Source organism: Primulina tabacum, unplaced genomic scaffold (assembly GCF_025594145.1).
Source record: "Primulina tabacum isolate GXHZ01 unplaced genomic scaffold, ASM2559414v2 Contig434, whole genome shotgun sequence".
Classification (NCBI taxonomy): domain Eukaryota; kingdom Viridiplantae; phylum Streptophyta; class Magnoliopsida; order Lamiales; family Gesneriaceae; genus Primulina; species Primulina tabacum.
Genome location: NW_027459747.1, coordinates 1 through 125,458, shown reverse-complemented (window position 1 = coordinate 125,458; position 125,458 = coordinate 1). Strand labels below are relative to the sequence as shown.

The window sequence follows — 125,458 nt, the reverse complement described above, 5'->3', positions numbered from 1 at the left end:
TAGCTCGGTGAGCAGTCGAGAGATGAATCGGGACAAAGCAGCAATCCTCCCGGTCAATTTAGTACGTCCCGGGTAGATTGAGGGGAGGGCATGTCAATCAAAGCTTTTATCTTTCCGGGTTGACTTCAATTCCTCTGTCTGTAACCATGAAACCCAGAAACTTTCCACTCTTGACCCCGAACACACATTTGGCCGGGTTGAGCTTAATCTCATACTTTTCCAACGTGGCAAAAGTCTCTGTCAGATCAGCAATAAAACAAGACATTTCTCGAGTCTTAATCAAGATATCATCCACATAAACCTCAATATCCTGCCTATCTGCTTTTGGAAGACTTGACTCATTAGGCGTTGATATGTGGCCCCGGCATTCTTTAATCCAAATGGCATGACCACATAGCAAAAGGTGCCCCCAAAAGTGATGAAGCTGGCCTTATCTTGATCTTCTCGGGCCATGGGGATTTGGTGATAACCCTGATATGCATCCATGAAACTTAGTAACTCAAAGCCGGAAGTTGAATCCACCAACTGATCGATTCGAGGAAGTGGGTAACAATCCTTCGGGCAAGCTTTGTTCAGATCCCGAAAATCTACACACATTCTCCACTTCCCTGTGGCCTTAGGAACAAGGACCACATTAGAGAGCCATGTGGGAAATTGGACTTCCCTGATGTGGCCGGCTCCCAACATTTCCTTCACCTGTTCTTCTATGATTTTGTCTTTTTCGGGCCCAAAGTAGGGGTTGGTACGGTACGGTATACCGTACCGAACTACGGTACCGTATACCGTACCGAAAATATCGGTATGGAATTTTTCCATACCGATACCGATACCGGAAATTTGGTATACCGCACATTCGGTATACCGAATTTTCGGTATGAAAAAAATTCATACTGGTACCGTACCGACACCGAAAACTTTATCGGTATACCGAAAAAATTGTCGGTATACCGAAATTTTTTCGGTATACCGAACTTAAATTTAAAAAATAATAATAATAAAAAATTATTTTCGGTATTTCGGTATCCCGTACCGAAATTTTCGGTATACCGATTTTTTCGGTAAGTTCGATATTTTTTCGGTACGGTTTTTCGGTATTTCGGTATTTTTTCCCACCCCTAGCCCAAAGTGCCTTTTCTTCTGTTTTATAGGTCGGGATCCAGGGATGATGTTTAATTTGTGCTCGGCTACTTTGGGTGATATTCCCACAAGTTCCTGTTGGGACCATGCAAAAATAGAGATATTAGCTCTTAAACAGGCTAGGTTTTACCCGGGTGGAGTCTTCCAGGTCTCGGGCCACTCGGATACTTTTTCCGGTTTTATTTCGACCACCTCTTGCTCGTCTTCTGCAACAAAATTTACTTCATTCCCTTCTACCTCCTTTGCTCCCTGAGCCACTTTCTTTCCCCTGTCCTCCCTTTCATCCTTTTCTGATCTACTCGGATTGTTTCACCATAGCATTTCCGGGATGAGGGTTGGTCTCCCTTAACCTCTCCCACCTGCCCTCGTATCGGGAACTTGATCTTCTGGTGATAAGTGGAGGCTACAGCTCTCATCTCGTTCATAGCTGGCCTTCCAAGGATTACGTTATACGAAGATGGGGCATCTACTATGGTGAAAACTGTCATAACTGTCTTCCTCAAATCTCCACTTCCAAGTGTTAGGGGTAGAGTGATTTCCCCTTCAGGGTACACAGCATGACCGGCAAAGCCGAACAGAGCAGTCGCAACTACTTCCAGCGGATATTCATGTAAATCCATCTGGACCAGGGCTTCCTTGAAAATAACATTAACAGAACTCCCATTATCCACAAAAACTCTCAACACGTCATAATTAGCGACCCGGGCCTGAATAACCAGAGCATCATTATGAGGTAGGCTGACTCCTCTGAGGTCTTCCGGGCCAAAACTAATAACCGGCTCACTTCGATCCCTCCCATCAACTTCTAAGCACACTCTTCTACCCCTTGCTTTCCTGGCTCGGTTGGAATCACCATCAGTAGATCCTCCCGAAATCATTTTGATCACTCCCCGGATAGGGGGAAGGTCTTTTCGTTCCACTTGTCTGCTTTTTTCTTCCCTAAAGTTCCCTTCTGTTCTCCTGCTTCCACTGGGGATGTCAGCCGATCTCCTAGGAACATTCGGTCCAGGTCGTCGTGATACCCAGGGCGGCGACCTGGGCTCCTCCCGAGTAGGGCGAGATTCCGGCTCAGTGCTTCTTAAACCCCTTCCTTAGGGATCGGCATTCATTCGTGTTGTGGGAGCATTCTTTATGTAGGGTGCAATATCTGACCTTTTTGATCGGACCGGCCGGACTGAGATTAGAGAGTGGGGCCACATCCGAGCTGCATTCTTGAACTTCCATATCCCGGGCATTTCTCAAGGGAACATGAGAAAGATGCCCGGAACCATTCCCTTGTTACTTCTTTCCTCAGGCCTGACAGCCGGTCTCCCCTTGCTCTCTTCAATGCTTCTCTCTTCTGGTGCTGGGCTTCTTCCATATTGATGTACTTTTCTGCCCGGGACAAAAGGTCTTCGAAATCTCCGGGTAGTTTTTTGTGTGAGGGAGCGGAAGAAATCCCCTTCTAGCAATCCTTGCGTGAAAGCAGTAGTTTTTGTCTCGGGCGCGCAAGCAGGTACGTCTAAGGCTACTCGGTTGAATCTTTTGATATAAGCTCTTAGAGTTTCCTCCGAGCGCTGCTTTACCTCGAATAGGCTAAATGCGGTTCTTTTATATTTCTTGCTACTGCTAAACTGATGTAAGAACACATTCTGAAAATCTTCGAAAGAGAGAATACTCTGAGGAGCTAAACCCTCGAACCACCTTTGTGCCGAGTCAATCAGAGTGGTTAAAAACTTTGCATTTAATTTGGTCCCCATAACAATGCAACATAGCCATGTTTTCGAAACGAGCAAGGTGCTCTTCGGGGTCAGAACTCCCATCGTAGTCCTTGATTTTAGCCGACTTGAAATGCCCGGGTAATGGTTCCCGAACAATGATGTCAGAAAATGGGCAACCTTTTGCAACTGGAGCGCTGCCTTTAGAACCAACATGCCCTTCTAACACTTTCACTTTTTTCCTCAATTCTTCCAATTCTTCCGCAACAGTGGGAGACTTAGAACCCGCGCTTGATTCCCCCTCCTCTTCCCTTCGCGGCTGTTCATGTTGTTGCTCGGGATACTGGCATGGTGAAGTGGCCTTCTTTGCCGTGGCCATCTTAACAGCATCAGTTATAATCTTCTGTAACTCCTCGGGGGTTAAATGAATGGTAGGCTGAGGACCATTAGGGGGAGGACCATCAGCACCAGAGATACGAGTGTTGTTTTCTCCTTGAACATGAGTGTTGTTTTGATTTGCTGTTCTTCTGGTAGGAGCCATATCAACGTCTTAGAACTCACAATTTCCCACAGACGGCGCCAATGATGCAACCCGGGCGAAACGGACGAGTCGGGTCAGGAACTCTGCCGGGTAAACTATCAGGATATTGGAGGAAATAGGAGTTAGACGCTGGACTTGGATTGTAAACTCTCGATCTCCTTGAAGGATCTGCGAATAAAAAAATAATCACGTGAATGGACGCCCGGAGGGGAGTCTGGTGTGGCCACTCCGATGCTTAAGTCAGCAGGGCACTGAGCCACCAAAACCAATGTAGCCAAGTGATGGCTGTGATAATTGTTGTGTAGCAAATGAGAGTATTAAATGTGCAATTAATATCTGAAAAGATAGTAAATGCAAGTAAAAAACTGATATTTATAGTAGAGGATTCAATGATGACCTCGTTCTTCGTGTGAGAGCATTAATTATAATAGGGTGACTGATTATACCCTATTGTTCTGAAATGTCAAATCGCCACACTTGTCACATCCAGGCCACTTGATTTATTGACCACTTGTAATAATGTCAGAGATAAATCGGCTATAAACACTGTTGATCGGCGGCATTAAATACTTCACTCATATCGAAATGATCATGGTGAGGTATTCCTCGGGGATTCCTTATAAGAACATAAATGTATAACTTCTCAGGGAGGTTCGGCTTCGGGTGCTCTCGTGGCCTGGCCTCTGATTGACCGGCCCTTCCGTGGGTTCTTCTAGCCACCTTCTCATTATCCCGGGTAATTTCATGACTCGGGTGCCGATCCGTCCGATTACTTTATTGGTATGGTCAGAACCTTTTATTCTCCTGACCCGGGCATTAACCATGGATATTATCCATGACCCGTGATATCTCGGGGCATCATCATCGAAGTGATAAAAATTTTTGGGACTGGGTTGTGGAAGATTATAAATGAAAAACACTAATTTGTATAATTTATGTTCGCCTCATTTTCTTGTTTTCGGAAAATTAACGATTTTAGTTCACTGTTCTGCATTTTTTTCTTTCAATTTTAGTTTTTTTAACCAGAGTGTTAATGTAGCATCGGAGAGTAATGACGTGATATCATAAAATAATGATGTGATAGCGTTCGTTAAAAGTTGTTTAAGGAACACAAAGAAAGTATTTAGAGTATGTGTTTTTAAACTCAACATAAAACCCCCTATCGGAAAGAGGTAAATGTATGAGCATTGTAACATAAGGATGATGAAATGTGTTCGATTTTTAAAAAATAAGGATGTATTAGCTATTAATATTATTTTTAAAGAGTTTATTTTGATTTGAATTACTCAAACATGAAGTTACTCGATAGCAGCATTCGTATAATTTCCTATTCCTTTCCAAGTTCCAAAGAATTAGGAAAAGAGCTCCATTCTCGACTCTTGCTTGGGCCATTTTTGCTGCAGCGCAAAATTTGTATGCAGTCGGAGATGGAATGGGCTGGGATATACCTCGTGATAGTTCTGTTTCATACCCCAACTGGGCTTCGGGCAAAACATTCTCGGTCGGAGACATGCTGGATAATTCTTACTTTATCTGGTGTAATTTTTTTCGAAGGATCTGTTTGTTAGCTATATCGTGAAGTTTATCATCTATAATAGAGTGAATTTCTACAGATTTAACATCATCTTTGAGTCAAAACTAAGAGACTAAACTAAAATAGGAGTTTAGATAAGAATATGTTCTACCTTTCTTCTCAAATGACTAACCAATAAAGAGGTATTCCATAAAATAGATCAAGAATGTCGAGCATAATAAAATTACTTCAATTCATTTGTGTCACAATAAAAATAAAAAAAAAGTGCACTAACAACAAAGAGAGAGACATAAAATTATGCATGTGAACAAATGAAATGAAAAACAAAAAGAAAAAAACTATCAAACTCGTCGTAATAGAATGGAAAACCGCTTTCGAAAAACAAATGCTACAAAGTGGAAAAAAACAAACAATAAAAAAAAAGAGACGTCACTACCTGATCAGTACCCATAAGTGGCGAGATGATTACAGTTCTTATGGTTTTTGTAACACGGAAGAATTTCAGAATTGGGATTGGTTAATAGATGGTTGGTGTTCAAAAACTCGTGTGAGACGGATCTCTTATTTGGTTTATCTATGAAAAAATATTATTTTTTATGCTAAGAGTATTACTTTTTATTGTGAATATGAGTAGGATTGACCCGTATCACAGATTAGGATCCGTGAGACGGTCTCACATGAGACCCACTCTTAAAGTTTTACAAAACCTACAAAATTGGTTCAGTTCATGTTTTATAAAAAAATCACCAATCCGTATTTCATCACCCCTACTGCCCACCACACTATTAATAGTAATGCACCCCCACACAAGAAAGCAATATTGATTGATTCAATTGCATCCCTAGATAATGTAAAGTACTATGTACACCACCCAAAGGAAGTAATGACCCTACCACAACTTATCTCTACAATAAATGGAAACCGAGGCCTAATTTCATCCACATTCATTGAATGATGTTATAGCTATAAAAAAAATCTCTTTATAGAATAAAATCCTACCAAATGGAAGCAACAAGTGAGAGGGCACCAATAATTATCTATTTTATTCTCAACCACAAAGAAAAAAGAGACAACAAACAAGAATCTAAATATTAGCATAGAACAATAAACAAGACACAAATGATAGTTCTTCATTCTGTACAATGGAGGGAAAAAAAAGGATGGATTTTTATGCGGATTAATAGCCTAATTAATGTATTTTCATACTCAATCATCTAGTTTTCTTTTTCAGATCTTTCTAAATTATGATGGATTGCCACCTTGCATTGACAACATAACCGGGCCAACAGTAATCGGGAAAGGCACGGTAGAGAATCCGTTGATGTTGGAAGCTAAAGGCACAGATGGTGCGGTTGGTGGTGGAACTGGCTGAGCATGGCGCTCTTGGTGGCTACCGTCGTCTTCAGTTTGCATTGCAGTGACCTTATCACAATAGGAGAAATAGAAAATGAGACATTAATTGAAAGAACATTCAAACAAAATGAGGAAAAATATTGCTTTCCCGTCGAGATTTATAAAATAGTCATACAAAACCCAAGCAGAAACTTGTAAACCACATTTTTAAACAGCAGAAACTTCTCTTACTTTTAGCCTAAAAATATAGGCACTTATGTTTCTCAAAAGCAAGAAATGGTGGCTCCCAATAACATTTTCGAAGAAAATTGCTTCGATTCAACACCGTAATATGTATAAATCGAATAAAAGTTAAATATCCTTTACGCAAAAGAATAAAACAAGTTTCATAGAACCATTACAAATTCGTAATTTCCTTTACCTTGTAATATAGACAAAAAACGCTAACACACAGATACAGGTTATAAGAAATTACCGAGTCGGTGGTGATATCAAACAAGCTAGAGCGGCGACGGCGGCGATTGAGGTTGCTCCTGCGGAGAAAGTATTTCTGGGCATGGCTAGCCACTTGAGTTGGTGTGCGAGTCTTGACATAATTTCTAGAGATTCCTCTCCAGTCCCCTTTCCCAGCATTCTGCAATCCAACAAGGAATAGTTTGTGCTCTTCCTCTGTCCATGGACTCCTGTAGACAAGGCACAACAAGTAAATTTGGATGAGCTATATTTAAGGAATCAAAACATGAAGATCAAGAAAAGAAAGGAAAAGATACGACAAATAAACAGTAAGACTCGTAAATTTGAAAATACAGGTAATAATACAAGAAAATCAAACTGTCTTATTTTCCTCTCATAAAAAAATTATCTTTAACCCTTAAAAAAATCACCACCTTCTCTGAAACTCCAAAAATAAACACAGATTTTGTTCAAGCTTTATATGTCAAAGTACCTCACTCAAACAAACAGCACGTCAAATGACTCAAATCAGTCCATCAAAGACTGACAGATTGTAACAAAATCAACAAAATAATAGACCTACAAACAGCACATAACAAAAGAATTAAAGCTATCAATTAATCGATTTTAAATAGCGCAGATCAGTTCTGCTAAACCAAATACAAAAATCAGATAATCAGATCATTCATAGCACAAATCTGAATATCAGCCAAAACGAAAAACAGTTCAACAAACGATAGCTGGAAACATTTAAAAACCAAAATCAACAATAGATCCGCGACCTCTCTTACGATCGCGATTCCCGTGAACCGGCTGCGGCAAAGCATCGTCAGCCGACGCGTATCCTGCCGCGCCACCGACCTCCACTACCGCAGGCTTACGTAAATCACCATTGACCGGCTCATATTCGGAGAGATTATTCATACTCACGCTCTTCCTCATAGGATCAACTTTGACTCTCACACCGAACAGAATAATCTCGCCGCTGCCTCCACATCCGACGGAGCCACTTCCGCCACCACTCACGGCGGCGGACGGCGAGTCGCTGAGCATCGACATTTCTTCCCTCGGATTTCACGGAAGGGGAAAGTAATATGGAGTGGGAGAAAATGGTGGATGACTCTCTTTTATAGTACACACTTTGAAACGTGGAAGCCGTACGCTTTTATGATAAATATTATTTAATTATTATTTTAATATAATCTACTGTATTATATTATGCTTTAAAAAAATTAAAATCATATTTTATTTATCATAAATAATATTTTTCTTTACAATAAAGTAAAATCTAATGGAAAAAAAATTTATATACAAAATATACTTTGTAAAAATGATTATTGAACATAATGTATATATTTATTTATAGCAAAAATCATTAATAATAATTTTTCCTTGATAATATAAATTAAATTAGAGTAGGTCTCTTATGAGACTGTCTCGCGAATCTTTATATGTGAGACGGATCAACTCTACCGATATTTACAATAAAAAGTGATACTCTTAGCAAAAAATTAATATTTTCATGGATGACACAAATAAGATATATGTCTCACAAAATACGACCCGTGAGACCGTCTCACATAAATTTTTACCATTAAATTAGATTAAGTACTCCATAACTTTAATTATTGTTTTTAAACTATTATTATTATTTTTAATAAAACAATACATGTTTGATAACATCGACTTTTTAAATGAAATAATATTAGTTAAATTTCTAATTGTTTTCGAGTTATGATATTTTAAAAATTAATATACAAAATTGTATCTAAAATTAAATTGCAGATATACATTCATTAAATTGCATATATGCATTCGAGTTGTTCAAATCCATCCCAAACTTGGTGGTTAAAATCTACTGCGGTGACGATACTGTAGAAGAGGTCCTGCGGAAAAATAGCTCGACGTCAGGATGATAAAAAGTTTAACACCTCTCATTATTATCTTTTTCAATGAAAAAAATGAAAAATAAGAAGGTCGTCTTATTCAAAATCCCAATTATGACATCCCTTCTCTACCACTTCACACCTCGGAACGCACGTTCTTATAGAGATAAACGCTCTTTCACATCTTCTTAACCATCATCAAGAAATATATAATGAGAGCGTGTGCTAGCAATGGTATAATGATAGCGATTCAACTTAATTTTTTAACTTCAAGATAGCTAATAAGTTAAATTTTAACCACTCTCCTAATTACAACAATTATCATCTGCTTCTAATATGAAATTCATCAGAATTTTTAAAATATCATAATATTTCTATAACTTTATATTTTTTTCTCTAAATTTTGGAAACCAGATACCATAAATTATATTATCTTGAAAATCAAAATTGATTGGTGAAAAAAATACACTTCCAGATTTACGTGAATTGATTTTCTATAAGTACAATAATTTTTTTCTCAGATTTATTAAAATAAAATTCTTATTTTATTTGGAAACTTTATACGTGTGATGAATTTATCCACACAAAAAAATTATTTGAATAATTTTAGAAATTAAATGCACATAATTCCTAGATCCCAATTTCGACAAGATGATAAAGGTCATCGTACATTGTATAGTCAGGAACTGACACTTATTTTAAGGTTTTTCTTTATTTATTTTTCTCCTTTTAATATTTATATATCAAATCTAGAAAAATACCTATAAAATAAATATTTTAATTATTGAAAATATTACATCTTTACATTGACAAAAACTTGTGTGACACGATCTCACGGATCGTATTTTTGAGACGGATCACTTATTTAGATCACTCATAAAAAATATTATTTTTTATTGTGCATATCGGTAGGATTGATCCGTATCACATTATTCAATATTTGACTGTATTTTGTTGTTGGCTATCATGCTATCCTATTATTTTCATGACCAAGTTGGCATAAAGAATGTCCACTCTTGTGCCAAAGCTTCTACTAAAAAAAATTGTGGTAAATTAACAAAGTTGTGACTTATATGCCAATGGATTGAGAAAACAATTAATCTCGTCTTTTATTTAAATTGTTTATTATTATTATTTTGAACTGTCTATCCTAAAATCAAAATTATGGATATCACATATAAGCCTACGTTACAATAAAAATGATACTTTCTATATATGATACCTCAGAAAGTACTCGGGTCATCCTTAGAACTTGGTAGGGAGGATCAAGATGTCGGAGTACTCACGCGAGAAATCATTTCGACGTCCACTAAAGTTTTTTGTTCTCAGATTCACAGATCATCCAGTTCGGGTTTCATCATACCCGAAATTACTAGCATGCACATGGAATGAACATATCTTTGTCCGGTAAATTACTCACCCAATTTACTCTAGCATCATCAATATACTTTAATACAATGACCCATTGATCATCTTCTATTAAAATTAAACAAACTTTAATAATTATTTAAAACATGCACTAAATATTAGAAAAAAACTAATAAAAATATATTTATTTTATAAAAAATTTAATTATATGAGAAAAATACATTTTGAATCATATAGTGGCATAGAATTTGTTTTAACCCTTGTTTTTCGGTTCCACAATGGGGGGTGGTCAGGGTGGTGCATATGGTGAAGAAATAAGCCAAAGATAAGGTATATTATCTACATGTTGCCTCACCAATTTTTTCTAGTTCTTCATTATTAGTATTAGCGTTTTTTTTTTTTTTTTTTGCTTTCAGTTGAGATCGAGAATTATTATAATTAGATTTCGAACTCGAAAGTTCGTCTCATATTCTCCAAATAAATTAAATAATTCTTTTCTTTTCTTATTTAAATTAATTGAGAATTTGTCGATATTATTTAAAAATAAAGATGTATTACGCAAGAATTTCATTTTTCATATTATAAAAACGAATTTGCGTCAAATTTCGACAATAAAGGGTCGATAATTAACTAGATTATACCAAAGTGTATGATATTCAAAGTGGATTGCAATAATAAAATTACTTTTAACCCTTACACTTTAGGTTCCATACCACGATTTAAACATTTGAGTTACACTTTTCTTATACGTTATAAATTTTGATGAGGCGACAGACGTTTAATCATACTGCAAAGTAAATGACAAATGTCGTTGACCCGTAAAACACAATATTAATCAATTATCTTTGAAATGAATGGCATACTTTGGTTTCTTGATATCAATTCCCATTGCCAATGGCATTTCTTTATTGACTTTATGAGCCAATCGCATGTTTAAACCAGTCAGAAAAGCCATTGTCAAAAAAGTCTATGCTCCCTCTATCCTCTGTATATCCATTGGAGTTGGGCTCAACACTTATAAAAGTAAAAGAATAATTTATCAATGAAGATAGGAGATGATAACATAGTTTATGTATTGAAGGTGGAATCCCAAGATTCTACCAAATTTACACCTCACACTTGTCTGCCACAATGGATTAGATCTCTTTGACCACATATTTCATTTATTTTTCTATGAGCGAGTCTCTTGTGAGACGGTCTCACAAATCTTTATCTGTGAGACAGTCAATCTTACCGATATTCACAATAAAAAGTAATAATTTTAGCATAAAAAGTAATACTTTTCATGGATGACCCAAATAAGATATATATATATATAACAAAATACGATTCGTGAGACCGTTTCACACAAGTTTTTGTCTTTTTCTATGTTCCGAAACCCAAACCTTAGACAAGGGAAATCCAATTAAATTTTCCAATGTACTTTTTATATCTTGAAGAATTCCCTCGGGTTGTAACTAGACAAGGATGTGAAAATAATTAATACTTTTGACGAGATCATACGTCGAAAACGGCTTTAATTACTCGGGGCATCGTTAAACTAAAATCTTATGGAAAAAATTAGAAAGTATTTGAATATTGTAACACGTACTCATCCCATTAATCAGATCTTAATGATAATATAATTAAAGATAGTTTGCTACTTTGTGAAGAGGATCGGATATGATAAAGCATATAGGGGATTCTACTTGATTAGGTAATATTTTAAACAAAGAAAATCATTAGATTTTAATATATCATTAGCTGTCACAATCACATCTTTGTCAGGCTTAACTCCCGAAATCTTATTGGTTCTCTGAAAAATGTATTAGATTAATGACAAAAACTTGCGTGAGACGGTCTGACGGTCATATTTTGTGAGACAGATATCTTATTTGGATCATCCATGAAAAAAAAATTTACTTTTTATGTTAAGAATATTATTTTTTATTGTGAATATCGGTAGGGTTGATCCGTCTCACATATAAAGATTCATGAGATTGTCTCACAAGAGACCTACACTAAATTAAATGTTGGCAATTGTACTCATTTACAATATGTTTGGATACCATTAAAACAAAAACAAAACTTAAAACTTCAAGGCGATCATTTTCCTCAATTTAAATTTAGTATACAAACATGCACAGTATCAAGAATCTGTTATGAGTAATAATAGTGATTCTGAACATCATGCCCTTGTGTTCAATTTGCAGTTCCATTGTTGAATAAATATAAGTGTAACAGTGTATACATGCATGTAGAATCACCCCGACGTATTTCGATTTCCTGGCACTAAATCAGATATATTTAGCTACAAGGGAAAGCCAGTAAGCCCAGTACCTCGAAATCCCTTCACCAATAGAATATACATCTAGCAATGTTGTCGATCAGCCTCGAAATGATTTCACGTGTTGAGTTCTGATCGTTGTACAACACAAGCTCATCTTCCTCCATAGTGGAACAATGGAATTTACATCTTAGAAGATCCCTTGGTGATATAATTTCTTGCCGAGTACACAGGAAGCAGACCAAGGAGACAACGTGACCTGAATTCGAGCGAAAATTATATATGTCCGTTTATTCTCTGCTGGACATAAGTTCTGCACTTGTTCTATGGTCTGTCTTATTGGTGTCGGAGATATATTGTTGAGTTAGCTTGACTGTAAAGGACCTTGTTCCTGGAAGGGGAAAAGGAGAGTTACCTAAACTAACTATGTCATCTAATTTCGAGTCTTCTGAAGATGGTTCTGCCTTTGAAAAAACATGCTTCAGCTGAGACTTTTGACAAATTATTCGCCCCTTATTCCACCCGGGAAAACAGAGATGATGACAAATCTTTCAGCAAGGAGTAGGCTTCCTTCACAACAGGAAAGTCTCGTGTTATTGAGCTCTTCTCCGTTTGGCCCCGTCTGTGAATTAAGAAAGTAGAACATCCATCAAGAAAATTTCAATAACTTTCAAGGTTCTATTTCTTCCTTTTCCCCACAAGGCAGTGTAGCCACATAAAGAAGACACTAAGGCAGTTCGGGTTCGACAAAAAAGAGCACAAGGAAAGAAATATTAGAAAGTTAGGTGTCAAACTAATATTTTGCCAGACGATTTCCTGATATGTTCAAGAAATATGATGTACCAAAGACATCTAGGATGCCTTCAACTCTTCCCAAGATGTATATTAAATCCACATATATGTGGAAGAAGAAATACTTACACCACGACAACAGAAAACAGTTGAGGTAGATCCTCCCCATTAAATACCAGCTCTTGCAAAACTGTTCAGCCCTACTGATATTGCTGCGCCTGCAGCACCAGACCACATCCTAAAGAAAGCATAAAAAATATAAAAAAGACATTCCACTGCACAATGACTATAAGAAATCAACCAAAGTTAAATGAGAACAATACCCGTGAACATCAAAGGACCATATGAGTTTGTTTTTACGATATAGTTCAGGATACAGCCCCCTTTTTGTTGCTTCATTGAGAACTCTTGCAGCCCTTTCCGTCTCGCCCAAACACCAAAGAGCTTCTAGAATTGTGTTTGTCAAACCGCATCCCTCTGAGTTGAGTTTGTCAAAGACATACTCTACCATTTGCCAATTACTGTCATCGTCGTAGTCACCTTTGATCATCTGCCCAATGACCTGGTGAATATTAGAAACTCTGCTTGTACTCATCTCATTTAGCAACTCATTGGCCTTGTCTCACCTGGCAAAAAAAAAATTCAAGACCTCAGACAAGTTTTCCAAAATAGAGGAACTAATCATTTATTAGATTTCTTCTCAATAATTTCATAAATGATAAACCTTGTTCAAATTCCTATATCAACAATGAATCAAAACATACACTATATCCAGGCACTGAAACTGAATTTTTAACGTGACAAGCATTCTATTGCACATCCAGTTCTGTGTAAGCTGTCAGCAAAATTAACAAGATAAAGAACGGTAAGCAATCATGATAGGTTGATTGGTAGAGTTTAAAAGACTAGCTAGCATCGGTGACAGAGATCAAGGGAAGACGGAAGTGAAGAAAATAGAGACGTAAACGACTTGAGCTCGAGCCGTACTCCCAATTTTTTAGAGTTATGTCATGAATCTTAGATTCAAGCTCAAGCCACTCACAAAGTTAGTTTAATAAATGATCAAATTCAAATTAAGTATAAATGAGGGCGTTGCATTCTACACTATTTTTATTGGACTATTTTTTAGTAACAAAAAAACATGTATATGAACATGAATTTTATTAATTTTCAAATATCATAATATTTCATCACTATACATAATATAGTACATATTTAAAATATAAATAAATAATAAAAGTAATAAAAAAAAAACTTAGAAGCTTTCAAATATGCATGCAATATTATTTTGAGCTCGAGACGAACGGCCACAAGCCAACTTGATTGCTGTTACACCCCTAGGCAGCAAGGAGTCTGTAGGTGAAGTAGACACAAAGGATTATGATTTATAATGTACAAACATGCATGCAAGATTAAGGCTTCAAACGTTTCACTATTATAAAGACAACATAACAATAGAAAATGCATCTTGCAATTATTAAATTGATAGAATATTCTATATTACCGAAGCCTAACCTGTCAGTTTTTGCATACACTGCCAGCATCATACAACAGCACAAGACATGCACTTGGCTGTATACCCAACTGCTTAATCTCCTGAAACTGCGCCTCACTCTCATCAACAAGACCGGCAAAACAGTAGACACTCAAGGCCGCCTCGAGTGTATTCATCAGGATCACAACTTACCTTTTCCATGTCAACGTAAGCCTTTATGGCCTCTTCAAATTGGCCTCCCTGCCTATAACCTTCTATCACACCATGAAATGAATATCTATTTCTTGGAACACCGAACTCTCCCAATCTTGACAAAATAGCTTCATTTTCCTTGTAAAGTCCACCTTTTGCGAAAGTATGACTAAGAGAATTGAAAGTATCAATTGTTGGCATGCTTCCAATTTCATCCATTGTGTTAAACGCGACAAGAACCTCCTCATACAATGCTGCCTGCAGGCCATAAGCATCAATCACCCCAGTGTAAGCTTTGGAACTTGGTACTAATGCTTTCTCTGATGGATCTGGGTTTTCTACACGCCCAAACGCAGCGGAAGTTTTAAAATTTTATTTATTTTGACAATCAAAATATGTTTTGCTTTGGGCGCTCGTATGATTTTATCATAAACATTCATAGGGTGTTAGGATTATACCTTTGGTGAATAAATCACTGGACACCAACCGATCCGATATAACAGATCTGGCTAATCCCTACGATCTTTCTTCAAGAAATCCTCCGTCCACGACTAGATAGTGTGTTCCTCTTTCAATTTGCACTAGAAAAATATGGAAGATATTTTGCGTAGGAGAGAAAAATAATTGAGAGAAGGCACAATAATTTTTTCTTTTCAAAAGTTGGCCGATTTTTTATTCACTTTGAGGTGAGATTCTCGAAATCCTTTTTGTGGTGGCTGTTGGTTTGACTTTGCAACCTTTATTTATAATTAGATTATAACCTAATTACATGGGCTTGATTTAATTAATTGGGCTAGTCCAACTAGTTTAATTAATTTAATCAAAACCCATCAAAATTTTAATTATATATTATATTGAACTTGTACTCCTACAAGCCCATTAAATATATTACCCATCATATTTAATTTATTAATTAATAAACTCAACTTTTGAGCTTAATAAATTAAATACATTATAAATTCAACATTTGAATTTATTATTTAAATAATAAATTCAACTACTTGAATTTTCATCACCTCCAAAATTTAATATTTAATAAACCCAACATTTGAGTTTAATAAATTAAATTCTCAAATTTTATAAATTCAACTTCTTGAATTTATTCTCTCAAAATTTAATTATCATAAATTCAACTCCTTGAATTTACTATATAATATAAATTCAACTTCTTGAATTTATTCTCTCAACGGGAACAAATAATCTAGTACTTGTGTGACCCTCAATGGTTCAGGGATACAGCTTGCCGTGGGTTCACAACTCTTTGTGATTCAGGACATAATCCTTTATTTAGGCTTACCCTAGTTAGCCCCATTCTTTTCATCAATACCTTGATCAAGAATGTCAGAACTCATTTCTGATTGTACCCATCGGATCATGGTAAGAGCGTCTAGTAGCATCGCCCCATGATCCCCTAGGTATCACTGATAGTGCCTGCAAGAATCAGTCGATTATGATTAACGTACAGTACGGTCCCTTCATCCCATATATCACGATCGAATCTGCAACCATTGGTTCATCGATGGTTGCATATTAATTCGATAACTATGTGATAACTATAATAGCGGCATCGCGTGTACTATTTGGAGAACTCCTTCTCCAACGTACATCTCGTACTCTGGCCAGAGATTCCATGCACTATTATTTCATCAGATCACACAGGATATCCACACCCGTAGGTGAGCGGTGAATCCCCGACTACAATGCACTGGCTCCTATATGTGTCGCAACTGTACCCAACCTCGCCACCTGATGACTCTCCTGGAGCCGGTAAACGAGTCAAAGCACAGCCCTAGCATATAGAGCCTCAGTGTTGTCTCGGGTCGTAAGGACTAATGGTGTACAATCATAACCACGGACTTATCCTCTCGATGAATGATAACCACTTGGAAAGTCCGAGGGAGGGTTGTTCGGTATAATCATCATATGACTACCCATCTGCATGTTTGGACATCTCTATGCCCTTACCAAGAAACGCAGTACACAACATCACAGATGCTAGTCTCAAGCTCAAGCGACCTTTATCCATGTTTTAGGCGGCTGAATCGACTAGGAACATATTTAGATTATACAGTGTTTACAAACGAGTTTCAACATCGAATTACGATTCATTTGTATTAAAGTATAATCAAGGTCTTTATCTATGTTCGGCATACACCCGGCAGTCTGCATTTGCCTAAACACCCCCGTGTGGCATCTTTTATGTTCCCTTTTCGTGAATAAGCCTCCAACAACTCATTATAACTCATTATATCTGGCAAATTCCCACCTGTCTCCATCTCCCTAAGCAACTCCGAAACCTTCTCCAACCTCTAAAACTTCCCCAAAGTCTCAACCAAATAATTATAAGTCGTGATATCGGGTAAAACCCTACTCTCATTTATCGTTCTAAACACCATCTCTGCTTCATCTCCTAACCCTCTTTTAGCACAAGCACTCAACAATGTATCATAAGTAACTAAATCTGGCTGATCAACCCCCTCGTGCCGCATGTCCCCGAACAAACTCAACAATCCCTCCCATGAATACCCCCCTCGCGCACACGAATTAATGACAGTATTATAAGTCAAAATATTGGGTAAAATTCTCTCGCTGTTCATTCTCTCAAGCAACTCCATGGCAGTCTCATACTGACCATTGCGACCATTTACCGAACTTTTGAAATCGGTAGCGTATTGTTGTTTGTCTTTTGCTGAACGGTCGAGCACCTATGAATACACGAAAAGTGACGGCTTGTTATAATATAATGAATTTTTTTTGTTATCACCAAAACTAAGACATCTAACAAAAAATATTTTAATATCTTTTCAATGTACGAGGATTGATGAACAAATATTTCTTCCGATAAATGTTGAATTTGCAATCTAAGTCAAAAACTTATCTTTCTCCAGTCTTTCATCTCAAATCTACCTTTTTAATAGTTATAAGTTTTGGTAAGTGCTTCTGGAGACACTATGATTAAGATTTATGTAATCAACATAAACTACCACAATTGTAAAATCATCATCCGTTCTTGTAAAAATGCATGGACAAATAATATCATTTGTATAAATTTCTTCTAGTATATATTCACTATAGTGATTGTACCACATGCGATCGGATTGTTTTAATCCATATAATTACTTTTGTAACTTTATCGAGAAAATGGTCGTGGGGTTGTGTCATTTGATTCTGGTGGTTTAAATCTTTTAGGGATTTTCATGTATATGTAATTGTAAAAAGAATTATATAAATGTGCAGTGTCCACATTCATAAGTTGCATGCCCAATTTCATTGAGTATCTATTGAGTTTGAACTCGATCTTGTCGGTATATAGAAAAAAAAAAGTTTTTCAGTTTTAAGAAATTGGTTGGTAGATATGTAATTTTCCATTGAATTCAAGTTCAAATCGAACTTTAACCGATATTTTAATGAACTACTTGCACGCACACAGTTCGACTCTCATAAATGGCAAAAACTTGTATGAGACGGTCTCATGGATCGTACTTTGTGAGACGGATCTCTTATTTGGGTTATCCATGAAAAATATTACGTACTTTTTATGCTAAGAGTATTACTTTTTATGCTTAGAGTATTACTTTTTATTGTAAATATCGATAGAGTTGACCCGTCTTACAGATAAAGATTCGCGAGACCGTCTCATAAAACACCTACTGCTCATAAATTTGTTCTTTGAATTGGGTTAATGATTTGTTAAAATTTGTTTCGAACTTGATATATAATTTTATATTTGATACTTTTATGTCTGACAAGCAATAGACTATAAGCTATCAACTAAACTTGATGAAATTTCGAAACCTATTACAAAGTAAATTTTATCAATCAAAAAATAATATTCGATCATAATTTTTTTAGCTATGGCCTATGTAACATCAGCTATGAATACTACATTTAGTTTTTTTTAACGTTTTTAAATTTAATTTTTGATTCAAATGTAATTTTTGAATATATATTCCAAGTAATACATTGCTCTTATTTTGTATGCAAATATAACATTGTGACTTGTTAGTTAAAATAATTATTTTAGTAATTTATGTTGGATTTCGAAAATGCTAAGAATCTTGATTTTGATGTTAACAATTTTTGTAATTGTGTTTCTAACACATTTACTCAAGTGTGAAACTATTAGATATCCAATTGGAAGGCCTGAGAAGTTGGAACACAAATGAAGTCGAGTTGACAATCTAGAACTGAAGTATTTTGATCATATATCACAAACGCATGATCCAACAACAAAAGGTGTTGGAAAGTCAACTCAATTATCTAAAAGTCATATCTCGGGCCGGACATTTTATTTCGGATGTCATATATGGTAAACGGACGTCGCAATGTCAAGCTGGAAGTCACGAATACAACAAACAGTTAGACTTGAGCAGTTTTGGTATTTTGATAATATATTTCAGCTCAATTATCATAATGGAACAATTCAACATGAGTTACAAAGATATGACAAAGATATACAAATCATCTGCCAAAATCAATGTCTGAAAATGAGTTAAGAAACTAATAAACTATGATGAAGTTTATGGTTTGGAGCACGGATACAGTTGACGTCTAGACATGAACAATGCTGGTATTTTGAGCATAAATCTCTCATAAAATACAAATTGAGTGATTCTTGATTATCTGGAACTATAATAAAGAGGGATACAACTTTCATATTCATTATGTTACCCTTAAATTGATGAACCAAGATTTATAATAAAAAGAACCAGACAGCTATACTTACATTAACTCGTATACAGTCTTGTATAAAACACATCAAATGCATTTCGATATAAGAATTCTTGGAACATATGCGGTTTTTTGGGGGAAAAAAAATGTAACTACTCACTCGTTTGTTTTAAAAACACAAGCACATAAAAAAAAGTGGAGCTATTTAGGGGTTTTTGGGACAATTTTTTAGATTCGATCGCTAAATTAAATTTAAAGCCGTGGATAAATTACCATGTTTCGCTAAAATTAACGACAACTTCAATATTCTGTCACTAGATTAGAGACAAAATATTAAATTTGTCGCATTAATTATATAGTAATTGTTTTTCAAATAATTATGTATCTAATATATTTCAACGAAAATTTTAAATTAAATGTCGTCGCAATTTTGAATTTTAAAAATCAGATTCAAATTAGTGACAGTTTTGAGAAGTATATCGTTTATTGGCTATATATACCCCATTAACTTTCATTTTTTTCAGTGATTTTCGTCATTTGTCTTTGGTACAGGCGAGTTCTCAGTTATATTATATTTGATATATTTAGTTTGATGTTATTTTTGGAGAAATTTTAACTTAATTAATTATGTTGATAATCTTCAAATGCATTAATAATTTTTTTAAATAAAAACATATTCATAATTACAATTCTTAATATAAAAAACTATAATTTATTAATTAAATTTTTTTAATTGTGTTTTTGTAGTGCAGTGTTACATTGCTAGGATTGATTTGGGCAAGCGTGAAGAAAGACTAAGTTCGTGACATTAAGTCAATGCTAATTACACTACAGTATCATCACCTCCTATCTCTTGTTGCAGCTTCCTTGGATATGGAATGTGTTAAAAAATGCATCAAAGTTCAACTTCTTGAATTCCATCAAGTTCTGCTTCTCCAAAACAAGTAAAAAGAAAGTTTGCTCATTATACAAATGGAAGTTTCTGTATTTACTGCATTTCATTCTGTGTAAAAGTCCAAAAAAAGGCTATACCAAATATCTTTTTGCAGTTGAAAGAAAACTCAACTTAGAAAAATGCACGATCATGTTTGAGTAATTAAGCCAACAAAAAAGAAGAAAGACTTCGAGACATTAAAACAAAGCCATAAAATTTCCAATTCAACAACCATTTGATATGTTTCACTAGATAAAGGGAGTGAGAACGTTGGATGAATGAAAAGATATGAGTAAAGAGAAAACAGAAAAGGATAGAGAGAAAAAAAGAGCATCCATCCTACGCCGAGGACGATTCGATGCCGCTTCATCTTCTGTTTCAGAATTTTCACCGAAAATAGTATGCTATGAAACCATACTAGTTGTGATATAGAACAGCGTGAAGATATTGTCTATCATCAAGCTCGACGAGTATCAGCCAACGGGTTCTTAATAATCCCTAAACCACCTTGGACCTGATACCCTCGATTTTCGAGCCTAGGCATTGTATCATCACCATTCCTATCGATGCCACGTGCTGCAGCCGCTGCAGGGGTTCCACAAGATGTAAGCAATCGGGAGGTTGAGGAACGACCTTCTGTTCTTCCCCACAATTTCCAGGTCAAGAAATTTGTACTTGGTAACTTGCAACACATGGATCCATCAGCATTATTTTGTGACATCCTTCCGGTTGAAACAGCTAAATCAAATGAAATTTCATCCAAAGCCAGTTCCAAACCATGAACACGCGCCTCCAGAGATTGCATACCTATCTGTGAGTTCCCCATAAATCTCTATAATTGCATGGAATAAAAAACTATCAGGACAATGCTCTAGGAGTACACAATGTGGGGAATTTGGATATCTAGGATCGATTATATAAAAGAATTAAATATCAAAACATGGTCCATACAATTACTACATCCACAGAAACTTGTAGAAGCAAAGAACATGTAAAAGGAATCTGATAAGTGATAAGCACCTGGAGAAGGTCTAACAAATGCGACTGCTGATTTTCAATCTGAACAAGTTGATTTCGGATATGAGTCAGGTCCTCACATTCTCTCTGGTTTTGACCGGCATCTCCGGTCTCATCGAACAAGGCCCGTCTAAACTCGGGCTTCTCAAATTGTTTGCTATCCTCTTTGTCCAGTGGATTATCATCAAAAACAGATGCGCCGGAAGAACCAGAAGTTGGAATTGGAACAGCAATTTCAACGTTCCCATTCGAAGTCGATTTCTTGAGATCCAACTTCCTAAACATGGCTGGCCGACTTTTATTTTCATTACTACCAAAAGTAGTTCCTTTTCGAGCTGGGGAGACCGGAGAGTTATCGGACAGAGGTGTTGTTCTACAAGGTGGGTTTTCAAGTGGGATCCTTCTCCAAACATGAGGCGTCGGCTTTGTAGAACCAATGTACGATTTGGTGACAAGAGGACACCCATCGTTAGCCTTTTCTGTGAACAAATCAACAAAATAAGAACTGGAGTCTAAATAATTACTGGAACAGTCAAAAACAATCTTAACCACCAATCTACCATACAATACTTGAAACAGACAAAAGTAGTAATTGTGGGCCAAAAGGCATTAAAAAGATGCTGGACAGATGATACCTATTAGTATTGTAATCCAAATGAAGGCATGCAAATAAATGAATCAGAAAGGACAGAATAAGAGGGGAAGGACCATTCCAAACAAATTACATAATACACAGCAAATTTAAGAAAGAACAATTTCACAGTACCACCGATCACTTTCATGGCAGACATTGAAGGATTCACAACCGACAGTAAAGCAAATGCAGGATCAACAAAAAAAATTTTAAAAATTGAATCTTTAATCAATTTCCATTAATCCCTTCAAGAAAACAGAGTCTAGAAACATTTAGATCACGAATCTGAAAGCTTAGATAAAAAAGAATTAACAAGAAGCAAAATTCTGTCAAGATTTATACCAAAAACAAGAAAAATATAACACTACCTTTAGCAGATGCTTGTGATCCGGGTGGCGGTGATTCAGCTCCAGACAGATCGGGAATCTCCTTCCAAACCTCTATTAACAGATTCATCGCCTCCCGTGCCGCCTTCACCTGATCAAATTAAAACACAATGCATTGCATCACATACATCAATAAATCACACAGAGTATACCACAATTTAGTTAAAGAATTTTCAAAAACCAAACCTTGTCAAATTTCTTAGCTTCAAAACTTTTCAAGCATGAATCCTTGTACTCCGACAAGGAGTCTTTCTCCACCGCCACAACTTTTACCAATGCCTCGGCCGCAGCTTTCCTCGCAGCCCAATCATCGCTACTCAAGAACTCCACCAAACACACGACCAAATTCTTGATCACAATCTTCCCACAATTACTCAACACTCCCTTCACTCCAACAATAATGCCAATCGCCACCAGAAGGGCAGCTTTCGCCTTGAAACTATCACATTTCCCAAGTTTCTGAAGCCTCGGCAACAATCTTCTCAAGCTCCCAACGTCTACACTTCGGGATCCTTCAATTATCGCAGCCAAACATAATGCGGCCCCGGTTTGAGTATGTATATCCTGCTCGACGAAGAGAGATTCGAGGAATGGTTTGGTGAGTGAAGTAAATGGAGGATTTGTGACGTGAGAGGAGAGGGAGAGGGCAGCAGCGACGCAGGCGGTGCGTACGGAGGAGTCCGGATCTCGGAGTCGGCGAACGATGGAGGTGAGAATTTTGGAGAGGTGAGGGGAAAGGGAGTTTCCATGATTCTCGGACAGAACGGAGACTAGGCGGAGGCACTGGCGGCGGACGGGGGACTTGTCGGACGAATCGGTGGCGGAGATAGATGACAGGAACGTCGGCAGAGAAGCGGCGGGGAGGGTTTTGGCGATGGACTCGAGCTCAGTAGCCGCGGCGGAATGCGTGTCCCGGTCGGAGAGCTTGTGGAGGCACGTGAGCACGCGGTGCTTGAACTCGCGTGCCTGCGCTTGCTTCGAATTGGAAGCGTGCATGTCTGGACCAGTGGCGGTGAATGTACGTCGGATATGTATGAATTCAGGATCCAGGCAGCGCCGCCAATACCGCCGGCAGCATCGCGGTGGCCGGAGATGCTGTTTGTATAGGTGTGGGCACTTGCGTGATCCAGCTAACTTTTCTTCTTCTTATAAAGACGCTTAATTCTGCGGTGGTTTATACAGTTTCGTCAAACGACGTCGTACTGGTTTTTGTATTAAATTATTCCAACTTAGGCATATATTATTTTAAATTAAATAAAATATAAATATGTGAATAATTTATGTCCTGAATAAATATTGTGAGCTAATAAATATGTAAAACATAGTGATTCACATTTAAAAACTTATTCCAATAATTCAATTTCACGCACATTAGAATCTTCAATTTTGGCAACTTAAACAATTTACATTTAATCTCTAAGTTTCACGTTAATATTCATATGATAAAAACTTATGTGAGACGATCTCACTAGTCATATTTTGTAAGACAGATATTTTATTTGGGCCATCCATGGAAAAATATTACCTTTTATACTAAGAGTATTACTTTTTATTGTGAACATCGGTAGGATTGATCCGTCTCACAGATAAAGATTCGTGAAACCGTCTCACAAAAAATATTATCTATGTACGTAATATGTGTGTGATACGATCTGATATATAATAAATCAAGCATTAATAACAATACATTTCACGAGACAGGTGACCATCTGCGCTAGTAGTTGCAGAATGTGAACTGTCTTACTATCTTAAATTGAATTCCATAATTCTAAAAGTAAATATTAAAGTCTCATTTAATTAAAATATAAAACAATCAATATCATAAAATTGATATTCACTATTATCGCTGACACTACCGACTAATATAATAAAAATCACTATTACTATAATAAAATTAGAACTTTCACAAAAATTGAAAAAATTAATATATATTAACGAAGCTCCCTAAAATAATCGTTTAAGATGTCACAGTGATACATCGATATATTTTGTCACATCATCATATTTTGTCCATGAAAATGAGTGGCTTTTTCTTCAGCCGGAGACGTCTCATCTTTTTTTTTTTTTGGTTACAGAGATACACTTCTAGAGTGGTTCGGTTCAATTTTATGAAAAACCGATTTGATTCGATCATGGTTCGCGATTTTTATGATCTGAAAGCCTTGATACAATCTAAAACTCAATTCGAATTCTAACTATTGCATCAAGTTGGTGTCGCAAATGATGTGAGCATGTTTATAGGTCAATTGAATTCAATAAATAGTGCTTGTAATAATGATGTTTTGTATGAGTAAGGTCTTGTTTGCTCTTTAAGCATTCAATGTTTCTTTTTTCGGTTAGTTTTTGTCTTTTAAAAGCGTAAGTAACAATTCAAGAATATGATTGACTTACTGGTTAATAACAGAGTAAGTTTTTTATGAGACGGTCGCACGAATCTTAATATGTGAGATAGGTCAACCCTATCGATATTCACAATAAACGTAATATTCTTAGCATAAAAAGTAATATTTTTTCATGGATGACTCAAATAAAAGATCTGTCTCACAAAATATAACATGTGAGACCGTCTCACACAAGTTTTTGCCTTAATAATATATATATACATATATATCATGGATTTTTAAATATTGTTACTTAATAAAAAAGGTTTAGTTAGTTATATTTAGAGCCATTCCCAGCTACATTAACATATGATTGGGCGTATAATTAATTTGATAACTAATCCATTAGGAAAAAAACACTAAATTAAAAGTTCTCTTAAAAGATAATTCAAATAAAAAATGATTGTCGATTTTTTTGGTTGAGGTTGGATACCTAATCCATCACTCATTAATCCGGTCGTCCCCACCTCTAACTTATATACCAAAACTAACTAATTGTACATATCTTTGTTGAGAAAAAAAGTAGTGTTTGGATTGATAAATTTCAAATGTATTTATGTTGTTTAGATAAGTAAAACAAAAAAAATTTCAAATTCAACTCTTACGTATTTATATGATATTTCATGTTAGACAAAAACTTGTGTGAGACGGTCTCACTGGTCATATTTTGTGAGATTGATATCTTATTTGGGTAATCCATAAAAAAGTATTACTTTTATGTTAAGAGTATTACTTTTTATTGTAAATATCGGTAAGGTTGACATGTCTCACAAATAAAGATTCGTGAGATCGTCTCACAAGAGACCTACTCTTCGTGTTAATTATTATGGATATCAAATCTACCTAATAATGATTTCATTATAAATTCATTATATATTGTATTAAATAAACAAGGTATTGATTTAATATGTGATAAATTGTTTCACTGTAATAATAAAACTATAATCTAAATCTATGAATTTAAAATCTATCAATGGAAGCGCAAGCTCTAATTTCGGTTTCGAAGTTATTATATATATATATAGATAAATAAAATATATCTATTAAATTTATTAAGAGGAAAAAATATAACATTTATTAATATTAAATGGAACAAAAACTAAATAAATTATTGTTGGAGAGACACGATCCTTCAAATAAAAAGGGGTCCCAATAAGTTAAAATGTCACATATCCAAATCTTTATTAAATTTGTATACAAGCCAAGATTTATTACAAGACACCTCTGGGCATTATTGCTTGAAAGAGATCTCAACACCAACCCCTCCATGTGCATTTTCTCTGAATAGAAATCGATGAAGAACAAATTATAATTTTATTCCAAACACAGTGAAGCAAATTAATACCCCGATTATTTTTATAAAATACCGCTACTATGCACGTGTTGTGTATCTATATAGTCGTTTTTTGTTTGTTTGTTTTTTCGATTTTAATTTGTAATTAATTCGCGAAATATATGTAGTTTTGTAATTTATCATAGAATATGATGATATATGTATTTATATAATGAGTAGGTCTCTTGTTAGACGATCTTACGAATCTTTATCTGTGAGACGGATCAACCCTACCGATATTCACAATAAAAAGTAATACTCTTAGCATAAAAAGTAATATTTTTCCATTATGACCCAAGTAAGAAATCTGTCGTACAAAATACAACCCGTGAGACCGTCTCACACAAGTTTTTGTTTTATATAATATAGTTTATAGATTTTGGGAAGTGCGATGACTATGAAAATTGAAAAAATCAGGATGTAAGTGTTCAAGATTTGAAAACACGAAGAGTAAATATGTCATTTTTTTCATATGAGGTTTTCTGATAAAGGTAATATATGCAACTAACTCTAATAAAAATTATACAGTGTATTTAAAAATAATAAAATCATACAATAAACTTGCCTAATGATTTTTTTTTAAAAAAATGTGTTAGATTGCTTAATTTTTCGAAATTATTAATTTTCTTGTAGTCTAAGTTGGGATAAGGAAAAGTTGACATCTAATGAATAATTAATTTATGGAGTTTGTATTGCATATATTAAAAAAAAATCCATATTTTATATGATTGAAAATTTAGTTTTTATTTATTTATTTATGTATGCCGACAGGTGCACCTACTGGTTTTTCTTTTTTCCTTTATGATGTGAAAAAGGAAAACAATTTCAAGAAAAGAAACAATGGCTTTTTTCTTTTTCTTTTTTGTTTTGTTTTTATAAGGAGGTGTGCAAACTTCTCTCTACTAATTCCGGGGAAGGATGATGTTTCTTTAGGTAAATAAATCTGAATACGATCGTAATTTATATACACTCAGAATAGATTATCGAGTTCAAATAAATAACGACTTATCATTTTTCGGAATTGTTTTTGCCTTCCAAAAGACATTGAATTTCTTCAAATTCATGATTATCTCATATTTTATTTTTAACCGTTCACCGGCTCATATCACTCTTTAAATTGAAACGATAAAGAGATTTAAGATCATATATTCGATTCGGAGTAATATCGACATGTACATCAATTGTGTCATGGTATAAAAATGCTTCAATATCTATCTATAGAAATATCAAAATAAACTATTTCAATATATTTGGTCTGAAATTATGTATTGTATTGTATTTATGTATTTATTGTATTGAAAATAGGCCGGCGAGATCGGACTTGTAGCCCAATAGTCTCATCTCCTACAAGATTAGCTAGCTTCCCGTGTTCGATTCCTCACTCTCGCGTGTATTGTAATTAAAAAAAAATAATAGATGGCCGACGCTGCAAGTCATCCCCATTTCTTGCGTTATTTGTGTACGGCCTCGTCTTTAAAAGAAAAAAACTGCGTGTAAATGAAATAATAATAAAATTAAAAATAAAAATAAAAATATTATTTGGTGAATCGAACAAGAAAATAACGTAAAATAAAGTTAATCAACTTGTCTTGGCGTGATACAATATATATATATATATATATATATATATATATATATATATATTCAAAATTATATTACGACATCATCGTACGGTTCGTCGGTGCTTGAATATAATAAACTTTTTAAGTAGTACTAGTTTTAATGTTTTAAAGTTAAAAAAAAGTAATGATTTAATTTTTTTGATCACAAGTTAAACAGTGACGTAACAACCATGTGTAGTTATATTAATGAGTAATGATTTTATGATATTTATCATGAATCACACGTATGTGAGATTAGGGGTGTGAAAAATTCCGGTCAAATTGAATTAATAGATCGAACCGAATTAATTCGGAAATTCGGTTTTGAAATTTTAAAAAATCGGTTAACTCGGTTCGGTTTCGATTTTAATTTGAAAAATTCGGTTAAACCGAATTAACCGATTTAGTAAATATATTAATTTAAATTGCATATGAGCATTAAAAATACATTAATTAATATGAAGCCCAACTTTTCATATATTAGAAGGAAGCACATTCATCCAATGATTTTATCTTCAATATTTTTATTTATTATTGATATTTTTTGTTCAATGTTTCTTGTTATTTATAAACTCTCCATTTCTTCTTTTTTTTGTTTGTTAAAATTCATATTTTTTTTAAATATCGGTTATTTCGGTCGATAATCGAAAAAACCATTTGAAAAACGGTTCGGTTAGTTCGGTTTCTATGAATATTTCGATCGGTTCGGTTATTCGAAAATAAAATCGGTTATAGGTCTATTCGGTTCGGTTGGTAACCGAATAGACCGATTGCACACCCCTGTGTGAGACAAATTGACTCGATTTAAATAAAAAAATAATAGTTTTTTGACTCGTGAGATGGTCTCATATCAATTTTTGTGTATATTAATGAAGTCACAAAAATTCGAATTTCTAACATTAATTATTTATGGTCATACTCGAAAAAATAATTAATTCGATAAAATTTCCTAAAAATCAATTAATCTCTCATTAATCGTTTACGTTACTATCAGAAAATCGATTGCTTATGTTGTGTCGTTCTGCCACAATCTAAGAAACAAAGGATAAAGGAGATGTAATGGGCTGTATTCAATGTAGATATTTAATGACTTTCAATGATTTTTTTTAAATGATAGATTTCCATGGATTTGGTAGATTTTTATTGACTTTTGTAGAATCTCACAGATTTGTAAACAGAATTTCATGGACTTTTGTAGACTTTTTGCAACATTTTGATAGATATTTGTAGACTTTTGTAGACTTTTTTAAAAAAAATTACTATTCAATTTAACAAAATCAAAATTTCAATATATATTATTTCTTCGAACTAGTAATTATTTAACATAAATAACATCTTCACTTTGAAATAAATTTACTTATTTAAAAAGTAAATATATTTAATATATGAAAAAAATCACAATTCAATTTAACAAAATTAAAATTTCAATCACCGTGTCTATTCAACATGCATAAATAATTAATCAATAAAATTTTATTTTATAAGCATATATAAATAAATTTAATCAATATAGATAAATAGCTAATCAAAACATTATGAAATTTGATAAATTATAAGCAGTTTTTTATGAAAAAAATCTAAGGTTCGTTATTGTGAATATGATCAACGTCACTCCATATTCTGTTTGCTATAGTATCTCTCCATGCATTTGCATTTGTTCGTTGTTGTTCTTCAGTGCCAAATATTTGATCAAAGTTTTTATCCTCGTAAATTTGTTTTGATGAAGGTTGTGGAACTTCATTCTCTGGTTCAGCTGGAAATTCATCAGACCGACACTCCTTTCGAAGAAAATTGTGCAATCCGGCACAAGCCAATACAAGCTCCGCCTGTGTTGTATATGGAAATGGATGAGCAGTTTTGAATATTTTGAACCGCGATTTAAATATACCGAATATCCTTTCAATGACGTTTCTCAAAGAGGCATGATGAAGATTGAACAACTCTTTTGTATCTTCAGGGTGACGACCTTGGCCAGTGAATTCTTGGAGATGATAACGAACACCTCTAAAAAGAGGCAAGAATTGACGTCTATTTGCATATCCACAATCCAATAAAAAAATTTTACCTATCGAACATTAATTGTAGAATCAAGTAACCAATGAATAACATATATAATCTTGAAAAATTACAAAAATTTTAGATGTATAGCATATAGAACAAAAAACATACCTTGTGACACTTTAAGCCCGTTATTTCTTGATAAAGCATCTGCCAATATGTTTGAATCATGGGCAGATCCCTCCCACCCACTGAACACATAAATAAATTCTAAATCAAAGTTACAAGCTGCTAAAACATTTTGAAAAATTGTCCTGTGACGATTACGATAACTGTTAGTATCATGCCCAAACACTATTGCTGGAATATGAGTGCCATCAATAGCCCCAATGCAATCCTACAATAAGAAAAACATAATAAAAATTGTGGTACTTATAATAATAACAACTAAAAAGAATTTAATCACTTACTTTAAAATAAGGATAAAATCTTGTACTCTCTCTTTTTTTTTTCTGGAACTCCAGATCCAGGTTTGACCATCATATCTGCTGCAATTCTATTCAATGCTCTCAACACTTTGTTGAAGTTTTGGCTAGTATTGCATTGTGATCGACCGAATATTTTACGAATCAAGCAATATCGAGTATTTTGACCAACATTAATTAAAAACATGGCAAGCATTTCTTCAATACAAATATATCTTGTATCTTGCAATAGTGTTTTTCTCTAAGGATGTTGCACATTTTTAAAAATACGTCATGGTACATTCTATAAATTTCTCGAAAGTTTGTTGGATCCTCTTTTAATATTTTATGGATATAATCGTATCCACATGAAGTTATTGGTCGTCTATTTAAGGGACGATGGACACGTTCGTCATTCATGTTAGTTATATGCTAAGTTAGCACATAGAGAATCCCAAGAATTTCCCTCAACAAATACCTAAAAGTTTCATGTAATTTTTCTTCGAATTCCTCTTCTTCCATTTGATCTTCTACATCGTGTACGTTGATATATGACATTTTAATGAACCACCTGATATCAGACAAGGAATTAGAATAAAATAAGTCTATGAATTTATTGAACATCATTCCATGTAAAACTCAAAATTTATATAAATAATCCAAAAATCCACAATCAGAAAACAAATAAAATGAATATGTCCAGAAATTAAATCACAATATAATTCATTATTGATCATGTCCCTAAAAATACTCATTCATTTAATTTATAGTCTATCCATCCCGAACGCTCTTCAATTGTCATTTTCAAGAAATCCATCTTCTTTGATCTGGTGTTAAGTAAATCAAGCACTTTGTATCGAGTACGATTATCCAAATTTGGGATCTCTTTGATAGCATCCCAACAAGTATCACATGCATTCCCTATTAATTCTATCTTAGAAACTACTTTCTCAAGAGTGTGAGATATTTCACATATATAATTTGGGTCTGTATTTTTGAATGTGCTTGATTTTGCTTCAAACTCAGTCCTATTTCGTTTTTTTGTAGTTGGTGGAACCTCTGAACTTCTGGGCTGAGGGGATAATGGTAAAGCAGAGTCTTCAAAAAATGGAAGCTGGTGTGAAGATTCTTGTTTGTCACTTTGCACGAATTCACCACTATCATAATCAAAGACATAATCATCTAATAAATTAGTTTCCCTATTTTCTTCTATATCAAATGTTCTTGCATCAGTATCATCTCCTAGTCCAATTGAGTATTTTCCAGTAGCAGTTCCAGTCCCGACCGCAATTCTCAAATCTTCATAATCCTCAAAAGTGTCTGTCCGATAATGTTCATGTTTAGGATGAGACTGGTAAAGAACAAAAAACAACAATTGTTAAAACTAGTTATAATTCCAATTATAAATATAAATTTATTATTTTAACTCAAAGACTTTTACCTTGAAATAATCATCCCATACTTCATCTTTAGCAGTGAATTTCTTTGTCACGGAATCCCATCCAAAACCAGAGTTATGACGTATAAGCTTACAATAATTGTTGTATCGTTGTTTGAACCACTTTAAACGAATTTGATATTGTGTAATAGTCTTTTCACATTCAAGTTTTTCGTTTAGAGCAGGAAGTATTTTTTTCTCCACAGTTTTCTTGTTAAATACTCCATTCTTATCACGTCATCCTCGTATTGCGCCATCAACCATGATTTTTAGCAATTCATTACTCTCTTCAGTCGTCCACACATTATATTTTGCTTGTGAATCTCCCATTGTAAGTATTACTTGAGTATGCATAAGATATAAAATATACGGTGATAAGAAGCAAACAAGCACATACATTTTACTAGATATTGACCAAAATAAGTAAAAAGATATAGAGACAATGATAAAGTGTGATACAAACAATCAAACAATAAGGACTAACAAGTTCAATGTAATTCTATTTCATAAAAAAAATAAAAGAAAAAGAATAAAGAAACGCCTTCAAGTTCAAGTTTTTATATACTCACAACAAAAATTTAACAAAAACAAAAAAAAAATACAAAAAGCATAAATGAAAGAATTTACCAAAAAAAAATTAGTAGGTTCGTGAATTGGTCTATTTACAGTAAAAATAGCTTTTTTTTTTCTTTTCTTTTTTCCCAAGGTAATTTTACTTATTTTTATTTATTTGGTCTTTTGGTGATCCTAACCTATAAGATGAAAATATGAAATCTTTATACTGTCGCTTTGCGCTAAGCACACTGTGTTTGACAAATAAATATATTATTTCAACTGCTATTCAAAATAATTGTACTACTTTCTCAATTATAACTAATTTTGACGAAAGCTATTCTTTTCCTTATGAAATTGTTGAAATATTATTAAAATTATTGAATTAAAAATGGTAGCTTAATTTTAATTTATCTAGCAATAGATGTATGTAAGTATTTTATGAAAACAATTGTAACATATGAATTGCCATAACAGATACCAACGACCACAAAGCTTCTCAAGTGTTCTTTCAAATGGAGCCATCTTTTTTTCTCTCAGAATCGTGGAAAATCCATCAACTCACCATGATTTGAATATATAGAAATCATAATATATTTTTTTATCAAATCAATAACGATTCAAGAAAAGATTCATACCTTTGAAATTTGGAGAAACTCTCGATTTGTCTTTAGAGAGGAGAAAACACCGTCTTTTGAGTGAGAAAGAGAGATATATGGGTGAGAATGAGAAAATGCCGTCTTTTTATTCTATTAAAAGTCTACCAAAATCTCTAGGGTGAGTAGAAGACAATTTTTGAGTTTTTATAGTTGTACCTAGAGTTTTAAGGTTTGTACATAGAGAATTATATTAGAATCATTGTAAATCTATGGAAATATTGGATACCTATAGATTTTTATAGATTTTTAAAAAGTCAAGTTTGAATACCACTATACTTTTCGTGACTCTAGAAAAATCTAATTTGGATACCACAAAACTTTTATAGAGTTTATAAAAGCCTATGTTCAATACCTCTAGACTTTTAAACTCTACAAAAGTCAATAAAAATAATTAAATTTTCAAGGTTGAATACACCCCGTAATCATTTCGGGAGCATCTCAAATTCCTAGCACGATCTGAATAGGCTAAATCGGCCCATAAGGATACTAAATACAATACTAAACCTTGAGATTCGTTGGTCTCTGTAATATTAATTTATCATAAATGTTATGGTCTTGTAAAGTACATTTTTATTTTCTCAATTTTCATCTTATTCAGAGTCCTGAAATTCTGTATATGAATATTTAATAGATAGAAAGAAAATAAAGAGTTAAGTCTTCGAGAACTAAGTAAGAAAATAAATTGAGCTTGTATACAGTTATAACAAATCAAATGGAAATATCGCAGTGCAATAATTCAATATGAGATGACATATATCTATAATAACATATCGTTAAAAAAATATCTTATCAAGTGAAATGCACTGATTATTAAGTAATATGGAGTTAACATTGTAGGATAGAGAGTTGGCTCCCACCAACATTTCATGCAACACCTTTTCTCATGTATTCAAATAAGATTACGTGCAATCGATCATTAACGAGTCAATGTGAAATAATATTTTCAGACCGGAGTCACGTATTCAAATAACCATATACTCGGGTTTAATTGTTCATTTAACTCATTTTTCGCGCGAAAATCACATTTTCCAATGGACTAGCAATCTCGTACATTGATCGTTGTCCAGGACTCTAGTCATTCAGTCATTCAATGAGTAAGTAGTTGATCGATAATCATTCAAGAACTAATAACATTTCAGAATTCTAATGTACAGAACAATATGTTTTATATATGTGAGATCCACAATATGGCTCAATATATACAAATAAGTCGGTAGTTATGAAAACTTACGGTAAATTCCGGGTCGAATGCCAAAAGGACCATAATTGAAGGAAAACCGATAATAAACCTGATGATTGAAACTTCATGGTGTAAACCATACAATAATAAAAATGTAAAAAGTTAATGCAAGGCTGATATTTTTGGGCTTATTGAAAAATATTGTCTAATATCAATAAGAAACAATTATAATAACATTGTATCACTTATATTTTGATGTGATCTTAAATATAATATATGGGAAAAAATATTGTTAGGAAATAATATGGTAACCACTATTTTAAGAATTTTATTGTAAATGTTTACTATTATTATTATTGCATATATATATTTATATTTTATTAATTTAAATTTTGACAAACAAATCAAATTTTTTGGAGGGTTATACTAATTATTTAGGAGATTTTTAACTCCAAACCTGAAAAATGTGGGGAACCCCCACTCTCATTTTTTGTTTCTCAAGCGAAAAAAATTGACATCCCTATTTTATAGTCTTGTTTCGCGGAAACGTGACATATCAATATTTTCTGACGTCAGATCAACGTTAAAGTAAATAAAATCGAAACCAATAAAATGTAAAATTATAATACTAAAACACAAATTTAACAAGTCAGAAAACAAAAAATTAAACATGACGACTTAATTATACGACTAAATTGATTCTCTCGTTTTTTGTAAAATTGAACCATGCATGTCACATACGCAGAAATAGAGGACATATATCAAAAGCATAGTAACCATAAACTCGATCAGTTGTGGATCCTTCCTCGATCTAACTCCGAATTTCTTGGAAAAATCAAGAAACAAAGTAACAAGTTTCATTTTCTTCCCTGATGTAAAAATTCATTAGCATTCATCTCATGGTTGGGATCATCCTCCTTCAGGTCCCGTGACATGGGAGATCAAACTCCACCACAGACGCCGACCTCGTCCTCCTCCTCTTCCTCCGCGGCACCACCGCCCCAGGCTTTAACTCTCCTTCAGCCCTCTTCCAAGAAGAAAACCAAGCCAGTCAAAGTATTCCGCGTCTTCCGCTCCGTCTTCCGATCTTTCCCCATCATAACCCCTGTCTGCAAACTCCCCTCCCTTCCAGGCGGCCGCCTCCCAGAAACACATGGCGCCGCCGCTGGAGTTAGAGTCACCGGGACCCTCTTCGGATACCGTAAAGGCCGTGTCAGCCTCTCCATTCAAGAGAACCCCCGAATTCTACCTATGCTGGTGTTGGAGCTGGCAATGCAGACCCAGGTTCTGCAGAAGGAGATGAGTTTGGGGATGGTGCGCATCGCCTTGGAATGCGAGAAACGGTCGGAGAAAGACAAGACGAAGCTTGTGGATGAGCCTCTGTGGACGATGTTTTGCAACGGGAAGAAGATTGGGTACGGCGTGAAGCGGGAGGCTACGGAGGAGGACTTGCATGTGATGGAGGTGCTGAAGGCGGTGTCCATGGGAGCGGGGGTTCTTCCGGGGAAGTCGGAGGTGGAGGGACCCGACGGGGAGATGGCGTACATGCGGGCTCATTTCGAGAGAGTGGTGGGATCCAAGGATTCAGAGACGCTATACATGTTGAGTCCAGATGGTAATAATGGACCTGAATTGAGTATTTTTTTTGTAAGGATATGATGATTATATATATATATATATATATATTATATCTTGAACATTCATTGTAAATCATAACATATTAAAACAAATTTTGTTTGTTCGGAAATTAGGATATCAGCTTGAGGGAAAAATTATTAAATTTTGAGAACATGGTTTCTGTCCACCTATTTTTCTTTACTCACGAATCTTTATCTGTGAGACGACTCAACCCTACCGATATTAACAATAAAAAGTAATACTCCTAGCATAAAAAATAATATTTTTCATGAATAATCCAAATAAAAGATTTGTCTCACAAAATACGACTCGTGATACTGTCTTAAAAATTTTTTTTTTAAAAATAAATGGAGTGCCTCATTCATAAAATCAACTGATAACTCAAGTTCAATGTTTAAAATATAGCAGCGGAAGAAAATAAAGTTTGCCGAAAATAACAATTTAAAAATATTCAACAGCTGATAAAATGTCTGAGCATAAAAAGTGCCAAGTGCTGAAACTGAGGTCCTCGGTTGCCACTACTGCCGACCCAAGCTGGCTCACTGGTCCCCGCCCTCGGCCCTGACCTCATCAGTACCTACAACAATCAAGTCTAGTGAGCCTAAAGACTCAGCATGCAAATATCGTAGGTAACGAGTCAATACTGAAGTAAAATGTGCATGGGATAAAATATCATGTCATGAGGCATACTGAAAATAACTTGTACTGAGCAATTATAATACGTGCATAACTGAACTGAAATCATAGTAAAAATGTTTGCTCCTTGGAGCCCTGTACAGTTTTAACTGATAAAAATTTTCTGTTGAGATTATGGTCTACGCCTGTGGCCCCTGCACTGAACTGAACTGATCGGTAACTGGCTACCGAGGAGTATCAAACTGAACTGAGCTGGCGGGTCACTGGCGACCGGGTGGTACCAAACTGAACTGAGCGGTCACTGGCGACCGTATAAAATAATGCTCCCATAATAGTGAATTGACCACAAGCCATATCGCATAAATCTCAAAAAAATAAGTATTTTCTATTTTCATGCACGTAATATAATTAATTGGCATAATGAAAAATCATGTAATTTTACCAACTGGATTGGATTGGATCGTCCCCAGGCTCGCTGCAACCTAACTGTCGTGAAGAATATGCAATAGCTTAAACTTGACCAACTATGCAATTTACGTTTGAAAATGCGACAATTACGTCTACCGACTTCGTATTTAATCATGACTCCGAACCAACCCGAACCAACACTGAACCGACTTATAGTCATGATTAAAATACGTTTAAAATTATGAACTAATGCTCCTAAAATGATGAGGGTCGAAATCTAGGTGAAATAGAGGCCAAAACATGAAACGCTCTTTCGAGAGTCAATTTGGCACATCGCACCGTAAATTCTCGTACGACCTCAAAAATGATCCGAATCACGAACGGTCAAAAACAAGACCTTCCCAACTCAAAGGGGCATTGTCCAGTCCAAGGCCATAGGCTAAAAGCCAACCGAGAACTCGAACGAGCCACCGAACCAACACCGCAACTTGCTGTAAAATTCCAGCAACTGTACCATTGCGTAACTTGTGTTGTTTTCGAGACTACCGGCCATTGGAGGCGTGAACCACGGACCAGAGACTCTTACCAACATCCCAAGTAGTGATTTGAACCATGGCTAAGGGCCCTAGGCCAGCCACAATCTGCGTCACACCATAACTCAACCGAAACTCCAACCGAGAACCAACGTGCATGCGTGTGTAGTGTTTTGCTTTGATCGATGTCTTGCATCGTTCCAGTGGCCATTTGATTGACCATGGCACGATCTAGACATCTGAGAGCATGGTATGAACCGTGGCTATGGGCCATAGGCCAACCAAGATCCATACCAAGCAACCCAAAACCGAAATACATATGCTGAAATTTGAAGGGGCCGAAGGGACATGGGGCTGTTGTGATGTTTTTATTAAAACTGAGGAGCCATGGACCAAGCCACCAAAAGGGCGACTTAGTCACGTCTTAGACTTGCTAGGGGAGTGATCCAACAATGGCTATAGGCCCTTGGGGCAGCCAAGATCAGATCCTTCCTCCATGACAACAAACTGAATTTTTTTTTTTTTTTTCGAACAAGATTCTGCACTAATGGGGAGGTTGCTGTCATGTGCTCGTTCCAGCATGTATGGAACTGAAACTCACGATCTATCATGGCCCTAACATGTCCTAGTACATGTCTATATGTAGCCTCGAGCCCCTGGAACGATCCATCCCTGAAATCAAAAAGGAACATACCCAAACGTGAAGCATGAAAGTCGACAAAATCTGTGCAGAATTTTCTTTCTTGTTTTGCTGAAAATTTCGGTTTTTGAAATGATAAAATCTGATCATGTACTGAAAAATAATTAATAATATGACTTGATTGAGGTTTGAAAGAGATCTAGACATGCCTGGTTATCGTTTGAAATAGAAACGAGCGAAACCACAACGACGCGGCACGGAGGAGGTGGAGCGCTTCTCTTGTTCTTTCTAGTTCTCGATTTTTCTCCCTTTCTCCCTAGCTATTACTCACGTTTTTTCTACTGAAAAGGGGTCTGATTTCGGTGGGGAGGGAGTGTGATGGAGTGGTTATGAGGGGTGAGGAGGATGGTGCAAGATATAAGGATCATATCAAGACCAAGTCTTCATGCATTTGAATTTTGAATTTGAATTGCTATCAAATGATCTCTTGGGTGATTCTAGAGTATAGTGGCCGATTTTATCATACCAATCAAGGGTTAGGATAGTGGTCTAGTATTAATTAATTAAGGTGGAAAAATAGCTAAAAGAATTAGCATGCTAATCAACCAAGAATGGGTCAAAGGTGAGTTGGCAAGTCCTAGTTTGTTCTTCTAGGGGTGTGGCCGAAAATCTACAAATAAAATGAAGGGGAAATATTGCTATCTAGTTGATAATTAATAACTCTTAAAAGCCTCACTAATCCCTCAAATAATTTATTGAATAAAACTCTTAATTAAGTAACTTAAATGAGCTCATTTCTTAATCACTTCAAATAATTAAATTAAATCCTCAACTAACTTAAATAATTCCTTAAACTTCTTTTTAACTTAAATGAACTTACTTGCTAGCTAAATTAACTTTTGGAAATATTTTTCAAATCTTAAATTCTATCTCAAAACTCCAACTCCAGTCCGGCCTCAATGAAATAACTGAAATGCTAAAAATCAAGCTACTGAACTGAAATAATAAAATAATTAACTTCAAACAAATGCATTTAAAATAATCATGCAATGAAGTCAACTAAATTTTAAAAATCTAGAATTATGCATGGCTTATACGTCTACTGATTTACGGGTTCTACAATCCTTCCCCCCTTAAAAATAAATTTCGTCCTCGAAATTAGAACTCACCGAATAACTCGGGGTATCGATCTCTCATCTCCGGCTCAGACTCCCACGTAGCTTCCTCCTCAGAATGGTTGAGCCATTTGACTTTGACTCGCTTAACCAACTTGTTCCGAAGTTTCTTCTCCTGCCGGTCTAGGATCTGCACCGGTCTCTCCTCATAAGACAAGTTTGGAGTAAGCTGCAACGGCTCGAAATTCAGCACATGCGAAGGATTTTCCATATACTTCCTCAGCATGGAGACGTGAAAAACATTGTGTACTCCGGCCAGATTCGACGGAAGAGCCACACGATAAGCTAGCGTCCCAACTCTGTCAAGGATCTCAAACGGTCCAATGAATCTCGGACTGAGCTTCCCTTTCTTGCCAAACCTCATGACACCCTTCATAGGTGCCACTTTCACAAAGACATGATCGCCCACTGCAAACTCTAAATCTCTCCTCCGCTGATCGGCATAACTCTTCTGTCGGCTCTGAGCAGTCCTCATCCTATCACGGATCTTGACTACTACCTCTGCTGCCTGCTGGACAATCTCTGGACCCAACTCTGCTCTCTCTCCTACCTCATCCCAATGAACAGGAGATCTACACTTGCGGCCATACAGTGCTTCATACGGAGCCATACCTATAGACGACTGGAAACTGTTGTTATAGGTGAACTCAACCAGTGGCAAGTTCGTCTCCCAACTCCCTGAGAAATCGATGACGCAAGCGCGAAGAAGATCCTCCAAAATCTGAATAACTCGCTCCGACTGCCCATCCGTCTGCGGATGGAAAGCTGTGCTAAACAGCAACTTCGTACCCAAAGTCAAATGCAAACTCTTCCAAAATGAGGAAGTGAATCTGGGATCTCTGTCGGATACGATAGAAACTGGAATACCATGAAGTCGGACTATCTACCGGTTATACAACTCTGCATACTGAACCATGGTGAAAGTCGTCTTAATAGGCAAGAAGTGCGCTGATTTGGTAAGACGATCTACAATCACCCAGATGGCATTCGATCCTCTGGCTGACTTCGGCAAACCAGTCACAAAATCCATGATAATGTTCTCTCACTTCCACTCGGGAATAGGAAGAGGCTTGAGCAAACCTGCTGGTCTCTGATGCTCGGCCTTCACTAACTGTCAAGTCAGGCACTCGGATACAAAACGCCTGGTGTCCTTCTTCATCCCTGGCCACCAATACAATAGCTGCAGATCTTTGTACATCTTCGTACTCCCAGGGTGAATGGAGTACGGGGACGTATGGGCCTCTGATAAGATGTCTGCTCGGATAGAATCACTGCTAGGAACCCATATCCTATCTCGGTATCTCACAATACCGTCGCTGATTGTATACAAGACACTGCCCTTGGCTTCATCTCTCTTCTTCCACTGTGCTAACTGCTCATCTGCTGCCTGACCACTGCGAATACGGTCCAAAAGAGAAGACTGAATGGTCAAGGTAGATAGACGAGGATCTCTACCTCGAGGATAAGTCTCGAGATCAAACCTCTGTATCTCAAACTGAAGAGGTTTCTGAATCGTCAAATGAGCCATCACTGCGACTTTTCTGCTCAATGCATCCGCAACTACATTAGCTTTACCCGGGTGGTAGCTAATGTCACAATCGTAGTCTTTCACAAGCTCCAACCAACGCCTCTGACGCATGTTCAGCTCCTTTTGCTTAAAGAAATACTTGAGGCTCTTGTTGTCGGTAAAGATCTGGCATTTCTCTCCATACAGATAATGCCTCCAAATCTTCAAGGCAAAAACTACGGCCGCCAATTCTAGATCATGGGTAGGGTAGTTCTTCTCATGAGTCTTCAACTGTCTAGAAGCATAAGCTATTACCTTCCCATGCTGCATCAATACGGCGCCAAGACCGAGCTTCGAAGCATCGGTATACAGTACAAACTCACCGGACCCTGACGGCACGGCCAAAACTGGTGCTGAGATAAGAGCTTGCTTCAAAGTATCGAAGCTCTTCTGACACTCCTCGCTCCAAACAAATTTCACATTCTTCTTGGTCAGTGCTGTGAGTGGAACGGCAATGGATGAGAATCCCTGAATGAACTTCCTGTAATATCCTGCCAACCCAAGAAAACTGCGGATCTCTGATGCATTCTGAGGCACAACCCAATCTCTGACTGCTGCAACTTTTGCTGGGTCTACCTCAATACCACTGCTAGAAACGATGTGGCCTAAGAACGCCACCTTCTCTAACCAGAATTCGCATTTACTGAACTTTGCGAATAATTTGTGCTTCTGCAATGTCTGCAACACTGTGGTCAGATGTCTGCTGTGCTCCTCCCGACTCTTGGAGTAGACGAGAATGTCATCTATGAACACTATCACAAACTGGTCGAGGTATGGCTGAAATACGCGATTCATGAGATCCATGAAGATCGCTGGCGCATTCGTCAGTCCGAACGGCATCACAAGGAACTCGTAGTGGCCATAACGAGTCCTAAAAGCAGTCTTGGAAACATCAGCATCTCTCACCCTCAACTGGTGATAACCAGAGCGCAGATCAATCTTGGAGAAAATCGAAGCTCCCTGCAACTGGTCAAACAGATCCTCAATCCTCGGAAGTGGGTATTTATTCTTCACTGTAACCCTGTTCAACTCCCGATAGTCAATGCAAAGCCTCATCGAGCCATCCTTCTTTTTCACAAATAAGACCGGCGCGCCCCATGGTGAAGAGCTCGGGCGAATGAACTCCTTGTCGAGAAGTTCCTGAATCTGCTTCTTAAGCTCTGCCATCTCTGTCGGTGCTAGTCGGTACGGCGCTTTGGATATCGGAGCCGTACCTGGCATAAGCTCAATGGAAAACTCCACCTCTCTCTCGGGTGGCATACCAGAGACATCTTCGGGAAAAAAGTCTAAGAAATCTCTGACAATCGGAACATCTGAGGCTGACTGGCTGGGTTCCTCGGGGACAGATAAAAAGGTCGCTAGAAATGCCTGACACCCTCTATGCATGAGCTTCCTGGCCTGAACATAAGGAATAATGCGCGGTAAAGGAAAGTACCTGTCCGGCTCAAATAAGAACTGCTCCATTCCAGGCGGTCGGACAAGAACAGATCTCCGCTGGAAGTCTATCAACACTCTGTTCCTCAATAGCCAGTCCATCCCTAGGATGATGTCAAATTCCGGCATCGGTAGCACAATCAGATCCGCATAAACAAGATTACCGTGCAGCTCAAGGTCTATATCTCGGATAACATTGGTGGATGCCATCTCCTCGCCTGACGGCAACACTACTGAAAAGGCTATGTCTAGCCCAATGGTCTTGATCTTGAGAAAGTTTGCAAAGACCTCCGAAATAAACGAGTGAGTGGCTCCTGAATCTATCAAGGCCTTTGTAGCGGAACCAGATATAAAAATTCTCCCTGAAAGAGCGAAGCTCTAAGTTGAATTCAGTAGCTACAAGAACTAAACTTATAGACATGCAATGGTCAAAGTTCTTCTAACTTAAATCTCCAAAATACTACTGAGTAGAGCATGCAATCCTATCACAGTTCTAAGTTCAATCTTAATCCTTATTCACAAAACACGGAAATTCAAATAATAACTTAAAGTTTAAAGGTACATGTCAACAACATAGTCTCCGGGTTGGTTTCCGCGGCATGGAGAGCAAAAACTCTGCCTTGGGTAGGCAGATTCCTCTGAGGGCACTGCAGCAACATGTGGTCTGGACTTCCACACTTAAAACACTTTCCTGAGCCAGACATACATGCTCCAGGATGGCGGCGTGAGCACTTGGGACAGACTGGGTGCTCATAAGTCCTCGGGGCTGGGCGTCCCCGCTGCTGCTGCTGCTGCTGCTGGCCTCTGTTTCTAGGCGGTCCATGAAAAGGCCTCTTGTTATGCTGCTGATGCTGATGAGGAGGAGGGCGGTGTGGTACCTGAACTGGGCGCTTGCCCTGGCGATCCCTCTCGATATCCCGCAGATCCTGCTCTGCGGCTAGGGCCTTGGAGACAGCAATCTCATAAGTAGCAGGGTCAGACACCCTAACATCCCGGCGCAAGATCGGCCGTAGACCCACCAGGAAATGCATCAACTTGGCTTTGGCATCATTCGCGATCAGGGGCACAAAATGACAGCCCCTCTCGAACTTACGGATGAACTCCGTAACCGTCATGTCTCCCTGTCTCAGGCTCATGAACTCAGTGGTCAACCAGGTTCGCACTTCCTCGGCAAAATATTTGGAGTAGAAAACCTCCGTGAAGCATGTCCATGAAAGTGTAGCCAAGGTCAGGGCTACTGACGCTCCTTCCCACCATAAGCGGGCGTCTCCAGTGAACAGATAGGTGGCACATCGGACTCGGTCTGCGTCTCCCAGCTCCATAAACTCGAAGATAACCTCGAGGGATTTGATCCATCCCTCGGCAATCATGGGGTCAGATGTCCCAGAAAACTCCTTTGGACGCATCTTCATGAATCGCTCGTAAACAGCCTCTGGCCCTGTTGGCCTAGTCACCACCGCATTGTTCTCCTCAAACCGTGCGAAGAACTGTGTCATCCCAGCTAGCATCTGGGCACTCATATCAGGTGGGGGCGGTGGTGGAGGTGGAGGAGGAGGAGGTGTCTGCCTCTCTTGTCTCTGATCGTCATCGTCCTCTCGACGGTGTTCGCCACTACCTCTCGGGCGTCCTACTTGACGTCTAGGGGGCATACTGTTCCAAACATAACCCATACGTAACTAACATGCATAATTCCATAATTTATTTTAAATGAACACTGAAATGCTGAAAATCTGGTTGAAATTATTTCATGGAAGCATGCTGTCAAAATAATTCATGCTATAAATAAAATGCTGAACTGTAAAACTTACAGACCGAAGGCGTGGCTTCGTGAGCTTTTCGTGGTCAGTAGTAGTGTAACCCTATACAGAACCACCGCTCTGATACCAACTGCAAAAGACCCTAGAACTCCTTGCTTGAAAATTTGCGGAAAATTAAAAATTTTCTTTTTAAAAATAAATGGAGTGCCTCATTCATAAAATCAACTGATAACTCAAGTTCAATGTTTAAAATATAGCAGCGGAAGAAAATAAAGTTTGCCGAAAATAACAATTTAAAAATATTCAACAGCTGATAAAATGTCTGAACATAAAAAGTGGCAAGTGCTGAAACTGAGGTCCTCGGGTGCCATTACTGCCGACCCAAGCTGGCTCACTGGTCCCCGCCCTCGGCCCTGGCCTCATCAGTACCTACAACAATCAAGTCTAGTGAGCCTAAAGACTCAGCATGCAAATATCGTAGGTAACGAGTAAATACTGAAGTAAAATGTGCATGGGATAAAATATCATGTCATGAGGCATACTGAAAATAACTTGTACTAAGCAATTATAATACGTGCATAACTGAACTGAAATCATAGTAAAAATGTTTGCTCCTTGGAGCCCTGTACTGAAATAACTGGTAAAAATTTTCTGTTGAGATTATGGTCTACGCCTGTGGTCCCTGCACCGAACTGAACTGATCGGTAACTGGCTACCGGGGAGTATCAAACTGAACTGAGCTGGCCGGTCACTGGCGACCGGGTGGTACCAAACTGAACTGAGCGGTCACTGACGACTGTATAAAATAATGCTCCCATAATGGTGAATTGACCACAAGCCATATCGCATAAATCTCAAAAAAATAAGTATTTTCTATTTTCATGCACGTAATATAATTAATTGGCATAATGAAAAATCATGTAATTTTACCAACTGGATTGGATTGGATCGTCCCCAGGCTCGCTGCAACCTAACTGTCGTGAAGAATATGCAATAGCTTAAACTTGACCAACTATGCAATTTACGTTTGAAAATGCGACAATTACGTCTACCGACTTCGTATTTAATCATGACTCCGAACCAACCCGAACCAACACTGAACCGACTTATAGTCATGATTAAAATACGTTTAAAATTATGAACTAATGCTCCTAAAATGATGAGGGTCGAAATCTAGGTGAAATGGAGGCCAAAACATGAAACGCTCTTTCGAAAGTCAATTTGGCACATCGCACCGTAAATTCTCGTACGACCTCAAAAATGATCCGAATCACGAACGGTCAAAAACACGACCTTACCAACTCAAAGGGACACTGTCTAGTCCAAGGCCATAGGCTAAAAGCCAACCGAGAACTCGAACGAGCCACCGAACCGACACCGCAACTTGCTGTAAAATTCCAGCAACTGTACCATTGCGTAACTTGTGTTGTTTTCGAGACTACCGGCCATTGGAGGCGTGAACCACCGACAAGAGACTCTTACAAACATCCCAAGGAGTGATTTGAACCATGGCTAAGGGCCCTAGGCCAGCCACAATCCACGTCACACCATAACTCAACCGAAACTCCAACCGAGAACCAACGTGCATGCGTGTGTAGTGTTTTGCTTTGATCGATGTCTTGCGTCGTTCCAGTGGCCATTTGATTGACCATGGCACGATCTAGACATCTAAGAGCATGGTATGAACCGTGGCTATGGGCTATAGGCCAACCAAGATCCATACCAAGCAACCCAAAACCGAAATGCATATGCTGAAATTTGAAGGGGCCGAAGGGACATGGGGCTGTTGTGATGTTTTTATTAAAACCGAGGAGCCATGGACCAAGCCACCAAAAGGGCGACTTAGTCACGTCTTAGACTTGCTAGGGGAGTGATCCAACCATGGCTATAGGCCCTTGGGGCAGCCAAGATCAGATCCTTCCTCCATGACAACAAACTGATTTTTTTTTTTTTTTTCGAACAAGATTCTGCACTAATGGGGAGGTTGCTGTCATGTGCTCGTTCCAGCATGTATGGAACTGAAACTCACGATCTATCATGGCCCTAACATGTCCTAGTACATGTCTATATGTAGCCTCGAGCCCCTGGAACGATCCATCCCTGAAATCAAAAAGGAACATACCCAAACGTGAAGCATGAAAGTCAACAAAATCTGTGCAAAATTTTCTTTCTTGTTTTGCTGAAAATTTCGGTTTTTGAAATGATAAAATCTGATCACGTACTGAAAAATAATTAATAATATGACTTGATTGAGGTTTGAAAGAGATCTAGACATGCCTGGTTATCGTTTGAAATAGAAACGAGCGAAACCACAACGACGCGGCACGGAGGAGGTGGAGCGCTTCTCTTGTTCTTTCTAGTTCTCGATTTTTCTCCCTTTATCCCTAGCTATTACTCACGTTTTTTCTACTGAAAAGGGGTCTGATTTCGGTGGGGAGGGAGTGTGATGGAGTGGTTATGAGTGGTGAGGAGGATGGTGCAAGATATAAGGATCATATCAAGACCAAGTCTTCATGCATTTGAATTTTGAATTTGAATTGCTATCAAATGATCTCTTGGGTGATTCTAGAGTATAGTGGCCGATTTTATCATGCCAATCAAGGGTTAGGATAGTGGTCTAGTATTAATTAATTAAGGTGGAAAAATAGCTAAAAGAATTAGCATGCTAATCAACCAAGAATGTGTCAAAGGTGAGTTGGCAAGTCCTAGTTTGTTCTTCTAGGGGTGTGGCCGAAAATCTACAAATAAAATGAAGGGGAAATATTGCTATCTAGTTGATAATTAATAACTCTTAAAAGCCTCACTAATCCCTCAAATAATTTATTGAATAAAACCCTTAATTAAGTAACTTAAATGAGCTCATTTCTTAATCACCTCAAATAATTAAATTAAATCCTCAACTAACTTAAATAATTCCTTAAACTTCTTTTTAACTTAAATGAACTTACTTGCTAGCTAAATTAACTTTTGGAAATATTTCTCAAATCTTAAATTCTATTTCAAAACTCCAACTCCAGTCCGGCCTCAATGAAATAACTGAAATGCTAAAAATCAAGCTACTGAACTGAAATAATAAAATAATTAACTTCAAACAAATGCATTTAAAATAATCATGCAATGAAGTCAACTAAATTTTAAACATCTAGAATTATGCATGGCTTATACGTCTACTGATTTACGGGTTCTACACATAAGTTTTTGCCTTTTCTCCTATGTAATTATGATACAGTAAATATGATATAGTATACTTGAAAAAAAATTTAACTCGATCATTATCATTAATATTCATTCAGAAAAATTAGGAGTTAATAATATCCAATAGATTTTTAAATCTGAATTGACGAGAGTGTTGCCACGAAAAAATGAGTGACTTCGAATCCAAGTAAAGCAAAAAGAAAAAGAAGAAGAAAAAAGGAACTAGTTCGTTCCAATAATAATAATAACATAATGTTGCATTTGGATTGGATTTGAAATTACGGATTTTAAATTCATAACAACAAATTTATTGGTTAGTGTAAGCAAATTCACTTGAAAAAATATTGTAAATCCCGAATTTTAATTTTTCGGGTCTTTGCAATGAATTTCAAAATTATTTCAATAAGAAGTCATTTCAAATTTTCAACTCAAATAATTCTTAAAATCCAAAGCTTTCAATTCAAACACAACCATAGATTATTGAAAACTTTCAATATTAAGATCGGTTTGAAACGTAGTTACTCCATGATATATAAAGTATTAAGTTATGTTTAGGAAAAAAATATTTTTTTCGGTCCGTTATGTTTATACTCTTGCGATTTTTGTCGTCTATATAGTCAAATTATAGTTTTAGTCATGTATGTTTATATTTTTGGCAATTTTGGCCTTAAAAACAATGCTGGTTTGAGTTTGATGATTTGACGTCGAAGCTTGTCTGTGTGACAAAAAAAATCTAGGATCTTTCAAGAAATACTTCAAAGTGATTCAAGAGCATATTCTTCTCCAAATCAACATTTCTCAACCCCAATTTGAAAGATCCTCAATTTTTTTGTCACACGGGCAAATTCTGATGTCAAATCATCAAACTCCGGTGAGTCGGGGATTTTCTCATCAAAATTTCCAAAAAAAATAAACATACATGACTAAGACTAGAATTTGAGTATGTAACAGAATAAAATCGCAAGAGAACAACTTAACAGAAGAAATTATTTCACCTTATTTTTATTAATGGTAAGAAGCGGAACTTGTTTAATATGTTTCATTATAATCTCAAATAATCGTTAATAAGTGATTAAGTTTAAATTAATTATGATTTGATGTCATCTTTTAGGAAACGTTCATTTGTTCAGTGGGTGGCGAGGCATAATTAATGCATTGACCAACCAACCATTCATCCATCTGTATCAGTTTTTCCGCCGAAAATTTGGCAGTCCGAAAACTTTTTTTTACACAAAAACTCTTCTGACGGTTTTACGGATCAATTTCGTGAGTCAAATATTTTATTTGGATCATTCATAAAAAAATATTAATTTTTATGTTAAGAGTATTACTTTTTATTGTAAATATAGGTAGGATTTGTTGGGTGCAATAATTGTCTCTGTTTGGTAGAGCGATCGAACCGTGGTGCTTGAGCTGCTGTGCGGTTTAAATAATTTGAGTTGCACCATTACTACTAGCCATAGCTGTTGGTAAAGCGGTAAGCACTCGGTCCTATAATTGGTATCAGAGCCAAGGTCACAGGTTCGATTCTCATTGATTGCAAGGAGTGCAATTATTGGGAGGGAGATTGTTGGGTGCAATAATTGTCCATGTTTGGTAGAGCGATCGAACCGTGGTGCTTGAGCTGCTGTGCGGTTTAAAAGATTTGACTTGCACCATTACTACTAGCTATAGCTTTTGGTAAAGCGGTAAGCACTCGGTCCTACAGGATTGACCCGTTCGTGAGATCGTCTCACAAGAGACTTATTTTTTTTTGTATTCTATTTGAAATTATTATATGAACAAACCTTAGTTTCAACACTGATGCATCACATAATTTCACAGATTCGTGGTGTGCAGTCAATTTTGAGCTTTCGTCTCTTCTATAATTCAGCTCAGAACTCTTATCATTTTGTGTAAAAGATAGACATTACTGTTTTTAATTTTTAATTTTATTTTAATTATTGGAGTAGTTTTTTTATCTCTCAATTTATTATCTTCATATTATCTATATATCTATACTATATAATATTTTAGTAATAGTAGAAACAAAAATCTTGTCTTGATATAATTTTTAGAATTTCGTGCCTCTTTTCAGTTTTTAGACTCCCATTTCCTTTTTCTTGTGAGTAAATTTTCATGTGACGGTCTCACGAATCTTTATCTGTGAGAGATAGGTCAACCTTATCGATATTCACAATAAAAAATAATACTCTTAGCATAAAAAGTGATACTTTTTTATGGATGACCAAAATAAGATATCCGTCTCACAAAATACGATCCGTGAGATCGTCTCACACAAGTTTTTGCCTTTTCTTATATGCGCAGCTAAAATGATATATATTAAAAAAATTTAAAAAATTTTTAAAAATCAGAAAAATTCAAAATTTCAAGTTCAAATTTCAACGCGTGCACATGAGAGCTAGTATTGATAACTTATTATCTCATCTTACAATTTTTTAGCTCCTTATTTTTTTTACACGAACAATTAAATTTATGTCAAAAATCTAAAAAAACTTATTAAAAATCAAAGCTAGTACACATAATTTATTCTCTCATCGTACAATTTATTATAAAAAAGTTTCAACAAAATAGAAATTTGCAGCTGCCGTGAGTGGATATAGAGCTCATATATTGAAAATGAAACACCGCAAATCTCGAGTATTCTTGAATCTTGATGCTTGTTTTTCATCAATTAGGATAATGGATTAGTCCCTAACAACAAATTAAATACGGCTAACTTTAGATTTTCTCGCACGTAATTTGAAGTTTGGATCCCTGATTTCCGTCGTTATTGATTGATACTTTGCCGCACAATAATAAGAGTTAGTCTATGCTAAAATCATGAATAAATCTCTGTATTTTTATAAAAATTGACATATATGTTAATGATTCAAGGACTAACATTTGACCATATCATAGAGCGATGAATGAGAATACTTTTAGGTTATAAACAGTACAAGAAATATATCATCTCCATAGAGCGAGGAATGATAATACTTTTAGGTTATAAACACAAGAAACCTATCTCCTAAATGAGTTGTCTGTTAGGTGGTATAATCTCTTGAGTTTATAAGACACTTTTTATTATTTTAATATATACAATTGTAACAATACTTCTGACGCAAATGGCATTTATTATACGAGTAAGTCTCTTATGAGACGATTTCACGAATCTTTAACTGTGAGACCGGTCAACCCTACCAATATCACTACAAGAAAAAGATCTACGACAAAGGTTTTTCACCGTTGTCATAGGTCTTTTAAAACTGTTGTTAAAGCCCATGTTGTTAAAGGGTGCGCTCAAAGACAACGGTTTTTTTCCGTTGTTGTAGCTACAATTTGTCGCCTACAAAATTACCGACGAATTTATGTAAAACCGTCGCTATTTAGCGACGGATTACAAAACTGTTGCCTACAAATGTAGCGACGGAAATAAAAAACCGTTTTGCTTATGCATTCCGTCCCTACCTTAGCGACGGTTGTATCATGATGTCTGTCGCTAATATTTTCGATAAATTAAAAAAAATTACTTTTAATAAATTAATAAATCTAAAAAAACTTACAATACTACTATGATAACATAATTCCTGATCTTAACTAACACTTAAAAATTTACCAAAAATTAAATGAAAAAAATTACATTATATCGAAACTAAAATCGTGTAAGAGATGAAAATTTTAAGTGTTGTGAAGTGGTAAAATTGTGTAAGAGAAAAAAAATTTTAAGTGTTGTGAAGTGGTAAAATTGTGTAAGAGAGAAAAATTTTAAGTGTTGTGAGGTGGGGGTAAGAAAATGGATCGAAAGGGGCGGTATTTATAGAATATTTTTCGACGGTTATTTGTTTAAACCGTCGTTTTAATGATAAAACAGTCGCTAATTATGGCGGTTTTTGCAAAATTTAAATTTTGCGACGGTTTGAATTATAACCGTCGCTAAATTTAGCGACGGTAAGGCTTTAACAGTCGCTAATATTAGCGACGGGTTTAGTAAAATTGTCGCTAAGTGAAAACATGCGACTGTTTTCTTTAACCGTCGCAATTTTAAAATAGCGACGGTTTTGATTTAACCGTCGCCAAATATGGCGACGATTTTGCAAAAACCGTCGCTAAATATGTCAACAGCTTACACAAACCATTGTCGATTGTCTAAAAAACACGCTAATAAATAACAGTTCACAGAACCGTTGTCATAAATGCTCAAAGACAACGGTTTTATAGAACCGTTGTCATTGACCCTAAAAACCGTTGTCTTTTGAGGGGTCAAAAGACAACGGTTTTCATAAAATCGTTGTCTTTTGCTTAAAAAAACGCTCTACGACAACGGTTTTAACTAAAACCGTTGTTAAAAAGTTTATTAACAACGATTTTAGTTAAAACCGTTGTCGTATGTGTGTTGTTGATTTAAAAATTTCTTGTAGTGTATTCACAATAAAAAGTAATACTCTTGGCATAAAAAGTAATATTTTTCATGGATGACCCAAATAAGAGATCCATCTCACAAAATACGACCCGTGAGACAGGGTCACACAAGTTTTTGACTTATTACACACTACTGATTAAAGAGAAGTCATTAATGTTTTGATTTTTCTGATGTTACAATTCGAACACTCGATACTTGAATCTGTGGTAAAGAATCCCTCGATGCAAACATTAGAAAGAGGCTATTTTAAAGAAACTAATTAATGTGGGATATCTTTTTATTGATTCTTAGGAGATCGCTTCAACACTTTTTCCCTAGGTATTAAAATGCATGTCTCCTGCTGAGTGATCTTTGTGAGTTAAGTTGTAGGGTTATTTGGCTGCATGGGGTATCTGATTGCTGATGCCAGGATTCTGTGCTGTTCAATCTGAAACAGTTCATGCAGTTTGCTCTTGAGGTAGCAGTACTCGTGTTCCAAAATTTCCAATGCTCTCAAACAGCTGGCAATACCAAATCAATGAATCAGTTCTTTCTGACAACGTACGTAGTTGCCAAAAAAGAAAGTGAACTCTAGTGGAACACAATCTTTCATGGTAAGAAAAATGCAAAGACATGTATAATTCTGGTAGATGATACTTGTAATAATAGGAGTGTTTTCTAATGCACAAAGAGGGAACAACCCGGGTCTGTTATTTTGCTGGGAAATGGCACGGAAGGCGACGCACACATTTCGAACTCTTTTGGCACCAATGCTGGAACTGCTCCCCACCAGCTGATTCAAATGGATTCCTATTTTCTTGTAATCCAACAACTCTATATCCACCCTAAACACACACACACACACAGAAACCATAATTTACACAAACCCACATTCAAGAATCAAATGACAACAAAGGATCGAATTAATACGTACAGCAACTCTCTGAGGTTTCTCAAGAGTTTCTCCGTCTCGTGAAAATATATGTTGACCACCTCAGAAACGAAGTCCGGAGACGATTCATCTTGCAGCTGTTGCAACTGCAAGAACTGCTCGTCCAACACACCCTGACAAACATCAAGATTTTTTGAATACAGTTCAATCATACATGTATACTGAACCCAAGAAAGAATAGATTTTGACGATGAGTCAACAAGGAAAATAGACCTGGTGGAAGAGTAAATTGAGCAGCCTGTTCATGTCGGCCCGTAACAGCTCCTCATTGAGACCCAACATCCACAGCGGTAGACCCGTCTTGTCTGATTTCTAAATTTGAATCCCACAAGCCTATTTACGCAGAACAAGTCAAAGATGAAAAGAAACAGAGATCACGATCAAATTTTCGTTCTTCTTTTCACCTTTCCTCGAGGTTTATTAATGGAGAATTTGCCGCTCTTCGCCGGTTTAGGAGTTGGTTACTTGTGGTGATGTAATTGCAAGCTAAGGGGCGGTTAATTTAAAGAGTGGCGATGGATTATAGCACCAAGTTAATGATTTAGTCTGACATATCTCTTGTGAGACGATTTCACGAATCTTTACCCGTGAAACGGTTCAATCCTAACGATAATACTTTTAGCATAGAAATAATATTTTTTTATGGATGACCCAAATAAGAGATCCGTCTCACACAATACGACTCATGAGACCGTCTCACACAAGTTTTTGCCTTTATTATATTGATTAAAAGGTCTTGTGATCCAATCCTATTGTTTCTGTCTTCTCAGTTGAGTTTGTTACACATAACTAATAAGTACAATTTACTTGATCGAAATGTTTTACAGGTTACTATGTTGATATGCTGATTTACTCAAAATATAGAAAAAAAATGTAGCGAAAACGAGTGTTTCGTTGAAAAAAATAAATGATTTAGTCTATGTTATATTATTTTTTTAGAAATTTTTATTTATCATTACTAATAAGGAATAAATAAAATGTTAAAATCGCTAATTTGAATATAATAAGCGTTTTTATTTTAATATAAAAACATGTTTCTTAATTTAATTTAACTCCCACATTTATTAAATTAAATTAAATTCACGTTCAAATTATATTTAGTGTAGGAAGTTATTGGCAGGGGTAGGGGGCGTGGTGGAAATCGAGATGAATGTGGGGAATCTACACGACCAAAGTTGGTATTTAGTCCTTCCAAAATTAGTGGCAGATACTAGGTTAGGATGTCTCCAATTATTTTATTAAAATGAAATTCCATTTCAAATTTGTATGTTGGTAATTTATATTTATCTAGATTTGATAACACTATAAAAAAAAAAATAGCTTTTCGCAGCGCACTATTAACAATACACAATAAAGACACGTTGTTAATAGTATTATTGTGAGGATTCAGACGCTAATCAAGTTCATAATCAATATTGGGACAATTTAATCAATTATAATAAACATAGTCTAATTTTTTTTTAAACGCGGAACGTAATGAAAATCATTCTAATATACATATCAGTATTCAAGCACAAGTTTGATACTATATACAATCATTCAAAACTCAGGTTCAACAACTAGCTATCACGTGTCCAAACCCTATCTACAGCAACGTCAAAGTCCGTGGTCTCCACTCTATTCATGATCTCTCGTCATCTCCTCGACCCTGATCTTGTCCCACCTGTTGTCATGCACACATACAAACACGACAACAGCCGGATAATTCCGGTGAGAATATAATCCCAGTATAAATCAACGAACATGCAATCATATATATAATACACATAAAAGCATGGACATATAACAGCAATATGTATCAAAATCTGAAACATAATCAATATAAAACTGTCGACAATGCTCGTGACTCTACGACTCAGACTAGACTCAATCATAGTCTAGGGATCCCAGTTTCCAGACGTTGGCATTCCTATATCGACCAACAGTAATAGAAGAAACTCCGATTCTATCCACGTCGATATAACCAAACATCCAGTGTCTTGACCTATCCGTCACAGACTGTGGCACTATTGCCAATACACTATCTTGTGACATCGTGCAATGTGCCCGTGGCGATCCCACCACTATCAGGCACTTCTGTCACAAGATCACTCGTCTAATACTCGTCTAATACATGCTTCCTATAAATCAATAGAACAACATATAAAATCAAATCAATGCATATAACAACAATAAGTATGTGATTTAGGGAAACTCAAGTATATCCTAGTTGAGTCGATCTCCCACTACCCCATTAACTTATACCTTTCTTTCGTAATCTCGATCTAAAGAATTGGAAGTTCTGAATTCAAGACTGTCTCTGTCAATCTGAAATGACATATCGAGAATAATAATATCAACATTCCATTCTCAATTCAATACTGAATCTGATCAATTTGAATCTAATTCAAATCAACGGTTTAACGGCACAATCCCGATATCCCCATCAGTACAATATCAACAGATATCAATTACAAATCATAACCAATAGTCAAAATAATCCATGATCGTAGAAATTTGAATAATTTCAATCCAATATCTGAAAAATCATAACAATTGCATAAACGGTCTGTTCTTCGATCTGACTTCAAATATACGATTACTGATATCGCAAGAACACCTTATATGAATCATATCTAATTCTTTTAATCTCCTAATTTCAAATCATGTCAGAAATCAATAAAACTTACGTCCTGTTGTAGCCGTTGACGAGAGGATCACAGAACTGTGTTCGGATTAAAAATCGGATCACGGTACATGCAAAATCACAATTCTAGTATCAAATGAAGCTTGAGAGAAATTTTCTGGAAAGTCTCGACTCTTTCTTCCTGTAGATGCCGAGGGAGATGAGAATATATATCTCAAGCAAGCATGGTATGCCAAGTGTCCCACTCAAGCCAATATTGCACTTTAGACCCTGAATTCTTCACTATTTGCAATTTGGTCCTCAAAACTCTTTTTAATTCCATTTCAATCCTAATTAATTAAAAAAATCGTGGAATCTAATTCATCATTCCAAAATTCGTAAATTAAATAATTTCGGATTAAAATGATATAATCTCGAGCCTTACAATTATTAACAGCGTACATGTTTATGTGCGCTGTTAATATTACAAAAAATTAAAAAAAAATCGTGTGTAGACATTAACGGCGTACATTAATCGCACACCGTCAATATTATTGTTTACGACATGCATATTATTACACGCTGTGAAAATGGGCGTCCAATTTCATTTGATTCATGACATGCATATTTAGTGACGGTAAATAAAACTGTCGCAATTTTTAAATTAAAACCGTCGCTATGTTTACCGACTTGAACCATCTTACAATATCATGTTAAAATCCAATGAAAATGCCTAAATTATATTTTAAAAAAGAAAGAAAGACACATACCTAAAACTGATTATACATATAGAATCAAGAATGAAAAAAAAAAGATATAAGACCAAAAATACAATTTTTTCTTTACATATATTCAAGTTTGAAATATTTATATAAGAACTATTTGAGCTCGATGTGATCAAACTTGGATCTAAACCAGCTCCAAAATCAATTCTACAGCAAGTTAAAGCTTCACCGGTAGAATTTTTTTTTTCAAAACAACGTCGTGTAATTGGGAGTGCTCGACTTTGGTTAGAATCAATATCATGACTACCTCACTCATTTGGAAAATGATAATGTATAATAATTATATTTATTCATATAAAAATAATTTAAAATTGAAGAAAAAGGTTTCTTAATATAATATTATGAAACTATTTACGAAGCCTGGGTGATATATATATATATAGATCAGTGGCCAAAAAGGTTGGCGTGCATTTAGGCAGAAACCTGGCTGCAGGAGTGTGCGGCGGTAATGCCTGACTCCCATCCCTCCCGACAGATGCCTGTGCATGCAGCCATTGCCCATTCGTTCACTCATTCACATTTCTGCTCTTAAATTAATTAACCCCACCTGACAGACTTTTCCCACACACGTCCCCCCTACTGAACGAAGCATTGTTTTCTCCGGTATTGTTATTTTATAATATAAAATGGTAAACCTTTTAGCATCGTGGTTTGAGCACAGGTTTCAGGCGCCTGGTGAAAGAAAGGAGGACTGGTAATGATTTTTGACAACGCAGGAGAGTTAGTGGACACATAGCGGGCATGGTGGTACATTTTCATTAGTTTTCCACCTTCTCTTTTCGTTTCTTTTTCCATTTCTTCTATGAAAGAGTTGCCTCTTTCTTGGAGAATTTCTTTACATTATGGATGTGCTATATATATATATATTGGGATATAGTAATTTTCTTTAGGTGCAGCGCCAAATGAACAAAAACTCAAAAGTATTGGAAAACAAGTAGGAACTCGTTTGCCTAAGGATGGACTGATCCAAAAGCCCATCTTTGCTTGTGGTTTGTGGTGGGCAACTTGACATCGGAGGCCAACCCTATGGCTTGAAGAAACCGAAACCATGTCATATCGATTTGCCACCATTCGATCCCATGCCTCGCCGAGTACTCGAAGGCGTGGTGATTATTATGCTAACCCTCACCAAACGCAAGCAATGTACCCACCTAGAAATTCAAATTCAATTCAGTAATGGAGATGATCAATTAATTGTTTCCAAGAATGATAATCCCACAAGCAATGGACAGTTGACGATTTCATTTCCGGTTCCGGACTTTGCAACTTTAAAGAATAGATAGATAAAAAAGCAAAGGTACCAATTATTTCGAGATAGATCATCACCCGTATTCCACGCTTGTTTTCCCCAAACATGGCAAGCCGAGTTCACCAGCCAAGTGATTTGGTACACCCACACGATTCTCACACCCTGCGATACAAGAAATACCATAATGACATTAACAATCCACATTTAGCTGTTATGATTAAATCATAAACTTCTTTTAATGCTAATATTGTCCAAATATCATATAGTTTTGCTTTGTACATCAACATTTTACGCAATAAAAGTACTGTCTATTGGGAAGATCTCAGTTTCAACGAAATCCCTTGCAAGAGCTGCTACCTTCTAGCCTCCAATATTCGAAATAGTATTAAGGCTCCAAAAATAAATAAATATGAACGGCCAACTACAGTTTTGTCGATTCTACCCGTTCAGGTAGGATTGAATAGGAGGATGACAGATTTTCAAAGTCAATGGAACAAAATTTATATTCGACTGTGAAAGTGAGTCTCATATTGCATGCTATTTAAAGAAACTTGTAAAAGAGTTGTTTCTCCAAATCACCAACATTGTAGTAATGAACAGTAGTGCCACTTCCCAGTGTAGGGGAACCCTCCGAGGGCATATAGTAGAGGGCCTCAAGAGCAATCGGATAGACAACATAAGTTCTTTGAAGAAACTTGTGCAAGGGTTGTTTCTCCAAATCACCAACTTTGTTGGGATTCCCGCATTGCAAAATATACCCATGAACACTCGCGAGAGATTGTGTATATGTTTATATTCAAACAATTGGAATACTGAAAATACCCTTTCAGTTATACTGCTGGTATCGAAAGCCAACTCATGTTGCTGAACCAGAATCCTTCGAGGGGGCTGTGAGGGTTTTTCTCTGTATCACAAAACTGATATTTGTGGTACCGATGTGTGCTCACTCAGTCAGTTGGATTTCAAGACAAAAAACAAAGCGCAAATCTTTTTCCTTTTTGTTTTCCTTTTTTTATTGATTCTACATCATGCGAAATCTTGGTTCTGTGGTACCAGGCAAAAGAATCCAACTTGAAGGGCTTGAACACCACAGTACGCGAAGAAGTATTCCAGCAATTTGGAAAGCTTGAAACTCCGGTGAGAAAGATTTCTGTGGAAAGAAAGCGTGATGTCCAAAAGGCCCGAGATGGCATACAATCCTACGGCAACAGAAAATGCTCCCCAATTGAATGTGAATGGAGCGGCAATACACAGCAAATGCATAGCCACAAGTACCCCAACTGTGGCCATATCCAAAGAATTCCACTTTCTGCCCCAATAAATATTCTTCCTCCCCTTAACTACAACATCAGATAGCAAAATCATGCCAAAGCTAGAATCTTTTTCATTTCCCGGGACTGGAATTGATGCTGCACGGAAAATTATCAGGACCCTTGAACCGTTTCTGTTTCTCTATATAAATACACCGTGAATTAGTGAGTGATTTTTGTTTCTCAGGTCTCTCCAACCTACTGCATTTTGCATCACATCCAGTGCTACGTTGATGATGCATGAAAATCATTTCAAATCATTCATTCTGCACTGCACAATATTCTTCTTTATTTCCACATTAATATTTTTATTTTTTAATAATTATTTATAGTTTGATAACATCATAATAATTAAGTCTCATAATTTATATATTAAAATTTGAATTACTTATTTGAATTTTTTTATAATTTTAATAAAAATATTCATTTATTAAAAAAACATAAATTAGAAAGAATAAAATATGAACATTTTATATTAAATAAATAATACAATACAAAGCAAAATTATTGGTCCAAATCTGCTTGAATATACTAAAACTCAACAATAAATAATTTAGCCAAAAAGACTTGAAGCCGAAAATCAAGATAATGACAACTTTGGATCTTATTTTGAAGATATTTGAGGATTGAGATCCGATTTATTTTATATTTTTATGTTTTGTAATTTTGTTGTTTATTAGTTATTGTTTCGTAATATTTTTTGTTTGTCATACTTAATTTGCAATTTTTTAACGCATTAATAATTTACTTTGGTTGTTCGTTAAATTCATAGTTTTTATAGTTAATTAATTTCAATTCAAAGCCTTAAAATTTTTATAATTTTCAAATATATTAATTTAAAAATATTTATTTATAATTACAAAAAATAAAAAATAATACAAATTTTATTATTAATTAAAATATAACAAAACTACATGTACGAAACAAATTTTTTTTTTTCATTTTTTAATAGTTTTTACAATGCTGCGCCACATGTGGCACCAATCCGACGTCAAATGTGCTGCTTATTCTTAAAAAAAAAAAAAATAATAACAATAAGGCGACAGCAGGTTTTGTGGGGTTGAATTGGAGACTTTGCATGTATCTTGCGAGGCTGGTGATGAAAAGATCAAGATTTTTTAGGTTCACACAAGATATATGCAAGTCGCGCCTTTTGTCCTTTTCTGTTTGCTTAGAGATATTTGGGAGTGCAAAGTTTGTGTTGTGTGGTTGTGTTTATATCTCTATGAACCTCATCTCCTTCTTTATCTAAGTCCTCACTCCCCAGACAGATACATCTGTACATTGCTTGAGAAATGGCTGCGACAGCTGCTACAAGTGCTGCTCTGTTTAATTCTTCCAAACAAATAGTATCAAACTCTACTTCTTCAGGTACCCTTTTTTTTTAAAGAATAATGATCTCTATGCGATCTTGATTCGTTGTCTGATGTAACAAAGCATATAACTAGTCTGTAATTGCTTGGATTGGAATTAGATCAAGATCTTAGTGAATAGGATTCATGGTTGTGTATCGAATACAAATGAGTTGGAGAAAATTCATGTTTTTTATGGATAAAGAATGCTAAAATCACATATTTAACGTAGGAGTTTGATAAATTTTACTAATCATTACCACTAATTTTTCTAAAGCTTCATATTCATCAGTAATTATCATGAGTATCTTATGTTATCGAACATAAAATTTTCTTGTAGCCACTAGTTTTTGGGGGAGTTCTTTGCCTAGAAATTATCCAAGTAAGAGAAGATTAATTAAGATTAGAGGGCAAGTAATTGATGCTGCTGCTACTACTCCAGTTGCAGATGCCCCCATTATGGAAACTAAAGAGTAAGTTCATATAAATTTCACACCTCCATTTTTTTTACAAGATTAGAATGTCAGTTTTGAGTTTTGTTCAACTCTTTATCGGTCAAGACAATTGCATTCGTGTCCATGAACTCTCATGGTATAGTTTCTTGAATGCTGTTTTATAGTTATGTGCTTCCTAGATGGGCCACCTTTGATCTTGGAAGAGCTCCAGTCTACTGGAAGACCATGAACGGCCTTCCCCCTACTGCTGTATGTTAAATGTTTAGCTCAACTTTATTTCCTCTGTATTCTGTTCATGTGTGTGATTTCTTGGGAAAATTAACAGGGTGAGAGACTAAAGCTATTCTATAATCCTATGGCAAACAAACTTGTTCCCAACGAAGACTACGGAATTGCTTTTAATGGTAATTTCTCACGCTCCATCCAAAGTTGGCTTCAATAGACTTTGTTGCGCGTCACTCGCTTTCCAATAAACCATGAAGCTGGATCAATATTGTTGAAATGCAAATTCAATTATTGATGTCTTATGTGCTCGAATATATAAGCTTGTGAATGGTGCATTTACCACTCCATTGTTTATCTTGAATTATGTGCTGTATGTTTGCATGTGGGCGGCGTTCTGTTAATCGACGCATTCTGTAGGAGGGTTCAATCAGCCCATCATGTGTGGTGGTGAGCCACGAGTAATGCTCCAGAAAGTAAGAGGAAAAGCCGATCCTCCTTTTTACACAATCCAAATATGCATCCCAAAGCATGGTATACCCCTTGCACAAATTCAATCTAGTTTATAAATTGCGGCGTATTACATTCTCTTGATGTTCTCTATTTTTCAGCATTAAGTTTAATATTTTCATTTACGAATGGAGTCGATTGGGACGGTCCCTACAAGCTACAATTTCAAGTGCCAAAGGCTTGGCGGAATAGACCAATGGACTTTTTCTCTGAGGTGACAAACTGTTCTTAATCCTGTTTAGGGAATGTTTACCTGCCTTAATACCAACTATTTCATCGTAAACATTTAATTTTTGTTCGCAGGGTCTTGCCAAGGAGCTGAGCAAGGAAGGTGCATGTGACAAAGCAATATTTCCTGATAATAACATAGTGGTCACTAGATGTGCTATGATTGGTAACTTAACTTTGGAAGGAGTAAGTTACCCCTACTGTTCGGTGTGGCTGCCTATGTAGCACAACTACCGAAAGTGGTGCTTTTGGTTCTGTATCAGTAGCTTAAGTAGAGTACATACATGCGGAAGATTAACTCCACTGCCCCCATTTCGAAATGCAATATAAATTTTTTATTGTCTATGAAATCGAGAGGGCGATTTAGAACGTCTAAAAGATGCGTAGATGATTCATGTTTTGTTAAGCATCCAAAAGATAAAAGCATAAAAAAACCTGAAACTAAACTTTTGTCATGGATACAGGGTGACCGCTGCAATCTTGATCTCGTACCTGGATGTACTGATCCAAACTCGCTCCTTTTCAACCCACTGGCCAATGTGGACGATGGTTCTTGCCCTCCTTACTTAGATTCTGAGGACTAGCCACGACACATAGGATTCCAGCTCATACACCAGACGCTTTTCGCTGTGCGTGATTCTTAAAGGCTTGTCTGTAGAACACATCGAAATTGGTGACAGCATCAGTATATACATGTAACTTCTATTGGTTGGGCTGTGCTTGTATATAAAGCAACTTGGGATCAAATAAAGGCGTAATTCTACGTGATACAGCTCAGATTGTCAATCTTTGCAACTGAATATTGCATGTGAACATAAGACTGGTGATTGCTCAATCAACCCTTTGAAGGGTATTTTTGCTGTTCCTTAAGTTTCTGGATTTGTTGATCAAAACTCATTTTCAGTTTAAGACATGTTGGACTGAATTAGTCGCACAATTAGTTGTGTGATGTTCAGCAAATCAAAGGTTTCAAGACTTGTCCGAATCCCTAAATGTTAATTTGCAGCCTTGTTGGAGACAAGATTCATATTTAATAGTAATAAAGAAACTATTGGTCAAGATTTTAGTTACTGGTGGTAGGGAGCGGCCTAATTAATAGGATGCTCAATTGGATTTGGCTGCAAAAAATTAGGCCAGGTTAAATTTAAATCACCCATTTAGTATACCAGATGATAGGCATGAAACAAAAATACTAGCAACTTTCTGGGGAAAGATAGAACTGAGCAAATTCTTGCCACCTATTTACATGGTTCGATACATACATATACCTAAATCCTATTTCCAACTTCCAAGAAAATCACAAGCATCTTTACAAATCACACGAATTTAACGTTTCTAAACATTGCATTGCACATAGTTTCAAGATTCTTTTTCAAACATAACAGCTGAATATCTTGTGTTTGGGGAATTACACGAGCCACTTAAATCGTTTCATTACAGCTCACGCCATTTTCTTTCTTCTTATGTTCATACTTTCCGGCCAGAGAATCGAAGAGTATCCCAGCCCCAACACCAACTGCCAAGTCGATCGTGTAGTGACCTCTAGTAGTTAGTAACCTAACGACTTGCAAGACGTTTAGGGCATCAAATGTGTACGCGAATTCCCATCTTTGCATCCGTTTCATGTCTAAAGAAGCGATCACCGAGGCAGCTACATGGCCAGAATAAAACAAGAAAAATGACACATTCCCCACTGGAAAATCTGCACCTGAACCCAAGAATTCCTGTCAAGAAACGATCAAAACATCACAAATGCTTGTTTAGATCACATATGTAACAGATAGACAATACTGTGCAAGTTATTGTAAACCTTTGGTTAAATAACTCATGTTTCTTGTTTTAAAAGTATTAAAAATCCATGCTTGTCCCGTGAACTGGTTGACCTATAAGATATTTGATATCATATTTCCATCTATGCAATGAGATCACTCAATTATCGACTCAAACTTGATTCTGATGGAGCTCAAGCTGTTTGAACCATTGTTTAACTTGAGCTCGAGCATATGGAATTTAAGCTCGAGTGACCTTTGAGTTGCTCAAGTCTTATAGATAAGAGTTAAGTTACTTCAAGTTTTGTAAAAAAATATGAACTTTTTAAAAAATATGAACTTTTCATTCTTGACCAACTAGATCCTTAGTAATCGTGGATTGGATTTGAATTCACAACTCATGCATGGAACTCGACTCCATTTGTATTCAACCCGGTCAATATCTCAGTTATGCGAATAATCTTCCAAAAATTTGCATAAAAATTGAATTTTGAACATACTTTCAAGGAACATATATAAATAAGAACCTGGGGCACTGGAAGCTGTGTGACATATCCAAGAATTCCTCTACATGTGAACATGAACAGCGCTGATAAGGTAGCTCTTGGTCTTCCCTCAATCACAAAGGTACCTATTATGTAGGCCGTTTGCATGCCCACAAACACCTAAACCACAATGATTCGAAATTTGGAAAATCTCATTAAACAATTCAATTTTATAACTTGGTATACATTTTTTTAGTATGAACCATCAACTCCAAAGCAAGTCCATACTCAATCCTAGTCCGTGGGACCGTTTGCATTCAAAATATATTATTATATGTAGCAAATCTAAATATAATGTAAATAGAGCTTGTATCATATGTCAACATCAAAATTCAAAGGTAAATGCACCACCGCACTTTCTGCCATTTGCAATCAGCAACATCAACTGCAATGTGCAATTTACACATCGAATTAAAGTCAAACCCACCACTCAAAATTATTTACAAGTGAAAAAAAGCCCATAAATAGGCTAAAATGGAAAAAGTAGTAATTTTTTAATCGAGAGAATGAAATGCAATATTAAATTTACCGTATTAAGCCCAGCAAGAAGCGTATTGAGGTCGGGCTTGGTGGCGAGAGACCGGTGGAGGGCTGCGGTGGCGACAAAGCCCAGATCAAACGGCGGAGCAGTCGACGGAACCATGTTTAGCGTGTACTCAACCACCATGAAGAACAGGACGCAGGCAGCGAAGGCGAACGGCACGGGGTGATTCCTCGCAGTCCCGTACACGTCCCCCGCGGTCCATTTCAAGAAATGAGCGTTGCTCACGTGGCAACGGATATTTTTATCGAAGATCGAGGACGAGGTGAATCTTTTCTGGATCATGTCGGGAGAATCCGAGAGTTGCTTGTAGACGCCGTTGGTGGGTGCGGACTGTGTGGGTCTTTTGTTAGTAGAGGAACGGAGGCGGGTGGTGGCTCCGTTCATCTCCGGTGGTTGCTCCGATTGGCATGTGGAATAAAGGCAGAGGGCACTAGTTTGTGTGTATTTATGCGTGTGACGGATTATACAAGGTGGTGGTGGGGTTGAATGAATTGGTTGTGGAAATGGGAAATTTAAGTCAAAATAAGTTGAAATATATCATAAGTAGTTCCCATTACTTTTGATTTTCTTTTCTTTTTTTTTTAGTGGAGTAAATTTATACACCGACGCACGCATTGCAACTTGCATGCTTGTATAATATTTTTTATAATTCATTTGATTTATATTTAAATGAGGATCAAAATATAATTATAAAAAATAGCGAGAGACTACACTGTAATTTTGATATATAAATTAAAAAGTAAAGTGAAAAATAAAAAAATAAAAAATAATAAAAAAATGACTTAAACCGATAACATAAATCCAAGAAAAACTGACTCTATTCGATGAATTACATATAACTTAAAATAAAATTTGAACATTTTATTAATATATATAATTATTAAAACGAATCATGACACCAAAATTAGTTACTTTAAGTGTCTCAAACTTAATAAAATAGTATAAATTATTATTTAAAAAATTGCATTATCCTCCACCAAACGGACCGTGACATACGCATGTGTTCCGTATATAATATGAAGAAGAAAATAGATTTTTTATAAAAAAAAATTTAGGTCTTTGATTATTTTGATTAAATTCACAAATGTGATGAGTTCTTTGATTATTTTGTTATCAGCCTGACCAGAAAATGTTTGTATCAGATTAGTGATTGTGTGTTGTCATGTTCTCTGGTAAATATGAAGTTTTGCCTCTTTTGAAAATCCGAGTGATCCTTTAGCCGAGTAAGCGCTGATACTGTATCCGGTTCTAAAAAAAATACATAATTTCTTCTGTAAGGGAACTTCTTTCAAAAGGGAAGGGAGGTTCTGAGTTATTTATAGGTTAAGTGATACATGTGCATCATATGGCAGCATGCTGCTAGCTACAAGTCACATGAATCCGAGCGGCCGAAAAAACTGTATCTGTTATCTGCGACGTTGTCATATACAAAATCTCGAATGAATCTGCAAAAATTAATAGCAAGAATGAAGTAAAACGAGAGTGCTTAATTGATTCTTGGAAATGGAACAACACTACTTACAGTGGTATGAATTGCAGAAAGAGAGCAAGCTGGGGAAAGGGCAAGTCGATGTATTGCATTATCTTTAGTACAGCTTCTGACTTGATATATGACCTGAAATCAATGCTCAAATACTACTGGGTTTACGCCCAGGGAACGTGATTTTGCTCGCTGGGGAAAATCTTTTTTGATCGAAGTGTTTTGTTTGGAAGGAAAATGTGAAGCTAGCTTGAATATTGCTTTCAAATGCCAACTTTAATAGTAAAAGGAGTGTTGGGAGATATACCTATCTTTATCAACAAGTACAACACTTGAAATATCATCTGGTGCTCTTCCAGATCTCTGAAGCAGTTTTTTGCCTACTTCACTCTGTAGAGCTTCAAATCTAATGTTCCTGGAAAAAAATTCCATGCAAAGTGATGAGAAGAAAGTCACTTGAATGGAGAATCAACAGACCTTAGTCCAAGAGGGGTTAAATATGAAACAGATCCATCACAAGGGGGTGGTTTAAATCAAATCCAACTATTTACCAAGATACTACCTTTTTCTGCAGATAATCATTGAGAGCCGCCGATGCACTCTATAAGTAATCGCTAGCATGTCATTCTTAAAGTTTATAGGGAGATTTAAGCGAATTCGAGTTGTCTCATGAAATTGTCTTGATATACATGGTTTTAGAAAGTCTGAAGATCACATACACAACTTCAGATAAAAAACAAAGTCAAGAAATGGATGATTATGTTTTTTAGCAACAGATATCAAGAAAGTTAAGCCCACAAAACAGAATTAAATTCAGCAATTCTCGGAATGATTTATCAATACCAGCACCATCCAAATTCAAAAACAGATGGAAGAAGAATCGAAGGACAATACTTGCTGGTACACTGTTTATTTTCGTACATCATACTTACAATCCAGCTGTATGACGGCGAGTTACCACAATAGAACAATAAAATAATGATTCTAACACAAAGACCTATCCTCAAGCAATTAAACCGAAGGATCAACAGCAGTGCAGTCAGTCACCTCTCTTGGAAAATTTGATCATGCTCTCCGTTACTATGCGAAGGCAAAATCCACAACCCATGTGTTGGCCATGGGCCTGATCAATGTTGATCAATCCTTACCACTTGAGACACTGCTAAGATCGAATTTATCCATCTCTCTTGTACAAACAAATTTCAAATATATTGCCGAAACTTCAATTTAAAGAACTGCATATTATAAGCCACTGAGCAAGATATAATGACAAGTATCACTCCAACTTATCTAGATTTAAACAAGCTTACTCTACAGAGTCAGATTCAAAATATTATACAATTCTCAGCACCTGGCAAAGATGAAATTATCAAGAAAGATAAACTTTTTCATGTGCAGCCAGGTCAAAGATTAAAAGGGCATATTCCTAAAATTACAAAATAACCGCATTTACATTCAATGTTTCAAAAGAAGGTGAGGTGTTCAAACCTTTTTCGATCATTGTTTCGGACAAACTTCACGCCTCCATTACATAAATTGCAAACACCTGCCACCCAACAAAAGAAAATTTACAAATCCCATATATTTTATTTGTAACTTATCTAGTGATATCTTGAGTTTTACTGAGAAAAACCCAAAGAAAAATCTAATCTTTAGCAGGAACCTGTAATTTTAAGAGAACAACTTTAACAAAAACACTAGGATGTCGTACACGAAAAATTTATTGCCAAAAAAACCTTTACAGCAATCGTTCACTAAACTGGACAGTACCGTCAAACAACATGATCGGTCGAGGGTCCTTTTCAAAGAAGCTCGAAGTTTCTTTTACCCAGTCCACCTCCGTCGAAGGCGACAAACTAGGGGAGAGGATAATCCCGCGACGGCGCGGGCTAAGGTGCGGTAGAAGGGGCACTGCCACGCTCGAGCACTTGGCAGGGAAAATGAGCGCCATACCAGTAAGGGAAATGTTGAGGTTCGTTCGTTCACAGTATCTGATTCTGCAAATGGAGAAGAAAGCAGCAGACATTGAAATGACTACAAGCACCATGGGAGGCCGAAGGGAAGTGTGTAACATTTGGAATTTCTCAGGGGCAAAATAGTAGTTTCAGCTTTCTGAGGTTAGTCGCGACGTGGAGTCTCCAGCAACTCTACTTGTTAAACAAATAATAATAAAGAAATTCTAATTATGCTTTGATGAAAGAAAAATGATGAATAAAATAATCGAGCCACGTTATTTATATTGACAAAAACTTGTGTGAGAAAATTTCACGGATCGTATTTTATAAGACGAATATCTTATTTAGCTCATTCATTAAAAAATATTATTTTTTATGCTAAAAATATTACTTTTTATTGTGAATATCTGTAAAGTTGACCCGTCTCAGAGATAAATATTCGTAAGACCGTTTCACAGAAAAACTACTCATTTATATTTTATTCTCTTCTTTTATTAAAGATTTTATTTAACAATAAAACTAAGTATATTTTAAATATAAAAATGAAAATGTCCTAACATATAATAATTTTTTTTGTGTTTTTCAGTTGCTTTTATTAAGTGAACTTAAGAAGATAACAATCTTGAGTTTCATCGGCATAAAAATAAAATAAAATATTGGATTTTCTATCAAATCTCCTCCCCTCAAGTGGGTAAAATTCTCTTCTTTAGGTGAAGTTTCTGAACACAACACTAGAATTTTACACATGACCAACGCTTACCACAAGTGCAGAAGAAGACAAGATCCCCATGCACACTACATTTAATATGATTTCCAAACACATATAAAATAAACTATGTTCAGGACAAACATGTACGACATTCAAAAACCCAAGACAGCATTTTGAAAAGGAAAACAAAAACATGAGTCCTAACATCAACAGTGTCTCCAACAAGAGCACAATTTGTAATAATATTAGGACACAATACTCTACTCTACGTGGACTCAAAACTAAGGTAAACATTCAAAACCATACACCTATGGAAACATGATGGTCTGCGATTATATTTTCGCAGCTAGCTCTAGTCGTCACCATGGCCATTCTCGCCATCCTCCTGTGCAGCAGCCATTAATTCGTCGAAGTTTGCTGTTTTTCCCAACACTATTTCAATCTGCAGCAAGGAGCTTTATTAACGCGAAAACTCAATAAACAGTATATTTAGCCCATGACTTTGCTAATCAACCATCTTATTGCTCTACAATAGTGCCATACAGAAACTGATGCAGGCTTTTGATTATTGATTAGATATGCAGTGTCAAATAACTTGCACCGGTTGGGAGCTGCTGTATGTAGAAGTCATTTTTTATTATTTGGCAGTCGGTGAGATTGAGATATTATATTTCCTTCTACTTCCATGAGAAAGCTGCTATAGCTAGCATCTATGAACTATAAAATAGTAAACAAGAAAGCAAAAAAAATTATTCTAGACATGAAAAGTTCAATATAAACCTAAGAACACGTACATTTCACCAACTTAAAAGATATTTATTAGTTAAATTTTTTTTGAACCAACTAAATATGCACTTTCGTACCTTCGCTTTTTGAACGGGCCTGCCCCTTGAATCATCCTTTATCTCCACTGTGGATGTCATGATTTCTGAATATTGTAAATTAAAAAGTGTAAAATACATCAAACTTATGACATGCTTCACGATTTAAAATCTCTATGAAGTAAAAAGCTAAAAAAAAATGCCGGGGTGTATGTACTGAAAACTCACTCTTCTCAACAGCAAAACCATTGTTTTTCAATATTTCAGCTATTGAGACAACTGTTGAAATTGCTGCAATAATATAACCAAAATATAGAATCAGTACATGTCAAATAGAACAATTAAAATCGTCATTCAGAAGCTCAAAAGAAAGATCCTTTGACAATCAGCAGCGATATAGAAACAATAAGTATTCATTCCAGTTACTCACTGATGGAGGGCAGTGTTGCACAATCTGCATTAATAATCCGCATGAAATTTTTAAAGTGATGGATTCATTAGTTTATGAGGCAGGATCAACAACTGGAATGATATTGTTTCATATATTTATGACAATATCATAAGCAAAGTCTTAAAATCCTTCCCTTCATCCTTCCACATAGCTCCATCCATGATTCATGTATCAGCATTTTCATTTACATATCCTAGGTTACCACAGAAGGTAAAAAAATCGTATATCCTATGCACACACATGAATTGACTTGAGAACATTTCTCAAATTGTTGAAAAAGGCCTTTTACTCAGCTCAGATTCAAGAATGATACCCAAAAAGAACAGTTTGCTTCCGCTTCCTAAAAATAATATTAAACTTAAAACAGCATACTTAAAATCTATGAAAATCTTCTGTTAACCAGCATTTTTTTTCCTACGAGGTATCATGTTACATTGTTTCACATCAGCTAAAAAATTTAGATGGTGGCGTCATTAGACATGTCATCCAAATCCGACCAGAACTAAAAACTTTAACTCGGTCACCAATCATTAGCTTCTAATCAGCCAAACTCAAACTAACTTAACATAACGAGCAAACAAATACACAAAAAGTACGAGCAATCGTAATTACCCATTCCAAGAGCCGAAAGCTCCACCTCATTGTACTGTTGCATGTATCTCTACACATTTATGAAAGGAAAACACAAATTAATAGACCTAATTTCAATAGGATTCACATTTGATCACAGGAGCTGAGATACCAATACCTTGGTGAGATTGACGTAAAAGAAAAGAGGCTTCTTGGTATGGGAGACTTGAATCCGGTTCTTCTTCTGGAATTCCACGATGTTCATCTTGTTCACTCCCTCCGTTATCTCCTCCATTAAATTCTCAATTTGCAATAAAAAATTCAACCGCGCAGACACTGGAAGATTGCGCTAAAACTATGCACCTGAGCTTGCTCCCGGTCTTCCTGCTCAAAGTTTGCGGCTGAGATATGATGGAGCTAGGGTTTTTTTTAAATCAGAATTGGGAATTTGCACCAGTTTTACGGGATTCTTGGATACACGGGAAGCCCGGCCTTTTGGGCTTTTCAGCCCAATATCTATTTGACACTTTCAAAATTTTTGTTTACAAAAATAAAAATAAATTCATTCATTTTTACTATTTAGTTTACAATTTATATAAAATATTTAAAACATAATTACCAAGGAATGAAATTTTCCTCACTTTAACTATCATCTCAATATATTCTTTTTCACAAACATGGTGAAAATTTTATTTTTCATTGAATAAAACCTAAACATTTAAATCTTTTTCATCACATGATTATTGAATTTGCAATGAGAATAATATTTTTATCAGATCATCTTATCAACCATCTGTTCTTATTAGATGCAGATATTTAATTTGGAGATCACCAATGTCGAGTATGATATTCACAAATTCAATATAATCACTTTTTATGTTTTATTTGTTTTTAACAAGCTTATAGGAAATACTCTTTAATATTTGTTGTGTAATAATATAATTAACTCACATTTTAAAAAAATTCGATACATCCCTTAAATAAATAGTTACAAATATGTTTAAATTAAAAGTAAAATAACATCGAATTAAATATATCACATTATTTAGTGTGTGTGTGTGTATATATATATATATATTCTATTCTATTCTATTAAGGGTGAGGGCATGATAGTAACCATCTAGGGGATACCAATTTTTTCTTCCAACTTTACACTTATATGATATTAATATCACTTTTGTTTTTTGTTTTGTTTTGTTTTTTTTTTAAATTTCAACACACACTTTTTTCTTTAATTTCAACAATTCAACTATCAATTTAATCCCTCCATAATTTGTCAAATTTCACTTTAGTTCATTGATAATGATAAAAAAGATTATACGCACACGCATCTCGTGTGCACAGTAACTAGTATATATTAAAAACTCGAAATCCAAACCATGGGGCTGGGGACCAATTTATATCTGGGCCATATACAAAACCCATATTTATTTTAGGCCCAGTAAAGCTAATATGGAAATGGAGCAGGCCCACCCCACTGCCTCTTAGTCTTACACATCCGTTTTCAGCTGAATTTTCGGGGAGACAACTTCCAACTCTCGCAAGCCAACCGAGGAAGTGAGTCCGGTTCTTCCCAAAACCCGACCGGGCGTAAGGAAGCTCACTAGAACGAAGGGCGGAAAGGTACGGCCCAAGGTGGTGTTGGCAAACCCATTTCAGGTGAGTTTTCGATTTGTGGTTTCTTTGTTTAGGGATTTATGATCAATGAGGACTTGATTCGGGTGTATTGGATGTTATAATCGGGAGAAATGGTTGATTTTACGGTGTAAAATGGCTTTCGAAGTTATAGTCGTCATTTGCATTTGATAAAGATTTGTGTTTGTTTGCTGAGTAAATATTTTATGTTTTCAGCAAGATTTGGAAATGAGGAATCTTTGAATTGAGGTATTTACCAATATTTTGTTAATTGAATAGATACATGGAATCCTAGTTTTGATAGTGCCATGGTTGAATGAATAGTTTAAAAACATTATAATTATAATATCTAATATGGGTGTTTGAATTAAACAATGGGTTAGCCAACAACACCGTGGTGGGAGGGGGATTAAGAAAGTTGAAATGGGATGCTTCTGGTTTTAGATTTAATTTCTTCGAATCTGTTGAAACACAGAGGAAAAATTTTTGTTGAGAGAATAAATGCAGTTTATGAGAAACTTAAGGGAACAGAGGGAATTAAAAAAGGCGATGTGAAGCAGTTGAGAGATTGTTGGGAAAAGTTGAGAAAATCTGAGACTCTCGGAGTTATTTATTTTAGTTTTGAAAGCTGCAGAAATGCAGCAAACAAAGAACATATGATGCTGAGGCAAATTTTGAAGGAACTTTTGGTGTAACATTTTGGTATCAGAACAGTTATTTTAATATGCTCCACTATTATGAAATAGCAAATTAGAGATGTCTATATATATCATGGCGCAATATAAAAATTACTCGCCATGCTCATGTTTGCTGGCCACTCATTAGTATATTTACAGAGAAGCTAAATTCATAGAAGACAAAGAAGAAGAGGAAGAAATTGATGGCAAGTACTGCGTGCTTCATGATAGTAAGCAAAAATGATATCCCCATTTACGAAGCTGAAGTTGGTACAGTTCCCAAAGTATGATTCTTTTCAATCCCCCATCAAGTTTAGATTTTTTTTAAAAATTTCATTTTCGCCATTATGGCATCACACAATATGATTTATTCTGATAATTTTGAGATCTGGAGAAAGAGGATGCTGCTCATCTACACCAATTCATATTAGATGCTGCTTTAGACATTGTTCAAGATGTGGCGTGGACTACAAGTGCTATGTGAGAAACCTACATGATTAATTTGGAAAAAATTCATTGTTTATTGATTTTATTTGTGGTGTCGGCACTCTCATCCCTTTTTTTTGTGAAGTAGGTTTCTGAAAGCAATTGATAGATTTGATGATTTGGTGGTGTCTGTACACGTAACTGCAGGTCATATCCTTTGATTTTTTTTTCATTAGCTCAATCCTGTGCATCCTTTTTGGAAAATGTGTGGATGATTATGATGCTTATTTTGTTTACTGTATAATATGGGGCGAGTAGAGGATCTGGCTCCCAAATATGAATAAAATGTCAGTTTTGATGCTTAAAATTTTCAAGCTACAAGCTTTCTCATGTTGAGTTGGATTTCATTATACTTCTGTTTTGATTGATGTGGATCTTGATTTATCTCTTTCCCCATTGGTATTAGTGGGCATTGATTATATCGAATCAGTTTTAGTAAGCGTCATTGATTCACTTTATATTTTTCCTCAACCAATTATGGTCATACATACTCGACTGATGCTGCTCCACGATTCTCGTAATGATGATGGAATTAAGAGCTTCTTCCAAGAGGTTCATGAGTTATACATGAAGGCAAGTTTATAATGCACTATGTATATCTGAAGTCTGCTTTATATTCCTAATGAAGTCTTATGGTAGCTCGCTTTAAGTAACTGGACTATATGCTACTTGTCATCGTTCTATACTACAAAATTCAATAAAGGAAATTAGAGTATAAAGTTAAGGTGTCGAGTTGCTCCTATTTTCTGTGCTGAGATATTTGTTCGAGCGAAATTGATGATTGCTGTGTTGTTATTTTCAGACTGTTCTCAATCCCCTTTATCTTCCTGGGAGTCGCATCACTTCATCACATTTCGACACGAAAGTTCGAGCCCTTGCTAGAAAATATCTATGAAGCTTTCCTCATATTTGAGAAGTCTCATATTAATTTGGAGTCAGATTTGCTGTGTAAACCTATATTGCTCTGAACTTTTTGTTTCAATACTGTGATTACTCTTCAATAAATTATAAAGAATTCTTCATATGGCATCAGCTATTACTTATTTACTGTAGAACTACACGAGGATCTTTTGTTGTTTCATTTTGTTACCATTTTTTGCTATGAAATACGTTGGTTTTTGTGAAGTTCATCAAAATTCACATCCCCAAATTGTTGACATTTATGTCTATGTGCGCCTGTCTGTATATATGTGTGTGTGGGCGAGCTCGTGCCGATGCGAAGGATCCCTTTGAAAGGGAGTCGCGTGCCTTCAACCGTGTATGCCATATATCTGTACTGTTAACTTTAGCTATTACAGATCCATTTAGCTAAATCAATAAAAAAAATAGATTTGAACTTCACCAAATATAAAATCATTCAACAATTATATGAATTTCAAGCATTCTATTTGATGTCGTCCAACATTTGTGCATCCCCAAATTTGAAGTTTTTTTAAAATAAAATAAAATAAAATTGGGACGTACAGATTAAGATTGACGATTTGGGCAGAGGATATTGAAGGAAAATATGTTTGAAACCTATGGCCTTGTACAGTAATGTTACGTAGCATATTTCTTCCATTGTAATTTGTAAAGGATACGAAATATTGAAGTCTAAAGGTAATTAATGATTAACCACAAGAAAACATAAGGTTGAAGAACTAATGAGAATCCACTAGATATCAACCTTAAGATTTAATGAAACCTAACTTGCAAAGACTCTTTTATTCATTGAGCATCCACTCTCATTTTTCCGAGTAAGACGCTACTCGACCTATTTAAAATTCTAACAAGAACGTCTCATACGAAACTTACTTTTAGTGAATAATAAATAAATAAATATATGTATATCTTAAATAATATTTAAAATGCGAACTTTTATCTTAAATAATATTTAAAATGCAGCTTCTAAAATTTTCATTAAAAATTAAATATATCACGAAATTAGAATTATTTTCATACAGGTTTGAAATAATTTAATTCAAATATAATATATTTGTGTTAAATTTTTCTAAGGGAAACTTTTATCTTGTGATTAAATTTATGAATTATTTTGAAACATATACTTTTATAGTGATCATTCTAATAATAATGATTCTCTATAAAGATTTGAATGGATCCAAGATCTTGACTTAACAAGCATATATATTGCCCAAGGAACAAAGGAATAATATATATAGATTCATATATATAATAATTTCACTGAAAATTAAGGAAAAACAAAGCTAAAAACAATTGAGACAGTATCAAAAAGAAACTAGCAAAGCATCATTCAACACACGATCATCCCATGGGATTGAAAAAGAGGAAAAAAAAAACCAGTTTCTGTTAAATATTTTACATCTTACATGATCTAAAAATCACATCGCGCGCTTACCGGACCTCGGTGGCCGCGGATGGCGGTTCTTTTGATCATGTTTTCCGAAAGCGACGGCGCAGAACCCACAAGCAGAAACCTTAGGAGACGGTGGCTCAGCGGTTGAAGTCACCTTTCCGGAGCTGAAACCCTTTTCTCCTCCTGTGGATCGGCTCCTTTCGATCCTTAATCCTGTGCCGGTTGCCGCTGCGTCTTGATTTTGTTGATTAATGAGCTGATTCAGCTTCTCGTTCCATACCAATCCCGAGGATCCTTGTCTCCTAAATGATACTGCAGATCTCTGCAAACCTGCCATCAAGAAAAATAATAATGAATTTATATATATATATATATATATATATATATATATATATATCTCTTTTTGCCCTCTCCTTTTGCGATGTTTTAGTGGGATTTTCTTCGAAAAAAAATTCTTGGAGAATTGATTCTTGCTATCGTTTTCTATCTTTGTGAGCTTGGAGGTTTTTGGGGAGATTTGTTGTTCGAGGGCTGTGAATTATTATTGGATTTGCATGCGTTGGGGGACTTTATTAGGATTTGATTTTTTGTTATGATGATAATAATAATGATGTTTTTGTATTATATATGATTCTTTTATTTGTGTGTATACCGGTATATGTGTTTCTTGTGAGACGGTCTCACGAATCTTTATCTGTGAGACGAGTCAATCCTACCGATATTCACAATAAAAAGGAATACTCTTAGCATAAAAAATAGTATTTTTTATGGATGACCCAAATAAGAGATCTGTATCACAAATACGATCTGTGAGATCGTCTCACACACGTTTTTGTCTTATACATATAGGTATAAATAGATAAATACATGCAACATTTAATATGAATATATGTTTAAAGTAAAATAATAATAATATTTTGAATTTTTCCTTGCACACATATTCTTTAGTCAAAGGCTATTTTAATTTGATACTCAAAAACCTCTCATGTCAAGTTTTTAAAATTCCAAGAATATGAGTCGTGTACTCAATTAAATTTAATTCAACACATACTAAAAACAATAGAATCTTATTTTTTTGAAACAAAAACAATAGCATCTTATGAGCACAAAGTCAATAGAGAAATGTTTATTTAATTGCAAGTTGTGGTCAATTCAAGAGCCAAATATAAGCAAGTTCATTAATTTATATATTCTCTTTGGGAAGTTTGAAAGTTATGAGATTTGTGGGAAAATTATATTTTTGATATTGTAATTTTGTCATTTTAGTTTTCTACATTATTAAATTTCATTTTAATCACGCACATACCGATTTTGGCCAATTTTAGTTTTTTCTCAGCATAAGTGTAATTATATGACACTACACACAGCAACGACACATCAGCGTTGCATATATTTCATTTTAGCGTAATGTCGGAAAGAGATTGAAATTGCCAAAAAAACAAAGAAAGCGTTCTAAAACTGAAATTTGATACTATAACATACTGAAATTATAAAGAGACAAACATACAAAACCAAAAAAACTATTTTTTCTTTTTTTTTGTTTCTCAAGGTGATTGAAATTGCAAAAAAAACAAAAAAGCGTTCTAAAACTGAAATTTGATACTATAACATACTAAAATTATAAAGAGACAAACATACAAAACCAAAAAAACTATTTTTCCTTTTTTTTTGTTTCTCGAGCTTATTTACATTGATTTTAAAATTGAACCGGACAGTCCGATTCAACCGGTTTGATCAGGAACCGACCACGTGTCCGATCTGAACCTAGTTTAAAAACCGTTTTGACGATCAAACCGGTCGGAACAGTCAAGAATCGGTCGGACATGTGAACCAGTTATAAATCAATCTGACCGGTTCACCATTTTTTTAATTTTTTTTAAGAATTTGAATATTTTCTTAATTTTTTTAAAAAATATTTCTTATATTTAAATTATATTTTTAGTTATATATATGATTATTTAGATTTAAATTTTGTTAAAAAGATTATTTTAAAAATATTAGAGCTTATTTTGATTTTTTTGTTTAAATAATATATATTATTATATTTGATTATATGCATGTTTTTTAGATTTTAAATTTTGATAAATATATTTTTATTATTTATATACATATTTAAGATTTTAAAATTTTAAATATATTATATACTAATTATAGTATTATTTTATATAATATAACAGTTTTTCGATCTGACCGTCCAATTGAATCGTTTTGACAAAATAAATTGGTTCGATCACCGTTCTCATTATAAAAATATTTTAGACATGTTGCCATATCATGCATCACATAGCACTATAAAAACTATCACTAGCTTATGTATATATTATCCTTTTTCCATTAAATTAATTTAATAATATATATTCTAAAACTTTATTGGGCATATATGGATGATATGGACAAGTAATTTGGTGCCCATAAGATAAGGGATGAGTGCTAATTAAAGAAAATCTAAAGAAAAATAATGGGAATATTTAATATTTAGCTAATCCACTGATTGGACCTCGTCCTCTTCTTTACTACAAATCCTTTTGTATGATTAACCATTTGTCTTAATTAACATGTTTTTTTTATATATATGTTCAAATAATAAGAATAGAAATTATAAAATTTTGAATTATTGATTGTTCGTTAATTGTAACATCCAATATCAATCTAAATTCCAAAGCACGAAGGATGCAAATTACCTAATCAAAATATGACATAGAAATGTTGAATTAAGATTCTTGCTCAAAAACTTGTGTGAAACCGTCTCACGAGTCAATTTTGTGAGACATATCTCCTATTTGGATCACTCATGAAAAAAATATTACTTTTAATACTAAAAATATTACTTATTATTATAAATATAAACATGGTTGACCCGTCAGAATAGATCTACTAAAATTCTTATTGTTTTATTTAAGAATCTTATAATAAAATTACGTTGAAGTTGAGTGAAAATGTAATAAATGACTAGTTCATGAAAACCTAACCTCTTGAAACATTTCAATTCCAACAAGAAAACAAGCATTAATTATTATTTGTAATGAGTTGAAAAAGATGTTTTTGACTTCACCAATTAAGTAACCCATAGCGTAGCTTGGCAGGCGCTCACAAGTCAACAATTAGTGCGAGTTGAAAAAGATGTTTTTTATGAGATAGATGGTATAATAATGGAATTTGGATCTTCTACCGTGTAAAAAACACAGCATTTGGTGAAGTGTATTTTTTACACGAGATGATCACATTATCATCTCGTTTAATTTGACAACCTTTTAAATTTATTTCAAATGGTGTGATGTTCACAAGATGATCACGTGATCATCTCGCGTAAAAAAAAACACAGCACCAAATTTTGCTTTTTCAACACAGTAGAGGATCCAAATCCATAATAATGAAAACATTATGGAAAGATTTTAGTCATCAAAGATTCCTTGGAACTCCTTTTGTGTCTATCAGGAATAACAATTGAGGACTTGAAGGAGCTAGAGCTTCAACAAAATTACGAATCGAGTCGAGCTCAAACATGATATGTCTTCCGACTCAAAGCCAACTCAACGTGTGTACACTCTTACACGAAAATATTAAGTTTTCTTCCTATTACCACTGCTACTAGAGCCTTTAGATCCCTTAGACATGAAGGCATCCACCGCTGCCAATATCTGAACTTGTAATTTGTGATTCTTTAAAGCTCCCCTCACATTCCGAACGACTTGCTGCTTCATAACCTTTCGTTCTGTCTGAGTAAGATTCGGATGGAAAAGATAGCCAAATTAAATTTCTTCTCGTAGAGCGGAAATGTTGATTCTTTTCCTAACAATAACTTTGGATCAAATTATTTCCACGATATTTATATAAATAATGACAATAAACATATGAAAAACGACGCAAGAATTTTTACTTGCAAAACCCAAATTACAGAAAAATCATGCGACCGAAGTCCACCAAAAGAAATCTCTATTATACCAATAACGGGTACAAAACAACAGAAGATAACAAATTTCTATCGAACAACTCAGGGGAAACATTACGAGCAAAGTGAGCTATAATAAACATAAAGTGAGCCAGACAAAATTATTATTTTTTCTAAAATAAATCAGATGATAATGTTCATATTAATATCTAATAAGTGTTTGAGAGATGTATCAAATAACTCAGACTTGCAAATATATCAAGTCTCTTCTACCAAATGAATGTATTAAAATGCATAATAAAAAAGGACTGTAAACGGGTTGTATTATGGCTAGAGGTAAGGTAGGATAAAATGAGACAATGAGCAATGGAATTGGAGAAATGATACCACATTTTTCAAAAAAAAAAAAAGTTGTATCCTGGTGACAACAAAAACTCTTCAAGCTCATTATAAAATATAATAGCACTTTTCTTCTTCGTGCTCTTCTTTTCTTTAGCACTTCTTTTCCCTTTTTTTTTTCTCTTTTTTTTATATATCTATTTTTTTGTTTTTTGTTTTCATCGTGTTTTTTTAAGATCGAGACGATTATTGTAAAAATTCGTGCTTGGATAACTAAATCCCAATAATTCACATTGTCTTGGAGAAAAATGATGCTTATGTGAAAAGTTTACATGATTGTCCAATTTAAGAATAAAAAAGGAAGAATAATCAACAAAAAGGATTTATCCTGGCTTCTAGTGTGGTTACTTTCTAAAGAAAAGGCTTAGCTTTAAACTTGGCTCACAAGCTGCCTATGAATCAGGGTAGGCTAGCAAGAACAACACAATGATGAAAAAGAAAATGGTTTAACCTAATACCCTTATTATTTTTTTATGCACATAATTCACCACAAAGTGTTAACAAAAGCTTGTATAACAATGCAATTTCTAGAAAAATCAACTACGCATGACCAACGCATAATAAAAGAACAGAGCGTTATATAATGATTGTTCGTAGTCTCAAAGCTCACTGAAAAAAAATGGTATATGTGTTAGAACTCATACACTTGCCTTTCAATCGATCATTAAGAGAAACTATCCATAATGCAATAGTAAGAATGCAACATCAATGCACACAAAAAAAAACATCAATTTTTCATAGACTCATATTGGAAGTATTTGTGATTCAGAAGATAGAGATAACAAATGAGCATTAGATATTTTTTGGACCAAAAAAATTTCACTATCTATTTTTTGTATTTTTATTTTTGAAACAAAAAATGAAATCAAAATACATAAGAAATTGGAAACTAGAAACTATATACCCTATCACTCACCTATATCTAATATTGTCCTCAATGATACAAAAATTAGATGCTCAACTAAAACAATAAAAACACAAAGGTAGTTAGAGAACTCCCTTAACAATGTCGAGCAGCGAAGAAAAATGTCATCTACTGCTATGACGAGGGTAATAGTGGTTCGAAACTCATATGCATGTTAAAAGTCAATTGGTTCGAGTTCAAGTCGTGATGGTGCCAAAATTTGATCGGGTGGTGCGCTAGTGTGAAGGTGGTCGCAAGGCATGCCCTTGTCTTGATAGAAGTTGTATTATGCATAAAGCTTGAAACTCAAATATTTTAAACGATACAATCTCTCTTTTCTTTTTCTTTTTTAAAAAATATCATCCACGTGTAATGCTAATGCTAAAAGAAACATAATTTTAATATATTATATATGTATTGTATCTTACCATATATTTGTTTGCACGATTTTCATATATAAATCGCATAAAAATGAAATTATATGCAGATCTCTTGATGTAAATTGAGGTTTCTATACATAAGACAAAAATAGTTTTGAGCTAAAATTATTTTGGCAAAAGCCCAAGAAGATGGATTAGTTGACAATTAAATGGAGGAGGCTCATCAATTATTCAAATAATTTGAATTGGTCTGACAACTAGAAAATACTCAAACTGGTGAAGTGGGTGAAGATGGTTCGGTCGACCCTACCCCTGCGGGCACTGCCTGCAGGGGTCGATCCAACGGCTCGGATTTTTTCGAGCCAAATTTTTTTTTTTTCTTTACATGGAGGTGGGCCCGGATCACTCATGTGGAGTGATCCGGGCCGTTCATTGCCCGTGCAGGCACTGCCTGCACGGGTACGATGAAACAAACCGATGAAGATCGTGTGAAGTAGAACCCGTGAGTGGGGAATGAACAAAACAAGGGGAGAATCAACACAAACAAACAAAACGTCAAACTAAAAAATTATCGAGCAATTATTGAAAATTTCAATTTTCAATGTTCAAATTCTTTTTATTTCTAGTTTGTCGTCCTAGTAGTTTCATGAGTAGATCTCTGGTGAGACAGACGGTCTCACGAATATTTATCTGTGAGACGGGTCAACCATAACTATATTCACAATAAAAAGTAATATTATAAGCATAAAAAGTAATATTTTTTTATGGTGACCCAAATAAGAGACCGTCTCACAAAATACGACCCGTGAGACCGTCTCACATAAGTTTTTGGCTTGTTTCATTTATTGGCTTCTCAATTTAGCATTTCCACTATTTTGTCTTCTTTATCATTCAACTAGCATTTCACCCGTGCGATGCACAGAGTGTTGAGTTATATAATTAATGATTAAAATTAGTAAGTATGAATGTTTGAATAATTATTTAAAATAATTAATATAATATAATGAATATATTTAAATTTTAAATATTATTATAAAAAGTTATCATATCAAAATATTTATGTCATTTGAGATAACACTCAAATGATGATAACAATATTATGTCATTAAATTGACTTATTTATTTTGTTTAAGTGAAACTGTTATTAATAAATAAAAAATATTTAAAAAATCATATATTATTTGTTTATCAAAATTTTAAATAATAAATAAATATTTTTTTGAAAATTTAATTTTTATGTCACTTATTTAGATGAATAAATTTATTTAATTTTTGAAAATGTTAAAAATATTTAAATTAAATTTTTATTAAGATACATTTATTAAAGTTCTATTAAGATATATAATAATAATAACATTTCACAGACAATTAATATACCAAAAATTAATGACATTTTTTAAAATAGTTGAAAAACTTAATATTATATTAAAATTTGATATTTTATTTAATATGATATAGAGTAGTAAAAATTAACCCTATAAAAATAACATACAACTTAAAAACATAATTGGAATTAAATAGAATGATGTAATCTATGCAAATACTTAAATGTAGTTTATCTTTTCAAAGAACATCAAATTTAAATTTAAATTTTAAAAAATAAATTGAAAAAAAATCACATTTCATTACATATTTATTTCTTATTTTTTTCTAATATTTAATATGATAGGTCAATATATTAATAATTATCAACTATTTTTCTTTTATAGCATATTAGTGTTGGCGGAAACTTTTTAAATAGAACAAAAACTATGTTTATATATATATATATATATATATGACATTATTTGAAAATATTTTTCACTCTTTTCATGATCGGACGCTTGATTATTTCATATATGTGTGAACCCCATAAAATAAAGAAAATATAAATAATACATCTATATCAAAAAAAAAAAATTGGAAAAAAATTGTAGCCTCTTGGTAAAGAAAATAATAAGTTACATTTAAATTGATATAAAAATAATAAAATTCAAATTTGAATTAGTAAAAGAAAAAGAATTGATATAATCAATGCAAATAATAATTGAAGTTATCATTTATTGCAGTATACCTATTTCGAGATTAATTATATCTATATCTTTTTTTTTAGCATTGTCATTTTGACGGGAACTTTCTATTTTAAGCAAAACTCTGCTTTTATATATATATAGATTTCAAGAAACTCTCATTGTGTTTTCATGTTCATTTTAGATTCCTTGTGAATGATAAGAATTTTATTTTTTCCAGCATCATTTTTTTTTCAATTCCCTTGTTTTTGCTTTCATATTAGCTTGGAATATTACAAATAACAGTCAAATTTAATGTTCACAATTTTTAAAGTTTTGTAACGAATTAAAATCGTAGTCTTCTAAATCAAATACAATGGTTTTGCAAAACCGTTTCTTTCTAAGTCAAGACAATGATTTTGCAGTAGACAGACAACGATTTTTATCTGTTGTCTTTGAGCAGACTTTAACTACACTGTTTACGCCAAAAAAAAAAAAAAAATTTCTTGTATTAATGATTGCACCTGAAAATCCGCATCTACACAAATTTTGTGCAAAAAATAGTATGTAGCAAACCAAATTTTAAATTTAATATGTTCTTAACTGATGAAAGTTTTTGTTAAAATTTTACATAAAATCCGAATTTGTTGTATTTAAAGTTTTATTTGGTGCATTAAAAAAAAGTAAAGAAATCGCTCTTGACTCTATTCAAATGCCAAATAAAAAAGGAACGAGAAAAGGAAACTGAGTTACTAGTTCGAAGTTGACGTGTTAACGTAGAAATGCCACCATTTTTAGAGATGCTTCAGCAAGGAGGACTGGTAATGATTTTAGACAACCCAGGAGAGTTAGTGGACATGTAGCGGGCATGGTGGCACATTTTCATCAGTTCTCCAACTTCTCTTTTCGTTTCTTTTTCCATTTCTTTTCGGTACAAAAAACGGTTGGATTAGCGACGGTTATAAGATAAACCATCGATATTATAGCGACGGTTTTTGTCGACGGTTTTTAATAAAACCGTCGCCTACTAAAGTAAGCCGGTTTATCAAAAACCGTCGCTAATTTGTAATGGTTATTGAGAAACCGTCGCTAATAGAAGGCGACACGACTTCCGGTTATAGACCACCAAACCGTCACTAAAACCGTTGCCTATCCCTTTTGGGGAATTTCTTTACGTTATGGATGTGCTATATATTTAGATATTAATTTTCTTTAATTAGGTGCATCGCGAAACGAACAAAAACTCAATCCATGTATTGGAAAACAAATATAGATCACCCGTATTCCACGCTTTGATTTCCCCAAACATGGCAATTACCGAGTTCACCAGCCAAGTGATGTGGTACACCCACACGATTAGTAGGTCTCTTGTGAGACGACGAATTTTTATCTGTGAGATGGGTCAACCCTATCGATATTCACAATAAAAAGTAATAATTTTTCATGGATGACCCAAATATATCCATCTCACAAAATACGACCCATGAGATCATCTCATACAATTTTTTGCCCACGATTCTCACACCCTACGATACAAGAAATACCATAAATGACATTCACAATCCACATTTAGCTGTTATGATTAAATCATAAACTTCTTTTTAATGCTAATGTTGTCCAAATATCATTTAGTTTTAATTAGTATAGCAAAATTTTACGCAATAAGAGTACTATCTATTAGCAACAATTATATTGCATTTGCGCAGTTTGAAACATCTTAGGCTTCTTGACTTGAGCCATAATTATTTTGGAGGAAGAATCCCAACCATGGTTCGCAATCGCGGTCGCGGAGACCGTCGTGGAAATCACCGTTCCAGTTCTCATGACATTTCACGGAACGGTCACGATGTGGATATTTTTTAAAATTAATATAAATTGAAAATTTTGAAAAAATATTTAAAAATGTGTGAGTCAAAATAAATATCATTTAAATAGATTATTTGATGAAAACAAGATAGTAAATATATTTTTTAAATTTTATTTACTACACGTTATTGAATCACGGATAATATCTTTGTTATATATCGAAATTTTCACAACCCTCTCAAAATTGAAATATACTATCAAGAAAGTTTTGGGTTATAATCAATTAAACTTTTGAACAAATTTCAATTGGATGTAAATATGTTAACCTAAATTGGAATCAAATTTCTTCAAAGCTTATTTTAGAGTTATATATTATCTAACATCAATTAAAATACTTCGACTAAAATCAATATTTTACAATCGATGACATTAAAATAGGCAATGATATTAAAAGATAGTTACTCTAAGTATCTCAAATTTAATAATATAGTATAGAATAATATAGATAATATATATATCAAAACTAGTTTACCCACATTTCATAAATGGATACATTCAATTTTAATTTCGAATAAATCAATGTTTTTTTTAAAAAAAAATTAGTTGAGTAAAAGCTTTGAAAGATAAAATAGAATTATTTAAATATTTGTTAACATATTTATCAAAATTGTTAGTTGATCCCTAATCATTTTCAAAATTATTGATATCATGTTTTTTAATCATAAAAATTTGAAGAGAGAAAGGGGAAAAGAAAACCAAAAGAAAAAAGTTGGCCCTCATTTCTCTCTCCCCCTGGCGTCCAAATCTTACTCTCTCCCACCCGGTTAATGAGATTCTATCAACGTGGGCACTACTTTCATTTCATTTCAACAGGTAAGATCTTGTCACGCATACAATTTCAAAAAAAAAATAGGTCCTACATATATATGGGCAAATCTTGACCGTCCATCATATCGTGCGGGCAATGCCTACAAAATAAACCCTCCCACACACACACCTTTCTCCGACATACATGGCGGAAAAATTAGTGCAAAATTAGGAAAATGGGGTAAATCGGCCGTTCCTCTCCGATTATAGCCAAAATCCGTTACTTTCCTATATAACGGCCGTTCTACCGTTATCGCAGTGATTATCGGAGCTTCAGAGCACCATCCTTTCCAGGTAGGAAATTTGTATCGGCCATTGAAGTTCTGGTTATGGAACTGCCGGAACGATACCGATATTGCGAACCATGATCCCAACCTTTATTGGGTCATTCGCAAGCTTGGTTTATCTTGATTTATCTGACTCAGGATTTCAAGGAACCATTCTTTACCATCTATTGGAGGTTGATAGTCTTGATTGGTTGTCTCATCTTTCGTGTCTGGAGCACCTAGACATGAGTAAAGTGGATCTCGCCATAGCTACAAATTGGTTGCAGGTTATAAATACACTCCCTTCTTTAGTTGAGCTAAATTTTCGATCTTGCAGTCTTGGTATGATTGCTCCTTTAGATCATGTAAACCTTTCTTCTCTCACGGTTCTTGATCTTTCCATCAATAGTTTTCGAAATGCTACCATTCCAACTTGGATTTTCCAACTCGAGAGCTTACTTTTCTAAATGTAAGAGGGTGTGATTTTAGCGGTCCTATACCAAATAGTAGCAACATCACTAAGCTTCAGCACATTGATCTTTCATGGAATAGATTCGATACAGCCATACCAAATTGGGTTTACCTGTGCAACAGTCTTGAGTTTGCAAACATGGGACAAAACTTTTTGCATGGAACGATTTCTGAATCCATAGCCAATCTAACCTCCCTAAAATTCCTCGATTTATCCATCAATCAGCTTTCGGGAAAAATATCACAAAAAATCGCAGTAATCATGTGCGATCTGCAAAACTTGGACTTATCCTATAATAAATTGGAGGGAGAAATACAATATATACTTGGAAGCATGCCTAACTGTGACATAGCAGCTATGAAGACACTACAACTTCAGCACAACCAACTTTCCGGTCACTTGCGTGATATAATTGGAAAAGACTTTTTTTTTCCACCCGTATATTGGTAGTCATCACAGTGAAATATTGAAACAATGAGGTAATATACCAGATAGATTATTGTTTGACAAATCCAATATTTGAAGAGAGCTCAGGTGGTAGAGTTGTGTAAGCAGTTTTCGACTCAACTTATTTGAGCGTAATATGAGAATTCTCAAATTTGGCAAGCGTGTTCCCAACCATTCCGATACATCTCCAACAAATTCGTTGTAAGAAAGATCGATTTTGACTAATTGTGAGCAATTTTGCAATGAAGAAGATATTTGTCTAGAGAAACTGTTATTATACAACTTCAATGATGATAATGAACTAAGAAGTCCTATGGATTTTGGGATAGTGCCTGACATCTTATTGTTTCCTAGATTCAAGTCGTGTAACATCTCAAACTTCATGAGACAATCTGGTATTTTTCCAGATAATTTGTTTCCTTCTAAATTGCGAACTTTGAGCAACGACGAAACACAAAGGGCTTGTGTTATCCCTCCTGAAAATGAATTGTTTGAGAGATCTAGCGATTAAATTTTTCCTACTTGAGGCGGTGGGCCACTGAATCTGTTTGAACTCAAGAATGTGTTCAGGGGAAAACCATTTTTCAAATCAGTAATATTCCCATAAAGTTGATTACGAGAAAGATCCAGCAACACGCCAATGGAAGGGATTGTTAAGGAAAACCATTTTTCAAATCTTACAAAATTAACAATTGTTGAAGCTTCCGGGAACAATTTTACTTTGAAAGTTGGCCCAATCGTGGAGCTTAGGCACTGATCAGATACCCATATGGCTCGAGACATAAAAGGAGCCCAATGAAGTTCTCGACTTTTCTGGTGCTAGACTAATCTCTGATCATATTACTAGTTTGTTTTGGTCAGTTGGTGTGTCACTGGATCTTTCTCATAATCAGCTTTATGGCAATATTACTGATTTGAAAAATGGTTTTCCCCTGCACACACTCTTGAGTTCAAACAGATTCAGTGGCCCACTGCCTTGAGAGTAGGACAAATTTAATCGCTAGATCTCTCAAACAATTCATTTTCAGGAGGGATAACACAAGCCCTTTGTGGTTCGTCGTCGCTCGAGGTTCTTAATTTAGAAGGAAACAAATTATATAGAAAAATACCATATTGTCTCATGAAGATTGAAATGTTACGCTACTTGAATCTCGAAAACAATAAGATGTCAGGCACCATCACAAAATCATTAGGACTTCTTTGTTCATTATCATCATTGAAGTTGTTTAATAAAAGTTTCTCTAGACAAATATCTTCTTCATTGTAAAATTGCTCACAATTAGTCAAAATCGATCTTTCCTACAACGAATTTGTCGGAGATGTACCGGAATTGTTGGGAACACGCTTGCCAAATTTGAGAATTCTCATTTTACGCTCAAATAAGTTGAGTCGAAAACTGCTTCCACAACTCTACCACCTAAGCTCTCTTCAAATATTGGATTTGTCAGACAATAATCTCTCTGGGATATTAACTCATTGTTTCAATAATTTCACTGTGATGACTACCAATGGACGGCTGAAAAATCAAGAAAAAAGAGTCTTTGAGAGTTTCTCTTGGTCTTCTTTTTATTAGATAGCGCATTTGTCCATGCAAAAGGAAATGTATTGCATTACGACTCCACTCTTTTCTTAGTTACAACTATCGACCTATCAAAGAACAACTTTTCAAGAGAGATCCCCGAGGAGTTGACAAGGTTGGTGGTATTAAGATAACTCAATCTGTCACAGAATCGCCTGCAAGGATCGATTCCTGAAACCATTGGTAACATGTCGCAGTTGGAATCTCTTGATTTCTCATGGAACTCTCTCCGGTGAAATTCCGGACAGCACGAAGTTGATTGGTTTTTTTGCGTTCTTGGCTGCAGGATATGCAACATAATTCTTAGTGATCTGCATCACAATAATCTTTAGCAAGACTTTTAGAGATGCATATTTTGGCTTTTTCTCAAACACATGGGACATTCTTTATGTATGGTACAGGACTCGCTAAATATAATGTATTGATCGAACTTGAGCATGGAAGTTCTGTGAATGCATTTTTGCCATAGAATGTTTTCAAATTCGCTTTCTGTGAATATTGATGTTTGATGATTAATTAATGGGTGAGTCTATATATACACCGAAAGTAAATATCTCGGTTTTTGTTTTATATAAGATGATTAGCCGATCGTCTCATTTGAAAACAAAAAATATAAGGTCCATCAATTGATTATCTTATACAAACATACCAAGAGATCTACTATGAATGTATCATAGACTCACCCTTAGTTACTATCATAAATTTTAGTATTTGGAGCTGCTTAATTTGAGCATTGCTTAGTTTCATGTGACCCAAATATATATGTATAGGATAAAACTTATGAATAGGCATGGTGAATGTCACTGAAAATTAAATTTAGAAACAAAATAATATTCTTCCCGAAAAATTTATTTATTAAATTATTAGCTTTTTAATATTCTTGTCCTATATTAAATTTGCTCACACGATAAATAAGTATTCTAAACAATTAAATATTGTAATACTGATTAAATAAATAATATATAATCATGGGTTACGTTATTTTGTTGGATATGACGCAATTATGAATCACTGGCATTATTCCAAAACAGCTAATTAACCGTCAACTACATGGATTCAAATAATAATGAATAAGTAGCATGGTTCGCTAACATAGTCGTGAAGAGTGCCGATGTCACGTCCCGTGACTGGAGCGTACGACACCGGCGTTATTTAACACTTAGACATCGAAATAAAAAAATTCTCGTAGTAGTAGGTAATAATTAAATCAATCTATTCCATGAAAATCATTGTCTTTATCATGCAAGAATCTAATAAAGTAATAGATATATGCATTGGATAAAAACTTATAAATAGAAAAGTATATATAAATTTAAAAAAACAAACTAAAAAATAAAGCATGTAAAATTTATCAATTTTGACACAACTTAGAGTCATTCCCTTCCAAAAATATTGGCATGATTAGTTAAAAAACGTCATTACAGGAAATCTTCGTACCTGGAACTTTGATAAAATTATAAGCATTTGAGGATTTGGCCTTTAGTTTATATTTGATTAGCCTCTTTTAACTAGCCATTATGCAGCCAAATAATGAAAAATTTATGACCATAAAAAGGTTAGTTAATGATAATTATGATAGTTGAATCTCAACCTTCCATGCATCTTATAAATGTCTCTACTTGTGCATGAAAGAACCACACCAAAGAAGGTCTTCAAGCCATGTAACCCTTGTACCACCACCTAAATTCGAATTCTTGAACGATATTGTCAAATAATTTCAGCCACCTTAATGCTATAAGCTTTGTAACATACATATTAATAGCCATTATATATCATTTCCATGCCTTAAATTCGAGATTTATGGTTGCTGTTTCAGCTCCCTTCTTTTTCCAACGATAAGGAATTTAATTTCTATATGTGGTGAAACAATTTCTATCTAAAAAACTTTGATATGTGTGATGCATATTATGTCATTGACATCTAGGTATATAAAGATAGATCTCTAGGGAACTTAGGATTATCTCAAGATATTTAAATCCAAAAACATTAGATAGATTTTGGACGAATGATTGTTCACCAAGTATGGCTTCCGTTGTGAGCAGCGTCAAATTCAACTTGGATCAATGCCCAAAGAATGATTTTGAAAAGGAACAAATTAAGAACATTCATTATGCTTTTGTTGTTGGAAGTTTGATGTATGCTCATGTTTGCACTAGACCTGACATTGCATATATATAGTTGAAATGTTAGGGAGATATGAGAGTAATCCAAGTATGGACCACTAGAAAGTGATGAGGTATCTTCAAAGGACCAAATACTACATGCTTATTTTCAGACGAATTAAGAATTTGTAAATGATTGGTTACTCTGATTCAGACTAGGCTGGTTGTATTGATTCAAGAAAATCTACATCTGGATATATTTTCTTACAGTGGAGTTGTATCTTGGGGAATAAATTCAATTATTAATGAAACTTTGTTATGATATTTTTCTCATATTTGTTTGTTGATGTACACATTCATTAATTTGAGAAATATCACTAAATTTGGACCTGGATAAACATAGGGTGGTTTATTCGTTATGTTTGAGAAGCATGATACATCGTAATTCATGGAAGATGATACTCACATTTAGGAGACTTATTGCTATGATTCGTTCATTTTGTTTACTCGTTTGGTGATGATGAGATGCAAATGGGCCAAGTGAGAGAATGTTGGAAAGATTTATTAAGTTATAAAATCTTATCAAATTAAGTGGCTTGTATGATGATAATTAAAAGATTAATTACGCACAAACTTTATCTTATCTACTGGCCACATATTTGTAAAGATTTAGATGTACAAAACTCTAACTTAATAAAATTATATCTTGATAAGTTTATCATATTTTGAAATTCAAAATATTCCACCATGATAAACCACAATTTAAATTCAAGCTTATTCGATGATGGAACAAATTCTCTATAAATAGTGGCATTTGGGATCCCTAACAATATGTTTGGACAAGTAAAAAAAAAAGATTTGGAATTGGAATTGGAATTGGAATTGGAATTGGATTTTAAATCCATGGATTTGGAATTCTATTTGGGTGTTTGGTAAAATTTTTAAATGTAATTTGGAATTTGTTTTAATCATTAAACTAATTTATTTTATATTAAAAAAAATCTTGTGTTACTATTTTTTAATATGATTTGTTTATTAACAATATTTATATAACTATTCCTATTTTTTTATCAAGATTTTTTTTGGAACATATAAAAAAAATTAATTGAATAAATTTTTTAATAAATGCAAACATTATAAAGTTTATCATTAAAAATAAATTTATCAAAGTAGTTTTTACTATTAAAACAACAATTTTTTTAATAGAAATCTCTTATTTATAGAATTTTTTAATATAAAAATATTTAAAATTTATTTTGAAATAATTTTCTCAAAAATATATATTATAAATGTTTGTGAATTGATAATATGTATTTTGGATAAATGATAGTTTATAAAATTTGAGAAGAACATTTAAAATTTATAAGCAAGTTATAAAAATTTATTAGTTAAAATACTTTTATTTCTTTTCACGACCCAAGTTCTATGAAATACCATGAAATCTTACTTAATTACACAAGATCATCAATTGTGAGATTTGGAGTGCTTAGAAGACTCTCAAACAACTTGAAGAAATTCAAGGAGTTGTTCAAAGCGTTCTTCATATTCAATGAATGATGGTGACACTCGATCTATTTTTCCGAATCAAATATCATGTTATTAAGTTTAAAACATGAATAAATTTATTACAACAAACACTAACATATATCCATATTCTTATTGAAACACACACTATTGCTCCAATATGATATATCATGCAACCGTACTTATATTTCCCCAATCTCTCACTTTTTTATCTTGAAGATACACACCATCATCACGAGCATACCAAAGGCATTTGTTCGAACGGCATGTTGGAACCAGTGGATCAGTAAATGATATGAAACGTACTTGTTTCGACCCCCACACGAAATGGCAAAAACAAGCCTTGGGATCCCCGGGAAGATTGCAAAGATCCCAGAAAAAAGATTGGTCGCGCTTGAGATTTTTTCTCTCGACAGCTCCATCTGTGCAATAACAACTTGTTTGTAACGGCCCCGGATCTTGAGAGAGATGGTTGAACACGAAAACTCGGTAATGATAAAGGATGGCGCATACGGATGAGTCGATTCTAGTTGATTGAACGACGACAGCCATTGAATAGAGGAAGAACAAGAAGCTTCCCATACCCAAATATCTCATTTTTCATTACAAGATTATGAGGTGTGATGTATTTTGTAGGTATTTATAGAGTGAAAAAAATATAGATTATTTAGTTAGGAAAGTGAAACTTAATCTGATTTCTTTCTTTTTAATTGTAAGAGAATTTCAATCAGAATACTGACGGTATGAACTAATAAAGTTGTGATCACTGTAATAAGAAATTCAATTTTTGTAAAAAAAAAAAGTAATTTGTTGAAAAAAAAAATCAGATCTAATGGATTTATTCGTACAATAAAAAATAAAATATGGCTTAATTAATTAAAATCTCGTCATCTTCTGACAAGGGAATGCTATCTCCAAAGAAATAAAAATTGCGACCAATTTTTACGGAATGAAATGGCTTGTAATGCATATATTTACAGTAAAAGCATCAACGTTGTAATGACTATTAAATGATCTCAACGTATTGTTAAAGACGACAAGAAAATAAATTTTTTTATGTACTGAATAACGAGTAAAAACTGGAGTAGGTCTCTTGTGAGACGGTCTCACGAATCTTTATCTTTGAGACGAGTCAATCATATTGATATTCACAATAAAAAGTAATACTCTTAGCCTAAAAAGTAATATTTTTGCATAAATGACCCAAATAAGAGATCTGTCTCACAAAATACGATCCGTGAGACCGTCTCACGCAAGTTTTTGTCTAAAAACTAAAACTCTATCTTGCAACTTCCAACAATATTAGTAAAGATCCATTATGATATTGTGAATCCTAGTTGTTTAAGACTGTTAATTGATGTGCATATCATTCTTGTTTGGCAAAATCATAGTCATTACATTTTCATTAGATACGCACGGTTTTTCATAAAAATCTTGAAAAAAAAAATTCTTCTGAAAGGTTATATGAAACAATAGAACAAGAAATTTTTTATTATGAGATTGAACCTAGGCGTACCAAGAGAGCTATAGTAAAAAAAATCATTTGCTCCTGATTTTATTATTTTCATGTTAGAAAGTGGATCTCAAAGTTTTAAAGAGGATTTGAATTCAATAGAGACCTCGAGGAAAAAGGCAATTAATTTTGAAATTGAATCTCTTTTTGGTGTGCTGTCGTTGAGCCACCAAACTTAAATTCTTACTCTCAAAATAAAATGAGTGTAATAGTGAGTAGGGTCGAATCCACATAGAACGATAGATTTATTTTTTTCGAGAAAATATAATAGAATGAGGGATAATTTCGGATAAGAGCTAATTAAAATATTAAAACTAAAATTAGCTAGCAAGAAAAAATAATAAATTGAAAATAATTAAATAACCAAAATGAGTATACTAAAAGAAGAAATTCAATTTTACCAGATTCTGATTCAAGAGGGTTCCACTATTCAATTGTATCATTGTTCGTTGGCTAACAAATTATTTATTCATGCAGTTCCAAGCAATTAAACTTAGAATTATAGGGATAACCACTAAAATCCTTGTGTTTTCCTAATTTAATTGACCAAACCTATCATCCAGTCAAAACTTGTCAATAATCAACTGGACACGATAGCTTTTCATATTGATTAAAGATAGCATTTTCATTTTGTAAAACATTTAATCCTAAAATCTAACAGCCGATATAGGTGCAATTGATAGATCCAGCTTCGTTGATTCATTTAGATTAAATGTGTTATGATAGCACAACACACCTAATCTATCGCTGCTCATATTCCAATCGTTCATGATAATTGCGGATCACTGAATTCATATATAACATTAGAAAATTATATATTGCATTAAATTGTTATATTAATCAATATACAACTTTCATATAAATAAATTATAAGCCAACAAATACTTGAACAAACAAGAATATTAAATTGAAGTGCAAAAAGCCTCGCAGTAATAATTTGAAATAGTAAAAATATCCCTTGAGTTAGAATAAAAACTTAGCCTAGAGTTGTAGAGAGAAGATGGGAAATTCTTGCTCTTCTTTTTGTTCTTCACGTTGAAGAGAGTGACGGAGAAGAGAGAATTCTATTTTTCAATTGTATGCCTCCTTCTCTTATTCACGTATAGATAGTTATTGGGTCAACCTAATGTACAAAAAATACTACCAAAAGATATGATAGAGTTTTTATGGAATAAAACTTTATCTTATTTTATTTTCCCAAATAAGAAAAATCTCTCTCCAATTATTTTTTCACAAATCAAAGACATTAATTAGAAGTCTAAAATTTGATGCAATATTTACAGTTTTCGAAATTCAGATTCAGTTATGCCGGCAGCTGAAGAATAGTCACAAGACGTGATCACGCCTTGCGGAAAGCCCACTTGAGAATTTTTCTACTTCAAGTCCTCCACAAAGTTCATATTGACAATTTTAATTGTTTTATAAAATCACCTTCTTTAGCTTATATTTATCTCAAAAGCAGAAAAATTTCTCCTACAACAAAATAACACAAAAGTGTATCAATTAAGCACGTGAAGTGACAACGATGGGAAATATGACAACAAAAAATATAAACTATTACGAGCCTATCAATGTCTCTCACACCTAAACCACGCTTGTCATCAAGCATAAAAGAGTTCAATTCGTTATCTCACTTATTTTTCCTCCTTCTGCTTCATCTACTTATCCGTAAATTTTTTGATGCATCAGAACAATTTAATCGTTGAGCATCTAACATACCAACATCGTGAACAATCAGTTCCATCATAATGTATAGGAATTAAAATGCATGGGGTACAAACATTCCACACAAGGTTCGCTCGTTTCACTCATACGTGTCTGGATATGTATCAAAGGAACTCTCATTTCAAAACAATGAAGATTTTTTACCATAAATTTGCAAATATATCACATCTTTCTACCAAATGAATAGATTAAAATGCACAAACAAGGGCTGTAAATGGGTTGTACCGTGGCTAGAGGTCAGGTAGGAACGAAGGCACAAAGGGTTTATGGAACTGAAGAAAAAATACGCACTTTTCACAAAAACAATTGTATTCGATAACAACAGCATCTGCAATCTAATTATAACATCAAAGAATGTAGAAGCATCATTTCATTTTTTTCATTTTCTTCTATTTTTTCTTTTTCTTTTCCCCTTTTTTTTCATGCATAAGATGTTTTTGAGACAACGACTTCGAGATTGAATCACTCAATCTCAACAATTTGTACTTTCTTGTTTCAAAATGATACTAAATGCGAAAAATTTATATGATTCTCTAATTCAAGGTTCAAAAAGAGGAAAAACCAACAAAAAAATTTATCATGCTTGTAATGTGGCTATTTTCTAAGAAAAAAGGCTCTGGCTCGAACTTGGCTCATTAGGGGTGTATGAATCCAGGTAGACTCAAAGAACGACACCGATGATGTGAAAGAAAATGGCTTGAACCTAATGTCCTTATCATTTGTTTATGTCTCTAATCCATCACAAGATGTTAACAAAGACATGTATAAAAATGCAAGTTCTATAAAATATCAACAATGCATGACCAACACACAATCGAAGAAAATGGAGCATGATATAATGATTGCTCATAGACTCAAAGCTCACCAAAGAAGAATGGTATGGGGGTTATACCCTATACACTTGTCATTTCAATCCATCATCAAGAGCAATTACCCATAAATGCAGTAGTATCAGTTGCACGAAAAGAAGAATCAGTTTTTATAGACTCGCAGCAGAAGGATTCAGGATTCAAATTAGAGAGACGACGAATAAACACTAGATGCTTTATGGATCAAACACTTCTCTCTGCCTTACTTTTCAACCCTTTTTTTTGAACAAAATGTAGAAAATTGAAAAGTAGAAATTGAAAACAAAATTAAAGCTATATACCCCCTCTCAGACCTACATGTGACAATGTCCTCATTGACACAAAAAGTAGATGATGAACTCAGACAATAAAAATGCAAGAAAATTTGGAAAACTCCCTTGACAATTGTCGGGCATCGTGGAACAATGCTATCTACTCCTGCGATTGGGGAAATGGTAATTCGAACCTCATGTTCCTGTAACATGCCAACTGATTTTGTTCCATTTGCGTCAACCGCTAGAGAAGATGGTGGTGGTGAGGTGCTACAGAGAAAATATGAGAAGGGAAGGTGGTAAACAAAATAGGGTTAGATAAAAAGCTTAAAAAAAATTGTTTTTGTTTTTTGATTTTATTTGTTTGCACTTGGTACAATATCAGAAAATATTTTCTTATAAGGCGTAGTCACGTCTTGTTAGAAGACATCTACCGCGTTTAAGGCCAAATTTTATATTTTTTTTTCGTTGTTGCTTGCAAAAGTGATATTCTTATAAGGCGTGGTCACGCCTTGTTAGAAGACATATTATGCACAAAGGTAAAAAAATTTGTAGTATTTGAAAAAAACTAAAATTAAAAAAATTAAAAATAATAAGAACAAAAAATTTGGGTTTCTCCCAAAAACGCTTGATTTTTAGTCGTCAGCTTGTCTCTCAGAAGCACTCATCAAAGAGCGGCTGACGCCCAAGAGTGTCATATGACACCACATATGGGTCTTGGTTCCATGTGCTCTCAAGTTTGTATATAATATAAGCTTGTCTCCTCAACAAAACGTGACTTTAAATAATAGGCATGAGATGAGAGTATCAATGTTGGCTCTTGAAGAACAAAATCTATTAAGATCGTCAATAGAGAAAGACAAGGATCTCGTAGATGTGTGTATGATAATCCCATCGACGAGCTCAAATCGATAGTCTCAGGAGCTTGTTCATCTCTGAAATTTATTGGTGGCTCATATTCGTCTGCTATTTCTTCCGAATCTTCTTCAAACTGAGACTCAATAATGGCTCATTCAATGCCACATGTTTTTTTTCATATCATTCAGTCGACTTATGATTAATTCAAGATTATCTCCCTCATCTTTTTTTATGCTCGAAAGGTTGGTCTGTAAAATCAGAGTGGCTAATTTTTGGAGGGTTTTGGTGGCTCCAACTCTGCAATGAAGGATCTCAATACTGATGGTAGTCAAAATCGGCCATAGCATTTAGCAAATATATCATATTGTCTTCATGTCGACTAAGTAGAGGACTACCATTTGTCAGTGTCCCATTAAATACCCATCTAGGTCGAATAAGAACATAGTTAGAACAATCATGATTCCTGAATGTTGTTGCTAAATTATTGAATCTCTCCCACGCTGCGTAGAATGGCTCTTCGGTTTGTTGGGCAAAACTTGTGAATATATATATATATATATATATATATATTGAATACTATTATAAATATATGAGTTTGAATTGTGAGCTTACTATTTTACCATTTCATTCATTTTACAATTTGTTATGTTCACGAGGTTCTTTAAGTCATTAATTCAATCAAGATAATTTTTAATTTGATTTTAATTTTAAATTTAATTTAATTATTAAATTTTACATATTTAAAAAAACTGCTAATATTACTAACATCTATTTTACTTTTATAAATATATGATTTTTATTTGTAAACTTACTATTTTACCATTTTGTTTGCTTTATAATTTGTCATGTTCATGAGATTCTTTAAATTATTTTCTACTTTAGTTTAATAAGATTATTAATAGAATACTTAGTTAAGGTATTTATTATTTTAATTTTACTTTTAAATTTAAATTTAATTACTTTAATTATACATTGACATCAAATTCATATAAAATTACTATAATAATGTTATAAATTAAAAAATTGTTAATATTACGAATATTAAGATAATAATGGGAAGACGAATGTAGATGAGTAAGGTAGAATAAAATTAAATTATTAATAAATATTAAGATCATATAAAACATCTTTTTCTCATATAAAATAGAGATATTTTTAGACTACTTATGTATCAACATAGATACATGATTAAGTGAAAATATTTGTATGTAAATGATTTCAATGCAAACATTTAAGCATTTAGTCAATTTTGATATATGATGTAACAAAATATCCCAAATTAATATATTATCTATTAATATCTATTAAATATATGGATGAGTTAGGTTGAATAAAATTAAATTATTAATAAACATTAAGATCATATAAAACATCTTTTTCTCATTTAAAATAGAGATATTTTTAGACTACTTATGTATCAACATAGATACATGATTGAGAGAAAATATTTGTATATAAGTGATTTCAATGCAAATATTTAAGCATTTAGTCTATTTCGATATATGATGCTAAAAATATATCCCTAAATAATATATTATATATTAATAATATTATTTATTAAATATACGACTTCCAATTGCGAGCTTACTCTTTTACCATTTTTTTGTTTCACAATTCGTCATATTCATTATGTTATTTACGTCATTTTTTATGTTTGTTTAAAAGGATAATTAATAATGTACTTAATTCAATCAAAATAATTATTATTTTAATTTAATTTTATTTTCTTAAATTTATACATTGCAGTCAAATTCATGAAATGATAGATTATAATGCGAAGATGAAGGGAAATGAGACGGATTGAATAAAAATAAATTAGTAATAAATATTAAGTTCATACAAAATTTCTTTCTCTCATTTAGAATAGAGATATTTTCAAACTCTTTATGTGTCAATTGAGATACGTGATTGAGAGAAATGTTTGTATGTAACTGATTTCAAACACTGTTTTTAAGTCATTTGGTCAATTTTTTTATATATGCTGCGAAATAAATTTTAATAAATAATATGCTTCATTTGATCATTTAGTGTTCTTGTAATAAGATGAATTTTTTACCATAGCATTAACATGTTTTTATTGTTATATGTCATTTGTGTTGATTATGTTGTATGTATGTCATATAAAATGTCAATATTTCTCAATCAAGATAATTATTAATTTGATTTTACTTTTGAATTTAATTTAATTATTACATGTTACATATTTAAAAAAATTGCTAATAATACTAACATCTATTTTACTTTTACAAATATATGATTTTCATTTGTAAACTTGCTATTTTATCATTTTGTTTGTTTTATAATTTGTCATGTTCATGAGGTTCTTTGAATTATTATCTACGTTAGTTTAATAATATTATTAATAGAGTACTTAGATAAGGTATTTATTATTTTAATTTTTAAATTTAAATTTAAATTTAATTACTTTAATTATACATTGACATCAAATTCATATAAAATTACTATAATAATGTTATAGATTAAAAAATTGTTAATATTCTGAATATTAAGGTAATAATGGGAAGACGGATGTAGATGAGTAAGGTTGAATAAAATTAAATTATTAATAAAACTTATGTATGTTACATAAGTAGTCTAAAAATATCTCGATTAAGAGAACATATTTGTATGTAAGTTATTTCAATGCAAATATTTAAACATTTAGTCAATTTTGATATATGATGCTAAAAAAATATCCCAAATTAATATATTATCTATTAATTAATATCTATTAAATATATGGATGAGTTAGGTTGAATAAAATTAAATTATTAATAAATATTAAGATCATATAAAAGTATAAAACATCTTTTTCTCATTTAAAATAGAGATGTTTTTAGACTACTTATGTATCGACATAGATACATGATTGAGAGAAAATGTTTGTATGTAAGTGATTTCAATGCAAATATTTAAGCATTTAGTCAATTTCGATATATGATGCTAAAAAAAATCCCTAAATAATATATTATATATTAATAATATCTATTAAATATACGACTTACAATTGTGAGCTTACTATTTTACCATTTTTTGTTTCACAATTCGTCATATTCATGATGTTATTTAAGTCATTTTTTATGTTAGTTTAAAAGGATCATTAATAGTGTACTTAATTAAATCAAAATAATTATTAATTTAATTTAATTTTCTTAAATTTATACATTGCAGTCAAATTCATGAAATGATAGATAATAATGGGAAGACGAAGAGAAATGAGACGGATTGAATAAAAATAAATTTTTAATAAATATTAAGTTCATATAAAACTTCTTTCTCTCATTTAGAATAGAGATATTTTCAGATTCTTTATATGTCAATTGAGATACATGATTGAGAGAAATGTTTGTATGCAACTGATTCAAACATTATTTTTAAGTCATTTGGTCAATTTTTTTATATATGCTGCTAAATAAATATTACTAAATAATATGCTTAATTTGATCATTTAGTGTTCTTATAATGAGATGAGTTTTTTTATCATAGCGTTAACATGTTTTATTGTTATATGTCATTTGTGTTGATTATATTGTATGGATGTCATATAAAATGTCAATATTTCTTAAAGAATAAAATCGTTTTTCAAAAAGAAAAAAATATTTCATCCAGAAAAAGATACACGAAAAACAAAGTGTACACAATTCTCATTCTATTTATAATGGTATGAGACCAATTCTAAAGTTTTGTGGACACAATATATCAATTTTGTTAATTTTTAGTAAATTGAGACATTGAACCAGTTGCACTTTATTTCATCCAATATCATCTCGATATATTCCGAGTTGGCTAAGAGGTTGATATTGTCTCTTTTTTAGTCAAAGTGACTAATCAGCTAATTTATAATATATAAGATGGTAGCATTAAAAACTTCTCGCCAAATACATTCACTTAGCCAAATAGTGAAATACAAATATAATTCTACAATATTTCATCAAATTATTTTGACTATTATAAAATGCTCATGAAATCTAAAAAATTGTATTATTAGATGAGATATTGAATAAAACAAATACTTTTATATATATATTTGAATGATATCTATTATCTCATATGCATATCTTAATTATGTTATTCGTGTCTCTTCTTAAAAATTTTAAAATACAATAATTAATTTTGTATATCATTCCACAAGATTTAAAATATTCTAAACAAAATGTAAACTCGATAGAACAAAATTTGTTTTGTTTCAATGAATAATATTATGTTCTAGACACAACAAATGTGATTGAAACTATATTATCCTCATGATAAGATGAATGCAATCATTATTCCAAAGCTTCTAAAAAAATGACTAACGAGATGAATTTCCTGAATTGCGTCAAATTAAACGATGACACAGTTATAATATATAGTAATTTGAATAAATTTTCAAGCATTATTTCTCACAGTGATTGAGAAATAATTTTTAAAAATTTATTAACCTTATAGCTATATGTTAATAATATTGATATTAAATATATAAAATTGATATTACAAATATCGCGATGTTTGAAGAAATTACAACATCATTCATTGGTTATGTTGTTGAATGATATATAGGTTATACATATTTTTACTCACAAGTGAAAACCTATCACGACTAAAATAATTTTTTCTTAGGAGTTACAGTTAATGATTGTCATAAATTGAAAAATCATTCAAGAAAAAAAACAAATAGTCGAAATATAAGATTACCGGATAAAAACAATGTAGAAAACCGAAAAAATTTCGTGATAGAGAAGCAAACTACAAGCATGTCAGATCCTCGATAAGGATTCCAAATAAAATAATAAGTGTTAAAGATGATCATATACTTGTTGAGTATACCAAAATGGTTATACGCATATAATAAAAACTACGACAAAGAGTTGTTGAGTTGTCAAAATCAACCAAAAAGCATATTTAAAAATGTGTCATTTGGATAAGATAACTTTTCCGTATATCGTCTATGGTCATGATTTTTATTTTTTGTGGTTTGTTTTGTTTCAATTGGTAAATGCTACTAGCCATATTTTAATTCATTTAAATATTATCAAAATTTCATTCATATATTTTCAACAATTTGTGCACTTTTGTAGTATATATATATATATATATAAATATAATTATTTCGATTCAGTCTTTTCACTCGATAAATTCAAATTCAATTAATTTCTCATTTACCCTAATTGGTAATCGAGAAATAATTATGTTCGTCACGTAGTTCGTTCGAATTATTTTATCGATTTTAAATGAGTACAAAACTCATTTTTTTGACAAAATTAATCCTAAAAAAAACTATAAACAAATGCATACCATATCTTCCCAGTTCAATAAAAGTAGCAAATCACGTACATCTTAATTTTCAATAACAGAAGAAACAACTTGCTACTACTTCAGGTATCTTAATCTTGAATTTCTTACTCCGTTTTTTACATGGCTCATGAAATGTTTCAATCCATTACTCGTTTGATTCATGTCAGGTCACTGCAGGAACCTACCTTTGTGTAGCCGAAGCTGTTTTCGGTCTGATAAGAAGTGGAAGAATGAGTTTCTTTGGTTTAAATCTTGTCACATGGGGTATATATATGTGAGGAAATTTTGTGTGAAAACATGTCATGAGACGTTCTGCCGAAGCTTGTTGCATATATCCGGTGATGATTTTTGTTATGGTTATCGCGTTCTATTCTATAAAAAGGGATGTGAGAAGGATCATCAGAAGCTGCAAATCCAGGAAGATTGCTAAAAATCTGAGAACTCATTCTTAAAGTAAATGTACAAATGATGAGTTGAGTTCAACGTCAGCTTATTAGTTTTCTGTCATTGGTTACTCTTTTGCCCATTCTTAAGTCTCAGAATTAGAGCAAATTGTTTCCTGTTTTTGGAGTACCGTTTTGATGCTTCTTTGAAGATAACCATTCCAATATTTTGATGCTAATTCCGAAACAGGAACATTCATTAAAATAATTGTGAGATGGTGAGAAACTCCAACTGGTAACTTTTTCCTTAAGACAAGCGATAGTTATATACCGAGACAAAGGCTCTTCATCAGATTTGAGGATGCCCTTCATCTGATTTTCTTGAATTCATCGACTATGAGGGTGCCTTACAGACAAAACACAAAAAGGAGGCACGGGTATTGGTCATTTCACATGGAGAACAAAGGGCCAAATATGTTCATCACGTCATTTTATTTGTGGGAATCAATTTGCAGGATCTGAGTGATGTTGGTAAAAGTTATAGATGTTAGCCACAGTTGAAAATTTACACTGTAATAAGATGCAAGTCTCATGATTCAAGTGCGACTCAACCCACTCGAGCCAATATTAATTGGGAGTTGAAACTTACATCAAGATATTATCACATTCCCTATATCATAGGGATTTTTCTTTTTTTCTTCTACTTTTAACAATCATCAAACGGATAAACCACAATTACCATAAACAAACTAGTTTAAGCTTGTCCATAACATGCTATAAGGTATAAACCGTCTCACTTTCAAAAGCAAAGACAACAAGAAAGAGAAAACCTACTTGAACTCAATTCTGAACTAATTAATAAAATGCTGAATCTCCAAAAATGCTTCAACACAACTGACGAATTTCATTCTCAAGTCCCTGCAAACAAACTAGGCATTTAGCTGTTGAAATTCACCAGAGTAACATACTGAATTTGACTCAGTCATTTAATAGCGTAAAGGTTTACAAAATGTCTTTCATTCTTTACAAAAGATCAAAAACTAGCAAAAGATGTGAATGTCTAGATGTCATAAAGTTTCAAATAGCCGCGGAATCATAACAAAGTATATATACTATATAGGATCCTCATTGTTTTCAGGACCATGTGAAATCTCAGTTCATCGAGAATTTTGAAGAACCCATCCAACATAATAATATCATCCACGCCTATAGAGTCACTCAAGATAAAAGTGGGGCAAAACCAACTTCCTCTATGTAAGCTACAACCACAACTTATCTTTCACTACAACATTTAAAATAAACATAAGATCAAGATCAAACAACTACTCAGATTAAGAATTTAGAACAAGATGCAGAAATGTGATAAATTCAAGCTAAGAACAAACAGAAAACCACCTGCGTTTCCATGAGCCAAGATACACTTCACCCCGTAAGGGCAGTTGCCGAATTTCTCCCACATGTTACAGAGCTTCATTTTTTGAAAGATTCCCCTTTTATTATCTCCATCAGCATTCAAGCTCTCACATTCAACACGATCACATTTATGAAGAAACTGATCATTATCACCATATGGCCAGATTTTTCCATTTGAAAACCAACGGCATGTTGTTACTTTACCAACATTACCATTTCTGTTAACTAAATGGCAACCATTACGAACAACATCGAGTCCAGAGGAACTATATTTTTGGTTTCTCGAAATGATAAATGTCAGGATTAGATTGACCGGCAGAAAAATGTTGGTTATGAATTCTTGATTGAGGGTGGTGACCAAATGAATTCATCGTGTCGTTCATTTTCAAAAGATAACCAAAATCAAGAAAATGGGATTAGCCAAAAATGAAGTTTTAAGAATGAAATTGATGGAGGTAGAATTTCTTCCCACCAAAAATATGTGAGTGAGAAGAAGCTCTACTCTAATGTGATGAAAAGTAAGCAAGGATAAATGGTCAAACATGGGCAGTAACGCATCATATATTTTTATTTAACAAGTTTGGTGAAAGAATCTATAATATTTCGAATATTTTTAATCTTTAAATTTTTAGTATATAATGTCATTTTATAATATATACTATAACTATACTTATATACTATATTATTAAGTATGAAGATATGATAATAACTATCTAGAGAGGACACCATCTTTTTCTTCTAATTTTACCCTTATATGATACTAATATTACACTTTTGTTTTTTGTTTTTTTGTTTTAATTTCAACACACAATCTTCCAATTTTATCCTTGTATGATACTAATATTACACTTTTGTTTTTTTTTTCAATTTCAACACACATTTTTTTTTTATTTTTTTATTTCAACAATTCAAATATCAATTTAGTCCCTCCATAATTTGTCGAATTTCACTTTAGTCCGTCGATAATGATAAAAAAGATTGTACACACAAGCTATCAAAATAACTAGTAATATATGAAGACTTCCATGTGATATTGGTTTTTTTTTAAGTAACAAATAATTTCAATCACTCTGTTTTTTCAATTTTTTTTAACATTTTGACTTAAAAACTCTTAACTTTTTTCGAAAAAATATATTTTATGGAATGAATCCTTTTTAAAACCATTTTCTTAGTAATATAATTTAAGAAAATTTCTTAAATTTATTTAAGTGTAATTTCCTCGAGTTTTTATGTTATATGTATTGATATCTCGATTTCTTCATGTTTTTGTTATTTGTTCTCTTTTTATTTTTAAAAATAAAATAACATTTAATCTACTAATAATATAATTATATAGTGATATGGATACGAAGGTTTTAAAAAAATAAAAATAAAAAGAAAAGGGGAACTACGCTTAAAATTCAACCCTCCATCCATCCTTCCTCTGTATTTTACCTGGTGCAGTTGTCCGACCTCCAATTCAATCCCGATTCCTTGTTTTGCATCTCTTGCTGGAAGTAGAATCAGATCGTGAAGCCATTTTCTTTGCAGCATTTCTGGTATCCAAGGAAGAAAACCCTAGTTTCTTTTTACGAAATAATTTTTCAGACAAATTCAAATAGAGGGGGAGAGAAGGATGTCTAACGCGGGTGAAGATGTCGGAGGAAGTGTGGTTGACGTGTCTGACTCATGCATTGTCAACTGAGACCGAGGAGATCATGGGCCTTCTTCTTGGTGACATCAAGGTTTTTTTTTTTTTTAAATATCTTTTTTCGCGTTTTTTTTTTGTGGGTTTTTAGATTTTAGCTGTATTCTAAATTGATGGTATGGGGAAAGATTGTATTTTTTTGGTGTTTTACTGCTGGGTTCCCTAATTCTTGTTTCACAGCTTTTTCTCTCAGTATTTTTTAATTGAAGTAGTCATTGAGTGGGTTTGGGATTGAGCTCAGAAAGAATAGAGATTTTTGTGATATGTTCTTGTATATGTTCTCATGGCACAGAATTTAAAGGCAATCAGGAGTTAGCTTTATATGCTTTTTAGCTCTGCATTTAGTATACCTATTGATGCAAAATTTGTTTCAGAACGCGGGTTATGACAGTATATTTTAGGTTGAAATACTGTCAATTTGTCCCCCCTTAATGCTCTGAAATTGTTACTAGAAAAGGAAAATTTCTACTCCTTTTAATCTCCTATATCTTTCTGTCACTGGATGTTTGTAGCGGTTGTAACTGCAGCCGCTGACTTATGGTGTCAATCCGTGCTCTGCTAAATTTACTTGGTTAAAGTCTAAATGCAATCTCAGTTATCTTTTTTTGCAAGCAACGTAGAAATTTAGTTACTTGTTTCTGTTCAGCATTCAAGGAATGGTAATGTAACTGCATTCATATGGGGAGCTCTGCCACAACCACGTTCTGATCAGCAGAAAGACAGAGTAGAAACTAATCCGGAGCAGCTGACTGCTGCATCAGCTCAAGCTGAGATATCCTTTTCTCTATTTTTAATATCACTGATCTCATGAATCTGAATGAGTGATGATTACAAAAGAACTCTGTGTTTTCCTTTAATCGTTGAATCTTACGCTGCAACAAGCAATGGACTTTTCTATGTTCCCAGAGAAATTCCAGAGGGAAAAACTAGTAATTAAGGCAGCTGTTTTCTCAAATGACAGTTGCGTGTATAATTTTTTAAGAAATTATAACTTTCAAATGGCATGTAAGTAAACATTGGCCCGCTTCTATTTTATATTCAGAGAAAAGTCTGTACTTTTGTTTTTCCTAGCTGGTTTTTATTAAGTTAGAGTTACTGATGGCATGAAGTTGATTTCATCTAAATAAACAGCCTCTTATGGCCTTTACTGTGCCACTTGTAGGCAATTTCGTGGTTGTGGCTCTTTTGGTGCTTATCAGCTTGTATATTTTCTTTTGTGCTTATAAAATGAATTTGTAAATTAACTCCATAGCACAGATGACAATAGCGACTGGAACTACAACAAGAGTGATTGGTTGGTATCATTCCCATCCTCATATCACAGTACTTCCTTCTCATGTTGGTGAGTTTTAATTTGGCACAAAATTATAAATGCTTCTGTTGTAGTGTTTTGGTTTTTCATCTGATGATTTTTCATCGAATGAATGGGGTGTGATTATATCCAGAAAGCAATAGGGATTATGTAATCATCTTCGCATGGGTTTGCTATTGCCTGTACGTTGACAAATTGTTAATTTATGCTGGCAAATAGTGTGATTTTCAAGTTTTGGTCATAATGGAAACAATTTATTTTGTCATTTGTTTCCGAGCATTGTTTATTAAGGTTAATGAATCTCAACTTTGCAGATGTTCGGACCCAGGCTATGTATCAACTATTGGATTCTGGGTTTGTTGGGTTGATATTTTCTTGTTTCAGTGAAGATGCCCAAAAGGTTAGGGTGAATCAGATAGTCCATGAGAAAGTAACTCTGCTAAATTTTCTTTCCGATGTTTAATTCAGATAATTATTATAGGTTGGAAGGATTCAAGTCACTGCTTTTCAGTCTTTAGATGGGAAACATAATCACGTGTTGAGACCTGTTTCAGTCTCCCATGTGCTTAAAAGTTCGGTCATAGATGTTGAATCATCTTTAAGTTCCTCAGACACAACGACGGTTGCATTTGGCTCTGCCAAAGGAGAAAATTTAGAACAGGACACCGGTGATTCAAGAGCAACTGCTACAACCTTTAAGGTAAGGCTATATCATCACGGATCTTAGCTTTTTTTATTGTCTTCTACCTTTATGAGTTCTTGATGTGTTTGTGTGTTCAAAATTTATATATTAGGTTTAGGGGCTATTAATCTGATACTCTTAGACACAGTTGACTGCTGATTCATTTTGATTGGCTAGGGGGGACTCTTATCGAATTATTCCAGAATGGGAAATAATTCCCATGTCAGCAGTGTAAATGATGCAATCCATGATTTAGATCTGATGGATATGTCAGAAGGTATGCAAGAAGCGATGCATCTGTCAAATTTAGAGATGAGGTAATGTGAGTATGTCTGAAGTCATTATATTTTCATTTTAAACTGCATCTGAAAATATATTGTTATTTTATTACGATAGTTCAGTGAATTTTATCTAATGGCCTGAATCTATATTTTGTTGAACTGTTGTTGATCTTTATGTTTATGGCAGTGGTGCAGAATTTGTCAGAGAGGAAATCCCTCTTCTGGTTTTGCCCTCTTCATCCCTTCTTGTTCTTGACTCCCCTCTGTCATCATTTACAAACCTCAACGAGTGCTATATGAAGAGGAAAGAAGTGCGTATAACCAATTGTTGATGCAAAACAGGAGGTGATATTGATGTATTACTGTTTCCTCTCTTACCTCAGCATTTTGTATTGCCCCGTTTATTGACCATATAATTTCAATGCATCTCTGTAGGGATGGTAAAGTTCACCCTCTTTCTTTCATTCATCACACATCGACATATCAAGCCTCCATTTGCAAAATGATTGAATATTGGTACGAGACCAAAAGGTCCTTCTTTTCCCTTATCTTGATAGCTTGTTGTCTTGCTAATAATTGTTTTGTTTCACAAAATCTGCAGCTTGAGTCCTGCCATGAGTGCTCTCCAAGATCGCTTGAGAGATAATGAAATTCATGTAACAGTCTGCTGAATATAGTGTCATAAGAACGAATAAACCGATCAACCTCAGAGTTCGACGTGTGATTGTGGTTGATATTTTTTTGATTAGGGGTATCATTTGCATGATCGGTGTTGCAACGACTTGTTAGCGGAATGCCACACAGATTGTTTCCAATGAAGCTAGAATTAGGAAGGCTTTGGAGTTGAGTGCTTTCTGGTATTCTTCATGTTAAGTTGTTGAAAGACAGATTCAGAAAATTCAAAGAAGACAGAATTGAGATGTTGTCCGGAATTTCACCAGAGAGAGTTCCGTGAGAAATGAAGAGATTCCAACTGCGACATATTACCAATGGTTTCAGGGATTGATCCTTGCAGGCGATTCTTTGACAGATTGAGTGACCTTAATACCACCAACCTTGTCAACTCCTCAGGGATCTCTCTCGAAAAGTTGTTCTTTGATAGGTCGATATTTGTAACTAAGAAAAGAGTGGAGTCTTTATGCAATATATTTCCTTTTGCATGCACAAATGCGCTCTCTGATAAAAAAGAAGACCAAGAGAAAACTGAGACATTTTTTTTATTTTCCAGCCATAAATTGGTAGTTATCACAGTGAAATTATTGAAACAATGAGGTAATATCCCAGAGAGATTATTGTCAGACAAATCCAATATTTGAAGAGAGTTCAGGTGGTAGAGTTATGGAAGCAGTTTTCGACTCAACTTATTTGAGCGTAAGATGAGAATTCTCAAATTTGGCAAGCTTGTTCCCAACCATTCCGGTACATCTCCAACAAATTCGTTGCAGGAAAGATCGATTTTGACTAATTTTGAGCAATTTTGCAATGAAGAATGTATTTGTCCAGAGAAACTGTTATTATACAACTTCAATGATGATAATGAACTAAAAAGTCATATGGACAAAAGATCGATTTTGACTAATTGTGAGCAATTTTGTAATGAAGAAGGTATTTATCTAGAGAAACTGTTATTATATTTATCATCATTAAAGTTGTATAATAACAATTTCTCTTGACAAATACCTTCTTCATTGCAAAATTGCTCAAAATTAGTCAAAATCAATATTTCATGCAACAAATTTGTTGTAGATTTACCGGAATGGTTGGGAACACGCTTGCCAAATTTGAGAATTCTTATTTTAAGCTCAAATAAGTTGAGTGGAAAACTGCTTCCACAACTCTGCCACCTGAGCTCTCTTCAAATCCCATCTGGGATATTACCTCATTGTTTCAATAATTTCACTGTGATGACTACCAATGGACGGCTGGAAAATTAAAAAAATGTCTTTGAGGTTTTCTCTCGGTCTTCTTTTTTATCAGATATCGCATTTGTCCATGCAAAAAGAAATGTACTGCATTATGACTCCACTCTTTTCTTAGTTACAAATATCGACCTATCAAAGAGCAACTTTTCGAGAGAGATCCCCAAGGAGTTGACGAGGTTGGTAGTATTAAGGTCACTCAATCTGTCACAGAATCGCCTGCAAGGATTGATCTCTGAAACCATTGGTAACATTTTGGAATCTCTTGATTTCTCACAGAACTCTCTCTGGTGAAATTCTGGACAACATCTCAACTCCGTCTTCTTTGAATTTTCTGAATCTGTCTTTCAACAACTTAACATGAAGAATACCAGAAAGCACTCATCTCCAAAGTCTTCCTGATTCTAGATTCATTGGAAACAATCTGTTTGGCCTTCTGCTAACAAGTCGTCGCAATACCGATCATGCAAATGATACCCCTAATCAAGAAAATATCAATCACAATCACACGTCGAATTCTGAAGTTGATTGGTTTTATTCGTTCTTGGCTGCAGGATATGCAACAGGATTCTCAGTGATCTGCATCACAATAATCTTTAACAAGACTTTTAGAGATGCATTTTTTGGCTTTTTTCTCAAACACATGGGACAGGCTTTATGTATGGTACATGACTCGCTAAATGTTATGTATTGATCCAACTTGAGCATGGAAGTTCTGTGAATGGATGTTTGTGATAGAATGTTTCCAAATTCGCTTTCTGTGAACATCAATGTTTGATGATTAATTACAAGGTGAGTTTATACTACACCGAAAGTAGATGTCACTGTCAGTCAATCGTCTCATTTGAAAACAAAAAATATAAGGTCTATCAGTCGATTATCTTATATAAACACATCGAGAGATCTACTGCGGATGTATCATAGACTCACCTACTATCATAAATCTTAGTATTTGGTGACATATCTTTGTAGATGCTTAATTTGCGCATTGTTTAGTTTCATGTGACCCAAATATATATGTATAGGATAAAACTTATGAATAGGCATGGTGAATGTCTCTGAAAATTAAATTTAGAAACAAAATAATATTCTTCCCGAAAAATTTATTTATTAGATTTGTAGCTTCTAAATATTCTTGCTCTATAATAAATTTTATTTTTCTTCAATTTATTTTAAAATATATTAAATTATAGATGGAAAAAATAAACAAGCAAAGAGAAGTATATTAATTAGTATTATTTACGTTATTCATATATGTTAATTTATTCAAGTTAAAAATAAAATTGACACATAAACTCCTATTTGAATCAAATTTCACCAACATGCATGTCAGATTATAAATCTCGACAAGGAAAACGATAAAGTTCCATGGCTACCTCTTCATCTCAGAATTCGAAATGTAACAGACAGACACTTGAATTTCTAAATTTTATAAAGTTTCTGAACCGAACAAATTTAATCAGGTCGATCCCAACAAAGCATTAACACAATATTAAGAAAATCAGTCATGTGTTATTAATCATAAATACTCGAAAGGACTTGATAGTGCATGCTTACCAATTGATTGGATTGAACTTCTCTGCAACTGCTACGGCTCACTGATTTTGTGCATGCAGATGGAGACCATGGCCGACTATACCCAACTCTGGGCTTGCTTATCTTTCCGATGTGAAATCCAGAAGCTGTTCAAAGGAGTACAGGATTATTGAAAAAGGGTGGAACAATTATTTTGTCCAGGAATTTATTATATACTGATATGTAAAAACAGAACCAAATTTTACGAGCAAGTGGTAAACATACTGAAGCAATGATGGTCCTTTTTACCAATGTCAGAGCAGCTGATAGAATCATCAAAATCATAATCATCATCATCATCCTCATTGCCAGTAGGAGGTTCTAACACACTCAAAAGCATTCCTTTGGAGCTTGACCTCAACCCCATTCTTCAAGACCTGGTTAAACGAATAAAAGGAAGAGGACAAAAGATGAAGCAAAGAAGAAACTGAACCATGAAAAAAACAAAAGTGTATTTTCAAAGAACCACGCTGGACAGTAGTTATTGTTTTCTTCCATATGCGTTTAAAAAGCTGATTGAATAAAAGAAAACTATCATCTTCAGGATTAAACATTCCCAGTTGCACACAGCATTTCGCAAGTCTAATCTATTAGCAATTCAATGGGCTATTTGCCATTTTAGGAGACGTTATAATAGTGAATTATCTATAGTTAATGAAGAACGTCACTTTCCTTTTCACTCCAGAGGAAAAACGAATATTAACGCATAATATTAATTTGGAAAACTGTCTAATAGTTGGTGGGAATTTAAATGATATGCATTGAATCCCCATTATTCACGGGTTCAGTAAAATCATGATAAATGAACCAACTCATCACATATAGCATTCAAAACTGAACCCCCCCCCCCCCCCCCCCACCCCCTCCTCTCTCTCACACGCAATACCAAAAATAATAATCATAGACAAATAATAAACTAAAGAAGCCATTGCAGGCTCAGATCAATAGCTACCGATATTATTAAAATCTGAAGCAGGTTCTCTTCTAATGAAAATTTAAAAAGATTTCTAAAATGACATCAGAAAGCAATAACTATCGGTCTGCTCTTCCGAAGAATTGCGCACAAAATTTTTTTGGAATTGATTACCATAATTTTCTGCTTAAAGCAATGAGAAAACAACCTGCGTTTCCATGAGCGAATATACACTTCACCCCGTAAGGGCAGTTGCCGAATTTCTCCCACATATTACAGAACTTCATCTTTTGAAAGATTCCCCTTTCATAATCTCTATCACCATTCAAGCTCTCACATTCAACACGGTCACATTTATGAAGAAACGGATCATTATCACCATATGGGCAGATTTTTTCCATTTGAAAACCATAACACTAGAGCACCAGAAAACTTTGACATGGAATTAAAAGCCTCTTGAAGAACAACACTTCCATGTAGATAAAGATATCTTGAACTGTCAACCAATGAAGCAATATGAGAGAGCCAATGACACCTTGAACCATGTGGAATAAGGAGATCTGTCGAAAAAATGTCAGATGACCCGCCATCCTGGTCAATGAAGAACAAGAAATTGTTCCTCATATCCAACCACCATTCGATTTTTTACACAATCATGGAAACCGTGTGATGACTATCTCTTTGTATAGTTTAGTTACACCACAAACAGATTCAAACCTGCTGGATTTCATGCAAGAACTTACAGAATATTCAGTAATTTCAAACAAATAATGTAAAAGTAGATTATTCAGTTCAGAAAAAAAGAAATGCTTACAAGTTACAACTCACACTAAAAAATCCCAATAACCAAAGAGATTAAAATTTCAAGATCAAATATTGCAACAAAATTAGCACAACTAACCCTAATAGAATTCGTAATAAGAGTTTATATTTCGAAGGTGAAAAAACAAATCTTCCAACGCCTTTTCAGATAATAGAGAGAACTACAAAATTAAAGGCATAAGAAAATTTTAATTACTCTCTCAAATTAAAAACATCAAAAAATAAAACTAGACACACAAATTAAAAACAAAACTCTGTCGCATTGGTAAATATTTTTTGAACAATTCACTGTTTGAATATTAAGGCAGATACAAGCCAACTTTGGTGAAAACAATGATCACCTTTATTTCAGCAGAACATGGCTATATATAGCCTTACAACCGAAAATATAAATGCAGTACTAAGCAAGCTTAGTTAACAACCAAATGAGAAAAAATTGGAAACAAATCTATCCTAACAAACTACAGAAGAATAGCTCTTTTATTTGACTAAATCAATTTAACAATCCCTCCCTTGAACTTATTAGTTCAATATTGAAACAGAACATATCCCCAACTTCTGACGAATCCTTTGGAAGTCTTCTAATTTGAGAGGCTTAGTCATTGAGTCAGCAAGCTGATCCCTTGTGCCAATCCAAACCAACTCAACAGCTCCTTCTTTTGTAAGATCCCTAAGGAAATGAAACCTTACTCGTATGTGTTTGGAACGACCATGTAGCACTGGATTTTTAGACAACTTTATAGTGGATGTGTTGTCACACATTAATAACATACCATCATCTTGCACGTGACCAATTTCTTTTAGAATTCTTCTCATCCAAATGGCTTGGCAAGCACACGCAGCAGCGGCCACAAACTCAGCCTCAGTAGTTGATAGGGTAACAATGAGCTGCTTCCTTGAAGACCATGCTACGGCTCCTCCACACATCATAAACACATATCCTGAAGTACTCTTACTATCCCCTATATCTCCAGCATAGTCACTATCTGTGAATGCCACTAAGTCACTAGTTCCTCCCCTTTTGTAGAACACACCATGATCCACAGTGCCTTTTAAATACCTCAGGATCCTTTTTGTTATAGCAAAATGTAGTTGTGTAGGTCTTGCCATGAAGCGACTAATGAGACTTACAGCGAACATAAGATCAGGTCGAGTTGCTGTCAAGTACATTAAGCTTCCTACCATCTGTTTGTATTGGGTTGCATCTATCAACGTCCCTCCTTCATCTTTATCAACCTTCTGCCCTGGAACAATGGGATTTCGAACAGAATTGCTCTCCTCCATACCAAATCGACTCAACACTTCAGCTGCATATTTTCTTTGACATATAAAAATGCCATTAGACTGTTGTAGGACTTCAATTCCAAGAAAGAATCTCATCTTTCCTAAATCAGTCATATCAAACTCCCTTTTCATAGAGCTTTTGAAATCATACGCCATATCCTTATCATTGCTGGTGAATAACAGGTCATCAACATAGATGCTAACAATAAGAATGTTACCTCCATTTTTCTTGACAAAGAGTGTGTGTTCACTTGGACTCCTGTCAAAGCCTTCGTTGATAAAATAGGACTCAATTCGACTAAACCAAGCTCTAGGTGCTTGTTTTAGGCCGTAGAGAGCCTTTTGTAATCTATATACCATGTGCTCACTCCCTTTCTTCTCAAATCCTTTTGGTTGTTCTACAAAGATAGCTTCCTGCAATTCCCCATGCAAGAATGCAGACTTTACATCTAATTGATATATCTTCCAACCTCTGTGTGCTGCCGAAGCTATGATCATCCTTACGGTGTCCATCCTGGCCACAGGAGCATATACCTCTGTGTAGTCAATTCCATATTGTTGAGAGTAGCCTTTCACCACTAGTCTGGCTTTGTCCTTGTCCACTTCTCCATGTTCATTTAGTTTGGTTTTATAGACCCATCTCACTCCTAATTTCTTAGCTCCAATAGGTAGTTCAACTAGCTCCCATGTTTGGTTTTTTTCAATGGACTTTATTTCCTCATCCATGGCCACCTTCCATTTCTTGCTTCTAATTGCTTCTTCAAAGTTTGTAGGATCAGAAGACGCCATAAGTACCAAGGCTGCTTCATCTTCTTCAGATAGGCCTTCTCCAGCTGTATAATCTGACATCCAGATTGGAGGATGTCTATGTCTGCCCTCCCTGAGTATTGATCCTTCTTCAGTCACTGGTGAGGTATCAGCTGGTACCAAATCTTCTTCACTTTCTGATGAACTTCCAGCTCCATCAACAATTTGTTCTGCAGCAACTGGAATGTTTTCAGCGTTGTCATCCCACTCTAATTCCATTGTTTGTTCTTTCTTATAGTTTGCATCCCAATCCCACATACTATCTTCATCAAAGACTACATCACGGCTCACAATGATTTTCTTGGCAGTTGGATCAAACATTCTATAGCCTTTCGTTTTATCACTAACTCCAAGTAATACACAACTTACACTTTTATTGTCAAGCTTGATTCTCCTAGCATCTGGTATGTGGACATGTCCCATGCAACCAAACACTCGAAAATACTCCACTGATGGCTTTTTCTTGCTCCATGCCTCCTCTGGGGTCATGTCTTTCACAGCAATGGTGGGTGAGCGATTTAAGACATGATTTATCCATCGAACAGCCTCTGGCCAGAAAGTTTTGGGCACTTGTCTCTCTGATAGTATGGCTCTTACCAAATTCAACACTGTTCGATTCTTGCGTTCGGCCACTCCGTTTTGTTGTGGAGTGTAAGCTGCGGTCAATTGTCTTTTTACCCCATGTTGCTTACAAAAATCATTGAATTCTGTAGAATTAAATTCTCCTCCTCTATCTGTTCTCAAACACTTGATTGGCATTCCAGTTTCCTTTTCAACTAACATTTTGAAGCATTTGAACAAATAGAAAGCCTCTGATTTTTCTGCCAAAAAATAGATCCAAGATTTCCTTGAAAAATCATCAATAAGACACAATACATACCTCTTATGGCTATTTGATGCTGGTGAGATGGGGCCACAGAGGTCTGCGTGAACTAGTTGTAATCTCTCATTTGCTCTCCATTGACTTCTTTTGGGAATAGGAACACGATGTTGTTTTCCTTTCAAACAAGCATCACAAATGACATTGGAATCTATGATTTTTGGCAATCCACTCACCATCTGCTTGAGATGTAGAAAGCGAAGTCCTTTGTAACTGAGATGTCCATAACGATGATGCCAAAGCTGAGACTGATCATTAGTATTGATAATGAGACATCTGTCCTCAGAGACTTTGCCAGCAGTTTCATTTAACAGAACAAACATTCTGTTTGTGCTAATGAGGCATTCTCCAATTGTGCCTCTCTGGGGATGAGAAATGTTGCATGTACCTTCCTTCAATATCACTGTCAATCCCTTCTCTTGAAGTTGCCCAACACTTAAGAGGTTATTCTTAAGATCAGGTACATAGTATACATCACCAATAACATAGTTAATTCCTTTCAATTTCAACTTGATAACTCCTTTTCCAACAACTTTCATGCTGGTGTTGTTACCAAGCTTAACAGTATGGCAAAATGTGGTATCCAAGCTTGTAAAAATACCTTGATTAGCACACATGTGGTTTGAACAACCAGAGTCTATAAACCACGCATCACTTCTCTTGGCTTCATGTAAGTCCACATAAGCCATCAATAATAATTCATCTTCCTCTTCTATTTCTGCATAATGTGCCTCCTTGTTCAATTCTAGGCATTCATACTGAAAATGACCCAAGTTGTGACATTTATAGCATTTAACAGCTGCTTTGTTAAACGGTGTCCTTCCTCTTCCTCGACCCCTACCTCTGGAAGGTGTCCTTCCTCTGCCTCTCGATCCAGACCAGTCCTCTACCTTCAGAACTTGATCCTCATCCTCGTTGTTCAACCTTCGAAATTTTTGCTCATGTACCACTAATGAACTTTGTAATTCATCGATGGATATGTTGTCAATATCTTTGGCTTCCTCGATAGACACCACAACATAGGTGAACTTTTCAGTGAGGGTCCGCAGGATCTTCTCCACAATCTTTGAGTCGGGCATCTCTTCTCCATTGCTGCGCATTTTGTTAGAGACAGTCACAACTCTTGCAAAATATTCTGTGATTGTTTCATCTCTTTTCATAGCCAGGACTTCGAATTCTCTTCTGAGAGAGTTGAGAAGAGATTTCTTCACCTTGGGGTTGCCTCCAAACTTGAGCTTCATGGAATCCCAAATAATCTTGGATGTACGACGATCCAAGATTTGTTCAAAGACAGTGCGATCCAAGGCCTGGAACAAATAGTGTTTGACTTTGTGATCATTGATTCTAGCCTCCGCAAGTTGCTTCTGCTGGGATTCAGTTAATTGAACTCCTTGTTTAGGTTCGTTGAATCCTTTCTCCACCAAAATCCATAAATCCTTGGCTCTGAGCAAATTTTCCATCAGCTCACTCCAATGATCATAATGACCATCAAAGTGAGGAATTGTCATCAAAGTCTTGTCGTCGCTCATTCTCTCTGTGATCACTCAAAAATTACTGCACAATAGAACAAGCTCTGATACCAATTGTTTGAATATTAAGGCAGATACAAGCCAACTTTAGTGAAAACAATGATCACCTTTATTTCAGCAGAACATGGCTATATATAGCCTTACAACAGAAAATATAAATGCAGTACTAAGCAAGCTTAGTTAACAACCAAATGAGAAAAAATTGGAAACAAATCTATCCTAACAAACTACAGAAGAATAGCTCTTTTATTTGACTAAATCAACTTAACATTCACAAATACTTTGAGAACGCAAATCGCCACCAGGAAACATCAACAATGAATCACCAGTTCAGCTCATACAAATCTCAATCTTGAACAACAGACAAATCTTGCAATGGGTTAAGATCAAACATACCAAATCATCGGCCAAAAGATCAAAAAATATACCGATTAAAGCAAAACGACATAAAAAAAGGAACAAACATGTGAAAATGGCAAACTACTGAACACGGAAAAGTCCTTTAACATGCTTTCAACAAAGATGTCGAAAGCAAACCAAAAAGTTTCATCGGAGAAAATTGAACATACATTAGGAGGAAAAGCACATGCCCGCAATGGTACGTTCGAAGAAATGGAACGAAAAGCTCTCCGGGTTCATTGTTTATGTAGTCCATGTGATTTCCAAAACACTTCTTTTGAAAAGTCGCACTTTCAGGGTAGCTAAAAACGTGTTTTTTGCGAGTATTTTAATTTTTTTTTGGGGAAAAACGTCTTGTATTATCATAGTCGGAACTGGTCCAAAATCGGTTTTGCATCTGTTTTGCTCCAAGGTAGAACTATTCCGACGCGCTATCCGAACCGGCAGTGGATGAACTGTTCCACGTTGGTTCTAATCGATTTCTAACTTTTTTGAAAAATAAATAATGGACAAAATAACTTTTTAAAAAAATTAATAATGGACAAAAATTATATAGTCCAGAAGAACTATATAATGTGATTTTCTTATAATATATGAAAGACTCCATGTGATATTGGTTTTTTTTTTTAAGTACCAAATAATTTCATGAAAAAACTTGTGTGAGTTGTGAGACGATCTCACGGATCATTTTTGTGAGACGAATCTTTTATTTGTGTCATCAATGAAAAGTATTACTTTTTATACTAAGAGTATTACTTTTTATTATAAATATGGGTAGAGTTGACCCGTCACACAGATAAAGATTCGTGAGACCGTCTCACTAGATACCTGCTATTTCATTAAATCAGTTTTTATAGAGAAGCATAACAACGAATGAGATTATCCTCCCAAATAAAGTCAAGTCTAATTAAAAGTGGAGCAATAATGCTAATCACTCTGTTTTTTGAATTTTTTTTTTACATTTTGACTTAAAAACTTTAACCCTTCGGAAAAATATATTTTATTGAATGAATCCTTTTTAAAACCATTTTCTTAATAATATGATTTAAGAATAATTTCTTAAATTTATTTCAGTGTAATTTCCACGAGTTTTTTTATTATAAAAAATAAAAAGAAAAAGAAAAGGGGAAAAACGCTTACAAACACAGTAGTGGAATTAATTTTCAACCCTCCATCCTTCCTCTGTACTTTACCTGGTGCAGTTGTCCGAACTCCAATTCATTCCCGATTCCTTGTTTCGCATCTCTTGCTGGAAGTAGAATCAGATCGTGAAGCCATTTTCTTTGCAGCATTTCTGGTATCCGAGGAAGAAAACCCTAGTTTCTTTTTATGAAATAATTTTTCAGACAAATTCAAATAGAGGGGAAGAGAAGGATGTCTCTAACGAGGGTGAAGATGTCGGAGGAAGTGTGGTTGACATGTCTCACTCATGCATTGTCAACTGAGACTGAGGAGATCATGGGCCTTCTTCTTGGTGACATCAAGGTTTTTTTTTTAAATATCTTTTTTCGCGTTTTTTTTTGTGGGTTTTTAGCTTTTAGCTGTATTCTAAATTGATGGTATGGGGAAAGATTGTATTTTTTTGGTGTTTTACTGCTGGGTTCCCTAATTCTTGTTTCACAGCTTTTTCTTTCAGTATTTTTTTATTTGAAGTAGAGTCATTGAGTGAGTTTGGGATTGAGCTCAGAAAGAATAGTGATTTTTGTGATATGTTGTTGTATATGTTCTCATGGCACAGAATTTAAAGGCAATCAGGAGGTAGCTTTATATGCTTTTTAGCTCTGCATTTAGTATACCTATTGATGCAAAATTTGTTTCAGAACACAGGTTATGACAGTATATTTTGGGTTGAAATACTGTCAATTTGTCCCCCCTTAATGCTCTGAAATTGTTACTAGAAAAGGAAAATTTCTACTCCTTTTAATCTCCTATATCTGTCTGTCACTGGATGTTTGTAGCGGTTGTAACTGCAGCTTTAGTATAATGGTGTCAATCTGTGCTCTGCTAAATTTACTTGGTTAAAGTCTCAATGCAATCTCAGTTATCTTTTTTTGCAAGCAACGTAGAAATTTAGTTACTTGTTTCTGTTCAGCATTCAAGGAATGGTAGTGTAACTGCATTCATATGGGGAGCTCTGCCACAACCACGTTCTGATCGGCAGAAAGACAGAGTAGAAACTAATCCGGAGCAGCTGACTGCTGCATCAGCTCAAGCTGAGATATCCTTTTCTCTATTTTTAATATCATTGATCTCATGAATCTGAATGAGTGATGATTACAAAAGAACTCTGTGTTTTCCTTTAACCGTTGAATCTTATGCTGCAACAAGTAATGGACTTTTCTATGTTCCCAGAGAAATTCCAGAGGGAACAACTAGTAATTAAGGCAGCTGTTTTCTCAAATGACAGTTGCGTGTATAATTTTTTAAGAAATTATATCTTTCAAATGGCATGTAAGTAAATATTGGCCCGCTTCTATTTTATATTCAGAGAAAAGTCTGTACTTTTGTTTTTCCTAGCTGGTTTTTATTAAGTTAGAGTTACTGATGGCATGAAGTTGATTTCATCTAAATAAACAGCCTCTTATGGCCTTTACTGTGCCACTTGTAGGCAATTCCATGGTTGTGGCTCCTTTGGTGCTTATCGGCTTGTATATTTTTTTTTGTGCTTATAAAATGAATTTGTAAATTAACTCCATAGCACAGAATGACAATAGCGACTGGAACTACAACCAGAGTGATTGGTTGGTATCATTCCCATCCTCATATCACAGTACTTCCTTCTCATGTTGGTGAGTTTTGATTTGGCACAAAATTATAAATGCTTCTGTTGTAGTGTTTTGGTTTTTCATCTGATGATTTTTCATCGAATGAATGGGGTGTGATTATATCCAGAAAGCAATAGGGATTATGTAATCATCTTCGCATGGGTTTGCTATTACCTGTTCGTTGACAAATTGTTAATTTATGCTGGCAAATAGTGTGATTTTCAAGTTTTGGTCATAATGGAAACAATTTATTTTGTCGTTTGTTTCCGAGCATTGTTTATTAAGGTTAATGAATCTCAACTTTGCAGATGTTCGGACCCAGGCTATGTATCAACTATTGGATTCTGGATTTGTTGGGTTGATATTTTCTTGTTTCAGTGAAGATGCCCAAAAGGTTAGGGTGAATCAGATAGTCCATGAGAAAGTAACTCTGCTAAATTTTCTTTCCGATGTTTAATTCAAATAATTATTATAGGTCGGAAGGATTCAAGTCACTGCTTTTCAGTCTTTAGATGGGAAACATAATCACGTGTTGAGACCTGTTTCAGTCTCCCATGTGCTTAAAAGTTCGGTCATAGATGTTGAATCATCTTTAAGTTCCTCAGACACAACGACGGTTGCATTTGGCTCTGCCAAAGGAGAAAATTTAGAACAGGACACTGGTGATTCAAGAGCAACTGCTACAACCTTTAAGGTAAGGCTATATCATCACGGATCTTAGCTTTTTTTTCTTGTCTTCTACCTTTATGAGTTCTTGATGTGTTTGTATGTTCAAAATTTATATATTAGGTTTAGGGGCTATTAATCTGATACTCTTAGAATCAATTGACTCCAGTTGACTGCTGATTCATTTTGATTGGCTAGGGGGGACTCTTATCGAATTATTCCAGAGTGGGAAATAATTCCCATGTCAGCAGTGTAAATGATGCAATCCATGATTTAGATCCGATGGATATGTCAGAAGGTATGCAAGAAGCGATGCATCTGTCAAATTTGGAGATGAGGTAATGTGAGTATGTCTGAAGTCATTATACTTTCATTTTAAACTGCATCTGAAAATATATTGTTATTTTATTACGATAGTTCAGTGAATTTTATCTAATGGCCTGAATCTATATTTAGTTGAACTGTTGTTGATCTTTATGTTTCTGGCAGTGGTGCAGAATTTGTCAGAAAGGAAATCCCTCTTCTGGTTTTGCCCTCTTCATCCCTTCTTGTTCTTGACTCCCCTCTGTCATCATTTACAAACCTTCAACGAGTGCTATATGAAGAGGAAAGAAGTGCGTATAACCAATCGTTGATGCAAAACAGGAGGTGATATTGATGTTTACTGTTTCCTCTCTTACCTCAGCATTCTGTATTGCCCCGTTTATTGACCATATAATTTCAATGCATCTCTGTAGGGATGGTAAAGTTCACCCTCTTTCTTTCATTCATCACACATCGACATATCAAGCTTCCATTTGCAAAATGATTGAATATTGGTACGAGACCAAAAGGTCCTTCTTTTCCCTTATCTTGATAGCTTGTTGTCTTGCTAACAATTGTTTTGTTTCACAAAATCTGCAGCTTGAGTCCCGCCATGAGTGCTCTCCAAGATCGCTTGAGAGAGAATGAAATTCAGGTAACAGTCTGCTGAATATAGTGTGTCATAAGGCAGATTTAGTATGAGATGATCAGATAACTTTCTTTATGAATGAAAAAAATTAAAGTTTTCATGAGATATGACTTTCAATAACTTTTTTTGCTCAAGCAGTTGAAACTGCTGGGTGAAGAGGCCAAGATTTTGGGGTCCGAGCTTTTGGCAGGAAACAAATCAAATTCGACCCTGCCTCGTTCTCCATCTCATGGTATTGCCTCATCTGCACACAAAGACTTGTACCCATTGGACTCAACCCTTGTTAAAAACAACACTGGAAGTCGTAGCAGAAAAGGATCTTAGCTCTATACTGAACTTAATTATGACTATGTACTACGCTTGCCCTTTTTTGCTTGAATTGGCATCTCCCTTTTCTTATGTTCCTTGTTTTACACCAAAATCATGCTGACTTTTGTACTTTTTGTCTTCCCCTGAAAGCAGGTTTTCGGGTTTATATTTGTGTATATCATGTGTTTTCTATTGTGAAGTGAGCCAAGGCATATACAACTAAAGACTGATCTTTATGGGTATACCTTGTATTGCCTATGTTTATTTATGAAGATGATCAAAGAAATCCCGGTATAATGGCGATGAGCGACTAGTACATCTACTTTCGACCATTGGTGGTAAAACGACTCCTATGCTACATCGAGAGTTTTCAAATTCGATAAAGGGTGGTTGATAGTATATTTCATTATAATTCTATCATCCGAGTGTGAGACCTGTATCGGTATTTGATTTACAGATATTAATATTATGATGATAGTGTTTTTTCAATGACATTATATAAAGTTAATCTTACAAATCATTTTCCAGTTGTTCCTATGCCCAAAAAAATTGGATAAATTGTAAATCCAAACGAGTCACTTAAAAAAGATTTTAAAAAAAAAAGAAAAAAAAAAGAAGAAGTTGAATTGACATTATATTTAATGTAATTTCGAAACAATCCACGTATTCACGTATTACTGTCACAATAAATGACACATTGCGTATTCAGTCTCGATTTGTTCTCAATAAATGCCGACATATTCCACACAAAACAACCCCAAAAAAATAAAATTAAAATTTAAAAAAAATTGTGCCAGTTCGAATTATATCATTAATAAAAACGACATTTATTATTAAACATATTTGTATAAAATTTATTATCTTAAATATCATAACAAAATCACTAGTTTATTAGATGTAACTATGATTTTAGTGTATATAAAAGTTATATTACAATATGATTAAAATTATAGAAAATAAAATTAAATTTAGTCTGTGATGAAATTAATTAAAATATGAGATTTTTGATTAAATCATCACTAATACGGCCGTGACCATCCTATCCGAACTGTTGATGTGGAGACATCTAGATGATGACAATTTTATATAATGAGATTATGTTGGATTTGGATCGATTTAATTAGACATTTCATATAAATTTCGTTGTTACTATGAAATTCACATTAAACATAAATATGATTATATATGGAATAATCTTAATGCTGATGTGATTATAAACATCTTTTAATTTCAATGTGATTTTTGATTTGCTTGTTTAAAGTTTGCAATACTTGCATTTTAGATTTTACATTTAAAATGAATGGTTGGGAAAATAAATTCACTGACATGGACTTCGTTCATGAGAGAAGTAGAAAGACGATTATCTCATTTGTTAATTCTGAAACTGAGTGTTGAGTCAAACTAATTTGTAATTGAAATATGAATTGAACAACTCAGTAGTAAATTAATGATAAACGAGGATAATAATTAATTGAAAAAATAAACGAAAAATTTATAGTCTCAATTACGAATTGTTTACGGAAGATTAATCCATATGTAATGATTATAATTATTCATTTTGTAGAGTAAGATATTCTATAGTGAAGGAGAATGCAATTTCATATTTTTAGTGAAGTAATTATGGAATCAATAAGTTAAATAATTTATCTAATTTATTGAAGCTTCTAATTACGAGTACATGGTTCCTACGTCTTTCAAATTAATGATGCATTATGAATGCAAATTAGAAATCATACGTGAATATATAAAATTGTTTGCATAACTTCAAGGGTTTGAGGATAAATATAATTAATTGTGAAATATTAAGTATATATAAACGATAATTATAAAATAATTATAATTTTTTTATAATTATGGTAATACTCAAAAGGTTTAATAAAATCTTTAATATATTATGAATAAATTTTAGATATTATTTAATATCTACAAATAAGATTTATTAAATCCTCTAACTTTTAGAAAAAAGTTTTAAAAAGATTTTTTTTTAAAAAAAAATCAAATCAAGTGAGTTGTTTTTGGGCTTTATCCTTGATTTGGTGGCCGATTTCTTTGAGTTTCTAGTTGATTTCTAGTTTTTGAGTTTCTACATGCTACCATCTATAGAAATGATCGTATTAAAAATTTGTGGTTTTTATGTTACTTTGATTCACAGAAGGTGAAAAAATACCATAGGTTAGTTTTTTTAAAAATAATTTTGTTTAAATTTATCGTTGTTTTATATTCATATGCTCGATTATAATTTCATTATGAAATTATATAATCGTTTTTGTTGTATTTTGATTATACAAAATAATTATTTATTGTCGGAATTAGGGGACTGTAATTCCCAACAACAATAGACATAATTCCCAACAACAACAGACAAAGCCAGTGGTCCGTGTAGAGATGTAATCGAGTCGAGCTGAGCCGAACTCTTGAATGTTTGAGCTTGACTCGTTTATAATTGAGCCGAACTCAAATTTTATTTAACGAATATATTCATGGCTCACGAGCTTATTCAAGTTATTATCGAACCTAAACAAATTTAATAAATATATGCATTTAAATTTTATTAAATTCATTAAAAAGTAAATTATATATATAGATAAAATATAACGGTCTTATTAAAATTTGTAAATTTATTATAATATATAAATTTATAGATTTTTCAATATATAATAAGTAACGTACAAAATCAATAAATCAACTATCAAAACTATTAATTTTTTTTATATATAAAAATGATTCATGAACTTACCAACGAGCATGTTTATGAGCTAACAAGCAGAATATCGTAAAACTTAAGCTTAGTTGGTTTATCGTAAAGAACTTCATTAA

General features: G+C 34.2%; 13 protein-coding genes and 2 pseudogenes across 18 annotated transcripts; 5 read left to right on the top strand and 10 right to left on the bottom strand.

Moving 5' to 3' along the window:
* Positions 1-1,370: 1,370 nt before the first annotated feature.
* LOC142534229 (uncharacterized) lies at positions 1,371-3,375 on the bottom strand. The gene is made up of 3 exons (XM_075641160.1): positions 2,854-3,375; positions 2,420-2,750; positions 1,371-2,227 (listed from the first exon to the last, which is right to left on the bottom strand). Exons 1-3 carry the CDS (start codon positions 3,373-3,375, stop codon positions 1,371-1,373), a joined length of 1,710 nt encoding a protein of 569 aa, XP_075497275.1.
* Positions 3,376-6,054: 2,679 nt separating this feature from the next.
* Positions 6,055-7,823, bottom strand: LOC142534228 (transcription factor MYB1R1-like). The gene is made up of 3 exons (XM_075641159.1): positions 7,484-7,823; positions 6,738-6,980; positions 6,055-6,331 (listed from the first exon to the last, which is right to left on the bottom strand). The coding sequence occupies exons 1-3, from the start codon at positions 7,772-7,774 to the stop codon at positions 6,152-6,154; spliced, it is 714 nt and encodes a 237-aa protein (XP_075497274.1). The 5' UTR covers positions 7,775-7,823; the 3' UTR covers positions 6,055-6,151.
* A 4,297-nt stretch (positions 7,824-12,120) lies between these two features.
* LOC142534227 (uncharacterized) lies at positions 12,121-17,876 on the bottom strand (annotated as a pseudogene).
* A 2,640-nt stretch (positions 17,877-20,516) lies between these two features.
* Positions 20,517-23,505, bottom strand: LOC142534235 (TORTIFOLIA1-like protein 3). Its single transcript, XM_075641170.1, has 4 exons — positions 22,543-23,505; positions 22,339-22,447; positions 21,340-21,815; positions 20,517-21,151 (listed from the first exon to the last, which is right to left on the bottom strand). Exons 1-4 carry the CDS (start codon positions 23,350-23,352, stop codon positions 20,777-20,779), a joined length of 1,770 nt encoding a protein of 589 aa, XP_075497285.1. The 5' UTR covers positions 23,353-23,505; the 3' UTR covers positions 20,517-20,776.
* A 5,743-nt stretch (positions 23,506-29,248) lies between these two features.
* LOC142534234 (uncharacterized) lies at positions 29,249-31,828 on the bottom strand. The gene is made up of 5 exons (XM_075641169.1): positions 31,808-31,828; positions 31,575-31,694; positions 31,191-31,484; positions 29,841-30,066; positions 29,249-29,736 (listed from the first exon to the last, which is right to left on the bottom strand). Exons 1-5 carry the CDS (start codon positions 31,826-31,828, stop codon positions 29,249-29,251), a joined length of 1,149 nt encoding a protein of 382 aa, XP_075497284.1.
* Positions 31,829-34,671: 2,843 nt separating this feature from the next.
* On the top strand, positions 34,672-35,677 carry LOC142534236 (protein MIZU-KUSSEI 1-like). Its single transcript, XM_075641171.1, has one exon. It carries the CDS (start codon positions 34,896-34,898, stop codon positions 35,619-35,621), a length of 726 nt encoding a protein of 241 aa, XP_075497286.1. The 5' UTR covers positions 34,672-34,895; the 3' UTR covers positions 35,622-35,677.
* A 15,837-nt stretch (positions 35,678-51,514) lies between these two features.
* On the bottom strand, positions 51,515-52,785 carry LOC142534237 (pseudo histidine-containing phosphotransfer protein 6-like). Its single transcript, XM_075641172.1, has 4 exons — positions 52,492-52,785; positions 52,261-52,391; positions 52,028-52,171; positions 51,515-51,847 (listed from the first exon to the last, which is right to left on the bottom strand). Exons 1-4 carry the CDS (start codon positions 52,558-52,560, stop codon positions 51,706-51,708), a joined length of 486 nt encoding a protein of 161 aa, XP_075497287.1. The 5' UTR covers positions 52,561-52,785; the 3' UTR covers positions 51,515-51,705.
* A 6,597-nt stretch (positions 52,786-59,382) lies between these two features.
* Positions 59,383-61,766, top strand: LOC142534231 (protein POST-ILLUMINATION CHLOROPHYLL FLUORESCENCE INCREASE, chloroplastic-like). 2 transcript variants are annotated; one of them, XM_075641163.1, is made up of 8 exons: positions 59,383-59,598; positions 59,920-60,052; positions 60,199-60,283; positions 60,360-60,438; positions 60,677-60,790; positions 60,868-60,980; positions 61,070-61,180; positions 61,459-61,766. In XM_075641163.1, the coding sequence occupies exons 1-8, from the start codon at positions 59,523-59,525 to the stop codon at positions 61,576-61,578; spliced, it is 831 nt and encodes a 276-aa protein (XP_075497278.1). In that variant the 5' UTR covers positions 59,383-59,522; the 3' UTR covers positions 61,579-61,766. The 2 variants fall into 2 exon arrangements, with proteins under 2 accessions (XP_075497278.1, XP_075497279.1); XM_075641164.1 differs by lacking the exons at positions 59,383-59,598; positions 59,920-60,052 and having other exon boundaries at positions 60,185-60,283.
* Positions 61,767-62,170: 404 nt separating this feature from the next.
* On the bottom strand, positions 62,171-64,359 carry LOC142534230 (phosphatidylcholine:diacylglycerol cholinephosphotransferase 2-like). The gene is made up of 3 exons (XM_075641162.1): positions 63,838-64,359; positions 63,291-63,428; positions 62,171-62,718 (listed from the first exon to the last, which is right to left on the bottom strand). Exons 1-3 carry the CDS (start codon positions 64,234-64,236, stop codon positions 62,416-62,418), a joined length of 840 nt encoding a protein of 279 aa, XP_075497277.1. The 5' UTR covers positions 64,237-64,359; the 3' UTR covers positions 62,171-62,415.
* A 666-nt stretch (positions 64,360-65,025) lies between these two features.
* Positions 65,026-67,381, bottom strand: LOC142534241 (DCC family protein At1g52590, chloroplastic-like). The gene is made up of 5 exons (XM_075641180.1): positions 67,103-67,381; positions 66,821-66,878; positions 65,640-65,747; positions 65,375-65,467; positions 65,026-65,297 (listed from the first exon to the last, which is right to left on the bottom strand). The coding sequence occupies exons 1-5, from the start codon at positions 67,377-67,379 to the stop codon at positions 65,216-65,218; spliced, it is 618 nt and encodes a 205-aa protein (XP_075497295.1). The 5' UTR covers positions 67,380-67,381; the 3' UTR covers positions 65,026-65,215.
* A 704-nt stretch (positions 67,382-68,085) lies between these two features.
* On the bottom strand, positions 68,086-70,300 carry LOC142534240 (uncharacterized protein At2g34160-like). The gene is made up of 5 exons (XM_075641179.1): positions 70,017-70,300; positions 69,881-69,929; positions 69,046-69,108; positions 68,860-68,924; positions 68,086-68,438 (listed from the first exon to the last, which is right to left on the bottom strand). Exons 1-5 carry the CDS (start codon positions 70,131-70,133, stop codon positions 68,349-68,351), a joined length of 384 nt encoding a protein of 127 aa, XP_075497294.1. The 5' UTR covers positions 70,134-70,300; the 3' UTR covers positions 68,086-68,348.
* Positions 70,301-71,338: 1,038 nt separating this feature from the next.
* LOC142534232 (transport protein particle 20 kDa subunit-like) lies at positions 71,339-73,660 on the top strand. 2 transcript variants are annotated; one of them, XM_075641165.1, is made up of 6 exons: positions 71,339-71,497; positions 72,310-72,434; positions 72,545-72,630; positions 72,725-72,789; positions 73,127-73,209; positions 73,439-73,660. In XM_075641165.1, exons 2-6 carry the CDS (start codon positions 72,354-72,356, stop codon positions 73,529-73,531), a joined length of 408 nt encoding a protein of 135 aa, XP_075497280.1. In that variant the 5' UTR covers positions 71,339-71,497; positions 72,310-72,353; the 3' UTR covers positions 73,532-73,660. The 2 variants fall into 2 exon arrangements, with proteins under 2 accessions (XP_075497280.1, XP_075497282.1); XM_075641167.1 differs by lacking the exon at positions 71,339-71,497 and having other exon boundaries at positions 72,254-72,434.
* Positions 73,661-74,763: 1,103 nt separating this feature from the next.
* Positions 74,764-75,533, bottom strand: LOC142534233 (MAPK kinase substrate protein At1g80180-like). The gene has a single exon (XM_075641168.1). The coding sequence runs from the start codon at positions 75,285-75,287 to the stop codon at positions 74,976-74,978; it is 312 nt and encodes a 103-aa protein (XP_075497283.1). The 5' UTR covers positions 75,288-75,533; the 3' UTR covers positions 74,764-74,975.
* Positions 75,534-105,235: 29,702 nt separating this feature from the next.
* On the top strand, positions 105,236-110,411 carry LOC142534239 (uncharacterized; annotated as a pseudogene).
* Positions 110,412-119,075: 8,664 nt separating this feature from the next.
* LOC142534238 (uncharacterized) lies at positions 119,076-122,883 on the top strand. Of its 4 annotated transcripts, none has more exons than XM_075641176.1 (10): positions 119,077-119,434; positions 120,042-120,168; positions 120,652-120,738; positions 121,023-121,108; positions 121,220-121,408; positions 121,579-121,718; positions 121,870-122,028; positions 122,118-122,198; positions 122,284-122,338; positions 122,471-122,883. In XM_075641176.1, exons 1-10 carry the CDS (start codon positions 119,324-119,326, stop codon positions 122,654-122,656), a joined length of 1,221 nt encoding a protein of 406 aa, XP_075497291.1. In that variant the 5' UTR covers positions 119,077-119,323; the 3' UTR covers positions 122,657-122,883. The 4 variants fall into 4 exon arrangements, with proteins under 4 accessions (XP_075497292.1, XP_075497291.1, XP_075497289.1 ...); XM_075641174.1 differs by having other exon boundaries at positions 121,190-121,408; XM_075641175.1 differs by having other exon boundaries at positions 121,023-121,138.
* The last annotated feature ends 2,575 nt before the right edge of the window (positions 122,884-125,458 follow it).

Bases quoted from the DNA above. Each gene is read 5' to 3' on its own strand.
- LOC142534229 (XM_075641160.1), bottom strand. From the start codon at position 3,375: ATGGCTCCTACCAGAAGAACAGCAAATCAAAACAACACTCATGTTCAA. The intron at 2,751-2,853 runs GTTTTTAACCAC...TTCTTACATCAG, and splicing joins GGGACCAAATTAAATGCAAA to TTTAGCAGTAGCAAGAAATA. The intron at 2,228-2,419 runs GTAACAAGGGAA...CCGATCCCTAAG, and splicing joins TGTCAGGCCTGAGGAAAGAA to GAAGGGGTTTAAGAAGCACT.
- LOC142534228 (XM_075641159.1), bottom strand. From the start codon at position 7,774: ATGTCGATGCTCAGCGACTCGCCGTCCGCCGCCGTGAGTGGTGGCGGA. The intron at 6,981-7,483 runs GTTGATTTTGGT...CCTTAAATATAG, and splicing joins AGAGAGGTCGCGGATCTATT to CTCATCCAAATTTACTTGTT. The intron at 6,332-6,737 runs GTAATTTCTTAT...TATTGTGATAAG, and splicing joins TTGATATCACCACCGACTCG to GTCACTGCAATGCAAACTGA.
- LOC142534235 (XM_075641170.1), bottom strand. From the start codon at position 23,352: ATGCACGCTTCCAATTCGAAGCAAGCGCAGGCACGCGAGTTCAAGCAC. The intron at 21,816-22,338 runs GTAGTGTTATAT...ATTTGTTCACAG, and splicing joins ATCACAAGCATCTGCTAAAG to AAAAGGCTAACGATGGGTGT. The intron at 21,152-21,339 runs GTGCTTATCACT...ATGCAATTATAG, and splicing joins ATTTGTTAGACCTTCTCCAG to AGATTTATGGGGAACTCACA.
- LOC142534234 (XM_075641169.1), bottom strand. From the start codon at position 31,828: ATGGCGCAATACGAGGATGAC. The intron at 31,695-31,807 runs GTGATAAGAATG...ATTCGTTTAAAG, and splicing joins TGGCGCAATACGAGGATGAC to TGGTTCAAACAACGATACAA. The intron at 29,737-29,840 runs GTATGTTTTTTG...AATGTTCGATAG, and splicing joins CGGGCTTAAAGTGTCACAAG to GTAAAATTTTTTTATTGGAT.
- LOC142534236 (XM_075641171.1), top strand. From the start codon at position 34,896: ATGGGAGATCAAACTCCACCACAGACGCCGACCTCGTCCTCCTCCTCT.
- LOC142534237 (XM_075641172.1), bottom strand. From the start codon at position 52,560: ATGTTGGGTCTCAATGAGGAGCTGTTACGGGCCGACATGAACAGGCTG. The intron at 52,172-52,260 runs GTACGTATTAAT...GTGTGTGTTTAG, and splicing joins AGAAACCTCAGAGAGTTGCT to GGTGGATATAGAGTTGTTGG. The intron at 51,848-52,027 runs GTTGTTCCCTCT...TGGTATTGCCAG, and splicing joins CAGCAAAATAACAGACCCGG to CTGTTTGAGAGCATTGGAAA.
- LOC142534231 (XM_075641163.1), top strand. From the start codon at position 59,523: ATGGCTGCGACAGCTGCTACAAGTGCTGCTCTGTTTAATTCTTCCAAA. The intron at 59,599-59,919 runs GTACCCTTTTTT...ATTTTCTTGTAG, and splicing joins ATCAAACTCTACTTCTTCAG to CCACTAGTTTTTGGGGGAGT. The intron at 61,181-61,458 runs GTAAGTTACCCC...TCATGGATACAG, and splicing joins GTAACTTAACTTTGGAAGGA to GGTGACCGCTGCAATCTTGA.
- LOC142534230 (XM_075641162.1), bottom strand. From the start codon at position 64,236: ATGAACGGAGCCACCACCCGCCTCCGTTCCTCTACTAACAAAAGACCC. The intron at 63,429-63,837 runs GTAAATTTAATA...ATTGTGGTTTAG, and splicing joins TTCTTGCTGGGCTTAATACG to GTGTTTGTGGGCATGCAAAC. The intron at 62,719-63,290 runs GTTCTTATTTAT...GTTTCTTGACAG, and splicing joins CACAGCTTCCAGTGCCCCAG to GAATTCTTGGGTTCAGGTGC.
- LOC142534241 (XM_075641180.1), bottom strand. From the start codon at position 67,379: ATGGTGCTTGTAGTCATTTCAATGTCTGCTGCTTTCTTCTCCATTTGC. The intron at 65,468-65,639 runs GTATATCTCCCA...CATTGATTTCAG, and splicing joins GTACTTGTTGATAAAGATAG to GTCATATATCAAGTCAGAAG. The intron at 65,298-65,374 runs GTAAGTAGTGTT...TAATTTTTGCAG, and splicing joins TTTCTGCAATTCATACCACT to ATTCATTCGAGATTTTGTAT.
- LOC142534240 (XM_075641179.1), bottom strand. From the start codon at position 70,133: ATGGAGGAGATAACGGAGGGAGTGAACAAGATGAACATCGTGGAATTC. The intron at 69,930-70,016 runs GTATTGGTATCT...ATAAATGTGTAG, and splicing joins TTTACGTCAATCTCACCAAG to AGATACATGCAACAGTACAA. The intron at 68,439-68,859 runs GTACGAAAGTGC...TCCTTGCTGCAG, and splicing joins GGCCCGTTCAAAAAGCGAAG to ATTGAAATAGTGTTGGGAAA.
- LOC142534232 (XM_075641165.1), top strand. From the start codon at position 72,354: ATGGCAAGTACTGCGTGCTTCATGATAGTAAGCAAAAATGATATCCCC. The intron at 72,435-72,544 runs GTATGATTCTTT...TGAGATCTGGAG, and splicing joins AAGTTGGTACAGTTCCCAAA to AAAGAGGATGCTGCTCATCT. The intron at 72,631-72,724 runs GTGAGAAACCTA...TTTGTGAAGTAG, and splicing joins GCGTGGACTACAAGTGCTAT to GTTTCTGAAAGCAATTGATA.
- LOC142534233 (XM_075641168.1), bottom strand. From the start codon at position 75,287: ATGGCAGGTTTGCAGAGATCTGCAGTATCATTTAGGAGACAAGGATCC.
- LOC142534238 (XM_075641174.1), top strand. From the start codon at position 119,324: ATGTCTCTAACGAGGGTGAAGATGTCGGAGGAAGTGTGGTTGACATGT. The intron at 120,169-120,651 runs TATCCTTTTCTC...CTCCATAGCACA, and splicing joins TGCATCAGCTCAAGCTGAGA to GAATGACAATAGCGACTGGA. The intron at 121,719-121,869 runs GTAATGTGAGTA...TGTTTCTGGCAG, and splicing joins CTGTCAAATTTGGAGATGAG to TGGTGCAGAATTTGTCAGAA.